This window comes from Natrix helvetica (genome assembly GCF_964273705.1).
Source record: "Natrix helvetica genome assembly, chromosome: 1".
Classification (NCBI taxonomy): Eukaryota; Metazoa; Chordata; class Lepidosauria; order Squamata; family Natricidae; genus Natrix; species Natrix helvetica.
The window spans coordinates 6,304,655-6,407,215 of NC_138548.1; the positions used below are offsets into that span (position 1 = coordinate 6,304,655).

At 45.8% G+C, this 102,561-nt stretch overlaps 2 protein-coding genes and 1 long non-coding RNA gene across 4 annotated transcripts; 1 reads left to right on the forward strand and 2 right to left on the reverse strand.

Moving 5' to 3' along the window:
* The first annotated feature begins 10,084 nt into the window (after positions 1-10,084).
* Positions 10,085-40,216, forward strand: CREB3L3 (cAMP responsive element binding protein 3 like 3). Of its 2 annotated transcripts, none has more exons than XM_081941497.1 (10): positions 10,085-10,263; positions 16,598-16,722; positions 21,682-21,985; positions 23,427-23,545; positions 25,687-25,812; positions 27,382-27,488; positions 29,585-29,653; positions 32,188-32,272; positions 34,337-34,433; positions 36,456-40,216. In XM_081941497.1, the coding sequence occupies exons 2-10, from the start codon at positions 16,600-16,602 to the stop codon at positions 36,791-36,793; spliced, it is 1,368 nt and encodes a 455-aa protein (XP_081797623.1). In that variant the 5' UTR covers positions 10,085-10,263; positions 16,598-16,599; the 3' UTR covers positions 36,794-40,216. The 2 variants fall into 2 exon arrangements, with proteins under 2 accessions (XP_081797623.1, XP_081797622.1); XM_081941496.1 differs by having other exon boundaries at positions 10,090-10,263; positions 25,678-25,812.
* A 2,752-nt stretch (positions 40,217-42,968) lies between these two features.
* SIRT6 (sirtuin 6) lies at positions 42,969-65,736 on the reverse strand. The gene is made up of 8 exons (XM_081938145.1): positions 65,548-65,736; positions 62,489-62,616; positions 59,690-59,872; positions 58,527-58,586; positions 57,462-57,557; positions 49,785-49,865; positions 47,792-47,915; positions 42,969-45,277 (listed from the first exon to the last, which is right to left on the reverse strand). Exons 1-8 carry the CDS (start codon positions 65,611-65,613, stop codon positions 44,966-44,968), a joined length of 1,050 nt encoding a protein of 349 aa, XP_081794271.1. The 5' UTR covers positions 65,614-65,736; the 3' UTR covers positions 42,969-44,965.
* A 7,338-nt stretch (positions 65,737-73,074) lies between these two features.
* Positions 73,075-76,448, reverse strand: LOC309384665. The gene is made up of 2 exons (XR_014174099.1): positions 73,459-76,448; positions 73,075-73,320 (listed from the first exon to the last, which is right to left on the reverse strand). It is a non-coding gene; the product is annotated as an uncharacterized lncRNA (long non-coding RNA).
* Between the last annotated feature and the right edge of the window lie 26,113 nt (positions 76,449-102,561).

A 102,561-nucleotide genomic window follows, 5' to 3' on the forward strand; every position in this document is an offset into this window, starting at 1 on the left:
CAGGTGGCTTTCAAAAAGCATAGTTGGGTGCTAACCTGATTCGTTTAATGACTGATTCACTTAACCACTGCAGTGACTTGTTTAACAATCGTGGCAAAAAAAGGTCATAACATCTGGCGTGATTTATTTCACAACTGCCTTGCTTAACCACTGAAATTCTGGTCCCAATTGTGATTAAGTTGAAGACTTCCTGTATACTAAGTATACTGATCATTGATGTAAACTTCCAGTTCTAGCCAATCAGATGCTGTTGAGGAACTGACCAGGTTCCTGGAAATGGTGTGGTTCTAGAAGAGGAGGAATTGGCTCTAATTTAACCCTTGCAAGACAGAATCACTCTGGATTTTTGCCACCACCACCACCCCTTTTCTGAGTATAATGATAATGTCATCCTGGATTTTGGAAGGGAAAGGAGAAAGGAGATGCTATATGTTCAAGTAGGCTTTAGAAAAGGCCAAAGAACAAGATATGTTATTGCTCGTATGAGCTGGATAATTCAGAAAATCAAAGAATATAAATCTGTAATAACTGATGTGACTGAATTCATGCAGGCAGTATTTATTTCAGTGACTTTATGAAAGCAAAGGCTGGAATTAGAAAGAGGGTAAAAAGTGTGAAAATTCACATTTGATTTTTAAGTATTGAAGACTTTTAAGAATAATACAGTTATCCATGGAAACAAACAGGGAACAAATCAATCCAGAGTTATCAGATGCCCAGGCTCAAATTATTGAAACCTAACTCTCTTGAAAGTTAATAATAGCGGGAAAGATGAAAAGGAAAACAAAGGAGGAAACCAGCCAGAAGGTTGATGGACTTGATTATAGCAGTCCTGAGTGCACCATTCGAGAAAACCTGAAGGCCTACTTGGGGACAGTTCTTGGAAAATGTTTGTCTAGGTCAAGGGTGTCAGCTGGTGGCCTGCGGGCTGGATGCGTCATGCACAGGCCACGCCCGCCCCAGCTCCACAAAAGCAAAAAAGTCACGATACATCATGATACGCCCCATGATATCAATGTGATGCAACAAGTTTGACACCCATGGTCTAGGTGGTCATTAAAAATTGACATCGGCACATAATCAGTACAGCAAAATTCAATATTTTAAATGTTGTGCTGCTGCTTTGTCACCCAGGCTGAAGCATCCCTGAGCAGTCTGCTACAAGAGGCAAAAAGTATAAAACCCACAGACCAACCACAAATTGATCAGTCAATACAAGACCTTTTAAACAACAATAGCAGGAAATTGGCAGCATCTTCAATAAAAGTCTTCCTGTTAAAAGCTGGGGGAAGCAGGAATCATTATGTTTGTTGAATGCTGAAATTAAAACAGCTGGAAATGGCCCCTCAGGCTTCTACTGTGTCTTAGGAGTATGAAATATCATCTTCCAAAGCAAGACAACAAGGGTTCCCACTTTTGTCTCACCTCTCCTTTATATTTGTCATTGTTTTTTTCAGCACTCTTAACGGAATAGCCACATGTCCATCTAATCATCCTGAAACACAGCCAGGCACGCTGAGGAAAATGGCTGTGTACATGTGCTAGAAGAAGATTCACACCCGCAGTATTGTTCTGTTCCTTTCATTCTCACCCACTGTATTACCCTATCCATCTGCTGAGCCGCTCACATTGTTCTCCCCACATTCCCATGGCAGCCAAACACCTCTTAGTCATTTAAAAATAGAAAGAACAGATCTCTTCCAATAAAAGACAAATCAGGGTTTGCCAACAGGTTGAGGCGTTGATGTCACACACACACATAGAAGCGTTGCATTACACGTGCCTGACTGAGAAAGAAACACATTACATAACTATCTGGATCTTCTGGTGCATAGGAACTTACCCCGCTTTTCTATTTCTTAGTGTACATCCATATAATTGGATCTGTATTCATATAATGTTTATAATTCTCTATAAACAAAAGTGAAGATGTACACAAGTACACCCTAGTTTAAAGTTATATTCACATTTGAGAAGTGATATCTGAGACATATTTATACACTTAGGATATATGTATGAATATTAACATGCAGCTACAAAATGCCTATTGTGCAAACTAAGTTACAACTGGTGTCTTGAAATCTTAAGTTAACAGCATGTGAATGCCTATTCTCAATAGAACAAAATCTTGCTTTTATGCATCCAACTGCTATTTATGTAAAAAAATGTTGTGCAAAAGCAGACATGCTATATTTGTTTTGGAGTTAACTAAGCATGGAGGTAACTACGTATGACTAGCATGGAGCAGTAAAGAACAAAAAACCAGACAACTCTACATTTTTATTATGCTGTGATGCATTTCTTTCCTTTGTTTCTGTTTTGTTTTCCTGGTATCATAGAATGAAAGACAGATTATGACCATAGTTGAGTCCAAATGTTTTGTTGCTAAGACATTTTGTTAAGTGAGCTCTGCCCCATTTTATGACCTTTCTACAGTTATTAAGTGAATCACTGCAATAGTTAAGTTAGTAACACGATTGTTAAGTAAATCAGGCTTCCCCATTGACCTTGCTTGTTAGAAGGTGACCCTGGAGCACGGCAACCATAAGTGTGAGTCAGTTGTCAAGGATCTGAATTTTGATCAGCTGACCATGAAGAGTGGTCCTAAGTGTGAAAAACAGTCATACGTCACTTTTCTCAGTGCTGTTGTAACTTTGAACCATCACTACAGGAACTATTGTAAGTAAGGAGTATCTGTACTTAAAATAGTAAGAAATTACTTATGAGTTATCTTATTAAGCCAGTTGTGCAATATAAACCAAGAGGTAAACCAGTATGTTTTCTCACAATTTCTTACTGCATGTTTTGAAAGATACATTCAAAAGGACTAGTTATGTTTTGCCACATGACCAGAACTTGAACACTTTCAATGGTCAAAAAGGATGCACATGACCAGCCGGTTATTCAAATCCAGGAGCAATTTAACAAGAGCCTTGGCTTTGCTCTTTTTGCAGAAGACTAAAACAGCTACCCTACCAAAATAGATATAGGTGAAAGGTTTGTTATTGTACATCTTTGCTGCAAATATCCCTCTAAATGAATATATAAACAAAGTAATCTGCTTTATGGTGCTTTAGAGCAGTGCTTCTTAAGATGTCCTATGGTCCATGGGGGATATCCCCAAGACCATCTCAGGGCTCCTTCAAATCAAAATTATTTAGTAACCTATGTTGAAAAATAATACAATATTAATATTATATCAAATAATCATGAGGAGTAGCAGCAGTGAATGTGTCGATCTTAATTTTTTGATATGGTAACCATGTTGCTTGTATTTTTATTATTTATATTGTTCTGTTTGTTTCCTAGAATGATTTGATTGCTTATTAGTAATGTATGATTATCACTGTTATATCTTATGATTCTTGATGAATGTATTTTTTTCTTCTCTTTTTTCTTTTTTCTTTTCTTTTATGTACACTGAGAGCATATGAACCAAAGACAAATTCCTTGTGTGTCCTATTCTATTCTATTCTATTTAAAGAAAAGTTATTTTGGAGTCTAATTTTTAAAAATAGGAAGGGGTCCTGAGAGAAAAAAATTAAGGAACACTTTTTGATCATTACTTTAGAAACACTACGAGTACTAACTGCAGCAACTGTGCAATGGTTTAGATGAAAAATCCTGAAGAAAACTAATGAGCAAAAAGTAATTGTATAAAATAAGGGTTGTTTTACGTGTTATCTTGGTGCTTTAGAAATAAGCAATGTTTGTTGCTTTTTTGTATTTTAAAAATCTGTTCATCCTTGAGCTGCTTTTTCTGAAAAGCAGGAAGTTTGGAGTTGTGTAGCCAAAAACACAAAAGAAAGGAGCTGTTTTTTCCCTAGCTGCTGCTTCTCACATCAAAATGAAGTCAAGCAGTTGCTGATTTCTCTCTAATAAAGTAACCTTGGAGAACAGATGAGTAAAGCACTTGTGATCAGGGTGAGGCTGAATAGGGCAAAGATTGCGGTCCAAGGGGCACCTTGACAAGTGTGCTGGCGCCGGCATCATAGTTATATAATTATCTTTAGGAGTAAAGCCAATGGATTGGTTATCCAAAGATAAGATTGATTCCTTTTTATCAACACATCTGCTTTCTCCTTCTCTTTCTCTGACAGGGACTACTTCAAGTACATCTAATCAGCCAAGAAGTAGGCAAGATCTTTGGTCGGAGCTCCTTCAGGCTCTGCCTTCAAAATCTGGGAAAAAAATGATATTTTAATGTAGGTTTATTGTACAGCAATGGTCCCTCGGGGCACAGTTGGTCACCTGAGGGAAGGCAGTGGGGCATATCTTATCACATCTGTCCTCAAGTCTATGGATTTTCAGACTTTGTTTTCTGGGAAGTTCTGAAATTTCTTAGAAGCTTATCAGCTTGAAAATAACAGTGACATGCTGTTACTAAGACATTTTGTCTATATGGAAGACACCTCTCAATGCTGAATACTGTATAGTTTAGAGGAATAAAGATATATAGGAACTGTAGATTTGAACGATTATCTTTCTTTTCTACTAGACTCTAAAGGTCATCCAACTTGGGGCTTATATAAAGAATTCTGAGCTCTGATCAGAATTGAATAAATATTTTGTCCATAGAAAAATCCATTCCTGGTTAACAAAAGAGAATTGTTTTGTTGTTTTTGCTATTAACTGGTGACATCCTTGTTGATTTATTTAGTGAATCAAAAGTAGATCCAAATCTCTCATCTACTGAACCCTATCAACATTAGAATGATAGGCTTTTTGAAAAACCAAGTAATGTGAGATGGACTTAATAATAGCATAATTTTTGAAAACCTGTATTTATTCCAGACATATATTTCTAAGTCTTAAATGGAGAATTAGTGCCTGAGAAATATATACCGGTAATAAAGCGCTTCATGGCACAGGGCCTAGTTATATGCAGGATCGCATCCTGCCCCACACATCCCTACGACCAATTCGCTCACACAGAGAGGGACTTCTCCGGGTGCCGTCCGCCAAACAGTGCCGGGGGGCGACACCCAGGAGCAGAGCCTTCTCTGTGATGGGCCCAGCCCTGTGGAATGACCTCCCCCGTGACATCAGGATTACTTCCGATCTCCGCTCCTTCCGTGTACAGCTGAAGACCCACCTCTTTCAATTATCTGGCCTGGCTCAATCGCAATCGTAATTTTCTCATTCCTCCTGTTTTTTAAATTGCTCTTAAATATTAATTCTTAACTGCATATTGGGTTTTTACAATTGGGGTATTTTAAAGCTGATTTTTAACTGTCTAATGATGTAATTTGTTTCCTCCTCCGTGTATGTATGTATGTGTGTTGTGTATGTATGTACGTTTTTGTGCTGTTATTTATCTTTTATGTTTTATGCTCCATTGTACGCCGCCCCGAGTCCTACTCGGAAAGGGAGCGGCTAATAAATCCAAATTTATTATTATTATTATTATTAAATAGGACAGTATCCATTTTGGAAAATTAACTATTCTTGGAAACCGGCTCTGAGACAAATGCTCAAGAGTCATTCTCCTGGTATCAAATATGATGCAAACCTTCTCCAGCAGCTTCTTCTTTGTGCCATGTCCTACTTTCTACAATGATGTTGGCTTTGTCCTGTCCTCAGCCTACAGAGGCAGACTTAAGCTTCCTTAGGTCTGCCTCCCGGCAGTAACGCAGCCTTTCCCACTTGTTCCTACCCTATCTAATCTCAAGATACATAAAACTAGTTAGTATATATCACATGAAGTTAGGTAAGGGAGTTCCTGGCCATAACAGTCACCTGCTTTGTGAAAGATCACCAGGTTACCTGCCAATTTGTCTGGAGAAGTGCTACTCTATCCAGAACCTAAAGACAGGAATTCCACGGTACTAGAAGAAAAAGGAAGACACAACCATTTGGTCTTGTCACGTTTAAGCCTGTTCCTCCCCATCCCAGCTTCCAAGCACTGGGTTAAGATCTTGAAAGCATTGCTTACACAACTTGGGATCGAGATGTCCAACTGAATATAATCAGCCTATTGAGAATTCTTGACACTGTTGGGGGAATGAATTTCCCCAAAGGATTTGTGTGGATATTAAAAGGACAGATAAAAGCATTGAGCAATATCCACAATCCCAGGCCATAGGCTGGACCTTTCTATCTCACGAACAGCAGCTGAAACCCATCTCCATAGAGTAGAAGGGAACAACTGCAACATGATATCTCCTACGTCTGACCCCCTCCTCCCAATCCAGAAGGATATCATAACTGTGGTGCCAAAAGTTGCTGAGAGATCAAAAAGAACCAGGACAGTTGCATCATTCAATCTCTGTCAATACTAATCAACAAGTACAATCAATGCTATCGCTGTCGTGCCTTTGCCTGGAACAGATCCAGCTAATCCAGTTTTGCCAGGGCCCTTGAAGCTGCAACCTGATCACTTTCTCAAACTTTCCTCAGAAAATTAAGTTGGATAATGGGCAAACACTGCCTAGAACTGTTGGATCCAGCAGTGGCCTTATTCAAGGTAGAAACACCTCATCCCTCAATGAAGCAATCACCATATCGTGAACAAACCACATCCGTGACCCAGGAACTCTTGATTACCGGGAGGGGCATTAATCTAGCAGACAAGGGGTTAGATAAACACCCCCTCCCAAGGATCCTGGCCACTTTCTAGGAGTTAGAGTCAAACATTTCTCACATTACTGATACCGTTTCAGTCAACTTACAAGGATTCGCCTAGGCAGAAGTAACCTGAAGCAGATCCAAACTGCTTGGACACCAGTCTACAAAAGAGTTATCCAACTTTTCCGGCTTTGCAGACCAGCCGATGGTGAGAGGGGATGGTTCATACAAGTGCCTGGCAAGGGCACGTGCAGCTCCATTTGCGCGACTGCATGCATATGCACTCGCACAAGTAAGGATCGGGTGGGTTTCGGCTGCCACTACTGCCAGTTTGATCAGGAACGTGCTGCTCATGTATGCGCAATGCAACAAAAATTGCTCTGCGCATGCGCAGAAGGCAAAAGCAAGATGGCAGTGCCTATGGTGCCGCCGAGGGAACTGGTTCGGGGACATGGCAGGCCTGGGTCGCTGCCGGTTCCAGTAAGCCAGGCCGCCGAGCTACTACCGGTTCAGCTGAACTGGTCCAAACCGGTATGAACCCACCTCTGGTGAGAATGCATGTACATGCGTGTGCACTCGCCAGCTGTTTCTGTGGCCCAGTTGCAAACGCCTCATGGCCCACTAGTGGACCCTGACCCACAGGTTGGGGACTCCTGGTTTGGAATATTTTCTCCAGTGTGCCTGAAGACATTCTTTGCCCTTCCCGACAAAGAAACGGGCCCTGGCTCGACGTGATGAGAAAAATAAACTTTTGCTGCTCTTATTACCGCAGTACTTTACACATTTGGTTGGATTAACTTTTTTTTCCCACCAATGGTGCCCTCTTCCCTCTTTTCATAAGTGCAGTCATCTTTACAGTTTTCCTTGGTAGTTTTCCCCTTGGCTGCATCTCAGTTTTTCTAACTGCATTAGTGATATAATCCTCCGCTTTTCTCAAAATTGCCAGCTCTTGCTCACACACACACACACATATATATAGGAGAGTAACAGATGCGTTGATCAGGAAAGCATCTCTTGCAACTAGCTTCTCTTCAGAAAAAGTCAGGCTGCTACTATGGATTATCAGATCAAAGTAGGGACACATTTTTGATGAGCTTGGAAAAGACAAAGTAGTATTGTTGCAGAAAATGACAGACTTAGACTTCTCAAGATACAGGAAGACTTTATTTGGCAGCCAGGTTCAGAAAGCTAACACGTAGCTAGCATTGGAAATTCTGAACAACCTTCATTATCGAAGCATGCGTTCTTAAACATTCTCAAAAGCGGCGCAACACAGAAACACTTAACTCATTTCTTATTGGTTATTTTGGGGGAAAAGCCTTATAAGTAGATGGGGGTCTTATGTCTCCTTTTGTCTTGGGACACAGGTACGGACTACGTATCTTTATCCGAACTTCAATTAAACTCTGTGGTTTGGACTTTTGACATAGGGACGTTGGCTGGAACATTTTGTGGTTGAAGGCTGATGACATTTCCCTGTCCCTTTAAGCAAGCTTCTAACTGTCCCTTTTATGCCATGTCTTCATTCTTATGTTTTTAATCCATATTTTATTCTACTTTATCATTAAAGGCCAAAATGATGGCAAATAATAGACAAGCTGATGATAGATAAGCACTGTAGAGAAAGAAAAGAAGAATCTGCTACTCATGTCTTTACTGTTACTATTGCTGCTCCTACTAATAGTAACAAAGATTTCTCATGCTTAACATTACAATCTGGTAACTTTTAGGAGAAGCAAAGAGTTGATTTATTTGCAAAACAGTCTGTGCACAAGTTTCAACCCTGGCTGCGATCCCTAAGAAGGTGGATTTGAGTTTAGGGCAACCTGTTCCTCAGTTCTTCCCCTGCCTTTCTGAGCTATTCTTTTGCAATGGTGAATTCTAAGGTTGTCCCAAATATGTGCTTTTTTCAAGAGGCAACTAGACTTTCTTTGTTTTTGTTTTATTCTCTTGAAGATGTTTCACTTCTCATCCAAGAAGCATCTTCAGGTCTGACTGAATGTTGGAGAATGGAAGGATTTACATTTCTTGCCGTCGTCTGGTTGACTTATATGGTTAGCATTAGTTTTTTTCTAAAAAACGGTAGTTCTGGCATGCTTCCTACCTCTTTATTCATGGTTTAACCAATTCATCCTGCTGAGATTTTAAAGAACAAAACTTGGGACTTTTATAGACAGACTAGCTGATAACCTGGCACTGCCTGGGTATTTATTTATCACAACCAGAGGTTGGTTCCTACCAGTTTGGCTGAGTTCGGTCAAACCAGCAGCCTGGAACTGGCAGTGACTCAGGCCTCCCACGCCCCCAAACTGGTTTCCCGGTTGCTGCTGCCGCCACCATCTTGTGTTTGGGTTCTGCACAGAATAATTTTAGTTGGACTGCGCATGTGTGCAAAGCACGCGCACGAGTCAACCGGCACCCCTGATCCCAATCCTACTTCCATGAACGTCGCCGCAATTTCTAATGTTGGATTTTCCCCCTTACCAGAGGAAGCCCCCTTGTGGGGTACTGAGAAGCTGTTACCATGGCAACTCCACTGCACGGTACAGTAGAAGCCTTTTTAAGGCACAACAGGCTGTATCTTAACAGAACAAACAGCCCAAGAAGTGTTAGAGGTGTCTTACCCCCACAGTATTTGTTTCCAGAGGGTAAGTAATCTGTGTACCAAGTTTTGTTGCAATTGCTCAAGGCATTCCAGAGTTATGCTGGAACATACACATACAGAAGACAAACTCACATGGAACTGGGTCTAGGACAACCCGCCGTGGCCAACTCACCCCATCGACTCAGGCTTTGTGCTTGAGGTGAGACTAGGATTCATGGACCTCTGGTTTCTAACCTGATGATTTAACCAGTACACCAAACTTATATTTATATGGATATATAATAAAACCAGGTCATCATCGAGCCAGTCCTGCCATCGTACAGTAGGTGCGAGACCATCAAAAGTGGTGTCTCAATGTTGGAATAGAAGATTACCCCAAGAAATCCTACAGCTGCTTTGATACATGAAGAATTGAGCCCATTCATCATTTTATTTATACATTTATTTTCTGTGCCAACCACCTCACTGATAACAGCGACTCTGTATCATGCAGATGCATTAAACAGAGAAGATGAGAGTTTGGCATAAACTAAGTTCCCTGCGCAGTTTTATGTTTTCCCAATAAGCCTTTATAAATTGCCGAGATTGATAGACCAACTGTGATTAAAATCCAATTAATGGACTCGCTATTGTTGTTTCCTTGAGCAATGAGGGAGAGAAAATTATTTTTGAAAAGTAGGTAGAAGGTCACTGTGACAAAGCCCAGCCGAAGACTTTGGACCTCCCAACCCAGCACCCACTCATATTAGAAACGAAAGGCAGGATGGACTAGAGTTATTTAGATAATGGTTACCCAATTTGTCCCAGTTATGATGGCCTGCCTTCTTTTATGTCTCTGCCCGCTGAGTTGACAGCCTTTCTCCCATTGGAGAGCTGGACAAAAAGGGAGGGATTTAATGAGCCTGACGCTATTTTTGTATCGTTGGAGTTTAAACTTTGCCACCTTGTAGGAAAAAAAGAGGTTTTGACTGGACAGACGAACTGGAGAACGGAGAAGAAAATAACCGTACTCAACTTCGCAGCAAGGAAAACCTTTGGGATTGGAAACCATTGGCTAAACGGAATCAACTCTGGGGAACACTCAGGAGTGGGTAAGGTGGTGCAATCTTGTTTTTTCCTTCCAAATTAATTCAACAGGTTGCATTTTTGGAAACAAGTGGAGGACAAATAAGAGGGTGGAGATCCAGGCTGTGCGGAGAAGAGAAACATGCACAAAGAGAGTGGTACATGGAGATAAATCTGTTAATCAAGAGGCGATAGACAAGCAAACAAACTCTGGTTTTCAGAAGACCAGCCTCAGATTAAAAGAACCCCAAACTACTCAAATTTCTTCAGCTTTTGTATTACATTTTTCGAAGCTAGAAAGGTCCTCCAAATTACTGGGTATAGTTGTGTTGTATTTGGGTGCAACTTGGAAGAATAAATGTACAGAGGCTAAGCCTTAATTGCGGGATATCTATTGCGCCAAGAATGCATTAATTGTTATTTATTAACAGAATAACAGAGTTGGAAGGGAGCTTGGAGGTCTCGGAGTGCTGGAGCATCCACAAGTTATGAAGCTCCACTGATTAATTGTTCTAAATGTCAGGAAATTTCTCCTTAATTCCGGGTTGCTTCTCTCCTTGATTAGTTTCCATCGATTGCTTTCTTGTCCTGCCTTCAGGGGCTTTGGAGAATAGTTTGACTCTCTCTTCTTTGGGGCAGCCCCTCGAAAATTGGAAGACTGCTATCATGTCACCCCTAGTCCTTCTTTTCACTAGACAGACTATGAATTGAAATTAATTATAATTTAGTTTTCTGCACATAGTTTTCCTCAAATCTTTGTGAGTGTTTCTGGAGGTAGGAGATAGATACATCCAGTGATGGGATTCAGCCAGTTCGCACCACTTTGGGAGAAACGGTTGTTAACTTTCCGAGCAGTTTGGTGAACTGGTTGTTGGAAGAATTCATTAGGGCAAAGAACTGGTTGTTAAATTATTTGAATCCCACCACTGGATACATCGATGTCAATACACAGATTTATTTCTTTACACAGAAATAAAAGATGTGTGATTACAAAGATGATTAGGGGACTGGAGGCTAAAAACATATAAGGAACAGTTGCAGGAACTGGGTATGCCTAGTATAATGAAAGGAAGGGCTAGAGGTGATATGATAGCACTCTTCCAATATCTCAAGGGCTGCCACAAAGAAGAGGGAGTCAAGCTATTCTCCAAAGCACCTGAAGGACAAGAAGCCACGGATGGAAACTAATCAAGGAGAGAAGCAACATGGAACTAGGGAGAAATTTCCTGACAGTTAAAATGATTAATCAGTGGAACAACTTGCCTCCAGAAGTTGTGAATGCCCCAACACTGGAAGTCTTTAAGAAGAGATTGGACATTTGTCTGAAGTGGTGTAGGGTTTCCTGCCTGTGCAGAGGGTTGGACTAGAAGATCTCCAAGGTCCCTTCCAACTCTGTTATTCTACCTGTCTATTCTATTTCTATTCTATTCTATTTTCTATTCTATTTTAAATTCTATTTTATTCTCTGTTCTGTTCTGCTATAATCTAATCTCATCTCAGCAGCTTAATCGATGGCGTACTCTGTGCACAGAGTGTGTTTCTTGATGAGTCTGTCTCAGTTGTGGTTATACTTCCCATCTTTTTAGAAACAATAGCATGTAGTACAGGTAGCCCACGACTTCAACCATACTGAAATCCAGTATATGTTGAGCCACCCATGAGACCAGACTCGATTTTATGACATTTTTGCAGTGGTCATTAAGTGAACACCATGATCAATAAGGAAATGTTGCAGTTGTTAAGCAATTATACCTGGTTTTTGTACACCACCCAAATCCCAGCGTCACTGGGCCATGGATTCCAAATTAACAGTAAAAACATCTGCATTGTAGCAATGAACAGTAGACCGATTGAGACAATTATAGCAGTAGCATAATAATACTGATGAAGCGCTCATCAAAGGAATAATAAAAATAATAAAGCATCACAAGAATACCGTAACCCGTACACTCTGCATGGCTGTGGAGTGTAGCACCAGAAGAAGAGACTAAAACGACCAGGAGAGAAATCAAGTCTAGACATCAGGAGGGTTGACTACGACTATAGGAACTGTCAGTCACTGGAATCGACTGACATCTGAGCAAGTAGCAACTTCTCCCACCCTGGAAGTCTTCAGACAAAGGCTGGATGGCTCTGAGCAAGGGGCTGACCTAGATAACCTCTAAGATCCCTTCCAGCTCTATGGTTCCAGATACTCTCCAGAACTGCTCCGTTTTAGCTTTACTTCTGGAATGGCTCTATGGCAATTCGCCAAGGCCAACTCGGCATGGCTAATTTGCTGCGGGACAAGAGTTACACTAATATTTATTATTTATTTTATTTATTTTATTTATTTTATTTATTTTATTTATTTTATTTATTTTATTTATTTTATTTATTTTATTTATTTTATTTATTTTATTTATTTTATTTATTTTATTTATTTTAATATTTATTTAATATTTATTTTATTTATTTATTTTATTTTATTTATTTAATGTTTATTTTATTTATTTATTTTATTTTTATTTATTTTTATTTTATTTATTTAGTTGGTTGAACATGTACGAGATAATAGGTATAAGTATAAACATGGAAACGAACACAGGAAATGTATACAAATAAATGGGGACAGTAGGACAGGGACGGTGGGCACGCTGGTGTACTTAGGCACATCCTCTTTTACGGACCTCTTAGGAAAGGCGTGAGGTCCACGGTAAACAGTTTAAGGTTAGGGTTGTAATCTCAAAGAAATGGCGGAATAGAATCATTAAAGAAAGGATGCCAAAGGAGGGACAGAATAAAACATGAATGGCAAAAATTACAATACTATTTTATTTATTTTGCATGATTAAATTGAATTGTTCAATTGTCCTGCAGTGAGTTGGTCACGAGTTGGCTGTGGCAAGTTGTTCCATTCCGTTCTGGAATAGCGCAATGGTAGTTATGTCCATTAAGATTCTCCATCATCCAGGTCACGGTTGTCCCAAAGGTGCTTCTTCCAAAGGGCAACTGGACTTCCTTGATTTTTTTTTTCCTTTGAAAACGTTTCGCTCTTCACGCAAGAAGCTTCTTCAGCTCATGCTCAGTTCAAGCAAGAAGCTTCTTGGATGAGAAGTGAAATGTTTTCAAAGGGAAAAAAAATACCCCAAATCTGGTCTCCTTCTGGAAAAAGCACCTTTGGGAGTATAAAGGAAGGCTTGAACCGAAAGAAAGACAAGTCCATGAGTCTGTAGCTGCTTCAAAAAAGCTTCACCTCCCTTTAGAGTACAGGTAATCCTTGACTTACTGTATTTTTCAGAGTATAAGATGCACCTTTTTCCCTCAAAAAAGAGGCTGAAAATCTGGGTGCATCTTATACACTGAATACAGCATATTTTTTGCCTCCCGAAACCCCAACCCTTCACCAAAATGGCCATGCAGAGCCTTTAGTAGGCTTCCAGAGTGTTCCTAGTAGGCTTCCAGAGGGCAGAAATGAGCGAAAAACGGGCCGTGTTTTGCTCAATTCCCTCCCCCCCAGCCCCCAGGAGCACTCTATAAGCCTCCTAAAGGCTCTGCATGGCCATTTTCTTGACAAAAAACAGGCCAATTTTTGCAAAAAATGGGTCATTTCTTTCTCGTTTTGCCCCACCTCCTAGGAGCACTCTACAAGCCTCCTAAAAGCTATTCATGCCTTTTGGGGGGGGGGGGGGAACGGGCTCATTTTCATGAAAAACGGGCCATTTGGGGGAGGTTTGCATAGTGCAAAACCTTTTTTTAAAAAAATATGCCTCTTCAAAATCTTGGTGCGTCTTATACTCTGAAAAATACGGTACAAAGTTCAAAGTTATAACAGCCCTGAAAAAAAAGGGACTTCTGACGGTTTTTCCACACTTACAACCCTTGCAGCATCCCCAGGGTCATGTGATAGAAATTCACACACTTGACAACGGCCTCATATTTATGATGGTCGCAGTGTCCCGGGAGTCATGTGTGATCCCCTTTTGTGACTTCCGGACAAACAAAGTCCACGGGAAACCCCGATTCCCTTAACAACTGTGCTACTACGTTAACAACCACAGTGATTCACTTAACAACTTTGTCAGGAAAGGTGGTAAAGTGGGAGCAAAATTCATTTAACAAATGTTTCACTTATCAACAGAAATTTGGGCTTCAACTATGGTCATAAATTGAGGACTACTCGTACTTTATGAACACAGGGTAGAGCCAAAAGCCTCCCTTGGGAGAGGTAAACTGGCAGACTTTTCTGGTAGGACATCCTTCCTTGAAGATAAGCTAAGTTTCTAGTCCCCATGAGGCAAAACGAGAATTGGTCCTTGAACAAATGATGTTATATGTTTGTTTTGTTGGGCTTTGTTTACATGACATGGTGGAGAATACAGAGGTCTTTTTTTTTTACTAGTATCGATTTATTTTCTTGGTTTTCTTTTTCCTTGTTTATTTGATCATTCTTATCATTTTACTTTCATTTTGTCTAAGTTTCGTTTTTATTTCTTCTTTCTAAACTTCTTTTTCTTCTTCTTCCATTTCTTCTTCTTTTATTTCTTCTTTTTATGGTTGTGAGCTACCTAGAGTAAATAAATGTAATAATAAGAATGTAGTCTTCTGCTTGCAAAAATACAAGTAAAAATCGGCCTTCAGGTTTTACCTCTCTAATATTAATACTGTCCTTATAATACTGTATTCCAGGAGTCTCCAATCTTGGCAACTTTAAGACTTCTGGACCAGCTGGCTGAGGAATTCTGGGAGTTGAAGTCCACAAATCTTAAAGTTGCCAAGGCTGGAGACCCCTGCTGTATTCAATAGCACCAAAGTCATTTGTCTCTGAAAAATATCCAGAAGATTTTTTGTTTTTCCTGGCACCTTTCATCAAACTAAATGAATAAATAGATGTTTGTTTGTTTGTTTGTCAATAATGCCGAAGTCCCTGAATTCGTCTCTGAAAGATTTTCCAGAAGATCCTTCTGTCCATGGAGATGATCCAGGGTTGTCCCAAAGGTGCTTTTTCTAAAGGCAACTAGACTTCGTTTTTCCTTGAAGACCTTTCCCTTCTCATCCAAGAAGCTTCCGAAGAATCAACGAAGCCCGAAGAACCAAAGAAGCTTCTTGGATGAGAAATGAAACATCTTCAAGGACAAAGAAAAGTCCAGCTGCCTTTTGAAAAAAGCACTTTTGGCACGTCCAGAGGATTCCGTGTTTTTTTTGATGAGACCTTTTTCATCAAATGAAACAAATAAATCCCAAAGGTGCTTTTTTTTCCAAGGGGCAACTGGACTTTCTGGTTTTTCTTTAAAGACATTTCACTTCTCATCCAAGAAGCTTCTTCAGCTCTGACTAGATGGTGGGAAATGGAAGGATTTATACTCCTTGCAGACAGCTGGTCATTTGCATCCTTTGAGAGGGCCATTGAGGCCACTTGGAGGTTTATTTGTGTCTTCTTTAAAGATGTTTCACTTCTCCTCCAAGAAGCTTCTTCAGCTCTGACTGGATGGTGGGGAACGGAAGGATTTATACTCCTTGCAGACAAAGCTGGTCATTTGCATCCTTTGAGAGGGTCATTGAGGCCACTTGGAGGTTTCTCTGTGTCCTCGGGGTCCCCTGAGTGGTGCAAATGGGTGTGGAGCCTTCTTGGACCTGCTGAAAGGACCGTGGAGATACAGGATGTCGTATCCCTCCCCCTCTGTTGAGAGAAGGCTGTTCAATTTTAATGTAGATGGCCTCTTTAATCCCTCTTTCCAACCAAGAGTCCTCTCTGTCCAAAATGTGTGTGCTTTATAGGCTACACATCATCTTTTCTGTGACCATAACTTGAGTTGTAACAGATTGGTCCTTGTGACTATTAGCAATGGCAATCCCACTTAGACTTTTATACTGCTTCCCAGTGCTTTCCAGCCCTTCTCTAAGCAGTTTACAGAGTCATCCTATTGCCCCCAACAATCTGGGTCCTCCTTTTACCCACCTCAGAAGGACGGAAGACTGAGTCAACCTTGAGCCCCTGGTGAGATTCGAACTGTAAAATTGTAGGTGGCCAGCAGTTAGCAGAAGTAGCCTGCAGTACTGTACTCTAACCACTGCGCCACCACAGATCTTGGCCACCGCTACTTCTAATTTAACAGTAATCAGGTTGGAGTCATGAACGATAAACCTGGGGAAATAAGTCACAACTGCTCCTTTCCCATAACCTGCTAGGCCAAACCAGCAAACCTTGTCATGGCATTAGGTGACACCTGAGTTGATGCATCGGTTTGGTTTGTTGGTTTGGTTTCCATTCACAGGTTCAACCAACTCCAGGGTTTAACTACCCTGTTTGTTGGGCCCATCCAACTCTGCCTAGGAAGCAGCCACTCCCCGACCCTCTCACTCATCTTCTCTCTCCTGCAGTCATGGCCTGCCCCAATCTTGATGGCGTGGAGTTGCTGGACCTCCTCTTTGACGGGCAGGATGGAGTCCTTCGCAATGTGGAGCTGGGATCCTCAGAGGCCCCTTGGATGGCACAGGAAGGCAGGGTGAGCAGATGGCGCTGGGCTGAGGAAAAGGGAGGGCAGCAGCTGAGTAAGACGTAGGAGAATAGGGTTATCTGCTCCATTCTGGCCAAGCGTATTGAATATAGGGGTTTTTTAGTTAGTTGTTTTTTAAATATTTATAAGGGTGGGGGTTTAGGGGTTGTGGGGCGGGTGGGTCAGGTCAGGAGCGATGTGAGAGCCGGGCCTCCAGGTGTGGTCGCGAGCAGAAGGAGCGGAAGGGAGGAGGAGGGGGAGGATATCACTTCTATACAGGGCTCGTTAATCCCAACGGTTGCAGGGAGGGGCAGATACGAGGACAGATTAAGAACTTACAGTCGGTTGGGAGACCGTGGCTGCTGGTTACACCCGGTCGCTTGTACCAACCCCCGCGTTCTAGGTGGTCAAGAGTTACAGACCCAGGGCCTGAGGCTGTTGTTATGCAATGCGAGGTCCGTTGTTAACAAGGCCCCCCTCATTCACGATCTAATTTTAGAGGGGGAGCCGGACCTCGCGGGAATAACGGAGACCTGGTTGGGCCACGAGGGAGGTCTTCCCCTCGTGGAAATGTGCCCACCAGGATACCGAGCATTTCACCAGCCCCGGGCCCAGGGAAGGGGCGGTGGGGTGGCAGTGATTATTCGGGAGGACTTAGAGCCGAGGGAGTCTACTGTGTCACAGACGTCCGGATGTGAATCCCTTGTTGTGAAATGGGGCCCTGGGAGACAGTTGGGCCTGCTGATAGTATACCTGGCTCCTCGCTATACATCAGCGGCCCTGCCTGAACTCCTCGAGCTGATCGCATCGGTGGCGGTTGAGACCCCCAAACTTTTAGTGATGGGGGATTTTAACCTGCCATCGATGGGAGAAGCATCAGAGGGGGTTCGGGAGTTCATGGCTTCCATGACAGCCATGGACCTGACTCAAATGATTCAAGGCCCGACACACGAGGGAGGACACACTCTGGACCTTGTTTTTGTCTCTGGCCAGTGGTTGAGCGATCTGGGAGGAGGGGACTTAACCATCACTCCCCCTGTCATGGTCAGATCACTCACTCCTTCGTCTTGACTTCCCTGGTGCTACCCCCCGCTGCGGGGAGGCGGAACCGGAAAGCACTAGATGGTTCCGCCCCAGGCGCCTGATGGAACCAGATAGGTTCCAGACGGAGCTTGGGCCACCTCCTGTAACCTTGACCCGCCCCCGGGTAGAGGACCTGGTGGTCGCGTGGAATAATGCGACTACCGGGGCCTTGAACCGGGTGGCGCCTTTGCGGCCTCTCCGGCGGCAACGATCCACCCTGGCCCCTTGGTTTACCGAGGAGCTGAGGGTGATGAAATGCCGCAAGAGACGTCTAGAGAGTCGTTGGAGATCCTCTCGTTCCGAACTTGATCGAACACAGGCACGAGCCCATTTAAGGACGTACCTTGTGGCATTGAGAGTGGCCAAACGCCAATATTGTGCCACTCTCATTGCATCCGCAGAGAACCGCCCTGCCGCCCTGTTTCGGGTGTCCCGCTCCCTCCTATTTCAGAGGCCGCGGGAGGCCCCTCTACAGGGCAGAGCAGAGGAATTTGGGAAATATCTGCAGGATAAAATCGCTCAAATCCGGAAGGATTGGGTCCCTGTTAGTGGTCCAGTGGAGACCCCCGTGGCGAGTCTTGAGGAATCGACCTGGGAGGAGTTTGACTTGGTTGCCATCGAGGATTTGGACAGAATGCGTGGACGACTGCGACCCACCACATGCTTATTGGACCCGTGCCCCTCCTGGCTTGTACTGGCATCCTGGGAGGTTACACGAGACTGGCTCCTGGACCTAGTGAACGCTTCGCTGGGCGAGGGGTCTCTCCCGGCCGCCTTGAAAGAGGCGGTGGTGAGACCCTTGCTCAAGAAGCCTTCCCTGGATCCTTTGGAGCTGGCCAATTATCGTCCTGTCTCCAACCTTCCCTTCTTGGCGAAGGTTGTAGAGAGTGTGGTGGCCTACCAGTTTCCTCGGCATCTGGAGGAAAATGATTATCTAGACCCGCGCCAGTCCGGCTTCCGCCCCGGTCACAGCACGGAGACGGCCTTGGTCGTGTTGGTGGATGATCTCTGGAGGGCCAGAGATAGAGGTTGTTCCTCTATCCTGGTCCTATTAGACCTCTCGGCGGCTTTTGATACCATCGACCATGGTATCCTGCTGCGCCGACTGGAGGGGTTGGGGGTCCGGGGCACCGTTTTGCGGTGGTTCGGCTCCTACCTTTCTGGCCGGACGCAGCGTGTGTTGGCAGGGGAGGAGAGGTCGACCCTACGCCCCCTTACTTGTGGGGTGCCACAGGGGTCGGTCCTCTCGCCACTCCTGTTCAACACATATATGAAGCCGCTGGGTGAGATCATCCGTGGTTTCGGGGTGGGATACCATCTGTACGCTGATGATACTCAGCTGTACTTTTCCACCCCGAACCACCCCAACGAGGCCGTCGAAGTGATGTCCCGGTGTGTGGAAGCCGTACGGATCTGGATGGATGGCAACCGACTCAAACTCAACCCCTCCAAGACTGAGTGGCTGTGGGTACCGGCCCCCCGGTTCAGCCAATTAATTCCATCATTGGCCATCGGGGGCATTCAACTTGCCCCTGTGGAGCGGGCGCGCAATTTGGGCGTCCTCCTAGATGCCCGGCTGTCCATGGATGACCATGTGACAGCCGTGGCTAGGGGGGCGTTCCACCAGGTTCGCCTGGTGCGCCAATTGCGCCCCCTACTGGACCGGGACCCCTTACGCACAGTCACTCATGCGCTGGTGACGTCTCGCTTGGACTACTGTAACGCTCTCTACATGGGGCTTCCCTTGAAATGCACCCGGAGGCTACAGTTGGTCCAGAACGCAGCCGCGCGGGTAATTATGGGGAGTACTAGGTACTCCCATGTGACACCGTACCTGCGCGAGCTGCACTGGCTTCCTGTGGTCTATCGGGTGCGTTTCAAGGTTTTGATAACAATCTTTAAAGCGCTCCATGGCTCAGGACCTGGTTACTTGCGGGATCGTATTCTGCCCCATACATCCCTGCGACCAATCCGCTCGCACAGAGAGGGCCTCCTCCAGGTGCCGTCCACCAGACAGTGTCGGGGGGCGGCGCCTAGGAATAGAGCCTTCTCTGTGGCGGGCCCAGCCCTGTGGAATGACCTCCCCCCGGACATTAGGAACACCACTGACCTCCGCTCCTTTCGTATAAAGCTCAAGACCCACCTATTCCAAGTAGCTGGCCTGGCTCAACTTTGATCTAATTATATCGCTCCTGACGGGTTTTATTTGGGTATTTTAACTGGATTTAATTATTTAGGGTTTTTAAATACTGTTTTTAAATATTGTATTGGATTGTTTTTATCTATTAGCTGACCTCCTCCTGTACATGTACATGTCTTGTTATATGTTCTGGTAATATGTATGTATGTCTTGTCTATATATTTATTTCATATGTTTTCCTGTACGCCGCCCCGAGTCCTCCGGGAGAGGGTGCGGCTAAGAAATAAATATTTATTATTATTATTATTATTATTATATATCCTATGCTCGAAGCAAAACTTGGTAGCCCGACACTTGAAGGTTAATATAACAAAGAGGAATGTACAGAGGAGCGAGAAGTGTAGGATAGGACAGGACAGGATGGCACAGAACAGAACAGGACAGGTTAGAACAGGATGGAGTAAGGTAAGGTAGGGTAGAACAGGGTAGAACAGAATAAAGCAGAACAGAACAGAATAAAACAGGATAGAATGGGATAGAACAGAACAGGGTAGGGCAGAATGGAACGGAACAGAACTTTACCAGAAGAGTACATTTACAGCCCTTGAAAGGAGAAACACGGAAACACATCTTGGAGAAGAAATACAGAAAATTGCAATAAACATAAATTAAGCCCAGTGTTAGAAAGAAACTCAAGAGTGCCCCACCTTGACTCTCATTAGTATAAGAGGAAGACACCGTCAAGCTTTCAAAATTCTGCTATTATTGCCTAACTCAACTGGCTTTCGGTATCACTCTGACAGCGCCCTTGACTAAAGCAGTTGGTCAGTTCCCAACTGAAAATGGTCTACTCCTTATTATTTTGTAAGCATTAAAAGTAACAGAACAGAAGTGGGGAAGAAGAGGGATACGAATAAAGGAGAACAGTTGTAGCTCAGGGTTGAAATGAGGGGTCATTGGTGCTCTCTGAGCATTGTGGTTTTCTTGAAGAAATTTCATTTCCCAAACTAAGTAAAGCACTCATGATGTTAGCTACTTTGGGTAATGAAACATCTGCAAGAAATACAATTGTTGGAATGTATTTCTATGCAACAACTATAGAAGTATTCAGCCAGTAGATGGCAGTATTTACAAGTTTGGATCTATGGTATATATCAGTGTTTCTCAAACTTGGCGACTTTAAGTCCTGTGGACTTCAACTCCCAGAATTCCCCAGCCAGCTATGCTGGCTGGGGGATTCTGGGAGTTGAAGTCCACAGGACTTAAAGTCGCCAAGTTTGAGAAACACTGGTATATATATATATATATAATGTTCTTTTGTTCTGAGTAGAGTTTCGGATTTCAGTTATATAAGGCAGTTGAGCAGGAAAGTACATGGTGACTATACCCTTTCTCTGCTCTGGCTGGTGTTATATATAAACAGGATTTTTGACAAAAACCACCAATGTCAGAGAGCACCAAGGACCCTTCAGAGGGATACCAGCTTAATTCTGGTCTTAAATTTTACTATGTATTGTCCTTATTAGGTATTGTCCTCTTGGCAATTAAGACAGAAAACAGGGGAAATCCTGTTTCAGCACTTACATTGCCTGGTTAAAACGTTCAGAATGATAATAATGGTTTATGTACGAATCCAAGAGGAAATTAGTTTTGGGTTTGCTCTATTGAAGCTTTGTTTCCTTTGTAGGAAGGTTGCATTCTAGGGTTGTTTTTTTTCACGGAGAACCTCTCCATTCTGTTGGTAGGGTCTGCTGAACCCTGAAGAGAGCGATGACTTCATCAACTCCATCTTAGGAACGGCAAACACCGTCCAAGATTCTCCGAGCTGGTCTCCAGCTGCCAGCGACAGCGGCATATCTGAAGATCCAAATTCCGATCAACTGGACAGCCCTCCACATTACCTTCCAACCGGAAGCCCCGAGGGCTACTCTGATGGAAGTTCAGCTGGTGACCTGGCCTATGCGTCATGCCAGGACTCCTGTCAAGCCTTACCTGTCCTAAAAGGACCGGCCAATGAGATGAGAGAGATGGACGTCTCCATAGACTTCAGTGAGTGCCCAGTTTTTCTTTCCTTGAATGTAAAACCAGGTGAGCCACCATCTCTGGGGCACTTGAGAGACGTCGCTATGGAGATTCTCCGTCATCCAGGTCATGGTTGTCCCAAAGGTGCTTTTTTCAAGAGGCAACTGGAGTTTCCGGTTTGTCTTCGAAGACTTTTCGCTTCTCATCCCAGAAGCTTCTTCAGCTCTGATTCGATGGTGGGAAATGGAAGGATTTATTCTCCTTGCAGACAGCTGGTCATTTGCATCCTTTTTAGAGAGTCGTTGAGGCCACTTGGAGGTTTCTCTGTGTCCTCAGGGTCACCTTCTTGGAACTGCTGAAAGGACTGTGTTGTAGACTGGAGGTAGATGATGCTGTATCCCTCCCCCACTGTTCAGTATTCTCCAAGTGGCCTCAACGGCTCTCTCAAAGGATGCAAATGACCAGCTGTCTGCAAGGAGGATCAATCCTTCCGTCCCCCACCATCCAGTCAGAGCTGAAGAAGCTTCTTGGAGGAGAAGTGAAACATCTCCAAAACAAAAACCAGAAAGTCCAGTTGCCTCTTGAAAAAAAGCACCTTTGGACCGAAGGGCTCTCGCACTGTGTCCCTCCGTGGAGAACCTGAAGCGTCTGGTCATTAGTGTGAACAATAGTTTTCATCAGCCTCACTCAATCATTTGTCCAGAATGGTATAGGACAGTGATGACAAACCTTTTCGGCTCTCACGGAAATGTTGCATGCACGCGCGCTCTCCTCATGGCTGCGCTCAGGAAAAGCCAAACCTCTGGGTTCTGGCGCACATGCGCACCCAATGATTAGCTGGCCAGCGCACATGCGCACTGGGTTTTGGCACTGCCGTACATGTGAAGGTCAGCTGAAAGGGGTTGGACTAGAGGACCTCCCAAATCCCTTCCAGCTCTATTATTCTGGTAAACAGATGGAAATGGGAACCACAGCTCAGAATACATAGAGAGCAGTATGCTATCATTACATATGATATATGTAGACAGATTATGGGTAGTTACCCCCAAAGAAGCAAGATGTATAAATTGGCTTCCACGGCGTATAGGTAATCCTCGACGGACGACCCCTCCGGAGCCCCAGCTTTATGTTGCTAAGCGAGACAGGTGTAAAGTGAATGTTTGCCCCATTTGACGACTTTTCTAGCTACCTTTGTTAAGTGAATTGCTGCGGTTGTTACATTAGTAACACAATTGTTGACTTATCAAACCACCATCACCACAACAACCACAAGAAATCAGATTAGCAAGTAACCAGAAAGGCCTGGCTGACCTCCGAGGAGCTCTGACTTATCTCAGTCAGATAAGATAATCGTGTCCTGGAAGAACAAATCTTATCTACTCCAAAGCAATTTCCAGGTACACTGAAAAGCTGGATTTTTTTTTCCTTGTTCCCTAATCAGCAGGTTCTCTCTTTCATTTCTTTGCAGATATGTGGGCTGCTGGTTTTTATCCCGAGGAGAGGCAAGTAGCAGATGCCACCCATCAAAACCCACCCTCCTGCACCCTCACCATTAAGGATCTCCTCCTCTCAAACAACTCTGAAATGGCAAGTATTTCAGTCGTAATAACCGTGATGGGGATATAGAATAGAAGAGTTGGAAACAATAATGCAAAGCATTCAAATAAGAAAGAAATTAGGAGGAGAGAGAGAGAGAGAGAGAGAGAGAGAGAGAGAGAGAGAGAGAGAGAGAGAGAAATAGGAGAGAGGGAGAGAGAGAAAGAGAGAGAGACAGAGAGAGAGGAGAGAGAAAGACAGAGAGATGGAGAGAGGAGAGAGAAAGACAAAGAGGAGAGAGAGAGAGAGGGAGAGCGAGGAGGGAGAAAGATAGAGAACGGAGAGAGAGACAGAGAGAGACAGAGAGGAGAGAGAGAGAAAGACACAGAGAGAGGGAGAAGGGAGAAAGAGAGAGAGAGACGGAGAGAGAGAGAAAGATAGAGAGAGACAGAGAGGAGAGAGAGAGAGACACAGAGAGAGGGAGAGCGAGGAGGGAGAAAGATAGAGAGACAGAGAGAGAAAGAAAGACAGAGAGAGACAGAGAGAGAGGGAGAGAGAGGAGGGAGAAAGCAGAGAGATACAGAGAGGAGAGAGAGAAAGAGAGCACACACACACACACACACACACACACACACACACACACAGATTAATTATCTAAAAACCTTCCCTGTGCCAGAATAACCCCAAACAGATTATTTAATACCTATTCAGGAAACCCTACACCACTTCAGACAAATGGTTATGTAACCTCTTCTTAAAAGCTTCCCGTGTTGGAGCATTCACAACTTCTGGAGGCAAGTTGTGAATATCTAGAAACCCAGTTGATTTTCTTTTACAGTTATTTCTAAGCACACTTGTAGATGCTTTCAACTGAATCCATCTGACTCAGGAAAAAAAAGTAAAGAAAAGAGCAACGAATATGATAAGAGGGCTGGAGGCTAAAACATAGGAAGAATTGGTGGTTCCTAGCTCAATAGCAGTAACTCTGAGAGGGATCTTGTAGTGGACAATCACTGAGCCAGCTGTGGGCAGCAGCTGCCAAAAAAGCCAACACAGTTCTAGGCTGCATCAACAGAGGGATAGAATCAAGATCACGTGAAGGGTTAATACCACTTTATAATGCCTTGGTAAGGCCACACTTGGAATATTTGCATCCAGTTCTGGTCCCCATGATGTAGAAAAGATGTTGAGATTCAAGAAAGAGTGCAGAGAAGAGCAACAAAGAGGATTAGGGGACTGGAGGCGAAAACATAGGAAGAACGGTTGCAGGAACTGGGTATGTTTAGCTTAAGAGAAAGAAGGACTAGGGGAGACAGGATAGCAGTCTTCCAATATCTCAGGGGTTGCCACAAAGAAGAGGAACTCAAGCTATTCTCCAAAGCACTTGAAGGTAAAACAAGAAGCAATGGGTGGAAACTAATCAAGGAGAGAAGCAACTTAGAACTGAGGAGAAACGTCCTGACAGTGAGAACAATTAATCAGTGGAACAGAAGTTGCCTCCGGAAGTTGTGAATGCCCCAACACTGGAAGTTCTAAAGAAGATGTTGAGCAACCATTTGTCTGAAATGGTGTAGGGCTGTGATGGCGAACTTATGGCATGGGTGCCAGAGGTGGCACACACAGCCCTCTCTGTGGACACGCACACCATAGCCAGCTTCTCTTCTGGTTTCTGGCATGCCAGTGAGTTTTTGTGGGCACTGGAGTGCTGGACAATTGCCTCAAAATGTGACACAAAAGGGCCCAAACCAGCCAAAAAAGGGCCTGAAAACAGGGGGGAAAACAGCCTGGGAAATGGCCCCAAAGTGGCCCCAAAACAGGCCATTTCCTGGGCTGTTTTCAGGCCGTTTGTCTGACCGTTTTGGGGGCATTTTTCGGACCAAAAACGGCCTGAAAACCACCCCCAAAATGGCTGGAAGAACAGCACAAACAGCCAAAAAACAGGCATGAGCGCACCAGCCAGCTGGTCTTCAGGTTTTCGGCGCTCCACAGGTGCACACATGTACACACATTCCATTTGCCATCACTGGTCTAGGGTTTCCTGCTTGACCAGGGGGTTGGACTAGAAGACCTCCAAAGTCCCTTCCAACTCTGTTATTCCATGTTCTATGATGGGGATATCTAGAAACCCCGTTTATTTTTTTATTTTTTTATGGCTACTTCATTCTTCCCTTGTGACGTTCTAGCACCATCAGGCTATCAACTGCTCAGGGATGAGACAAGGCCCGGGGACCTGCCAGGAGCTGGTGCTGACTGAGGATGAGAAAAAATTGCTGACGAAGGAAGGTGTGATGCTTCCCACCCAGCTGCCTCTCACCAAGGTAAACCACGTTTCGGCTGTAGTTTTTTCTCAAATAAAACCTTGGAGAGCAGGGATTGCGACCCCAATTCAACCCAACGTTTGCATCGCTGAGTAAGACCATCGCTCAGCGAGTTTTGTCCCATTGTACAATGTATTTGCCACAGCTATTAAGGGGACCATGCAGTCGTTAAGGGAATGATGCCATCATTAAGCAAATCTATTAGTCTTCTCATTGTTCCTGTCACTCATCTCCTCCCACTTTTGACTGCAGGACTGTTAACTTTATGGGTTGTATCCTTAAGATTTATATTGATATGGACTGTTTCCTGATTGCTTATTTGTACCCTATGACGATCATTAAGTGCTGTACCTTATGATTCTTGATGAATGTATCTTGTCTTTTTATGTACACTTAGATCATATACACCAAAGACAAATTCCTTGTGTGCCCAATCACACTTGGCCAATAAAGAATTCTATTCTGTTCTGTTCTATTCTATTCTATTCTATTCTATTCTATTCTATTCTATTCTAATATTCTATTCTTCTACTCTACTCTACTCTACTTTATTATTCTATTCTATTCTATTCTTCTACTCTATTCTACTCTACTCTATTCTATTCTACTCTACTCTATTCTACACTACTTTACTCTACTCTACTCTACTCTACTCTACTCTACTCTACTCTTCTATTCTATTCTATTCTATTCTATTCTATTCCATTTCATTCTGTAATTCTATTCTACTCTACTCTACTCTACTCTTCTACTCTACTCTATCCTACTCTACTCTAATCTATTCTATTCTATTCTAGTCGCCCCCCCCCCCCAATGACTTCGCTTATGGGAAGCCAGCTGAGAAGGTTACAGATGGTGACCATGTGACCCGATAGTGCAGCTGTCATAAGTCCATGCCAAGTGGCCAAATTTGGATCTTGTGACCATGGGGATGCTGCAATGGTCGTAAGTGTGAAATCTGGTCATAAGTCACTTTTTACAGTGCCGTTATAACTTCGAATAATCTGGAAAAGCAGGGATTGCTAACGAATACGGGTAGTCCTCGACGTATGACCACGCTGGTCATATTTCTGTTGCTACGTAAGAGTTGTTCAATGAGCTTTGCCACATTTTTACAACCTTTCTTGCCATGGTTGTTAAGGGAATCCCTGGGGTTGTTAAGTCACTAACATGGTTGTTAAGTGACTCTTGGTTCCTCTTTGACTTTGCTTGTCCAAAGGGGGATCCTATGCCCTTTGGAGACTGCAATGGTCATAAGTATGAGTCGGTTGCCAAGCATCGAAATTTTGATTGTACAATCATGGGGATACTACATAGGTCGTAAGTGTGAAAAATGGTCATTAGTCGGTTTTTTTCAGTGCTATTGTAGCTTTCAATGGCTACTAAATGAACTGCGGTAAGTCGAGGGCTCTCTGTAGAATGAGAAATTCATTCATTTTTAAAATAAAGAACTTCGGTCACGGCACATTGTTTCACAAACGGACCAAAAACTCTTCAAATTTGATGTATAAAAACGGATATGGCTAAAAAGAAAACAAATAGCTAGAGTGGCTCTCTTTGCATCGGCAGTATGAGGAACGCGTCCTCAAGAAGATCCGACGAAAGATCCGGAACAAGCAGTCCGCGCAGGAAAGTCGCAAGAAACGGAAGGAATACATCGATGGATTAGAAAGCCGGTAGGTTCATTTTTCCCTTCCTCGTTTTGAGCTGGATCTGATCATCAACAAACTAGGTTAGAACATGGATGAAGGTTAGGATTAGGGCAGTGGTGACATCTAATTCCCCCCCCCCCCTTGGTTCTGTAGGCGTGGCTTGGTGGTGATGGGGGGTCATGTGACTGGGTGGGCGTGGCCAACTTTTTTTTTTCACTTTCAGCTATTTTTTTAGCTTTTTAAAGCATTTTTCCCTGCCGGTTCGCCCAAAGGGGCTTTGAAAAAAGCTTCTGATGATCGCGCAGCTCACAGCTGAGCCACAAGATTCTCGGAAGCTTTTTTTGTTTGTTTGTTTGTTTTGTTTTTATTGGATTTATATGCCGCCCTTCTCCCAAAGGACTCAGGGCAGCGTACAACATTAAAAAACACACATCCCGAAAGTTAAAAAGAAATTAAATATATATCCAAAAAAAAAACAACAAATTTTATAGAACAATACATTTAAAAAATGAGTTAAAATTAACAGGCCAGGCCGGCTTGCTACCGGTTCACAGAACCAAGGACAATTGTCCCTACCGATTCAACCGAACCGGTCCAAACCGGGAGGATTTCACCCCTGGGTTAAGGTTAACTAACACACATATTTGAAGACAGATTTTGTAGAAAAAACATTGGTGAGATTTTTAGGCACCATCGTGATCCATCCTCTTGGGAGTGGTACGGTGGCCTAGAGGTGGCGCTCCCGCCTGACCGTCAGGAGGCTGTGAGTTCGATCCTAGGGAGAGGCAAATATTTCTCTCTCTGGACACATTGAAAATATATCTGCTGAAAAAAAAACTCTGCATTGGCGACAGGAAAGTCATCTGGCCAGGAAACACCCAGCTCCATTCAGTTGCCCAAACTCCACCCTGCGAGGGATTATGGGATCATTAAAAGAGGATCATCATCATCATGAACCAGGGGTGAAATGCTACCAGTTCGGACCAGTTTGCCCAAACCGGTAGTAAAAAATGCTACCAGTTCAGGCAAACTGGTATTTCCGACAATGAGCTGGGCAGTGATTAGCTGTGATTTGTGATTTATATTAGCCAGAATCATCGGATTTTCTGTTTTCTAGCTAATCTAAATCTCCCTCCTGCTCGCTGTCCTACTTAGCTTTGCAGACTCGGAAGACTTCAGAATGTTCTGTTTTTTTAACGCTGCGCAGGCGCGCGGGCTCAGTAACAGACTCGCCGAACCGGTAGTAGACCTCAGAGGATTACACCGCTGTCATAAACCATTCTCTTGATTGTAAACTTCCAGTATTTGAGGGGCTGCCCCAAAGAGGAGGGGTGTCAATTTATTTTTCAAAGTACCAGACGGCAAACAAGAAACGATGGATGGAAATCAATCAACCTGGAATTAAGTGAGAACAATTACTGTATTTTTCGCAGTATGAGCATCTTTCTCTTCCAAGAAAAAAGGGTGAAAATCTGGGTGCGTCTTATACACTGAATACAGCATTTTTGGCCTATCGACACCCTGCCCCCTTTGCAAAAAATGGACCTGAAGAGGGTTTGGGAGGCTTGCAAAGTGATCCTGGGGGCTGGGGAGGGCAAAAATGAGCAAAAAAATTGACCGTTTTTGCTCGTTTTTGCCCGCTCAGCCCCCAGGAGCACTCTAGCAGCCTCCCAAAGCCTCTGCATGCCCCCCCCTTTTTTTGCAAAAAAACCGAGGCGTACAGAGGGTTCGGGAGGCCTGCGGGGTGCAAAAACTTTTTTTTTTACTTTACCTCTTCAAAATCATGGTGCCTCTTATACTCCGATGCGTCTTATAGTCCGAAAAATACGGTAATCGGTAGTACAGCTCGCCACTAGAAGTTGTAGATGCTTCATCACTGGAGGTTTTCAAGAAGAGACTGGACATCCCCTAGTCTGAAATGGTAGAGGGCCTTCAGCGTGAGCAGGGAGCTGGAGTAGAGGACCTCCAAAGTCCCTTCCAGCTCTATTCTGATTGATCGATTGATCAGTTCCTCCTTCCTACGAATTACTTCAGGCCGGAAAACTTTAAAAGGTGAATAAACCACCTGGGAATAAACCATTTCCTCCCGGTTTCACCTCTGTTGGCGTTTTCCTTTTCAGGATGTCGGCTTGCACAGCTCAGAATCAGGAGCTTCAGCGGAAAGTGGTACATCTGGAGAAGCAGAACTTGTAAGTTGTCCACCGCATCGGGTGTTTTGGCAATGCGGCCGTTTGGTGATGTTTCCCAATAAGCCTGAATACAGGTAGCCCTTGACTTATGACCACGATTTGGAGCAGAATTTCCTTCGCTAAGCAAGGCCGTTTGTTCCGCGGGTTGCGCCCAATTTCAGGCCCTTTTGTTTTGCCACCGTCGTTAAATGAATCCGGCTCCTCCCACTGGCTCGGCTGGTCAGAAGACGGCTGAGAAGGTCCCACATGGCGATCACGTCACCCCGGGACTCTGCAACCGTCCTAAACACCGATTGCCAAGCATTTGAATTTTGATTGTGTGACTGTGAGGATGCCGCAACGGTCGTAAGTGCGAGGACCCGTTGTGCGCTGCTCTTCTCAGTGCCGTTGTAACTTCAAACGGTTGCAAAACGAAAGTTGTACGTTGAGGGCTGCCTGTATGCAGAGCACACATACATTGAAACCACCGGTTCAATTTCATATTCTGGATTTTCCTCCAAAGTTCACATTTAAATGGAACGTAAACTTTAAGCAACGACTCACCACGGGAGGGAATCAAAGATCCAGGATGGGACATCTCACCACGTCCAACTCACCGGGGTCAACCAGTTGCAGGAATGCCCAAAGTCTCCACAGGACAACTTCCTGCGAGACAATTCGGCAATTTTATTTCATTATTTAAAACCATTTTTCAAAAATGCTTTTGATTTTTGTCCTTCGCGTTTCGTTTCGCTCCTTCTTTTGGGTCCTTTCTCTAACGATTCCGGGCCAACATTTCCCCCCCCCCCCCCCCGAGATGACATCATTTTTGTCCGGGGGCAAGGTATCCCGCAGGAAAGTTTTACTACCGCTATATAAACCCTAGTAAGGCCACAGCTGGAATAATTGCATCCAGTTTTGGTCAACCCAGTACATAAAAGATATTGAGACTTTGGAAAAAGTGCAGGGAAGAGCAAGGAAGGTGATCAAAGGGCTGGAGACCAAAACTTAGGAAGAACAGTTGCAGGAACCAACAGGTGTGGATAGACTAAAGAAAAGAATGACTAGAGGGGGTGGGCATGATTGCAGTCTTCCAGTCTTTGAGTGGCTGCCCCAAAGAAGAGGGAGTCAAGCTATTCTCCAAAGCGTCAGAAGGCAGGACAAGAAAACTTATCAAGGAGAGAAGCAACCTGGAATTAAGGAGAAACTTCCTGACAGTGAGGACAATTCACCAGTGGGACTGCTTGCCACCAGAGGTTGTGAATGCCCCAACACTGGAGGATTTTAAGAAGAGATTAGACAACCATTTGTCTGAAATGGTGTAGGTTCTCCTGCTTGAGCAGGGGGCTGGACTAGACGACCTCCAAGGTCCCTTCCAGGTCATTCTACTCTACAGATTTCAAAGATGGCCGTGGCCATCCCCTGGTGAGTTGCCTGTGGCGAGATGTCCTAGACCAGTGGTTCCCAACAGGGGGGCAATGGTGATTTTTACAGGGGGCAATTTGAACCTTGCTCAAATTCTCCAAGGCACCTGAGGGTAGAACAAGAAGCAATGGGTGGAAACTAATTAAGGAGAGAAGCAACTTAGAACTGAGGAGAAATTTCCTGACAGTTAGGTTTAGGTTTAGGTTTTATTAAATTTATAGACCGCCCCCTCTCCCCACAGGGACTCGGGGCGGTGTACAGACCGTTCGTGTATAAAACAACAAAACATAACATAAAACATCAGACAAAACAACGCACACATACCGTCTGTATATACAACCCAAACTAATTAAATAATTAAAAACAATTCTAAAACCAGTTTAAAACCCCAAAATTTAAAATTTAGAAAGCCATCCAGGAAGGTCAGTAGTGGGTGTTCCCTGTAAGTACAATTACAATTACAATTAGGCCAGGCCGGCTAATCGAAACAGCTGGGTCTTGAGTTTCTTGCGGAAGGAGCGGAGATCCGAGGTGGTTCTAATATGGGGGGGGGGGGGGAGGTCGTTCCAGAGGGTTAGAACAATTAATCAGTGGAACAGAAGTTGCCTCCAGAAGTTGTGAATGCCCCAACACTGGAAGTCTTTAAGAAGATGTTGGATAGCCATTTGTCTGAAACGGTATAGGGTTTCCTGCCTAGGCAGGGGGTTGGACTAGAAGGCCTCCAAGGTCCCTTCCAACTCTACTATTGTATTGTATTGTAAATCAGGTTAATGGCCTTTTAGGCTTCCTCTGCATGAGTAGAGTTTACTTTTTGAGTAAAGTAAGAATTAGATGTCACAGAGCCACATCAGGATTTTAGAGATGCTCAGGTGGAGCATGGCCAAAAAAAAGGGTTGGGAACCACTGTCCTAGACCCATAACGATGAGCTATTCCACAGCAGCCTTGTTTCTTTCCTGGCCATTCCCCCATGCCCCAGTACCCACCAGTGGGCTTGGCATTCACTGAATCAATAGAAGAAATTCTGCCCTTGTTAAATTTCCTGAATTCACTCTCTGCCCCTCAAAAACCTGACCCTAACCTGGAGCCTTCTTCATCTTCTCCTCCTCCTCCTCCTCCTCCTCTTCCCTAGGTCTCTTCTGCAACAGCTAAAGAAGCTCCAGTCCATCGTGATGCAATCCAGCGGCAAAGCTGCGCAAACCAGCACCTGCGTGGCGGTATGTCAGGCCTTGTTTATATGCGTGCGTGCGCAGATACAGGGAGTCCTTAGCTTATGGCTACAATTGATCCCCAATGGCTGTCGCAAAGTGAGACAGGGGTCATGTAAGTTTCACCCCACCCGAGAGTCCTGGGCTTGCGACCAAATTGAGCGCCCAATTTCTGTTCGCTAAGCAAGACGAGTCACGTGAGTGTCATCCTCCCCCGCCCCCCCACTTGACGAGGTTTCTTGCCACCATCGTTAAGGGCATCACTGCAGCCCCTAATTTAGTCGCACGGTTGTAAAGTGAACCTGGCATCTCCGTGGATTTTGCCCATCGGAAGGTCACCAAAGGGGGTCGTGTGACCGCAGAACACTTCAACCGTCATAAATACGAGTCAGTGGCCCAACGTCCGAATTTTGATCACGTGACCATAGAGATGTTGGCATGGTCGTAAGTGTGAAAAGTGGTCGTAAGTCACTTTTTTTCAGGGCTGTCGCAACTTTGAACGGTCACTAAAGGAAATGTTGTAAGTCAAGGATTTCCTGAATTGAAATACTGGTGCTTAACCATTATTTCTCTTTTTTTTCATGCACTTTAGCATGAGAGAGCTTCTAAAATAGTGGTTTTCTGAAAGTTGGCACTTTGGATATATGTCAGGGGTGTCCAAACTTGGGAACTTTTAAGACTTGTGGACTTCAACTCCCAGAATTCCCCAGCCAGCATGGCTGGCTGGGGAATTCTGGGAGTTGAAGTCCACAAGTCTTAAAGTTCCCAAGTTTGGACACCCCTGGATTAAATCAACATGGCTGGCAGGGGAATTCTGGGAGTTGAAGTCCCCCTGTCTTAAAGCCGCTAAGGTTAAAAACACTCAAATTAGATGGCAAAAAAATAATAAACTATTCATATTAATGAATCAAAAAATACAAGTAGTCCTCGACTTAACAACCATTTGTTTAGTGATCATTCAAAGTCACAACGGCACCGGAAAAAAAGCATTTGGGGACAGTTTTTCACACTTACAACCGTTGCATCATATCCAGTCACGTGATCAAAATTCGGACATTTGGCAACTGGTTCACATTTATGACTGTTGCAGTGTCCCGGGATCCCCTTTTGCGACCTCCTGATAAGCAAAGGCAACGGAGAAGCCAGATTCACATAACAACTGTGTTACTGACTTAACGATGGCAATGATTCACTTAACAACTGTGCCAAGAAAAACAAGACCGTCTTGCTTAGCAATGGAAATTGTGGGCTCAACTGTGTTCATAAATCGAGGACTACCTGTACTCTCAATGGCCTTACTGTGAGCCCAATGAACCTGTGACTTTGGTCTGATTTTATGCAGGCCTAGATGTTGTCCGTCCACAAGTCTTAAAGTTCTCAAGTTTGGAGATCCCTGATATATGTGGATTTTTTTTTTACAGCCATTTTTGGACCATCCCACAATAATCGACAACATTTTTGTTGGTTTCCAGTGTTAACTTCTGCTTCTTGGCACCAAAAAACAAAAAAAGCCCATTGGGGAAAATAGATTTAAATAGACATTCCCAATTCCACATATGTTTTAGTCTCCAGTCCCCTAAAGGAAGAAGAACAGAACACAGATAATCCTCAACGTACAACCACAACGGAACCCCAAAATTTATGTGGTTAAGTGAGAAATTTGTTAAGTCAGTTTGCTCCATTTTTGCAACTTCTCTCGCCACGTTTGTTAAGTAAATCCCGGCAGTTCTTAAATGAGTAACACGGTTGTTAAGTGAGTCTGGTTCTCCCCCCCCTTGAGTTTGCTTGTCAAATGGTCGCAAAAGGGGATCATGTGACCCGGGACATTCATAAGTGTGAGTCAGTTGTCAAGCATCTGAACGTCCACCGCGTGTCCACGGGGATAATGCAACGGTTGTTAAGTGTGAAAAATGGTCACGTCCCTTTTTTCAGTTGTAACTTTGAACGGTCACTAAATAAAGTCGAGGACTACCTGTAATAACAGAAGAACAGAGTTGGAGGGGACCTTGGAGGTCTCCTAGTCCAACCCCCTGCTCGAGAAATATACCAGCGTCTTTTTAATGTCCTCCTCAGGTCTTGCTTCTCTCCTTCGTCCTGATCGTCTTCCCGTCCATCGGCCCTTTCACCAGCAAGAAAGCCGAGACTGCAGGTGACTTCGTACCTGTGCGAGGTGAGTAAGGGGGCTGTGTAGGCGGGTGGGCACCTGGGCAGAGGAGGCACAGAATCGCTCTCTCTCAGCCTCAAATCCTTGGCATCATCATAGGCAAAAGGTTGATGATTAATCCTGTCGAAGAGCCCAACGTCTGTAGAGATTCTCAGTCATCCAAGGTCATGGTTGTCCCAGAGGTGCTTTTTTCAGGAGGCAACTGGACTTTCTCGTTTTTTTCTTTTTGAAGACGTTTTGCTTCTCATCCAAAAAGCTTCTTCAGCTCTGACTGGATGGTGGGGAATGGACTTTTAGCTGTGCAAGCCAAAGGCAACTTCTTTTCAATGGGTGGATTGTTCTCACTGTCAGAAAATAGCTCCTTAATTCCAGGTTGAATCTCTCCCGGGTCAGTTTCCATCCATTGTTCCTCGTCTGGCCTTCAGGTGCTTTGGAAAATAGCTTGACCCCCTCCTCTCTGTGGCAGCCCCTCAAATATTGGAAGACTGCTGTCATGTCTCCCCTGGTCCTTCTCTTCACTAGGCTAGCCATGCCCAGTTCCTGCATCAGTTCATCGTATGTTTTAGCCAGTGACGTGCGGTGAGGTTTATGGCTGGCGAGGCACTGACCCAGTGGTGGGTTTCAAATTTTTTTAGACTTGTGGACTTCAACTCCTAGAATTCCACAGCCAGGCATGCTCAGTTCTGATTTAAAGCAACAGCATTTGTTTTTCTCCTTTGCGAAAGAAGATTCCTTCTTTCTTTTTCTTCTCCCTTCCCCCCTTCCACCCTCTCTCCCTCCCTCCCCCCTCTCTCAAACACACACACACACACACACACACAAGTTGGATTGGACTACACACACTTTCCCCCAGCCCCGGAACGATCCAGCCCAGCTTCACTGATTACAGGTTTGAAAGGGCAACGTGGCTCTGCCTGCAATCAAACTACACTTTGAAGTGTGAAGTTTGAATTCCTCCCCCTCCCTCCGACCCAAACGTACCTTTTCCAGCTGTTTCAGAGAGGATTTCAACTCTGCTCTTGCCTCGGGTCCTCTGAAGAAGCCCCGCCCAAAAGAGCGCCCTCTACTATGAGGCAGGAGAACTGCATGCCTCACCTACGTCAGGAATTTTTAGGCTTTTAACCCTTGCTTAACTCTGCTCGAGTGATCATAAAACGCCTAAAGTCAGACTAGATGAGGCATGCAGTTCTCCTGCCTCATAGTAGAGGGTGCTTTTTTAGAGGCTTTTTAAAACAGTTAAGCAGAGTCATCCACGGTGAGACAGCAACTAGCTCAGCCTGACCTCGGCTCTCGCCTTTTTCCTTTTACATTTTTTTTTCTTTTCATGATGACAGTGGTGAGGCTGTGCCTCCCCTGCCTCACCTGACTGCACGTCACTGGTTTTAGCCTCCAGTCCCCTAATCATCCTGGTTGCAGATTAGTAAGTGTTGGAAGAAATGCCCTTCTGGGTTCAGTTCCAAGTGGGGAAAAAGACACTGGATTCATGGAAGTTGCTTGGAAAGAAGGTTTATTGATGATGGACAGGGCCACATGGTTGGAGGTCCTGGGCAAAAAAGGGAAGAGATGCTGAGAGTACCTGAGCTTTATACTCTCTCTGGGCTTTTGAATTTGAGCTTGAGTATTCTGATTGGACTCCCATGGGGCCATGCAGGGTCCCAGGCTTGGTTGAGCCTTGCTGGGTGATGTAATCTTCCCAGGTGCCATGTGGTGAGATGGGTAGAGGGCTTTGGGGGATTCCTACTATGGCTCTGCCCTGAAGGAGATAGATCTTTGTTTTGTAGAATAGACTGGCTCAGGCTTTAATGGCCCATTGACAAAGGGGTGGTGGGGGTGAGTTTCTGCCTCCCTTTTAGGGGGAAATATTCTGCCCTTTTAATATTTCCTAAAATATCTCATTTTCCTAGGAGAGGGGTGGGTGCTGACTTCCTACGTAGGAAAGGCAGAAGATACCTTAAGACTCGGTCCTTTGCAAGTCGCCCGATCCTCTGTGCATGTCACCCATGCTCCGTGTGTCTCCTTCCCTCCCAGTTTTTTCTAGATCCCTCAACAACGATGCATCATCTAGAATCGCCCATGCCCTGGGCAAGGAGGCCGAGCAGAGCGCCAAGGAGAACGTCTGGAAGGAGCCAGCTCACCAGGCCCACAATGCCCCCAGCACCTTGATCAGAGACCTCTTGGGGCTCCAGAAGCAGGGAGAGGCCCTGCCGGATAACCACACCGAGGTCTTCGCAGAAGGCGGCAGTCCTGCCCCTTTGGAAGGACTCAGGCCCGAGGTTCCCTATCCGGGCGTGAATTTGACCTCGGTGGCCTGGACTGAATCGGAGCAGCCTGGAAATGGGGTCTTGGAACAAACGGAGGAGCTGTGACCTTCCATCCGGCTGCTTCCTCTCCCCTCACTGGTCCCGTGGGGACTCAACCAGGAAGGGGAATGGGGAGGCTGTGTGTATGTGTGTGTGCAGCCGGATTGCGTCTCTCCTACTTAGCGGGACGGGAACAATGTGGACGAGAGTCACAGAGTGAGAGAGCAAGGGGGCTGAATCAGTGGTGGGATTCCAATTTTTTTACTACCGGTTCTGTAGCCGTGGCTTGGTGGGCATGGTGTGGCAGGGGAAGGATATTGCAAAATCCCCACTCCATGGGAAGGACACTGTAAAATCTCCGTTTCCACCCCACTCCAGGGGGAAGGGTACTGCAAAATCCCCATTCCCTCCCCACCCCACCAACCTGCTTTCCAGGGCAAAAAAAGAAGATCCGCTGGGCGGGGCCAGCCTATTTGCCGGTTCTCTGAACTACTCAAAATTTCCGCTACCGGATCTCCAGAACCTGTCAGAACTGGCTAAATACCACCTCTCGGTGTATTTAGGGACCCTCTGAAAAAGACAAGCCGAGGCCCGGCTCCCCTCTTCCATGTTTAAATCCAGGGGGAGGAGGGAATTATCCAGGATGGGGTGGGAGTCTGTAATGTAGTTGTGAATCCTTCAGGGTTGTTGCAAAGTGTGTCACACCCGACATCCCTCGTAGAACTAAGGGCTTTCAGTGTTTTTTATTACGGGGAAGATGGCGTTTGAAAATTGATATTTTTTTTGTATCCCCCCCCTTGCCCCTCCCCCGAGCTTTTTGGCTCCTTGAGATTTCTGTTCATCTGGTTTGCAGTGAGGATGAGTGAAAAAAATGTTCTTTTTTTGTAAAGGGGGGGGGAAGCTGAAATGTAGGTATATGGTTGCCCCTAACAGCGTTGCACCATCCGAAGTACAGGCAGTCCTCGAGTTACCGCCGCAATGGACTCCCCAGAATTTCTGCGGCTGAATTTGAAACATTTAAGCGGGTTTGCCCCATTTTACGATTTTTCTTGCTGCCGTTGCCAAGCGAACCACTGCACTAGTTAAGTTAGTAACACGGTGATTGAGTGAATTTGGCTCCCCCCATTGGCTTGGCTCGTCTGAAGGTCGCAAAAAGGGAATCGCGTGACCCCAGGACACTGCAACCATCATAAATATGAGTCCATTGTCAAGCATCGGAATGTAAATCATGGGACGCTGCAACAGTCATAAGTGTGAAAAAGTGACCTTTAAGTCGCGGACTACCTGTGTAATCTTTCCGGCGAAGGGTTAAGAGTTCAGAAAAGAGAGCAAAGGTTCATCTCAATCATTGCTATCTTTGTTTGGGGAAAAAAAACCTTAATCAGGAATATAAAATGTAATCTGCCTCTATAAGAAACCGAGAACGAATGCAGAAAGAGAAAAGGGTGTGTGTGTGTGGGAGTTATTTCTTCTCTTCTGTTCAGGTGGCCTCGGCTGCGTCTTGCACGGTCGATTATGTAAGGAAGCAGGCAGCCTTCAGGCAAGCTCAAAACAGCTTTGGGAGGCATCTGTTCGGATTATTTTCTTCGCGTTCCGTGAACTGCCGCTTTCGGCCCCCACGGTTTGGCTGCTTTCCCTTCTAAGGCGTCAGCGTGGCGCGGGTTTTTTCCCCCTGACACGTGACAGCTTCCAAGGATGAAATCCAAGTACTGAAGCCAGCTCAGAAGTTTCACTTCTCTCAGATGTCCTCCTAGTTCTAACTTCCTGATTTCTTTCCTGGGAGAGCAGCTTCAGATCTATTGGGGTAGTGTGAATGGCCTTGTGGGGGGGAAGGAGGGAAGGGATGAAATCCAAGTTCCGAAGCCAGCTCAGAAGTTTCGCTTCTCTCAGATGTCCTCCTAGTTCTAACTTCCTGATTTCTTTCCTTTTCTGGGAGAGCAGCCTCGGATCTATTGGGGTAGTGGGAATGGCCTTGTGGGGGGGAAGGAGGGGAAAAGATGCTGCCTAAGGAGCGGTTAGATAAGAGAGGCTACAGCAGAGGTGGTATTCAGCCGGTTCAGGTCGGTTTGTCCAAACCAGTAGTGGAAATCACGGGCGGGCTCACCCACCTGCCCCAGCTCTATGCCATCCTATTTAGGCACGTTTTCAAGCCAAAGCGCATGCATGGAAGGCTGGGTGCGCATTCACATTTGTGAACCGGTAGGGAAAGTAAGTTAATATCCCCCCTGGACTACAGCCTGCAGTTGCATAGCAGGTGGAGAATGAGGCTCAGAAGGGACCCTCCCTAAGTTCTCAGGCTGTAAAAAGGGGGGGGGGAATGCTGCCTGGGGAAGTCAGATAAGAGAGGGCTTAGCCTGCAGTTGCATAATGAGTGGAGAAAAAGAAGGGACCCTTCCTAAGTTCCGGGGGGGGGGGGGAGCTGCCTAGGGAATAGATAAGAGACGGCTTAGCCTGCAGCTCCTTAACGGGTGGAGAAAAAGACACAGAAGGGACCCTCCCTAGTTTCTCAGGTTGTTAAAAGGGGCGGGGGAGAAAAGCTGACCAGGGAACAGTCAGATAAGAGACAGCTTAGCCTTCAGCTCCATAATGGGTGGAGAAAAAGAAGGGACCCTCCCTAAGTTCCAAGGCTGTAAAGGGGGGGGGGGGAGAGAAGCTGCCTAGGGAACAGTCAAATAAGAAACAGCTTAGCCTGCAGCTCCATAACGGATGGAGAAAGAGACTCTCCCTAGTTTCTCAGGCTGTTAAAAGCAGGGGTGGTGGTGGTGGTGAGAAAAACTGACCAGGGAACCGTCAGATAAGAGAGGCTACAGCCAGCAGCTGGAGAAGGAGACTCAGAAGGGACTTTCCCTAAGTTCCCAGGCTGTAAAAAAGAGGAGGGGGAAGAAAAGCTGCCTGGGGAACAGTTGGATAAAAGAGGGCCTAGCCTGCAGCTCCATAATGGGTGCAGAAAAAGACCCAGAAGGGACCCTCCCTAAGTTCTCGGGCTGTAAAAGAGACGGCAGGTGTTTGTACTTTCAGACTTGCACGATTTTGCTAATACAGCTTTATAAATAAAGTAGAAACAGCTGGTCTGGTCATGTTTCCTCTCTGATCTGCCTGGTAAGGCTGACAGCCCCGGTCTAATATGATCTAGCACAACTAAGGAAAAGGCTTGTAGTAGCAGGAATGGGAGGATCCGGAGTCTTGATCTGGACGACGGAGGAGGAGGGGAGTCTGCACGATATAGTAAGAAAACAGTAAACATGTCTGGGGAACGTGTGGAGCTTTGTACACCATCCTCATCCTCATCCTGAGTTGTTGAGCACATCCTCCGGTCAGCCGTGAGTACCTACTGAGCCCTGCTGAGCTGACTTTGAGCGATTGGGGGACGGTTTGGGATCAGAAACTGCGACATGGATCCCTTTGCAGACCTGAGATAGCAGCAGCCGGAAAACGAAGAACCGAGATAACGCGTACGCCCGTTTACGTGTACAATAAATGATTTGAGTTAAAGCGAATGATTCATCAGCTGACGGATTGGATTTATTGATATCTTTCCCCATAAAGACTGCAGTTGAAAAGAAGAAGGGGTAGAAAAGAAGAAGTGGGCCAAACAAGAGGGAGGGAGGGACCCAGAGCGGGAAATGGGGCACAAATTAAGACTTAATAAATGACCCAAAGGTTCTTTTTTTCCAAGAGGCAACTGGACTTCCTGGTTTTTCTTTTGAAGACGTTTCGCTTCTCATCCAAGAAGCTTCTTCAGTTCTGACTGGATGGTGAGGAAGGATTTATACTCCTTGCAGACAGCTGGTCATTTGCATCCTTTGAGAGAGTCCTTGAGGCCACTTGGAGGTTTGTCTGTGTCCTCGGGGTCACCTGAGTGGTGCAAATGGGTGGGGAGCCACCTTGGAACTGCTGAAAGAACCGTTATGGATTGGAGATAGATGTTGTATCCTCGCCCTCTGTTGAGGGTTCTTCAAATGACCTCAAAGGCTCTGGATTTATACTCCTTGCAGACAGTTGGTCATTTGCATCCTTTGAGAGTCCACGAGACCATTTGGAGAACCCTCAACAGGGGGAGAGATGCAACATCATCTATCTCCAGTCCATAATGGTCCTTTCAGCAGTTCCAAAAAGGCTCCCACCCATTCACATCACTCAGGTGACCCTGAGGACACAGACAAACCTCCAAGTGGCCTCAAGGACTCTCTCAAAGGATGCAAATGACCAGCTGTCTGCAAGGAGGATAAATCCTTCCTTTCCCCACCATCCAGTCAGAGCTGAAGAAGCTTCTTGGATGAGAAGCAAAATGTCTTCAAAAGAAAAACCAGAATATCCAGTTGCCTCTTGAAAAAAAGCACCATTGGATGAGAATGGCTGTAAGTCAAGGACTTCCTATATAATAGTAGCCAGCTTGGCGGTTTGTGTGTGTGTGTGTGCGCGCGCGCGCGCTGAAAACTGCTGGTCTTTTAGAGCTGCAAATTTCCACCAGCAACAACCTGGTTGCTGCCTTATTCACAAAGATTGCACAATTGTTTCCTCTACATGCGACAACCTTGGAGACCCACTTTAATGAGGCAAGTGTTTTAATGGGATGCGATGTCGATCAGAAAGGTTGGCAGTTCAGTGGTTCGAATACCTAGCATCATGTAACCAAGAGATCTCCCGTGATTTGTCCCAGCTTCTGCCAACCTAGCAGTTCGAAAACACGTTAAAAAATGCAAGTAGAAAAATAGGGACCAACTTTGGTGGGAAGGGAACAGTGTTCCGTGTGCCTTCAGCATTTAGTCATGCCGGCCACATGACCACGGAGATGTCTTCGGACAGGGCTGGCTCTTCAGCTTTGAAACAGAGATGAGCACCACCTCCTAGAGTCAGGAACGACTAGCACATATGTGCGAGGGGGAACTTTACCTTCAATGGGACAAGATCTGCCCTTCCCAAAGACCACCGACTGTGGGCAGTGGCTGTCTGTAACCATGATTCGCCGGCCTCTCTTCCCGCCATTCCCAGCCTCACTTAACCAAGCAGTTAGGTTATTCTAAACCGTTTTATTTTGTTACTTCCCTTTTTAATGTAAAAAAAGCTGCCATCTGATTCCTTGGCAACGGGAGGCACTGATCACGCTGTGAGAAACCTGTTCCAGGCCAGGAAGTGAGACGTAAGTCCCATAGATCGAGAGGGCTCTCGCTTGCCGATTTGGTCCGTGTTCAAAAAAAATCACACGGCAGGTCACGGAGAAGTCCAACAAGAGCTGGGATCAAAATAGCGATGAAGAAAAGAAGAGCACAGATTTGCAAATGGAGAGGGAGAAGGAAGTTTTCCTCCCTCGCTGTGGCAATATCTTCGTCTTTCGAAAACTGCTCAGAGTTGGAAACTGACTAGGAGCTGGAAACAGGCACTTGAGGCCAGTGAAGGATTTGCTAAAAACCAACCTGCTCCTGCCGGAAGGCAGATTGTGTTGCATTTTGGATCAGGCAGGCAGAGAAGATATAGTATATAAAAATTACAAGACAAGCCTGCTCCCTTCTAGCACTGATGATGTTACCTAGTTTGGTAATGAAACGTCTTTAAGAAAACCACCGAGCTGAGAGAAAGGTCCCCACAGAGAAGGGCGATGCCCCCTGCCTATAGATAGTCCTCGACTTACTACAATTGGGATCAGAATTTGGGTTACTTAGCTAGGTAGTTGTTAAAGTGAAGTATCATTATCAAAAGGAGATAACATGTTCCTGTACGGACAAATATCGGTTAATCATTAAAAAGAACGGCAAAAAGAAAAAAATCTGGAGGGTTGATTGGAAAGTTCTTTGAAGTCAAGCCCACAGCCGTAGCTGCCTTCCGTCGCATATGTTTAGTCCTCAGCTTACAACCATAATTCAGCCCAAGATTGATGTTGTTCAGTGAGACCTTCGTTAAAGGGAGTTTGGCCCCGTTTTACCATCTTTCTTGCCGCAGTCATTAAGCGAACCCCTGCAGTTGTTAGCGACGTGGTTGTTATTCGTTCACTGGTCAGGCTGGTCAGGAGGTTGCAAAAGGGGATCACATGATCCCGGGACACAGTAACCGTCATAACTATGAACCAGTTGGCAAGGATCTGAATGTTGATCACGTAACCACAGGGTTGCCGCAACCGTCATTAAGTGTGAAAAACGGTCATAAGTCACTTTTTTCCGCCGCCGTTGTTACTTTAGTCAGTAAAAGGAGGCGGCCGTTCCTGTGCACTTTTTGTTCCAAGACAGAAGAAACGTTACACACTTCATTCTCCGCACCCCGGATTTCATTTTATTCATTAGTGAGCACACACATATTCCTATGACTGAAAAATTGCACTGGAAATGAGGAGGGGGGGGCTTCTGAGAGTGAGAAAAATCCTATGCATGACTTCACCCCCCTCCCAAAAGAAAGCAGCCGTGGCATCCAAAGGAGCGTTCCAGGCATCACCCAAAACCCTGGGACGCTGGGGACCCTTCCCCTCCATTTGTATTCCTGGGATGGGCTGACCTGAGAAGTGAGGAAGTGGGGGCCATGGGCTGGAAGGAAGGGCCCGAGCCTCTGCTTAAGGGGCACAGCTTTATATATATATCCCCGATGCTATATATACACACACCGTATTTTTACGGAGTATAAGACACTCCGGAGTATAAGACACACCTTAGTTTTGGGGGAGGAAAACAGAAAAAACAAAAATTCTGCCTCTGCCTACCAGCATCCATCGGGATTCATCTGGCTAGCCTCCTTGCAGCAAATAGCAAACAGCCAGGTCAGCTTCAGCACATTGTTGCAGCCTGATTCATCACGAGCAGCTGATTGGCGGTTGGATTGGCCTCCCGGAATAGCCCCAATCAGCTGTTCCAAGCTGCAGGGATGGCCACAGACCATCGCCGCCTCCCTGCCTCGCATTTTTGGCCTCTGCACCTCGCGTTTTTAGCTTTCGAACACGCCATTTTAGACCCGTTCAAGGCTGCGGGGATCGCGAGAGCACATCACCACCAATCGCCATCTCCGTGCATTGCGTTTTCGGCCTTTGTGCATTGAGTTTTTGGCCTCCGCACACCCCGTTTCTGGCCTCTACGTGTCGCGTTTTCAGCCGTTGCGTGTTTTCAGGCGGTTCCAGGCAGCGGAGAGTGGAACGATGGTGTGTGGCAATCCCTGCAGCCTGGAAGAGGTCATGAATGTGACGCATGGAGGCTGAAAATGGCCGAAGGGTGGTGGCCAGCAGGTGGGTGTGGCTATATTTGGTGTATAAGACACACTCAAATTTCCCCCCACTTTTAGAGGGAAAAAGTATGTCTTATACTCTGAAAAATACGGTATAGATAGTGTCAGGGAGACAAAAAGTGATAACAGATACGCGACGTAAGGGACGCCATTTCCTATTCTAAGTGGTTCAACAAAGGTAGTTCTTTAAAACACAATTTTCTCCTTCTCACGCTCTCTCCGCGGTTTATCATGAAACGGAGAGGAGCTCAGCGTTGGCAAATCAAGAGAAGGGTTTGGGGGGTAGCAGCAAAACTAGTGGACCCGTAGCAAGAATCCCGGGGTCAATGGAGTTGGGGAAGGGAGCGGGGAAGAGGACTGAGGAGAGGAGGAAAGAAGGAAGCCAAAGAAAAGAGAGAAGGATGAAAGGAGGAAGTAAATGGATGAAAGAGGGAAGGGAAGGGAAAGAGAGGGAAAGAGGAGATGATTGAGGAAAGGGGAGGAGGAGAGAGGGAAGGAGAGAGAAAGAGAGAGGTAAAAGGGGGAGAGAGAGAAGAGGGGAGATAGAGGACAGAAGGAAGAGAAATGAGAAGGGAAAGAGGGACAGGGGAAGAGAGAAAGGGAAAGGAGAGAGGAGAGTGGAAGAGAGGAGAGAAAAAAGGAGAGGAGGGGAGAGAGTAAGGAGAAAGGAAAAGGGGAGAGGGAAAGAGGAGAGGGAAGAGGGGAGGGGAGAGAAGAGGGACGGAAGAGTGAGAAGGGAAGGGACCCCGTCCCTCAACAGCACCCAAGAGGCATAAAAAGAGGGCACAAGCCTTGATTCCTGGCTTGCCCCACAGAAAGAAGGATAACTGACTAGCCGTTACCTTCTTCCAGAAACAGAAAATCTGGGCTCATCCAGAAAAGCTTCAAAATTTCAGGGGAAAAAAGAAAATTACACACAGAACCCGGAGGAAGACAATTCTGAAAAAAGTCAGGTAGAAACGCCAAGGCCAAGCTGGTTTTCTGAGAGATACCAGGCAACCCCCACCAGGCAGACAAGCCCCGCCGGGATGGCATCCATCAAGTTGGCAACAGCTCCAGCTTCGGCCGCTTAACCGGGACTGAGCCACCATCCAGCAGGCAGGATTCCTGTTTCAGGACCGCCGCGTGTCCCAGGCCCTCCCGCATGCCGTTCCAGTGGGGAGAAGGCTCTTCCTTGCTGAGGAACGGCAAGTCCGTGCCAGCCTTGGCGAGCGGTTTGGCCACTTGTTGCTCCGCACTCTCCACCACTAGTGGCCCGGTCCACTCTGGGATCTCCAGCCCCAGGAGTTTCATGAGCTTCGTTATGACCTCATCCACGTAGCCGTGGATGCGCAGGTCCGCCTGTCTGTCCTGAGGACCAGAAAAAGAAGGGGCCAAGATGTGATGTGGAACACAGAATGATGACCGGGTCTTGGGAGTGGTTGCTGGCTTGCTTCTAGGTCCAATCCCAGGTGTTGGGGAAGGAAGAGAAGAGAGAGGAGGGGAGAGGAGACAGGAGAGAACAGGATACGAGGAGGGGAGAGGAGTAGAAAGGAGAGTGGAGACGATAGTGGAGTGGTGAGGAGAGAGGAGGGGAGAAAAGTGAAAAGGAGGAGGAGGGGAGAGTAATGGAGAGGGGAGTGGAGAGGGGAAGGGGAAATGGAGAGGACGGGAGGGGAAGGGAGAGGAGAGGGAAGAATAGTGGAGAAGGGAGAGGACCCTCCCTTCTCCCACACAGAGGAGTGGAGATGGGAATGGAGAGGAGATGGGAGTGGAGAGGATGGGAGGGGAAAGAGAGAGGGAAGAATAGTGGAGAGGGCAGAGGGCAGGGGAGTGGAGATGGGAGTGGAGAGGAGATGGGAGTGGAGAGGACGGGAGTGGAGAGGGTGAGAGTGGAGTGGAGAGGACAGCGAAGGGGAGAGTGGAGGGGAGAGATGGGAGTGGAGAGGAGAGGGGAGAGAAGAGGGGAGAGGAGATGGGAATGGAGAGGAGATGGGAGTGGAGAGGATGGGAGGGGGAAGAGAGAGGGAAGAATAGTGGAGAGGGCAGACGGCAGGGGAGTGGAGAGGAGTGGAGATGGGAGTGAAGTGGAGAGGAGATGGGAGTGGAGAGGACGGGAGTGGAGAGGGTGAGAGTGGAGTGGAGAGGACAGCGAAGGGGAGAGTGGAGGGGAGAGATGGGAGTGGAGAGGAGAGGGGAGAGAAGAGGGGAGAGGAGATGGGAATGGAGAGGAGATGGGAGTGGAGAGGATGGGAGGGGGAAGAGAGAGGGAAGAATAGTGGAGAGGGCAGACGGCAGGAGAGTGGAGAGGAGTGGAGATGGGAGTGAAGTGGAGAGGAGATGGGAGTGGAGAGGACGGGAGTGGAGAGGGTGAGAGTGGAGAGGACAGCGAAGGGGAGAGTGGAGGGGAGAGATGGGAGTGGAGAGGAGATGGGAATGGAGAGGAGATGGGAGTGGAGAGGATGGGAGGGGGAAGAGAGAGGGAAGAATAGTGGAGAGGGCAGACGGCAGGGGAGTGGAGAGGAGTGGAGATGGGAGTGAAGTGGAGAGGAGATGGGAGTGGAGAGGACGGGAGTGGAGAGGGTGAGAGTGGAGTGGACAGCGAAGGGGAGAGTGGAGGGGAGAGATGGGAGTGGAGAGGAGAGGGGAGAGGAGAGGGGAGTGGAGAGAACAAGAAAGTGGAGAGGAGAGAGAGGAGCAAATCTGGCTTCCCCCCCATTTATTTTGTTTTTCAAAAGCTGGCTGGGCAGGTCTCAAAAGGGGATCGGATGACCTAAGGATGGCGCTCATCACTGGCTGACAGGGTAGGCCTCGATCCTGTCCTGTCTCTCTCCTTGGCTGGCAGGGTTTTTGCATTGTGTTAAAAGTTTTAATCACTTCTTCTATTTCCCTTTTTCCATTTTGTAAGCTGCCCAGACTTGTGGTATCAGGGAGATGAGCAGCAGATAAATTCAATAAATAAACAAACAAACTTCAAAGAGGCAGAAGAAACATCAAAGCCTGATGTGGCACATGACCAGGCTGAGCCCAAAGGTGGGGTCAAATGCGTCATTAGTTTGGAGTCTCTCTGCTCCTACAAGAGACCTAATTCCAGTCCCCCGCCCTTGAAGTCCGTTGACTCTTATCTGTGGCCAATTTGCCTGGACTGTGAGTAGATCAGATTCTTGTCTATATCTATCATCTATCTATCTATCTATCTATCTATCTATCTATCTATCTATCTATCTATCATCTATCTATCTATCTATCTATCTATCTATCTATCTATCTATCATCTATCTATCTATCATCTATCTATCTATCTATCTATCATCTATCTATCATCTATCTATCTATCTATCTATCTATCTATCTATCTATCTATCTATCTATCTATCTATCTATCTATCTATCATCTATCTATCTATCTATCTATCTATCTATCATCTATCTATCTAGTTTAATCCTAGGTAGAGGAAGATATTTCTCTCTGGGCACGATGAGAATATAACAGCTGAATATAACTCAGCACTGGCAACAGGAGGGGAGCCGGCCAGTAAACACTCAGCTCCATTCAGTTGCCCATACTCCACCCCGCAAGGGATTATGGGTCATTCAAAGAAGATGAAGATATTGCAGGAAATAAACTCTGAGTACTTTTGAACGCTATTCTGGCAACTGGTTTCTTGCCCCTGACAGCTGATGACTAAAGACCTACCTTCCTCCTCCTCCTCCTCCTCCAACTAGCCGGGTCCTCTCCTAGCCCAAGAGCAGAGAATCCTGGCTTGTCGGTTTATCTGCTGCTCTTTTTCCCAACCAAAAGGGCTGCCCCCAAGGAGCTAAAAGCAAAACGTTGAGGGCCAACTGTCCAGTCGAGGGAAAGAGGGGCTCCTGGCACATACTCACATGCTTGGTGGGCTGCAGGTTCACGATCACCAACTTCCCACCTTTCTTCTTGGTCAGCAGAGGAAGGTCCCCGCTGGGCTTGATTTGCAGCGATGTCCCCAAGGTGATGGACAAGGACGCCCTCCTGTAGGCAGAGGAGAAAGTTGACCTGAAGACCCTTTGCAAAGAGGAAAGGGGAGCGAGGGAAAATGGAGGGAGTCTAGAACTTAATAGTCTGCTGAGGAATTGTTACCACCCCCTACCTTAATTGACCCGCCCGTAAAAATAATAAAGATGGGATACAAATATACAAATATACAGTATTTGTATATGTAAGACAACCCTTGGTGTGTGTGTCCGTCTGTCTGTGTGTGTGTCTCTGTCTGTGTGGGTTCCAGCATAACTCTGGAACGCCTGGGCTGCTGAAATGAAAAGGAATGAATTACATCCATAGTGTCAAATCACAGTACTTTTGACAGTGAGAGTGTGCATTTTGGATTCAAGTTCATATTTGCGTGTGTCTGTGTGTTCCAGTATTACTTTGACTTGACACTCTAGGTAGGATTCATTCCTTTTCCTGTCTAATGCAGGATTAGCATCAATAAATACCTGGGCAACGCCGGGTTATCAGCTAGTTCACTATAAATGAATAAAGCAAGCCCTGGTTATTATCACGGCAGCGGTGTCTTCTTTGTTATTTCTTTAAGGCAATATGTGAGGGAGACCGTTGTGGGCACTATGGGGCTCAGGGCCACCAATCGGCTCTGCTTTCTCTAGTTTGGGTGAGGGAGTGAAGTTTTGTGGAGAGGAGGCAGAGAAGGCCTATGCGGTCCTCAGGATTCTCTTGAGCTTGGTGGTATTCTTGCAGACGTTTCATGACCCAACTAGGCAACACCATCAGTGCTACAAGGCTTTGCTCTCGTTCATATGCGAGTGGCTAGCCCTGACCGTGTTGGTAGGAGGGGATGCCTACTTGATTAGCCTATTGTTTTTTGTTTGCCTGAGTTCCTTGGAGTATTTTTTAGTGCTTGACAACTTGTATATAAACAGAGAGTAAAACCTGACGCCCTTCTAGCGCTGATGACGTTACCTAGCTGGGTCACGAAACATCTGCAAGAAAACCACCAAGCTCAGAGAACACCAAGAACCCCAGAGGCCTCTTCCGCCTCCTCTCCACAAAACTCACTGCCTGTTAGCACTGATGATGTTACTGTTGTGGCCTGTTGACCGCTGGCCCCTCCAGCAGCCGAATCGAATCAGAGGAGGAGGAGGAGGCGGCGGCGTGGGAGTTGGGTCAGCATCAAGCCAACCTGAGAGCTCTGAGGGGGAAGAGGGAGTGGAGCTGTCAGAGAGAGAGAGACAGAGACAGAGACGGAGACTGGGCCGTCCGTCATCCCTCAGATGGAGAGTCAACAGCCCCCAGGTCTGGAGGTGGCTGATGAGGAAGAGGAGGAACAGCTGGGTCCGGTGCCTGACGCGCGGATGTGCAGAAAGCAGAGGAGAGGAGAACAGTGGAAATCTATGGGCTGGTCCTTGGGATGGAAAATCTACCGCTGTTAGTGAAGCCCCAACCTGGCTCTGGAGATGAAAGGCAGGGGGAAGAGATGAATAGATGTGGCAGATAAACTATTCATCTCCTTGACGGAGAGATTTGTTAGCCTGCGGTGACAAACTTTTTGCCGGGGCTGCTGGCACTCCTAATAAAGGCATCTTTTGAGTTCGCTTCAGAGGGTTTGTCGCGTTTGGGGAGCTGGGTCAAAACAGTTGCCTAGTTGGCTCGCGAAACATCTGCAAGGAAACCACCCAGCTCAATCCCGAGCTACAAATATATTGTCGTCTTATTAGTGACATTTCAACCGGTTTATGAACCCCATCGGTCTTGGCTGTTGGGCTCCTCAACCGCAGCTTCCCCCCGCAACCTCCGTATAGATTCAGAAAGACCCAACCCAAAGGAAATTGGGAACCAGAAATTCGGGAGAAGGCTGGGTTTGAAACCGTGCCGTGGGAAACGCACCTGCTGGCTTCGGAAGCCAAATTGAGGTCCCGATCTGGCAGGGAATCTTCCCAGTCTAAGATGGTGTCCATCAACTTGCCTCTTTAAGAAGAAACACAAAAGGCAGACCGATCAAACCAACTGTGAATGGGGAATAAAAGCATTTTTTAAAAATACTTTCCCAGAGTTTTGGGGGTATATTTCTAGCATCAGGAGGCTCAAGCCCCCCCTTCCTCTTCCTCCAGAGCAGTGTTTCAATACAATACAATACAATACAATACAATACAATAGTAGAGTTGGAAGGGACCTTGGAGGTCTTCTAGTCCAACCCCCTGCCTAGGCAGGAAACCCTATACCATTTCAGACAGATGGCTATCCAACATCTTCTTAAAGGCTTCCAGTGTTGGGGCATTCACAACTTCTGGAGGCAATTTCTGTTCCACTGATTAATTGTTCTAGCTGTCAGGAAGTTTCTCCTCAGTTCTAAGTTGCTTCTCTCCTTGATTAGTTTCCACCCATTGCTTCTTGTTCTACCCTCAGGTGCTTTGGAGAATAGTTTGACTCCCTCTTCTTTGTGGCAACCCCTGAGATATTGGAACACTGCTATCATGTCTCCCCTGGTTCCTTCTTTCTCTTAAGCTAAACATACCCAGTTCCTGCAACCGTTCTTCATATGTTTTAGTCTCCAGTCCCCTAATCATCTTTGTTGCTCTTCTCTGCACTCTTTCTAGAGTCTCTACATCTTTTTTTACATCGTGGCGACCAGAACTGAATGCCGTATTCCAAGTGTGGCCTCACCAAGGCATTATAAATTGGTATTAACACTTCAGGTGATCTTGATTCTATCCCTCTGTTGATGCAGCCTAGGACTGTGTTGGCTTTTTTGGCAGCTGCTGCACACTGCTGGCGCATTCGCTGCCTGGGGAATTCTGGGAGTTGAAGTCCAGACATCTTCAAGTTGACACGGTTGAGAAACACTGCTCTGGAGGAAGGAAGAATGAAGACCCCCCACCCCAACCAGCTCACCCTTCCCAGTCCCTCCTTCCAAATGCCAGCAGCCGGGAATTGGGAGCTGAGTGGGTAAATTAAGTGCCTTTTTAAAGCCAGCAGCTCACAAAATAAGAGAATGGGAGGAATCTGATCTTGGGAGGGAGGAATAGAAATGGATCCCGTAGGATTATTTCTTGCAGAAAGTTTGACAGACAGCTTGGACTTCACCTGTTTAGCCAATCGGAGTTTGCATCCGATCTCCGGTTCATTCTACCGATCAGGGGGGTCTCTAAACTCGGCAACATTTAACACGCGGGGATTTCAACTCCCAGCCAGGGAGACCCCCTACTGTAGATATAGGTAGTCCTCGACATACAACGGTTCATTTAGTGGCCATTCGAAAGGACAACGGTGCTGAAAAAAATGACTTAGGACCGTTTCTCACACTTAGGACCGCTGCAGCGCGCCAGTCAGGTGATCCAAATTGAGACGCTTGGCAACTGACTCATATTTATGACGGTCGCAGTCTCCCGGAGTCACGTGGTCCTGTTTTGCGACCTTCTGGCGAGCCAAGTTCATGGGGAAGAGGGGTTCACGCTTAACAACCGTGTTAACTAACACATGTTTAATGGACCCGTGTCCCTCCTGGCTGGTACTGGCATCCTGGGAAGTGACACGAGGCTGGCTACTGGGCTTAGTGAACGCCTCATTGGGCGAGGGGTCCTTACCTACCGCCTTGAAAGAGATGAGGCCCTTACTCAAGAGGCCTTCCCTTGACCCGATGGAGCTAGCTAATTACCGTCCAGTCTCCAACCTTCCCTTTTTAGCGAAGGTTGTAGAGAATGTGGTGGCACAGCAGTTTCCACGACACCTTGAGGAATCCGAATATCTAGACCCACGCCAGTCCAGCTTCCGGCCCGGACACAGCACGGAGACGGCCTTGGTCGCGTTGGTAGATGATCTCTGGAGGGCCAGAGATAGGGGTTGTTCCTCTATCCTGGTCCTATTAGATCTGTCAGCGGCTTTTGATACCATCGACCATGGTATCCTATTGCGCCGGCTGGGGGGGATGGGAGTTGGAGGCACCGTTTTGCGGTGGTTCGGCTCCTACCTCTCCGACCGGACGCAATGTGTGTTGGCAGGGGGGCAGAGGTCGACCTTGAGACCACTCACTTGTGGGGTGCCGCAGGGGTCGGTCCTCTCGCCCCTTCTGTTCAACGCATATGTGAAGCCGCTGGGGGAGATCATCCGTGGTTTTGGGGTGGAGTATCATCTGTACGCTGATGATACGCAGCTGTACATTTCCACCCCAGACCACCCCAACGAGGCTGTCGAGGTGATGACCCGGTGTTTGGAAGCCGTCGGGGTCTGGATGGGGGACAACAGACTCAAACTCAACCCCTCCAAGACTGAGTGGCTATGGCTACCGGCACCCCGGTTCAGCCAGTTGATACCATCACTGGCCATAGGGGGCGAGCAATTGCCCCCTGTGGAACGGGCGCGCAATTTGGGCATCCTCCTAGATGCCCGGCTGTCAATGGATGACCATGTGGCAGCCGTGGCAAGGGGGGCGTTCCACCAGGTTCGCCTGGTGCGCCAATTGCGCCCCCTACTGGACCGGGATGCCCTACGCACGGTCACTCATGCACTGGTGATGTCTCGGCTGGACTACTGCAACGCCCTCTACATGGGGCTTCCCTTGGGACGCGCCGAAGACTGCAGCTAGTCCAGAACGCAGCCGCGCGGGCCATTATGGGGAGTACTAGGTACTCCCACGTAACACCGCTCCTGTGCGAGCTGCACTGGCTGCCTGTGGTCTTTCGGGTGCGTTTCAAGGTGTTAATTACCATCTTTAAAGCGCTCCATGGCACAGGACCTAGCTACTTGCGGGATCGCATCCTACCTCATACTTCCCTGCGACCAATTCGCTCTCACAGGGAGGGACTCCTCCTGGTGCCGTCCACTAAGCAATGCCAACGGGCAGCGCCTAGGGGTAGAGCCTTCTCTGTGATGGGCCCAACCCTCTGCAATGACCTCCCCCCCGATATCAGAACCACCACCGACTTCCGCTCCTTCCGACAAAAACTGAAGACTCACCTGTTCCGTTTAGCCGGCTTGGCCCATTCATAGTCTTTTTTACCTCCTGGCAGATATTTTTAATTGGGTATTTTTAGGGGTTATTTTTAAACATTGTTTTAATTGCTTTACTTTAGGTACAGTTTTTTACAGCCTCCTCTTTTAAGTATTTAGTATTTAACTATATTTGTATTTATTTCCATGTATTTATGTGTTTTAATCTGACTGTACACCGCCCCGAGTCCCTTTTGGGAGAGGGGGCGGTATAAAAGTTTGAAATAAAGTAAAGTAAAGTAAAGTAAAGTAATTGCAGGGATTCATTTAACAACCGTGGCGAGACAGGTCGTAAAATGAGGCAAAATGCACTTCACGAATGTCCCTCTTACCAACAGAAATATCCGTTGTTCATTGTGGCTGTTAAGTAGAGGATTACCAATAGGCCTTGCTTAAGAACCTGTCGAAATTCAAGCTACAACAGGCCAGCCCCTCCAAGGTACTTATAGCCTCGATTTGAATGCCTGGCGTCTACACCACAGCCCCTTGGTCATGTGATCGCATTTGGGGTGTTCGACAACCAACCCGCATTTATGGCCATTTGCAAACCCAGGTCAGAGAATCTTGGATGCCAAGGGGAGGAAAGAACATGAAGAAAGGTTGCAAAATTTGGGTTTAGCTAGTCTAGAGAAAAGAAGAGCTAGGGAGGGACATGATAGAAATATTCCAATATTTGAGAGGCTGCCACAAAGAGGAGGGGGGGGGGGTTAACCTATTTATCAAAACACCTGCAGACAGGACAAGAAAACAAGGATGGAAACTAATCAAGGAGAAAAGCAATGTGGAATTAAGGAGAACCTTCCCAACAGTGAGGATAATAAACCAGTGGAACAGCTCACCACCAGAAGTTGTGGATGCTCCAACTCTGGAGGCTTTTAGCACTAGCACTAGCTCTTAGACTTATATACCGCTTCACAGTGCTTTCCAGCCCTCTCTAAGCGGTTTCCAAAGTCAGCCTCTTGCCCCCGACAATCTGGGTCCTCATTTTACCCACCTCGGAAGGATGGGAGGCTGAGTCAGCCTTGAGCTGGTCAGGATCGAATTGCTGGCAGTGGGTAGAATCAGACTACAATGCTGCATTCTTACCACTATGCCACCAGGGCTCTTGAGAGAGAAAGAGGGAGGGAGGGAGGGAGGAAGGACTTATATACCACTTTATGGTGCTTTTCAGCCCTCTCTAAGCGGTTTCCAGACTCAGCCTATTGCCCCCAACAATCTGGGTCCTCATTTTACCCATCTCGGAAGGACAGAAGGCTGAGTCAACCTTGAGCCGGTGAGATTTGAACTGCCGAACTGCAGCTGAAGTAGCTTGCAGTATTGCACTCTAACCACTGCACCATCTCGGCTCTTGATTGGACAGCCATTTGTCCGGAATAGTATGGGATTGCCTCCTTGAGCAGGGGTTGGACTAGAAGACCTTGCAGGTCCCTCCCAACTCTCTTCCTGCAGTCGATGGCGTGATGAATGACTGAGGGACGGGTGTAAATTGAGCAGGGACCATTAGACAATCCATCTTCTGCCTGCCTCTTTCCTTAGCAGTTCTCCTCTCCACGAAGGTCCCCAAAGTTGCTATTGACAATCTTGCCAAGGAGATGTAATGCCAGCTTAAAGCACCTAAAGCTGAGAAGCGTTTCCCCCCTGCCCTTCCTTGATTCGAGGGGCAGCCGTGGGGTGCAATGGCCACTCATTAAGAACCCCGCCGTCCGTAACTCGCCTTTTGCGCCAAAATAGGAGGGGGAAGGGGAGAGCCAGTGCCTTACCTCCTGGCCTTTGGCTGACACTTTTAAACCACTTTTTAACCAATTCACCAGTGGAAGAGCTTGCCTTCAGAAGCTGTGAATGCTCCGTCATTGGAGGTTTTAAGAAGAGATTGCACAGCCATTTATCTAAACTGGTGTAGGTTCTCCTGCTTGAGCAGGGGGCTGGACTAGACAACCTCCAAGGTCCCTTCCAGGTCATTCTACTCTACAGACTTCAAAGTTGGCCGTGGCCAAATGATCCCCTGGCGAGTTGCCTGTGGCGAGTTGTCCTAGACCAGTGGTTCCCAACAGGGGGGCAATGTGATTTTTACTGGGGGCAATTTGAACCTTGCTCAAATCAGGTTAATGGCGAACCTGTGGCACGCATGCCAGAAGTGGCACGCAGAGCCCTCTCTAGGGGCAGGCGCAGTCGCCAGCTGCTCTTCTGGTTTCCAGCATGGACATCCATTTTCAGGCCATTTTCCGGGGCATGTTTGGGGCATTTTCCGGGGCATTTTCCTGGCCATTCTAGGCAGTTTTCAGGGCTGTTTTTAGCCCATTTGGGGGCATTTTACTCCAGCTTGAAAACAGCCCAAAAAACGACCTGAAAAACAGTCCAAAACAGGCCCTTTCCCAGCTATTTTGGAACTAAAAACAGCCCGAAAAATGACCTGAAAAATGGCCACAAAATAGGCATGCACACTGGCAAGGCTGTTTTGGGGGTTTCCGGTGCTCCAGCCACACACGCATGCACACACATTCCAGTTTGGGCGCTCGGTGCCAAAAAGGTGTGCCATCACTGGTATAGGGTCTCCTGCCTGAGCATGGGGTTGGACTAGAAGACCTCCAAGGCCCCTTCCAGCTCTATTCTGATTAGAATTAAGGGAGCCCAGAAGGGGATTCAAGAATTGGAGATGGTGAGAAAGGCATTGCTGTGCATGTACTCAACCTATGACCATAATGGAGGCTGTCCATTATGGTCATAAGTTGTGACAGTTTTAATGCACGTTATCACATGATCAACTCGATTTTACCACCTCCCCCCCCCCCCCCAGCAATTGTTAAACAAATCAGCATGGTCTTTAAGTGAACCTCCCACACAAGTAAACACTGCACTCGTTAAGGAAATCTAATGTTCTTGGAGGGTTTTTTTCTTTTGCGGAAAACTGAAAAGTAATACCAGCATTTTGGCAAAAGCTTGTTAATTCTCGTCCTGCAATCACTGTAAATGGCCATAAATGCCAGCCAGTTGCTAAATGCTGAAAATGGAGTCATGTACCCAGCTATCGGAATTTGGGAAATGAGTTGTTATTGCCACTGGGGGAAGGTCTGTCGTAACTTGGACCAGTCGTAAGTCAAGGGCTATCTGTAATGGCAACAGGCAGGAAAAAAAATGAAGGCCAGGCATGAGGATGGATGAGAGAGAGAGAGAGAGGGAGGGAGAGAGAGACAGAGAGAGAGAGAGAGACAGAGACGGAGAGAGAGACAGAGAGAGACAGAGAGAGAGAGAGAGACAGAGAGAGAGACAGAGAGACAGAGACGGAGAGAGAGACAGAAAGAGACAGAGAGAGAGAGAGAGACAGAGAGAGAGAGACAGAGAGAGAGACAGAGAGAGAGAGAGAGACAGAGAGAGAGAGAGAGACAGAGACGGAGAGAGAAACAGAGAGAGACAGAGAGAGAGAGAGACAGAGAGAGAGAGAGAGAGAGAGACAGACAGAGAGAGACAGAGACAGAGAGAGAGAGAGACAGAGACGGAGAAAGAGACAGAGAGAGACAGAGAGAGAGAGACAGACAGAGAGAGACAGAGAGAGAGACACAGAGAGAGAGAGAGAGAGAGAGACACAGAGAGAGAGAGAGACAGAGGGGGGGGTAGGCAAAAGCTGGGGAGGAATTTTCCAAAAGAATTTGAAGTGTTTTAAAGCGGAAAGAAATTCGCTAATTTTGACTCTCCCTTGAGCCTTCATGCGGTGACTGGCTTCGGAATAGTCTGGATATGGAATAATTAAGTACAAAGTTGTCCTTGACTTACAACTGCAATGGAGCCCAAAATCTCTGTTGTTAAGTAAGACATTTGTTAAGCACATTTTGTCCCATTTTCTTGCTCTGGTTCTTAAAATGAATCACAGAAGTTGACTTAAATGAATCACAGATTCACTTAAATCTGGCTTCTCCGTTGATTTTGATCCTCAAAAGGGGATCATGTGACAACCGTCATAAATACGAACCGGTTGCCAAGCGTCTGGATTTGGATCAAGTGACCACAGGGAGGCTGCAAAAAGGTCGTAACTGTGAAAAACATAAGTCATAAGTCCCATTTTTCAGTGCCACTGCAACTTTGAAGGTCACTAAACGAACCGTCGTAAGTCGAGGGCTACCTGTAATTAAGGTATCGAATGGGCTGCGTTCACACCACATTGCCAATCAACAAAAAGGTAAACGGAAGTGTAGCATGTCATGTAGGTTTATAGTTGAATATTCCATCTAATACAGCCAGTCCTCATTTAGTGACTATTTGAAATTACCAATGGAGCAGAAGTTGCCTTCAGAAGTTGTGGGAGCTTCATCCCTGGAGTCTTTCAAGAAGAGACTGGACTGCCATCTGTCAGAAATGATGTAGGGTCTCCTGCCTGGGCGGGGGGTTGGACTAGGTGACCCACGAGGTCCCTTCCGCCTCTATTAATCTGTTACATCTTTTATCATGCGAACGCATGCCGGTTGGGTCTTTATGTGACTTGATGGAACGGGGTGTGAAGGGGGCCGTCTTTGGCAGCCTGTCTTTTCGGAAGGACTCGTGGGGAGGGGTCAGGGAAGGCAGCCGGGGAGGGGGGGGTGAACGCACCTGCAGGATCGGAGCCCTCGGTGTTTGGAGACGTCGCAGAGCCGGCCGGTGGGTTTGAGCCCCATGGTGCCCACAACGGTCTCCCTCACGTATTGCCTTAAAAAAATGAAAAGAAGACACGGCTACAGGTCTTTATTTACTCATTTGTATTTACTTAATTTCTATCCCGTCTTTCTTATTTTTACGAATAACTCAGGCCGGCAAACTTACCTAACACACCTTCCTCCTCTTACTTTCACCACAACAACCTTGTGAGGTGGGTTGGGCTGAGAGAGAGGTCAAAGGTCACCGAGCTGGCTTTCATGTCTAAAGCAGGGTTAGAACTCCCAGTCTCCTGGTGATTGGCCCAAAGTCACCCAGCTGGCTTTCATGCCTAAAGCAGGACTAGAACTCCCAGTCTCCCAATTTCTAGCCTTGGTGTCTTATCCAGACCACCAAATGGGAAGCATTGCTGCCCTCCAATTCTTGGGAGGGGTGGCTCTGGATTAACAGCTCCCACCCCAGACGAGCATCTTCTACTTCCAGGTGTGGAAACAGCTGCCTCTTGGGCTGAGTCCCTGACTCGGCAACCCGATAGGCTGCTGAGATAGATTCAGATCTTGCTCTTGACTAAAATTAGAGGAGGATGTCTTGCTAAGAGAGAGGAGTGGTGTGCTGGCCTAGAGGTTGAGCTCTCGCCTTGCAATCAGGAGGCTGTGAGTTCAATCCTAGGTAGAGGCAGATGTTTCTCTCTCTGGGCACAGTGAGAATATATCTGCTGAACAAAACTCCGCACTGGCAACAGGAAGGGCATAGGGCCACTAAACACTCTGCTAGCTCCATTCAGTTGCCCAGACTCCACCCCACAAGGGATTACGGGGTCGTTAAAAATGATGATGATGTCTTGGTAAGAGAGACCCAGCCCAGGATGATGTCCCACTTGGTAAGAGAGACCCAGCCCAGGATGATGTCCCACTTAAAGAACGCTGAGCATCCCCGGTTAAAAAAACACACCGTGATTAAAAGCCATATTTGTTTTTCACGTAAAAGCAGCTGGGGGATGGGGGGGAAATAAAAGGAACATACTTGCCACATTTCATGCATTCCTCTACGAACATGTTCCCGTGCAGCTCTGCCAGCTTGTCCCTAGAGTGGAGACACGAAGAAAAGTTGCTAGACGGGGGAGATCAGATGCACTAAAAAGGGGTCTCCCAACTCGGCAACTTTAAGACGTGGGATTTGCTCTCTGTTTATATACTAGTGGTGTTAATAGTGTAATGAAGGAACTTACCAACTACAATCCCACTAACAAGCCAGCAAACTGCTAGTACAGGGGGCAGCAACCTGTGGCTCTGGAGCCGCATGTGGCTCTTTCATTCCTCTGCTGTGGCTCTTTGTCACCGGTTGGTGCCACAATTTTGAGAGGAGCTTCCTGTTTTGGGGGGGGGGAAGCAGGAAGCACCAGGCGGAGACTCTATGGCAAGGGGCAGGTTTTCCGGTCAGCTCCACAATTGATAGGGCTTTCGGTTAGGACAGGTAGAGGGAAAAGGAAGCCGCGCGAGGAGACGACTCTATGGTGGGGGAGCCGGACTTCTGGTCGGCTCTAGAATTGAACGGGGAGCTTCCGGTTAGGACCTTTGTGGCTCTTTTGAGTGTTTACGGTTGCCGACCCCTGTGCTAGTACATAAATGGAGAGCAAGCCCCACTCCCTTCTAACACAAATGATGTTACCTAGTTGGGTCATGAAACGTCTGCAAAGAAACCACCAAGCTCAGAGAACCCTATGGACCCCCCGGCTGCCCCCACTTCACATTCTCCTTTTCTTCTTCCTCCTCCTCCTCTCCACAAAACCCCCTCTCCCTTCCAGCACTGATGATATTCCATAGTTGGATCATAAAACGTCTACAAGAAAAGCACCAAGCTCAGAGAGCACTAAGCAACCCAAAGCCGCCTCCTCCTCCAGCACTTTCTCCTCCTCCTCCAGTACTTTTTTCTTCTCCTTCTCCAACACTCTTCCTCCTTCTACGTCCCCAACACTTTCTGCTTTACCATCGCTCTTTCTCCTCCTCCTCCTCCTCCTCCTCTACCCCCACCACTCTTTTTCCTTCTTTGCTCAGGAATTCTGGGAGCTGAAGTCCACCAACTGTAAAGGGGCCATCGTTCCCCATCCCTGATCTAGGGTGATTTCTTGGAGAAGCCCCAACTTCGACACCTCATTGGCCGCAACGTTTCAAGCAGGTAAGCGTTACCTGGGGAAGCCGGACCTCACGTGAAGCCCATCTATGTTTTGGCTGACCAGGAAGTGCAGGATGCCCACTCGATGGAGCTCCAACAAGGCCATGTGAGTCTTGGACGGCCTCGCGTTCTCAAAGGTGGTGTCGAATTTGGGCACCAGGCCCCGCTCCTCCATGGTCCACACCCCATTCGGGCCTCTGCACCAAGGAAGAGAAGCAAAGTTGGTTCTCCACTTACATTGGAGTTCATTTAGTGACTGCTTGAAGTGGCAAATCTCACTGGAAAAACAAAGTAACTTAATGACCATTTCCCACACTTGCGACCGTTGAGGTCCCGTGATCAAAATTCAGACGCTTGGCTCTTGACTCATATTTATGACAGTGCCCGGGGGGGGGGGGGTCACATGATTGCTCCCCTTTTGCGACCTTCTGATGAGCAAAATCACTGAGGAAGAGAGATTCACTTAACAACCGTGAGACTCGATGAAGAACTGCAGGGATTCATTTAGCAACGGCGGCAAGAAAAGTGGTAAGACGGGACAAAACTCACTTAAGAACTGCCCTGCTTAGCAAGGGAAAATCTGGGGCTCAATTGTGGTCGTAGGTCGAGGAGGACTACCTGTCGGTGGCATGACTCCAGGCTACCAGAGCAACCATCTCATCTCATGGGATTGGACCGACCCGCTGACACCAGAAGGAACATGCTGAAGACCCCCATCAGCCAAGACAGGGGTCTCCAACACCGGCCACTTTACGACTTGTGGACTTCAATTCCCAGAATAACTTTGCACCCGATGGAACAATCACCAGGGCCGTACTTGATCTCACCACTCTAGCAGAAGGACTGGCTGAGAATTCTGGGATAAACAGTCCTCTAACACAGGGGGGGTTTCCAACCTTGGCTACCGTTTTACAACAAAGGGACTTCAACTCCCAGAATTTCTCATCCAGCACATGCTTGCTGAAGAATTCTGGGAACTGGAAGTCCACAAGTCGTAAAGTGGCCAAGGTTGGAGACCCCTGAGCCAAGGAATTTGGGCCACCAAGGGTACAGGAGAAGACCTTTTTCTGCTGTAGCTTCTGGAACATTGTGCTCCTCGAGGCGAGATCTGCCCCCTCTCCCCCACCTTTTAAGACTTCCAAAAGGGCCTTCGAAACCTAGCTCTCCTGGTTGGCCTGGGGCTTGGAGGGGGGGGGGGGCTCAGGCCATTCTGGAGAAGATTACAGGATTAAACACTCCTACCTGCCACCACATTGTATGCTCCCCTCCTCCATCTTCTCATTGATTCTAATGTTATATTGACGGTTTTAACACAACACTGTTTTTATTGTGTTGTAAGCAGACGATTGGTAGAGGACAGGAAGGCCTGGAGGAATGTTGTCCATGGAGTCGCGATGGGTCGCACACGACTTCGCAACTAACAACAATAATGTGGGTGAGAGGAAGATGAGGGGAAACTGCAGGTATACCAAGACAGAATGATTATATTTCCTTATCGTTCGTGAAAACATCATGGAAATAATTTCAAGGAAAGGCTATAGTCCTTCAGCCTGGCCTTTAATTCAACTGAATTCCTAGATTAATCATCGGAATCAAACATAACTATGAGAGGGGTCTTATCCTGGTTTGTGTTCCATTATACAGATAGTCATCGACTTATAACCACAATTGAGCCCAAAGTTCCTGTTGCTAAACAGGACGTTTGTTAAGTGCATTTTGCTGGTCAGAAGGTCGCAAAAAGGGATCACGTGACCCCGGGACACTTTAACCGTCATGAATATGAGTCAGTTGCCAAGCATTGGAATTTTGATCAGGTGACCACGGGGATGCTGCAATGGTCGTAAGTGTGAAGACTGGACATAAATCACTTTTTTCATTGACATTGTAACAGATGAACAGAGTTGGAAGGGATCTTGGAGGTCATCTAGTCCAACCCCTCTGCCCAAGCAGGAGACCCTACACCATTTCTGACAAATGGCAGTCCAATCTCTGCTTGAAAGCCTCCAGGGATGAAGCTCCCATAACTTCCGAAGGCAAGTTCTGTTCCATTGGTAGTTTCAAATAGTCATTAAATGAGGACTATCTGCATTAGATGGAATATTCAACTATAAATCTGCAGCCTTTTCCTTGTATCCCCCATAATGAGATCTGAGCATTCAAGGCTTCATAATTCGTCCTCCGTGCATTGAGCATGGCTTCCAAACCAAAATCGCATCCTCAGTTCTATGCACGGCTTCATAAACCAAAATATTCGAAGCCTGCTGTTCCCGAATCTAAAACTTGGTCTGAAAATTCTGAGTTACCATATTTTTCAGACTATAAGACGCACCAAGATTTTGAAGAGGTAAATTTAAAAAAAAACTTTTTGCACTCTGAAGGCCTCCCAAACCCTCGGCATGCCTTGTTTTTTGTGAAAACGGAGCATGCAGAGAGTTTGAGAGGCCTGCAAAGTGCTCCTGCGGGCTGGGGGGCAAAAGCGAGCAAAAAACAGGGCATGCATAGGCTTTGGGAGGCTTGTAGAATGCTCTTGGGGGCGGGGGGACAGCCTATTTTCCGCTCATTTTTGCCCTCCCCAGCCCCAAGGAGCGCTTTGAAGTCCTCCCAAACTCTCTGCACGTCCATTTTTGTGAAAAACGGGATGCACGGGGGCGGGGTTTCGGAAGGCCAAAAATGCTGTATTCAATGTATAAGACGCACCCAGATTTTCACCCTCTTTTTTTGGGGGGAAAGGTGCATCTTATACTCTGAAAAATACAGTAGGTGAAATTTGGCCTCTGGTCCACACCTCTGGCCTCGGCTGTCCCTTTCCCCACCTGAAATCCGGAATCCCTGAAGCTGTGCTGATCCCCGCCCCGGTGTGAAAGACCACGTTGAAAGAATTCTGGATCAAGTCAGCCAGCTGATGGATCTTCCTTTCCAACTCGTCCGGCGGATCAAAAATCTGAATAAAAGATGGAAGACGTTAGAGTAGGCTCCGAATGGGTGGCAGTGCAGAGGTGAAGCAATGGGTCCCCGAAGCACCTACGAAGGGGTGAATCCCTTGTTGGGTATCAACAGCCAGGAGTTTAACTGCCCTGCTAAGGTCAAGAGAGAAGCCACCTCCGGCCAGATTAAGGCTGATCTGGTTACTTTCTGCTTTATTATTAGATTTCTCCCCACTCTTTTTTTTTTTACGTCTAAGTAATCCTCGACTTACCAACATAACTGAATCCAAAATTTCCATGGCTAAGCAAGGCAATTAAGTGAGGGGTGGGGGTTGCCCCATTTTACATTACAACCTGCAGTGGTTAAGCAAATTTTGTCCCATTTTGCAGTACAGTCTATTTTCCTTGGTTGTTAAGCGAATCACTGCATTTGTTAAGTGAATGACATGGCCGTTAAACACATCTGGCTTCTCCCATTAACTTTGCATATCGGAAGCCAGCTGGAAAGGTCACAAATGGGGATCATGTGAATCCAGGACACTGCAACAGTCATAAAGACATGTCAGTTGCCAAGCGCCTGAATTTTGATCACATGACCTTTGGGATGCAGCAACGGTCGTAACTATGAAAAACAGTCATCAATCACTTTTTTCAGTGCCGTTGTAACTCTGAACGCCCACCAAATGAATGGTTGTTACAACCACAGCTGTGACTGAGATTAGGTTAGATTAATTAGATTAGATATGGCTAAGCGAGACATTGATTAAGGTGAATTTCGTCCCATTTTACCCCCTTCCTTGCCACCGCTGTTAAGTGAATCACTGCAGTTGTTGAAAGCCAGTAACAGGATTGTTAAGTGAACAATCCTGGCTTCCCCACGGAAGGTCGCAAAAGGGGATCGCCTGACCCCCACCCCCACTCCGGGACGCTGCAATCGTCATAAATATGAGTCAGTCGCCAAGCGCTCTGAATTTTGAGCTTGTGAACCCCTGGGGGATGCTGCGACCGTCATTAAGTCTGAAAAACAGCCCTAAGTCACTTTTATCAGAGCTGTCGGAACCCCAGTCACTAAACGAACTGTTGTAAGTAGAGGACTGCCTGTATAGACACCCCCCCACACACACACACACACATACACCTCCAATGGGGCCCATAGATAAAACTGACTAGCTGGCTCAGTGACTAAAACACTGAGCTTGTCGATCATAAAGGTCAGCAGTAAAAAGGGGGATCAATTGTGCAGAGATGGACAGGTTAACTATGGAATTAAAAGACAGAAAAGAAACAGATTATTATATGATTTGGAACATATGGTATAATTGGCTAGAAAATAAATGTAAAGATCATATATACAGATTTCTTAAGAGACATATCAAAAGGGAAAGGTATTGTATATATTTGTAAATATTGATATAACTAAAAGGTATCGTGTCTGTGTGTGTGTGTATACTGGCTGGGTGTCCTTTGTTGTTTCGTGTTGTAATGGCCTGGGTGGTGGGTGGGGCTCGTTTGTTGACTAGGGCTGGTTTCCAGATGTCTGGTAGGCAGGAGGTATCGTCACGTTTATTCATGTTGTTTATTCAATTTTGAAGGAACCAAATTAATCTCCAAAACTGAACGCTTCAACAAGGGAATAATTATGGAAGCCATCAAAATAGAGAAACACCCCCACAACATGAATAAACGTGACATACATACATACATACATACATACATACATATGTGTGAGTGTGTTGCATTTGTGCTGATACATAAATAAAGGGAGACTAGTATAGATTTCAAGCTATTTAGCTCTCATCAGCTAGCCATACCTTTACTGGGAATTGAACCTAAAAAAATGGATTTCTGCCTGGATGGCCCCTAGGGTGGGCCAATAGACAGAAAAGGGAAGCAGTATGCTCCCTCCCATATTTGGGCATACCAGGGTTGTGACACAATACATACATACATACATACATACATACATACATACATACATACATGTTGTATTTGTGCTGATAAATAAATAAAGGGAGACTAGTATTTGGGCATACCAGGGGTTGTAACATACATAAATACATACATACATACATACATACATACATACATACATACATACGTTGTATTTGTGCTGATAAATAAATAAAGGGAGACTAGTATAGATCTATTTCAACCTATTTAGGTCTCATCAGCTAGCCATGCCCTTACTGGGAATCTGGCAATATTTGGGCATACCAGGGGTTGTAACACAAATACGTGTGTGTGTGTGTGTGTGTGTGTGTGTGTGTGTGTACGTGTACATGTACAATACATACATATATATATATATGAATGAATAATTATACTATATATAGAATAGTGATGTATACAATTGGAAAGAAAGAAAATTGAGATAGCCATTGTGTAAATGAGATTGATACCAATACTGAAGCGCTGTTAAAGAATGGAAATGTGGTATAAATGTTGAAATATGTTTCCTAAAAATATTAGAAAAGAAAAAGAAAAGTCAGCAGTTCAAATCCCTAGTGCAGGTCTCCTGCGTGAGGAGGGGGTTGGACTAAACCCCTTGAAAGGAAAGATAAAGGAACACCCCCACACACACCCATGCTGCCTGGGGGATTCTGGGAGTTGTAGTCCATGATGCCCACTTTAGAGAGACCCCCCCATCTTGCCCTGGAAGGGGGGGGGGGGAATCAATTCCCTCAAGCTCCCCCTTCCAACCTGCCTCAGGGGCGGCCCCTGTGCTTCACTTTCCCCCCTTCTCCTTCCGTGCCTGTTTCCCTCCAGCCCCCCCCCCCAGTTTCAGATTCTTGACCCCCCCTTCGTGCCTTAGTTTCCCTCCGGGAGGCCTTCGCCCACCCCCACGGCCGAGGGTCCCTCAGGAGAGGAAAGGGGCGGGGCTGGGGGGGGGAGATGGCCCGTTCCCATGGCAACGAGGCCTCCTCTCGCCTGCCTCGCCTTCCCCTCACCTCCGGGAGGCCGCACTTCCCTTTGTCCGGGTAGGGAGACAACCCTGCCGCGTAATTCACCGACATCCCGTTGCTGTCTCGAGGAACCGCTACCTCTTCATCGTTTCGTTGGGAATCATTAAGGGACCCCCCCTCCTCAAATCTCAACGGATAACTTCCGGTCGAGGGGGAAAGTTGCGCAGGCGCATTCCGCGGGAATATTCACCCGTGGTAGGGGAGTTCGCCATCTTTGCTTTGGGCGGAGAGCGCGAGCGTGTTTGCTTTCTTGGAAAGGTAAACGACGTCGTGGGCGCCATGTTTGGTGCGGGTGTTAGGAGGGAGACGGCCATGTTTGGGAATGGTAGAGTGAGAGAGGAGGTGTGGTCGCGGATAGGTGAAGTTGCCGGCGTCGCCATCTTTGTTTCGGGCAGGCAGGGAAATAGGGAGGGGGAGCAGTATGTAGCGCTCTGGTTTTTGGGGGGGATGGGTTTGCGTTTGGGGAGGGGGAAGAGTTCAAACAACCTCCCAAAAATAGGAACGTGGCAATGTTGCTCAAGGTAGCAGTTTAAAAACATGCTGATCTTTGAAAGTCTTGGGGGAAAGGTGCTTTTTTCAAGAGGCAACTGGACTTCCTTGGTTTTTTTCTTTGAAGACGTTTTCCTTCTTCTCCAGGAAGCTTCTTCAGTTCTGACTGTGTTACAGAAAATGACAAGTCTTTAGACTTCTCAGGATACAGGAGGAGTTTATTTGGCAGCCAGGTTCAGAAAGTTAGCACATGGCTAAGATTGCAAATTCTGAACAACCTTCATTATCGAAGCACGCGTTCTTATACATTCTCAAAGGCAGCGTAACATGGAAACACTTAACTCATTTCTTATTGGTTATTTTGGGGGAAAAGCCTTATAAGGAGATGGAGGGTCTTACTTCTCCTTTTGTTACAGGTATGGACTATGTGCCATTAACGAACTTTATTTGAACCTTGTGGTTTTGGACTTTTGACATAGGGACATTTGCTGGAACATGTTGTGGTTGAAGGCTGATGACATTTCCCTGTCCCTTGAAGCAAGCTTCTAACTGTCCCTTTTATGCCACGTCTTCATTCTTATATTTTAATCCATATTTTATTCTACTTTAACTGGATGGCGGGGAACAGAAGGGTTTCTACTCCTTGCAGACAAAGCTGGTCATTTGCATCCTTTGAGAGGGTCGTTGAGGCCACTTGGAGGTTTGTCTGTGTCCTCGGGGTCACCTCAATGCTGCAAATAGTTCCTGTAATCTGCAATTCTTTCTGGAAATCCATTCCTTCTCCCGCACGATTCCAAGGGTGTCCATCCCAAATTGCACAGCTAAAAGTCTGTAGAGATTCTCCGTCATCCAGGTGATGGTTGTCCCAGAGGTGCTTTTTTTCAGGAGGCATCTGGACTTTCTTGTTTAACTACTCAGGTGATCCTGAAGACACAGATAAACCTCCAAGCGGTCTTAACAACTCTCTCAAAGGATGCAAATGACCAGCTGTCCGCAAGGAGTATCAATCCTTCCTTTCCCCACCATCTAGTCAGAGTTGAAGAAGCTTCTTGCAGGAGAAGCGAAACGTCTTCAAAAGAAAAAGAAAAAGTCCAGATGCCTCCTGAAAAAAAGCACCTCTGGGACAACCAGGACCTTGGATGACTGAGAATCTCTACAGACTTTTAGCTATACTGAAGTAGCTTACGAATCAAACTAATATTGGCTATTTGCTTTTATGAATCAAACTGGCCATTGGCTGACCTCTTTTCCCCATAACAAGACAATCAATCTCATCATGGCAGTTTCCCTTCCTGACATTGTCCCACGTAATATCAATCTGACCTGCCTTCCTATGTCCCAATCAACTTTATAGCCTTGTTTTTCCCAAAACAAACCCTTTACATAGTCACTTACCTTAGAGCTTTACAGATGTGCTGCTAAGGTTAGGAAAAATTCAAATATGAAGTCACTCGGGTCCTTTTCTTTTACAAGAATAATCCTATTTCTCTCATCATGTTGTAGAAAATGGACTCAGACATCGGGATCAAAAGAAGTAGCTTTATTTTGGTACCAAGGTTCAGAGCAAGATAACCAGAGCAGACATCTAAACATCTGAACAACTTTCTTATATGTTCCTCAAAAACAGCCAAACACCGAAATATGCTTTGTCTGTGTTAATTAGTCACATAATCTATAAACTGCTATTACTATGCAAGAAGCAGATAAACATCTTGTTTCCTCTTTGTAGATCAAGGTCACAGTTGACTTGCAAAGAAGCGTCTAAGTTTCCAATAAAGTATTTGTGGTTGACTGAAGTTTAACTGAACATGTGGCAGGTGTGAGTTTCAGGTTCGACACTTCATCTTCCCGTTTGTCTACAAGACTTAAAAAGTATTCCTTCTCTTTATCTTGCTTCATTTCATGTCTCGTCTCAGACTTACGTCCTGTTTCACTTTATGTCCTGCCTCACTACTATGTACTTGTTACGGATTAAACCAATATTTGCTGTTTGTTTCTGATACGATATACTGCTAGAAATCATTTGCTATGAAATGAGCTTTGTTATTGGCTCCTGCTTGCATTATTGTATGCTGTCAGAAATGAGTTCTTAGGATCTAATCCTAATTTAGTAAATTGTAACCTTAATACTGGTTGGCATTAGTGCAAAGTTTGTTATCTCGCTGCTGGGTCTTGCTTCTATTCTTGGCTTCAAAGCTAGGCACATCCTTGAAAATATAGATGAAACTGTTGCCCAGGAATATCAGGCCCCATAGATAGAGGAACCAGATTAGGGAGTTTTCCTGCCTCATAAATCCTAAAAGAGGTGGACAGAGGAAACTTTATTTCTAACGGCATAAAATGTATATAATACTCTTGAGTCACTCTCGCAGGGGTGTGTGGCTATTCCTTACATCCATTTTGTCTGTATGTTTTGGATATAGTGTAGGAAGTTAGCACCCACCCCTCTCCTAGAAAAATGAAATATGCTGGGAAATATTGAAAAAGGCAGAATATTCTATTTCCCTGGATCAGAAATGGAGAAACATGTTTTTAGGTAGGAAACAGACTCACTCTTAATGGCCCCCACCTTTGTCAATGGGCTATTAAAAGGCCTGAGGCAGTCCATTCTACATAACAAAGAGCCCCCCTTCAGCTCCAGGGTGATGGGATTAAGGCATGATAGTATTAGCCCTTCACCCATCTCACCACAGGGCACCTGGGAAGAAGCAAGGCTCAACCAAACTTGGACTCAAAACACAGCCTAGAGAGTTGACCCTGCATGGCCCCATGGGAGCCTGACAACCAATCAGAATGCAAGCTCAAGATCAAAGACTAGAGAGGGCATAAAACCAGGGACTTTCAGTGTTTCTGCTCTTTTTCTTCTTCACCCAACATCTGGAAGCATTGATCCCCCTCTTCTCTTCAGGAGCTCAAGCCATGTGACCCTGTCCACCATTAAACCATCTTTCCAAGCAGCCTCCATGTTTCCTGTGTCTTTTCCCCCCACTAGGGACTGGAACCTGAAGGACATTCCTCCCAACGAGTGTATTCACCCAGTCTTTTTTTACTTTGGCCATAAATGAAAAACTGATACTTTTTGCAAGCCTCTTCTGGGAGTTTCCCTCTCTTTGGCATCTCAGTGGCTCGGGGAACCTTCTGGGACCTTACATGATCTTGGCCAGTTTTCCTTTCGTGCTTTGGGAAGCGGTCCGAATCCAACTCCTTTGGTCAGTTTCAGGCTCAAACCTATCGGGAGAGCTGAGGGGGGGGGGGGAATGGATCAATTCACTCAATCAATAGGAGTCTGTTGGGTGAACCCAGCTGGTGTAAAATGCCAGTTTTGCACCTGAAATAACCCTTTTGCTTGAAATCATTTCCTGCTCCAGCAGGGGGGTTGGATTACAGTACAATAATACAATACAATAGCAGAGTTGGAAGGGACCTTGGAGGTCTTCTAGTCCAACCCCCTGCCTAGGCAGGAAACCCTATACCGTTTCAGACAAATGGTTCTCCATCATCTTCTTAAAGACTTCCAGTGTTGGGGCATTCACAACTTCTGGAGGCAATTTCTGTTCCACTGATTAATTGTTCTAACTGTCAGGAAGTTTCTCCTCAGTTCTAAGTTGCTTCTCTCCTTGATTAGTTTCCACCCATTGCTTCTTGTTCTACCCTCAGGTGCCTTGGAGAATATGTTTGACTCCCTCTTCTTTGTGGCAATCTCTTGAGATATTGGAAGACTGCTATCCTGTCTCCCCTAGTCCTTCTTTCTATTAAACTAGACATACCCAGTTCCTGCAACCGCTCTTCATATGTTTTAGCCCCCAGTCCCCTAATCCTCTTTGTTAGATGACCTTCAAGGTCCCAAGAGAAGAGCAACCAAGATGATTAGGGGCTCAGAGGCTAAAACATAGGATGAGCGGTTGCAGGAATTGGGGGTGTCTAGTTTAAGGAAAAGAAGGACCAGGGTGACAGGAAATCACCTTCCAACGTTTGAGGGGCTGCCACAGAGAGGAGAGGGGCAAGCTATTGTGGGAAACAGAGACTTATTCCTTTCGCAGCATTGGAAGGAGACATGCTGGCCCATGAAGGAAATACGTTATATATATTTCTAATCTCGTGAGCGAGGCTGAAGCTTGAGAATTGTACGTGGGAGCTACGCTCAGAGGCCTCTGGGAGGCTAAAAAGCAGTCTTAACCAGAATTTAACAGATTAACTGTTGGAAGGGACCCTGTGGGTCATCTAGTCCACCCCCATCCAAGCAGGAGACCCCACACCCGTGATGGCGAATCTATGGCATGCGTGCCACAAGTGCCACATGGAGCCATTTGTTAGGGCACGCAAGGCATTGCCCTGTCAGCACACAGGTGTGTGCACATGTGTGGGGGCAGGGGGTTTGCGTGTGTGGGGGCAGGGCCGTGCACAGGGGGAGCGCATGGGGAGGCGGCATGCCCCCACTGTGGCCCATTTTTAAACAGGGAGCTCGGAGCGGGGCATGTGCATACGCAGGGGTGGCTGGGCGCGGGAGGTTGTTGCACACACATTTCATTATGGGTGCAGGCGCAGGCGGGTGCTTTTGGCATGCAACAACAAAAAGCTTCATCATCACTGGTGTAGGGTCTCCTGCTTGGGTGGGGGGTTGGACTAGATGACCTACAAGGTCCCTTCAGATTCTGTTAAATCTGTTCAATGGCATAGGGTCTCCTGTTTGGGCGGGGTTGGACTAGATGACCTACAAGATCCCTTCCAACTCTGTTAATCTGTTCAATGGCGTAGGGTCTCCTGCTTGGGTGGGGGTTGGACTAGATGACCTACAAGGTCCCTTCCAACTCTGTTAATCTGTTCAATGGCGTAGGGTCTCCTGCTTGGGTGGGGGTTGGACTAGATGACCTACAAGGTCCCTTCCAACTCTGTTAATCTGTTCAATGGCGTAGGGTCTCCTGTTTGGGTGGGTGTTGGACTAGATGACCTACAAGGTCCCTTCCAACTCTGTTAATCTGTTCAATGGCGTAGGGTCTCCTGCTTGGGTGGGGTTGGACTAGATGACCTACAAGGTCCCTTTCTACTCTGTTAATCTGTTCAATGGTGTAGGGTCTCCTGCTTGGGCGGGGGATTGGACTAGATGACCTACAAGGTCCCTTCCAACTCTGTTAATCTGTTCAATGGCGTAGGGTCTCCTGCTTGGGTGGGGTTGGACTAGATGACCTACAAGGTCCCTTTCTACTCTGTTAATCTGTTCAATGGTGTAGGGTCTCCTGCTTGGGCGGGGGATTGGACTAGATGACCTACAAGGTCCCTTCCAACTCTGTTAATCTGTTCAATGGCGTAGGGTCTCCTGCTTGGGTGGGGTTGGACTAGATGACCTACAAGGTCCCTTTCTACTCTGTTAATCTGTTCAATGGTGTAGGGTCTCCTGCTTGGGCGGGGGATTGGACTAGATGACCTACAAGGTCCCTTCCAACTCTGTTAATCTGTTCAATGGCGTAGGGTCTCCTGCTTGGGTGGGGGTTGGACTAGATGACCTACAAGGTCCCTTCCAACTCTGTTAATCTGTTCAATGGCGTAGGGTCTCCTGTTTGGGTGGGGTTGGACTAGATGACCTACAAGGTCCCTTTCTACTCTGTTAATCTGTTCAATGGTGTAGGGTCTCCTGCTTGGGCGGGGGATTGGACTAGATGACCTACAAGGTCCCTTCCAACTCTGTTATTCTGTAGCTGAGTCCCATCCAACTCTTATTCCATGTTCCAAAAATGGTCTTCACAACGGTCTTTTTACTTCTTCTCTTTTGTTCATTTTAGTTGCCTTTAGCGTAATTCCCTAGTGGTGAGAAAGGCACTCCCTCGTCAGAAATCGGACAGGGTCGTTAAGCGAAGCAGCAAGCACTGTTATTGCAAAAGAGGTTCTTGCAAGGAGAGGTTGGCTGGTGAAAGTAGTCACACCCCATAATAGATTTCAAGAGCATTTCATTCCCTCGGCCTGAAGCCGCCTTCGTAACATTCAAAGTCCTATTGCATTTCTGAGTACTGTTGGAAGACGTGTCCATCTGAGTTCACTCCCAAGTGGGGAGAAAGACACGGGAAACATGGAGGCTCTTTGGAAAGATGGTTTTTTTTAATGGTGGACAGGACCACATACTTTGAAGCCATAGGGGGGGGAGCGCATGAGCTTCCTGTTCCTGTGTAAGAAATGTATCCCATTGGCTGTGAGACTCCCAGGGGTGGGGGGTCTTAGCTCACTCCTTAGGCTGCCCCATGTCCCAGGCTTGCTTGAGCCATGCTGGATGATATCCTCTTCCCAGGTGCCATGGGGTGAAATGGGTAGAGGGCTAATCCTACCATCTCCTGAGGGCCATGTCTTAATCCCATGACCCTGGACCTGAAGGATTGGGGGTGGGGGGTGGCAGGGAGCTGCTTGCCTTTAAAAACATGTTTGTGCTTTTCTCATCCAGGGACATATAATATTCTGCCTTTTTAATATTTCCTAGAATATTTCATTTTTCTAGGAGGGAGGTGGGTGCTAACTTTCTATAGCACTGAAAGATCAAGGTTCCCCTCGCACATATGCGCTACTCGTTCCCGACTCTAGGGGGCGGTGCTCACCTCCGTTTCAAAGCCCAAGAGCCAGCGCTGTCCAAAGACCTCTCCGTGGTCATGCGGCCGGCATGACTCAACACCGAAAGTGCACGGAACGCTGTTCCCTTCCCACCAAAGGTGGTTTTTCTACTTGCATTTTTACATGCTTTTGAACTGCAGAAACTGGGACAAGTCATGAGAGCTCCCTCCGTTACGCGGCGCTAGGGATTCGAACCGCCGAACCGCCGGCCTTTCAGATCGACAAGCTCAGCCTCTTAGCCCCTGGGCCATCGCGTCCCACATTCTTAGTGCTTCCTTGGTCCTTAAAAATCTACGAAAGCTGCAAAGACAACATTTAGCTATTCTTGCTTTTCTTACAATTCTTTTCTTTTCTTTTTTTAAACACCACGGTGGCTTTTTTTGACACCTTCCTAACCTAATTTGTGCGTAACAAATTCACGCAATACGTGGCTCAACCAGAAGTAAAGATTTATTAAGAAAAGCTGTTTGCAAAGAGCTGGTGGGGCTTCAGCTTGGCACAGCAACCGAAGCCCACCTCAAGTTACAGATCTCAGCACAGTTTATACATCCCTCTCACCGGCCGCGAGTCCTTCCTAGCCAGGCCCAGTGGATAGGCCTGGTTCAGTCCCATGCTTTCCGAACGCCTGTTCATCTACTACTACCCCTAAATGTATAAAGTTACTTAAGCCCTTATTGTCTTGCTAAGCTAGTGTTTCTCAACCTTGTCAACTTGAAGATGTCCGGACTTCAACTCCCAGAATTCCCCAGCCTGCTGGCTGGGGAATTCTGGGAGTTGAAGTCCGGACATCTTCAAGTTGACAAGGTTGAGAAACACTGTGCTAAACAATCAAACGCCCCTTCCCCATATCTCATCCCTTTGATCAGGTACCTTGCTAGGCAAGAATTATAGCACGGTTACCAATTAAGCGTAAGCCACATGGAAGAGAGCAGCTTAATTACGTAAAAACAACATTGGAGAGAGGAGGATATGCATTCTTGCCCCAGTCAAGGCCTGACTTGGCTAGTCTCTTTTGTTACTGATAACAGGTTTATTGCTCGGCATCCCTGTCAGTTCTAGTCTGGAGCAAAAAGATTAAAAAAGAGGGAAAAGGCCCCCGTTGCAGGAAATTGTGGCTATATGTTAAGGTACTAACTTTAAACAGATGGATATACAGTATCTTATATAAATGTATAATACGTCTTTCATAAGCTGCATGGTGCTCTACCTTATAGATTACATCTTATATTGTATTCTACCTAAACTTTAGGATTAGTTAGATCTGTGTTGCTAAGCACCCATCCCCTCCAACTCCTTTCGGTTGTCATTGTCTTGGCATTCCCCTTATCTTGTTTTTTGGAACTACTCCATACCTGGGACTATCTCAAGCCAGGAGCTGGTATGTCCAGGGGGTGACACGTCGGCCCAACAGACCTGTGCTTTAGCTATGCTATGCAATATTGTGGCTATACTTTTAAAATGCTAACTCTAGGCAAGCAAACAAAGAATATACGGTAATATATAACAAGCAATAGGCCAGTCTACCTGATGGAAAACTGCAGCCTATTAGATTGTATTTATTTACTACCTTGTTGGGTCAAACTTAATTAACTCTTTCTGCTTCTATTGTGATGGATAATAAGTGGAAACCGTCCCCCTGCAATATGCTAGTCAATATTGTGGAAAAGTGTACAACTTCTTGTCTTGCACCTCACACTGAGCTAGGCCACAACTTTGGTTCAGGCTAAAAAAGCTTGATATTAAAGGCCCCAGACTCTGGTCAAGGCTAAAGTTCCTCCTTCTGCCAGGAAGGAGTTGCTGAGATGACATATGGTATTTTTATCTATAGCAGTGCAAACTGACCCAGACGGATGGCATCCCGTTGTTCACTTCTGCTTTCTACCCCAAATGCCATGGATAGAATATGATAATGTCTGCACAATCCTTGAGATGCATGTAATTCCCTTTTCTTGTCTTATCATGAACCAAATGTCTGGACCAGGCGTTTTTCAGTTCCTCCTAGGACCACATGTGTCAAAGGTAACACCCAGATAATGTATACGCAATTTGGAGTATAAGAGTATGCTTTTGTAAACCCTTCGGGGGTTCAAACGATTTGCTATGTTATGGCTGTTTGAACCTATGCATAATAAAACCTTTCCTGCAATGAAGAGCTTGGCCTAGTCCCTTCTTTTCTACAACAACACAACCATGTTTTTTTTCCCAAAACATGAATCCAGCCAGCCTGTTAGAGCTATCCCATGGTTCTCAGCCAATTCTTCTGCTAGGCAAGTGGTGGGACTTTGTAAGGCCCTGGTGATTGTCCCATCAAGTGTGGTGGCATATGGAATACAATAAAACCTACCTCCTAGCATTACACACACTCCTCCTTTCTCCCCCAACATCATGCCTAGAGCCATTCTCTTTTCCCAGGTGGCATCTTCTTTTCCCAGGTGGCATCTAATTGTGCAGCTGTATGCCCTCTACAGCATCCCTTGTGTAAATCTCTATGAGTTATAGTAAGGAAGGAGGGAAGACAGGCCCCGAATTTTGGTTCAAACTTTGGTTCATTATAACAAAGCAAAGACTGGTCAAGGAAAAAGATAGTTGCAAACAGTTGCAGGGTGAAATCACTGGGGCATGACATTATATTTTTAGCTGTAGACATTTATATTTTTATCTTATGTTCAGACAGATCATGAGGGGTGTATCCTGTTATCTGTCTAGGACAGGGGATAGTTCCGTATTTTTCTAGCAGATGTTAATGTTCCATAATGTATTTTTATTCTTGGCCTCTTCTGTATCTTTCCATTTCTCCCTTTTACCAATTTAGCAAATATATGCCTACGTATATGCTTACGTCAAAATGACTATATAGGATTGTTGATAGAGACTGTTCGGGGTTCAAACCCCCATATGCTGTGAGCTGTTTGAATCTGCGCAATAAACTTTCTTGCATTGCAAAGAGCTGGTCTTTGAGTTCTCAATTTCCACAACAATAGTAGATAGAATTGATCCCCTCGACATTCTTGTTTACAGCCGTGAGAAACGGAACTACTTCGCCGATGGAACTACCCGAGGCGATAACGTGGGAGAAAGCAAGAGAGAGTTCACATATTTGCAAACACGGGGCGCACACAAGGTGGACCCACAACGAAGTGTGCATCAGCTTTCTATCCCCTTACACAAGCTGTGCTTTTTTTTTTTGGGCACTGCATTCCATCAAAATGCCTCTCCCTTATAGGGCACCTCTCCCTCCCCCCTTCCCCTAAAGCAGTGACTATAGTGGAAATAGACAATATACCCCAACACCTGTGCGCATTTTTCAGTTTCACAGTTTAACTATATGCTCTATTTTCTCTTTTGCGTTTCCTCTATTTGCGGGTTTTTTTGTCAGCTGCTTATCTCGTATCAACGTCCGCGGTGACTTTTCCATCCCGCAGGTATGTTATAAGCATTTATTTTAGAAACCGCCACAATTCCAATTTTGTTTACGAACGACAGAGTCACCCACCAAAATAATGATTCGAACCCAGCAGCAATCTGCTTATTTTCATCAGGGTCTCCACTAGAGACACCCTCCCCCCCCCCATGGCATCCAGGTACACTCCATCCTCTATGGAGGTCCCTAGCCCATCTTTTTACTTTATTTATGCTCCTTTATTACCATATCTTTTTCCTCCCCCAAATGGCAGGATAAATGGGATAGCCAATTGAACAGGTGCACAGGTCCCTGCCCAATTTGGGGGAAGTACATGCCTTAGTACAGGGGTGTCCAAACTTGGGAACTTTAAGACTGGTGGATTTCAACTCCCAGAATTCCCCAGCCAGCCATGCTGGCTGGGGAATTCTGGGAGTTGAAGTCCACCAGTCTTAAAGTTCCCAAGTTTGGACCCTCTTGCCTTAGTATCTCTCTTCCCCCCCTGCCAATACTACCACAAAGTCAGCTCTAAGAATGCTCCTTCTGGAGTCATTCCTCTTTCCAGCTGCTGTGGTTGCATCAACATTTTTCCAGTTCTCCTACCTTCTGGTCAGAATCCACACCTTGGCCAGGTAAGGCCTGCAGTGTGGTTTCCAAAAAAAGGCTGCAGAGAACACAGGTGTGTTTTGAATAATGTCCCGGCCTTTTACTGGTGGAACCAGGAGAGAGACGGATCTCCTCCTCCTCTCGTTTTCCCCAGGCCATTCCATGTTAATAAAGAGGCAATAATATACATCTCATACCAATTGGGCCCATCCAAGTGGAAAGGGGACCACCAGGGCCACATTTATAGCAATCGCTTTGATTGAAACCTTTAAAAAAAAAACAACGTACGTTTCTACCCGGGCATTTGTATTTCCATGCCCAGTTTCGGTTTCCAAAAAAGTTCGTCTCAAGTTGTCTATTTCCATTATAGTCGCTGCTCTGAAATCCTTGGGTGGGGCAAAAGGTTTAATCTGGGGGATTTGGCTTTTAGTAGCTCCTTTGGCTTTAGCCACCACAATCCTGAAACAACACCCCAAAGGATCTTTTCCTGCTGTATTGATCCCCAAACTGTGCAAAGTATTATGGATTTGCTTCACTATCTATACAATCAGGCTGATTATATATCGGCATGCTTTCTCCCCACCCTCTGGTGCCGAGGGGTTTTCTCCTAAATCGGGAAATGTTTCATTTAACATCTGGTGAGTAGAGTAGAGTAGAGTAGAGTAGAGTAGAGTAGAGTAAATAGGAATGGGAGTGGAGTTAGAGTTAGAATAAGACTTAAGCTCTGCCATTCCTAAATTAGAATAAATAGTCCATCCTTCAGCCTCTGTCGTCTACCATACATTCCCCCAAAGGGGGCAAACTGCATTAGCACGCTTATATTTTCCCCCACATCTGCACCTTCTCTTTGGTTGCTCAAATCCCCACAATTTATTGAATGGCATCCCTCGAATTTGGTCACCTGAGGCTTGGTAGTTGATTCCAATAGTAAATTTAATCAGTGGAACTGCTTGCCACTAGAAGCTGTAAATGTTCCAACATTGGAAGTTTTTAAGAAGAGATTGGACCACCATCGGTCTGAAGTGGTGTAGGGTTTCCTGCCTAAGCAGGGGGTTGGACTAGAAGACCTCCAAAGTCCCTTCCAACTCAGCTATTCTAACAGGGCCAGATTTATGGAAGTTTTGAGCAAATAAAGATTTACGGTCGTAATCCTCATTCCCTTGTACCACATAGAATACAACCAGGTATGTCATTTTAAGCACTGTAAGGGGGTACCTTTTGGGCAATGTAAGGCATTGAACATTTTTTTTTGCCCAATAGTTTCCCCCTCAGCTGAAATTATTTTTCTGGCAGAAAATATTTAGTTCAGCCCTAATCTAAGCAACCAAAACCTCTACAGAAAATCTTGATGGTGTTGAAAATAGAAATGGTCTACTCGCTTTTCACAATCTTGTCTGAGTCTTGTTCTATATTCTACCCGCACCCAATTTTCTCTCCCCCCCCCAGGTCCCAAAGGTGCTTTTTTTTTTTTTTCAGGAGGCCACTGGACTTTCTTGTTTTTTTTTCTTTTGAAGACGTTTCGCTTCTCATCCAAGAAGCTTCTTCAGCTCTGACTGGATGGGGGGCAATGGAAGGATTTATGCTCCTTGCAGACAGCTGGTCATTTGCATCCTTCTAGAGCAGTGTTTCTCAAACTTGGCGACTTTAAGTCCTGTGGACTTCAACTCCCAGAATCCCCCAGCTGGCTGGGGGATTCTGGGAGTTGAAGTCCACAGGACTTAAAGTCGCCAAGTTTGAGAAACACTGCTCTAGAGGGTCGTTGAGGCCACTTGGAGGTTTGTCTGTGTCCTCAAGAGTCCCCTGAGTGGTGCAAATAGTTCCTGCAATCTGCATTTTTTTTCAACTGGAAATCCATTCCTGCTCCCACACCATTCCAAGGGTGTTGGTCCCAATATAAATCCTTCCATTCCCCACCATCCAGCCTGAGCTGAAGATGCTTCTGGGATGAGAAGCAAAATGTCTTCAAAAGGAAAAAAAAAAACAGAAAGTCCAGTGGCTTCCTGAAAAAACCTATCTTGTTCTATATTTCTAGTATCAAATAGGATATTTAAATCAAGGACCAAATACCCCGATGCTGATGCCATTATGCTAGCCATAGCAACGGGTCAGTAAATGGTGGCCCCGAAAACCGACCACCTGGACTTAAAGAAGTCCAGATAAAGTTATCTTCTTGCCATGGGTCTTGTACCCCCTAAAAGCAAACATATTATTTTATTGTCTCAGGAGAAGGGAGTCACCGGAAAGTTGCAATGTCCCCTTTTTTGCTTGTGGAGCTCCGGCCGGTCCCTTCAATCTGGTGTAAGGTGCCCAGCCTTTTTTCCAGCAGTCCTCACAGCTGTCTCGGGGGTCAGTGGCCCTTGGAAAGGACCTTCCCATCCAGGATGTAGCTTCGATTGTCTCCAGGATTTGACCCACTTCTCCAGGCTGTGGACTACAAGCTCTTTTAATGGTGGCCATTGAGCTGAGAAGAGATAAAGGAGAGGACAATCGCAGTATATAGTTCTTAAGATAAACATCTTTTAGTCTCCAAGTGGGGTATTTCTCCCATTCTATGTTGTTGTTCTTGTTGTTTGGTCATTGTAAATCGACTCGTAGTCCTCGACTTACAGCAGTTTGCTTAATGACCGTTCAAAGTTACAACGGCACTGGGGGAAAAGTGAGTTAGGGCCCTGTTTCCCAATTGCGACCTTTGAAAGATCACGTGAGGTCAACATTCAGATGCTTGGCACACTTGCTCACACGTACGACCATTGCTGTGTCTCAGGGGTGATGGGATTCCCCTTTTTACGACCTTCTGACAAGCGGGAAAGCTGGATTCGCTGAACAACGCCGTCGCTAACTGATACACTGCAGGGATTCCCTTAACAACTTTGGCAAGAAAAGTGGTACAATGGGGGCAGAATTCACTTAACAAATGTTTCGCTTAGCAGCAGAAATGTTGGGCTCAATTGTGGTCGTAAGTTGAGGACTACGTATATAATAGCCTCCCTCCTTTTACTGCCCAAAAGTCACTTTTCCAATTTCTTGAGAATTCCCAGAATAAGATCTTACAAAGCTGGGAAGCTACATGAGAATGTATTTTTTGCTTCCACAGCCGAAGGTGGAAGAAAGGGGAAAGAAAGAAAAGTGGGGTGGGGGTGGGGGTGGAATAAGAATTTATCCTGTGTCAGATAAGACTATACTTGTCCATGGAGGCTCTATCGAAGATTGTCAAATATTTTTTCTTTCTCCTCCCCCTTTCGCCCTGATAAGATGCCTTGTTATGAGTCTGTATGTGTGTGTTAGGCTTAGTAAACTTGTAAATAATCCATTCAGGATTTTAAAAGGTAAAGCCTCCCAGGCTTTGGGGGAGCACATCAAAGAAGCAACAGGGTAGCTGAGAAAATAAAGGATTGCTTCCCCCTGCCCTGAGCCAGGCAGAGTAAAAATAGTTTATGCAAAACTTTTCAGAGTTTCAAAAACCAATTCTCTATTAGTTTCAGGGAAGGAAGCCCTCAAAGCATAAAACAGAGGGGGGGGGGGCGTTGGGGGGGAATTGCAATTAACATTTGCAGAAGTGGCTGACCAAAGCCTTCCTGTTAGGGCTGAAGAGAAGGGGGGAGGGGGGAATCAACCACACCAAAACCACTCAAGTGACCCTCCGGGTCAAAACAGAACTCAAAGAGTTCTCTCCAGCCTTGTAGCCTGTGGCCGTAAGCATGAGACCAAATTGGAGGGGGTCCCAAAGACAAACACAGAAAGAAAACAACGCAGTCCTAGGCTGCATTTTAAAAAAAGCCAACACAGTTCTAGGCTACATAAACAGAGGGATAGAATCAAGATCACATGAAGAGTTAATACCACTTTATAATGGAAGGCCACATTTGGAATATTTGCATTCAGTTTTGGTCGCCCCAATGTAAAAAAAAGATACTGAGACTCTAGAAAGAGTGCAGAGAAGAGCAACAAAGAGGATTAGGGGACTGGAGGCTAAAACATAGGAAGAACGGTTGCAGGAACTGGGTATGTCTAGTTTAATGAAAAGAAGGACCAGGGGAGACATGATAGCAGTCTTCCAATATCTCAAAGAAGAGGGAGTCAAACTATTCTCCAAGGCACCTGAGGGTAGAACAAGAAGCAATGGGTGGAAACTAATCAAGGAGAGAAGCAACTTAGAACTGAGGAGAAACTTCCTGACAGTTAGAACAATTAATCAGTGGAACAGAAGTTGCCTCCAGAAGTTGTGAATGCCCCAACATTGGAAGGCTTTAAGAAGATGTTGGATAGCTATTTGTCTGAAACGGTATAGGGTTTCCTGCCTAGGCAGGGGGTTGGACTAGAAGACCTCCAAGGTCCCTTCCAACTTTGTTATTCTGTTATTCTGTAATTTTAAGATTGATCGGGGGTTCTTGAAAAGCAGGGCCAGAAAACAAGCGCGCCCACCCCGACACCTCTATTTCTTAAAAACTAACGGGCTCTTTCCCCTCCTCCCTCTAGGGCATTCGTTTTTCCAGTGCCCCCTTTCTTTACAGAAGGCACATTGATCCATCTCTAACTGACCTGTTTTGACTTTTCTCTCGCCCCACTCCTTTTGATTTACTTCAGGGCAGCCCCACTGAAAATGTCCACCCCTTCCGTGATGGAAAAACCCTGCCTGCGGGGTCGTCCAGGACGGTTGGCAAAAGGGGTCTTGGCCTCGCCCCAGAGTCCTCCCTCTCCCTCTCCCTGTTCCCCTCCCTCTCATCCACGTTCCCCTTCCTCCTCCTCCTCCTCCTCCTCCTCCTCCTCCTCCTCCTCCTCCTCCTCCTCCCTGCGGTGCTGGCTCCATCGTTTCCTTCACGGCTTGGTTTACGAGGGACGCCAACTTTTTTGCTTCCTTCTTCTGTTTGTCTTCTTCTCTTTTTACATAGACCTTTTGAGCTTCTCTTTGCAGGTCTGCTAAGGTTTTCGCATACCAGCCTTCCATTTCCTGAATTTTGTTTCGGATATCTGGCCGGGCGTTTGCCACAAAATAAACTTTTAGCAAATGCTGCGTTAGAGGGGCTTCCAGATTCGTGTCAGCGTACCTCCTCACTTGATCCATTAGCCTCTCTAAAAAGGCTGATGGAGATTCTTCCTTCCCCTGGGATATCTCAAAGGCTTTCGTGAAATTATTTGGATCAGCCTCCCGAATCCCTTGGATGATCAGGTGCCTGAAGTTTACCAAATAGGTTCTGTGAAGCAGATTCGTGGGGACCCACCCAGGGTCCACCTCAGGGACTTTTTCCGGCATGACCCCAACTCCTGGAGGATAACGCTTCTCCCATTCCTTCAAGGCTGCTTTTAGGATCTGGCCTTTTTCCTTTTCGGAAAAGAGGATGCTTAAAATCAACATCAGCTCAGCCCAGGTGTAAATATTGGGCCCTAAGAACTGATCCAATTGTTCGGCCAGGCCAATGGGATCTTCGGTGAGGGATTTCATGACTTGCTTGAAACTCCTAACCTCGCTGCGGGTCAAGGGATCGTTGACAAATGAAACTGGTTGGTAGCTTACGAGGCTCCGACCCAGAGGGAGCCTGTCCTCATTGGATCGGTCCTCCTGCCCAGCGGAAGAGCTTCCCCTATCTTTGTGTGGGGAGGGGAAATTTGGGGCACCCTTTCTACACTTTTCCACTTCCCTTCCCAAGCCTGGTCCCACAGTCGCCTGGTCAATTAAACGGACAGCCGGACTGGGGGCTCCCTCCTGTTCTTGATAAGGGGGTGGGGGCAAAGAGTCCCGGGGGTCCCAAGTATTTTTGCCCTGGCCCCCCTCCCTTCTCAATCCTGGATGTGATTGTCCACTAAAACCCAGTTCTGGTTCCAATTCTAGCGGACTCCACAGTCCCACAGTCGCCTGGTCTATTAAACGCACAGCCGGACTGGGGGCTCCCTCCTGTTCCTGATAAGGAGGTGGGGGCAAAGAGTCCTGGGGGTCAAAAGGCCTTATACCCTGGTCCACCTCCCTTCTCAAGCCTGGATGTGATTGTCCACTAAGGCCCACTTCTGGCGGTCCCACAGTCGCCTGGTCTATTAAACGCACAGCCGGACTGGAGGCTCCCTCCTGCTCCCAACCCTGGGGTCCATCAAGGATTGGGGGCAAAGAGTCCCGAGCCATGCATCTCTCCTTTCGAGCTCCCATCGTGTCCCTCCCATGGTCAAACAGACCAACATTGCAAGCTCCTTTCCAACAAGAGGCGTATTCGGATTCCTCCTGGGAGAATGGTCGCTTGTTGTTTACATACCTGTTCAATATCTGGCACAGCCAGTCCTCTTCCGATCCATACCATGGCCAGAAGACGGCTGGTGGCCCAATGCTATCCTTGGCCCACACTGAACAACAATACGTAATCATTTTCTTCTTATCCTTGGACCTGGTGCAGGAATTACCTTCCCAATCCTTCAGCATCTTCGCCAGGGGACTATCCTGAGGGATCCTTGACGGGATATTTGGCTCCTCATCCCCTTTGTCTCCCTCAGCCCTAGAATCCTCATTCCCCATTCTGTCTTCCTTTTCTCTTTTATGTCCTCTTACTCTTCGTCTTTCCTCCGGCTGTTTTCCTCAAGGAAGAACAGACAGGATCCAGACACAGCAGTCACTGTCCTTACTTACACGTCTCTCTCTCCCCCCCCTCTGTCTCCCTCTTTCTCTCTCTCTGTCTTTCTGTCTGTCTGTCTCCCTCTTTCTCTCTCTGTCTCTCTCTCTGTGTCTCTCTTTCTCTCCCTCGCCTTCTCTCTCTCTGTCTCTCTCTCTCTCTCTGTCTTCCTGTCTGTCTCTGTCTGTTTCTCTCTGTCTCCCTCTTTCTCTGTCTGTCTGTCTGTCTGTCTGTCTGTCTCTCTCCCTCTGTGTGTGTGTGTCTCTCTTTCTCTCCCTCTCCTTCTCTCTCTCTCTCTCTGTGTTCTCTCTCTCTCTCTGTTCTCCCTCTTTCTCTCTATCTCTCTGTTCTCCCTCTCTCTCTCTCTCTCTTCTCTGTCTGTCTGTCTGTCTCTCTCTCTCTTTCTCTTTGTCTCTCTCTTTCTCTCTGTCTCTCCCTCTCCTTCTTTCTCTGTCTTTCCCTCTCTCCTTTTCTCCCTCTCTCTCACACACACACTTTCAAGAGTCTCACAAAAAGTCCCAACCACCAAGGCAAACACTTAGGTCCGATTTTTTTCTTACCATGGTCCCTGCACGCCTGGTTGCTGGCCTGGGGTGCTCATTTATTTTCTCCTACTCCCCTCGTGGTTGCTGGGTGACTCTGACGGTATCCTGGGATTGCAGTCAATCGGAGGAGATGGACGACCCCTGGGGGCGAGGGGGGGATTGGCCCCACTCCCTGCAATGACTTTTAAAATCCTGGAGGAGCCCCCCCCCTCAATTTGTGAGAAATGCCCTCCTGAAGTGAAGCAGCAAGGAGTTCTACTGTAAAACAGGTTCTTGCAAGAGGGGGGGTCAGCAGAAGTAGGCACACCCCCAAAACAGATCTCAAGAGCGTTTTATCCCCTCGGCCCGAAGCAGAACTCCCTCCCCTGCCACCCTATTTGAGGAGAAACACACAAACTTTCCGGAACGCCTACTCCCCCCCTTTTAAATTTCCCTCCCTTTACAGTCCTCCCAACTCCTTATCTAGTTTCTCTCCCACCCTCTTTTTTTAAACATTACATTAAGCTGTGTTTTTTTTTAAATTAGCAATGCGTGCAATTTTGCTCAACTCACAGATCCTCCAGTTTCCTTGGAACTTGTAGGGGATGTTTTAAAGTTGTTGTTATTATTTATCAGAATAAAGACACAAAGAGTTAATAAAGCAAATAAGCAAACATGGGAATAGGATATAATAAGTAGTGCTCTTCTGTAATTGTAGAGGACCATGTAGCTTAGGAAAGACATCATGCATTGATATAAGGTGTATCCTTCGTTTAACCTATTTAGAGTTAGTGTAGCCACACACAACAGCTGTGTTTAAATGTTCTTTTACTGATAATTTCCTGGAAGCCTGTAAGGTTCCTCTTTCTCTCTTCATTTCCTGCAAGGGGCCTCTGGCTTTCTGTATCTTTCTCTCTCTGCTTGGCAGGAGAAGCAATTAATCTGTTATCAAGCGTCCAGAAACAAAGGGAATAGTGAGGGGACAAATACAATACAATACAATAGTAGAGTTGGAAGGGACCTTGGAGGTCTTCTAGTCCAACCCCCTGCCTCGGCAGGAAACCCTAAACCGTTTCAGGCAAATGGCTATCCAACATCTTCTTAAAGACTTCCAGTGTTGGGGCATTCACAACTTCTGGAGGAAAGCCCATGACATGAGCTTTGTTATTTGTTAACTAACATAGTTACTTTGTATTTTAATCTGATTTATATGCTTTCTTTTAAATCTTGATGTTCAAGATTTATGAGTTTTTAACATGCCTAAAACCGATAAACAAGCTGGAGACTACTAGCTCCTGATAGGAAAAGTTTGTTAGTTGTTGCAAACTTGGGGTCTGACTTATCTCTGTAGGAAGTTAGCACTCCCTCCCCCCTCTTCTAGAGAAATGAAATATCCTGGGAAATATTGAAAAGGCAGAATATTATATTTCCCTGGATCAGAAATGGAAAAACATGTTTTTAGGCAGGAAACAAACTCATTCTTAATAGCCTCCACCTTTGTCAATGGGCCATTTAAAAAAAGCCTGGGCCAGTCTATTCTACATAACAAAGCTCCCCCTTCAGCTCCAGGGTGATGGGATCAAGGCATGATAGTATTAGCCCTTTAACCAGCTCACCACAGGGCATCTGAGAACTCAACCAAACCTGGACTCAGCCTAGAGAGTTGCCCCTGCATCGCCCCCATCGGGGGTCTGACAACCAATCAGAATTCATTTCTTACACAGGAACAGGAAACAGAGAAGTGGGGCTGAACAGATTATAAAAAAACCAGCAAGCCCCTTCCTTTCTCTTCACCCAACATCTGGAAGCATGTGATCACCTTTTCCCCCAGGACCTCAAGCCATGTTAAGGCAGGATAAAAAGTGAATTAAAATATAAAAGTGAGACGTGGCAAAAGCACGATGCTTTTAAGACGTGTACAAAAACAGGAAATGTCAAAAGCCCAAAACCACAGAGTTTAGCTAAAGTTCTTACAAAGCCACGTAGCCGTTACCTGTGGCCCAAGACAAAAGGGGAAGTAAGACAGTATCTGCTTATAAGGCTTCTTTCCTCAAGGTAACCAATAAGAAATGGGCAAAGAGTTTCCGTGTTGTGCTGCTTTTTTTAAAAAAAAAACTATTTGTTTTTGAACAAGGACAAACAAACATAAAAATAAAATAAAAAAACCCCCATCTTCCATTACAAATTGTAGGAAGTGTGTCAATTGGTTACGGTATTTCCGTGCATCTCTTCCATAGTCACCCCCTGCTTTTCATATCAAATCGCCTATTTTAAATTCACTTATATTCATGTATATGTAGGAAGTTATCACCTAGCCCTCTCCCAGAAAAATGAAATATCCTAAGAAATATTGAAAAGGCAGAATATTATATTTTCCTGGATGTGAAAAAGGGAGAAACACATTTTAAACACTAAATTCCTACAGCTTCCTGCCCAGCCCCACTTTGTCAATGGGCCATTAAGAAGGCCAAGCTAGTCCACTTTACATAATAAAGAGTTCTCCTCTTCAGCTGTGATGGGATTAAGGCAGGATAATAAGCCTTTACTCAACTGACCACATGGCATCTGAACTCAATCAAACCTGAATTCAAAACAGCCTAGAGGGTTGCCCCTGCATGGGCCCATGTGAGTCTGGCAACCAATCAGAATACATTTCTTACACAGGAACAGGAAACAGATAGGTGGGGCAGAACAGAATATAAAAATCCCTGCAAGCCCTTCTTCAGTCCTTCTCTTCCCTTCTCTTCTCTTCTCTTCTCTTCTCCACCAACATTGAAGCATGTGATCACCTTTGCTGTTCAGGGCTCAGGCCATGTGGTCCTGTCCACCATTAAAACCATCTTTCCAAGCAGCTTCCATGTCTCCAGTGTCTTTTTCCCCACTTGGAGCCGAACCCAGAAGGACATTTCTCCCAACAATTGGCGACCCAGATGGGACTCCAAGCTAGCCTAACAAATGGATATGGCCCAGGTAAGCCTCCCATGCCGGCACAGACCCCATTGAGTCTGTGGGTGGACTTTATCTTGGCCTTAGCCATTTGGATCTAGGCTTTAAAGGGGTTTTGAGTTTGAGCTCAAAGGCTGCCTGGAAAGAAGGTGAGTACCTCTAAATTTTAATTCTCTAAAATTTAATTTTAAAGCATGGGAAATGTGTGTATGCCTGCCTGTGTGTGACTAGTGTGTGTGAAAATGGATGGAAAAGTGAATGGATTTTTTATTTTTTGTTGTTGCTGCTGTTTTTGTCCTGTGAGAGAAAAAAGCTAAAGCCCATAAGAAAGTTAGTGAGAAAAAGGGAGGTACGCATACCCGCTCCGACAGCACCCCTCCTGGGTCACTGTGCGGCTGGTCCTCCGGGTCTCTTTCCCCAAGACTTGAAACTGTAAGAAAAGTCCCTGCGTGAAAGGGCGCGAATCGAGAGAAGGTTCCCGCGGTGAGGAACGCGTCAAAAGTCCCTCCGAAGGGCACCCCCAGAAAAGTCCCTCCGAAGGGCACCAATAAGACCCTCCGAAGGGCAAACAGAGAAAGTCCCTTCAAAAGGGCGCGAAAGGTCCTCTAAGGACGCGAAAGTAAAGTGGGGAAATACGAAGTGGCAAACCCGGCTAGGACGAAGTGAACCCACATCTAAACGGGATCATGGGAAGCGGTAGCTCGAGGGTAGCCATGGAAACCCCCCTAGGGGAGTTGTTGGGGGCCTGGGACGAAAAGCAAATGCCCGTCCTGGCCGGAATGAAGAAAAAAAAGAGCAGATTGTAGAAAATGGGCTTTGCTGAAAGATGATACAGGAAAAACTAATTTGGCTGAAAAGGTACTTAAAAGGAAATGGTGGGATTTCTTTTTTTTTTCTCTTGTCTGTCTCTTTCTCTGTCTTCTATGTAACCACGTGGTTTTTGTTTCTTAAGATTTGTGCCTTCCCCAATTTAACTGAAATTCATGGTGGGAATGATTTTGTTTTTCCCTCTTTGTCTGTCTGTGTGTATATCTAAGTCTTTGTGCACCCTCAAGGTAATTGTAACTAAGATGTCTCCAATCCAAAAGACAAGAATTTTAAAGTGTTCAAAGAAAGAAAGGAGTAAACTGGCAGAAATTGCCTTTGCTCAGTTTGTTGGGCCTAGAAAACTAACTGAAACTGGGAAGGGTCTTTACTTTGTGTCTGTTCTGGCCAGCAGAAACAGAGTAAAAATATTTTTTTCCTTCCTTCCTTGCCTATACCTTAAAGTAACAACCCAGGAAATGTTTGCAAGAAAAGTTTCATCCTTGCATTTATTGTGTGTCTAAATGATTTTACCTGTCCATTTCTTTCCTGAAGCATATGAATCCAGACTCCATTTCTCATCTGTGATATCCCCATAATATTTATCTGTTTATCTGCTGAGTAACTAATGGTTTTATTTTTTCAAACTCTGCCTGCAAGCTATCTACCCCCCCCCCACGCTCCTCCCTTACCTCTAATCCTCCAACAATGCCTTTTCTGTGGGGGAGGGAACCTTGTTCTCATGTCTTTCAGCCCTAGAAGATTGTACTCTTCAGAAACAAAGGACTGCTAGCTCAAACCATAACTCTCCAATTTGCTGCTGGTGATTGCCTCCTGATAAAACCTGACATGAGGAAAAAAAACTTAGCCAAGCCTGGGACAGACTACCAAGACTGACTGACCACTCTTACCAGCAAGCCAAGCCTAGTACCATCCAGCAGACATGAAAGAACCCTGAAGGAGATGAAGAAGTAAAGACCAAAAGACTTTTCAATTCCCAGAAGACAGCTGAAAAGATTATGGGGAGGGTGGAATTTGATAAAGTTTTCTTTCTCTGTTTCATTCACAGAAATTTATTATGCTTTCTTCCTTGCCTCATTTATATTGTAATCAGTTTAATGTACTCATGTAAGAATTGTATTTGAGAATGGCTAGCACAGCAAGATCTGAACACCTTAGATTTCTGGCTGGTGGGAGGGAAATTTTCTCCAAAATATCTGTATTTTCTGTATTTTGAAGCAGACACACACACACACACACACACACACACAAAAGAGAGAGAGAGGGAGAGGGGGGGGCTCCATTCAGAACTAGATTGAAACTATCTCCTTGACCCAACTCCACAAAGCTTTTCTTAGGTTGATTTTTTTCCTCTGGGAAAAAAAAAGCCTAAGCAGTGATATCTCCCTTTTAATCCCATGGGGGAGGGTCAGTTCCCCTCAGGCAATTCCCCCACTTGAAGAGTAGCAGAAAGGATCTTCAAAACTCAAACCCTGACAGTGACTCCCCCCCCCCAAAAAATGATGTTGCCCAGTAAAGCAGGACATGTTGCACTGGTGGTCTCAGGAGGAGGAATCCCAGAGCTCATTGTGTGTAGTTTTAAAAATACTAAATAGTCTGGATTGCACACTAGCTAAACTCAATTTGGCCTCACTAAAATAGGAGCCAGGGCAAGTTAAAGAAATCCCTTGGAAATGGGCAGCCTGTACTTCTTTAAAAGGAAGAATCCTTCAATGGCTGTGAAGTTTTTTTGGGACTTCTGCTTGCTTGTAGTCTGGAAGCTCACAGAAAGTGATATCAAACACCTGAAAATAATTGGCATGGTAAATTGGATATTGTAAATTTCTTTCCAGAAATTGTGCCCTGGTTGCTAAGACCTTCATGGTTGAAAGCTCTCTGGGAGCCACTGAAGGGATCCTTCTGCTGTCTCTTTCAATGCTTTTCCATCAGAAAAATTAAGTTTCCCTGATCTGACCAATTTTATCTTTTGTCAAAAACATGTGCGTTCCACTCACATTTTTTTGAAAAAAAAAAAGGAGGGATTGTAGGAAGTTATCACCTAGCCCTCTCCCAGAAAAATGAAATATCCTAAGAAATATTGAAAAGGCAGAATATTATATTTTCCTGGATGTGAAAAAGGGAGAAACACATTTTAAACACTAAATTCCTACAGCTTCCTGCCCAGCCCCACTTTGTCAATGGGCCATTAAGAAGGCCAAGCTAGTCCACTTTACATAATAAAGAGTTCTCCTCTTCAGCTGTGATGGGATTAAGGCAGGATAATAAGCCTTTACTCAACTGACCACATGGCATCTGAACTCAATCAAACCTGAATTCAAAACAGCCTAGAGGGTTGCCCCTGCATGGGCCCATGTGAGTCTGGCAACCAATCAGAATACATTTCTTACACAGGAACAGGAAACAGATAGGTGGGGCAGAACAGAATATAAAAATCCCTGCAAGCCCTTCTTCAGTCCTTCTCTTCCCTTCTCTTCTCTTCTCTTCTCTTCTCCACCAACATTGAAGCATGTGATCACCTTTGCTGTTCAGGGCTCAGGCCATGTGGTCCTGTCCACCATTAAAACCATCTTTCCAAGCAGCTTCCATGTCTCCAGTGTCTTTTTCCCCACTTGGAGCCGAACCCAGAAGGACATTTCTCCCAACATATATCACAATTATTATATCCCAACCTTAATTTGACTAATTGTTTTTGCATCCTTTTATAGATAATATTCAAAATCTAGAATAGGATTATATGATAACATTCCATTAAATCAGGGGTGTCCAAACTTGGGAACTTTAAGACTTGTGGACTTCAACTCCCAGAATTCCCCAGCCAGCATGGCTGGCTGGGGAATTCTGGGAGTTGAAGTCCACAAGTCTTAAAGTTCCCAAGTTTGGACACCCCTGCATTAAATCATCCTAAAATCATCCAATCACAATACATCTTTATAACATATTCTAGATAAAACTTTTAAACCTCCTTTCATAATCTCCATGTGTTGTTTTGTTGGAAGAAATGTCCTTCTGGGTTCGGCTCCAAGTGGGGGAAAAAGGCACTGGAGACATGGAGGCTGCTTGGAAAGATGGTTTAATGGTGGACAGGATCACATGGCTTGAGTCCTGAACAGAAAAGGTGATCACGTGCTTCAATGTTGGTGGAGAAAAAGAGACGAGAGGAAGAGAAGCTGAGTCCCTGGTTTTATGCCCTCTCTGGCCTTTGATCTTGATCTTGTATTCTGATTGGTTGTCAGACTCCCATGGAGCCATGCAGGGGCAACTCTCTAGGCTGCGTTTTGAATCCAGGTTTGGTTGAGTTCTCAGATGCCATGTGATGAGTTGGGTAAAGGGCCAATATTATCATGCCTTAATCCCATCCCCCTGGAGCTGAAGGGGAGAACTCTTTATTATGTAGAATAGACTGGCTTGGCCACCTTAATGGCCCATTGACAATGTGGGTGGAGGCAGGAAGCTACAGGGAGCTATTCTCAATTTAAAACATGTTTCTTCCTTTTCACATCCAGGGAAATGTAATATTCTGCCTTTTCAATATTTCCTAGGATATTTCATTTTTCTGGGAGAGGGCTGGGTGATAACTTTCCACAGTTTGTATAAAATTTCATATTATCAAACTAATATATCTATATGTATTGTTATCATTATTAATCATTTAACTATAGCTATTGTCGCTTCATTTTATGCATACTACTGTTGCAGAAATGAGACCAGACCAGCTCTTTGTCAAAGGGAAAGGTTTATTGCGCAAGGTTCAGCAGCGATAGGTCAAGCAAAATCTGAACCCCGAAGGGCAGTCGTTTACAGACTTTTATACTATTTAACCAGAATATCGATCAACCCAAAGTACACTGTCTTCCTGGGTCACATAGGCCTTGTACACCTCCTCCCCTACTGTGACAGGACATTCATTCAACTTACTCAATTGCCCCCAACAGGGGGCATTTGTATCAATATCCTGGTTCCTTTGTTTTAGCTTGGTGAAGGAGACAAGAGCAATTAACCCTTGCCCTGTTCCACATGGTCAAGAAACTTTAATATCTAGTTCTATTTATCTAGTTGTCAACTTCTCTTTTACTCCTGTTTTCATGATAGCAGGATTCCTAGACCAGTGATGGCGAACCTTTTTTGGCTCGTGTGCCAAAAGTGGGGGGAAGCCCAGGGGTTTTTTGCGTGGGCGTGCCATACCCATAATGCTATGCACATGACCCCAGCGCATATGCGCGCACGACCAGCGCTCCCCCCATTTTTGGCATGCCTTTTTCGCCCTCCCCAGGCTTCAGAGGCTTTATAGGAGTCTGGGGAGGGCGAAAACAGTCTTCCCCGCCCCCCCGGAGGCTTCAGGAGCTTCCCTGAAGCCTCCGGAGCATAAAAAACCTGCCCTATGGGCAAACCGGAAGTTTGGGAACGTATCTCCAGGTTGCTCGTAGGGCCGGTTTTAGCTCTCTGGAGCGTTCAGGGGCCTTCCGGAGACTGCCTTGAAGGCTCCAGAAAAACAGAGGCTCCGGAAAAATGAAGGGCAAAAAGCAACTCTATGAGCAACCCGGACGTGACTTCCCTGAAGCCTCCGGAGGACGATAAATTGCCTCAAAAGAAGGCCCTAGTCAGCCTGGCGTGCCCTGACAAATGGCTCCATGTGCCACCTGTGGCAGGCGTGCCATAGGTTCGCCATCACGGTTCTAGTATTTGAGCGGCTGCCACAAAGAGGAGGAGATCATATTAGTTTCCAAAGCACCAGAAGCCAAGACAAGAAACGGGATAAAAACTATTCAAAGGAGAGAAGCAACTTGGAATTAAGGAGAACCTTCCTGACAGTGAGGACAATTAACCAGTGGGACAGCTTGCCACCAGAAATTGTGTGTGTTTCATTCCTGGAGGTTTTTGAGAAGACACCGGACCTTCACTTGTCTGAAATGGGATAAGGTCTCCTGCTTGAATAGGGGGTTAGACTAGAAGACCACCAAGGTCCCTTCCAGTTCTATTCTGATTGATTGAATTAAATAACCTCCCCACTGGGGGCATGTTATCTCGGAACAGCAGGGACTGGGAACAAGGAACAAAGCATCAGTAATCCTTGATTTATGACTACCATTGGGAGCAGAATGTCTGTTGCTAAACCGATCGGTGGTTTAGTGAGTCAGATCCAAATTCACAACCTTGATTACAATTTATTTAGGTGTAAATTTTATTAGCCACTGTGGAAAAGGTAGCACCCACCCCACTCCTAGAAAAATGAAATATCCTGGAAAATATTGAAAAAGGCAGAATATTCTATTTCCCCGGATAAGAAATGGAGAGAAATGTTTTTAGGCAGGAAACAGACTCACTCTTAATAGCCCCCACCTTGGTCAATGGGCCATTAAAGGCCTAAACCAGTCTATTCTACATAGCAAAGATCTCCCCCCTTCAGCTCCAGGGTGATGGGATTAAGGCATGATAGTATTAGCCCTTCACCCATCTCACCACAGGGCACCTGGGAAGAAGCAAGGCTCAACCAAACCTGGACTCAAAACACAGCCTAGAGAGTTGCCCCTGCATGGCCCTATGGGAGCCTGACAACCAATCAGAATACAAGCTCAAGATCAAAGACCAGAGAGGGCATAAAACCAGGGACTTTCAGCATCTCGCTCTCTTTTCTTCTTCACCCAACATCTGGAAGCATTGATCCCCCTTTTCTGCTCAGGAACTCAAGCCATGTGATCCTGTCTACCAATAAACCATCTTTCCAAGCAGCCTCCATGTTCCCCATGTCTTTCCCCCCCACTTGGAACTGAACCCAGAAGGACATTTTCTTCTAAAACCACCCTTCTTGCCACATGGGGAAGAATCTTGCCACTGGGTGACTTTTCGTTTTTTGGTCACATTTGCTAAGCAAATAACTAAGTAAATCAGACAGTCATTAAGCCAGGGGTGTCCAAACTTGGGAACTTTAAGACTTGTGGACTTCAACTCCCAGAATTCCCCAGCCTGGCTGGGGAATTCTGGGAGTTGAAGTCCACAAGTCTTAAAGTTCCCAAGTTTGGACAGCCCTGCATTAAGCGAATTCAACTTCCCCCAATGGCTTTGCTTGTCGGAAGCCAGCCGGGAAGCTCACCAATGACCCTGGGAAGCGGCAACTGTTATAAATGCTTTTGAGACTACAGGATGGTATCAGTGGTGGGATTCAGAGTTTTTTTTACTACCGGTTCTCCGGGCATGATGTGGCTTGGTGGGCGTGGCAGGGCAAGGATACTGCTAAATCCCCATTCCCTCCCCACCCCACTAACCTGCTTTCCAGCTCCGTTCTCATGTGCAGGGCAACAAAAAAAGACCCAGCCGATCAGCTGGGACTCGGGAGGCAGAGAACAGATAGGGGCGGGGCCAGCCAGAGGTGGTATTTGCCAGTTCTCCAAACTACTCAACATTTCCGCTACCGGTTCACCAGAACCGGTCAGAACCTGCTGAATACCACCTCTGGATGGCATGATGGTCCACCTCTGGAGGGCAAGAACTGGTTATAAGTCACTTTTTCCGCACTGTTGTAACTTCCAACGTCTCTTAAATGAACGGTCGCAAGTCAAGGACTGCCTCTATTGCCGTACGGTACATTCTTTTGAAATTTGAAGTTTTCCTGCAATTATGGGACCCTAAAAAGATATATGGGAAATCCTTGATGTGTGTGACCAAGATTTCTCTTGCCAAGCGAGACATTTAAGTGAATCCCCCCCCCTTTTACCACCTTCCTTGCCACTGTTGTTAAGCGAATCGCTCCAGTTGTTAAATTAAGTATCCTGGTTGTTAAGGGAATCCGGCTTCCCCATGGACTTCTCAGCAGGTCACAAAAGGGGATCACATGCCCCCTCCCCCCCCGGACACTGCAACCGTCATAAGTCCATGCCAGTTGCCAAGATCGTGAATTTGGATGTCGCGACCACGGGAATCGCTGCGACGGTCGTAAGTGTGAAAAATGGTCCCAAGTGGTTTTTTTTCGGTGCCGTTGGTCACTAAGGGAATGGTCATAAGTCGAGGATTACCTGTACTGCCATACACTAATATTCTTTTGCAATTCGCAACACCTGAAATTCAAACCCTACTGAGGCCCAGAGCAACATATGATCCTTGGGTCTCTTTTGAGCTCTTTGGAACACCGAGGCAACTGCAGAGGTATCAGCTACATTACCTGGGAGAGGAGTTAGGTTACCTGAGACAGGTAATAACTAATTAATTTTCAAGGAAGACGAAGAGCTGTGCTATCTCCACCCCGCCACCCGCTCTACAGATCTCCAATTGGTGAGGCTGCCTCCCCACCCTGATGCCGACCAGGAGCCAGGAATATTCTGAAATCACTTTTGCAGCCAGGTGTACCAACTGTAAGAACACACCTTTGCCATGGTGTGGGTTTAGCCCACCTGCAATCAAAACGCGAGGCCAGGGATTATCCATGGGAGCTCAGTCGAAAGACCAGACCGGCTCGTAACCCCACCCCGAGAGAGATCACACAGGTAAGCTTCTGTTGCCAAGCGAAACAATTGTTAGGCGAGTTTTGCCTCGTGTTACGATCTTTCTTGCCACGGTCGTTAAGTGATTCGCTGCAGTTGTTAAGTTAGTCACCCAGTTGTTAAGTGAGTCTGGCTTCCCTGTTGACTTTACTTGTCAGGTGGTGGCAAAAGGACATGTGCATGTTTTATATTTATATTTGTGGTGTCCTACTTTAGAATCATCATGACTTACAACAGTAATTGTAAATAAATATAAATTTAAAAACATGAATATAAAAATGTAAAATATAAAGACAAGTATAAAAAAATATAAATACAAATACAAATAATATAAAGATAAAATATATAAATGTAAAAATATAAAGACAAGTGTAAAAATATGAATATAAAAATATAAATACAAATAATAAATATAAAAATATGAATATAAAAATATAAAATATAAATACAGGTATAAAAATATAAATACAAATACAAATAATATAAAAATGAAATATATAAATATAAAAATATAAAGACAAGTATAAAAAATATAAATATAAAAATATAAATACAAATATAAATAATATAATAGATATAAAAATATGAATATAAAAATATAAAATGTAAATACATATAAAATATAAATACAAATACAAATAATATAAAAATGAAATATATAAAAATAAAAATAAATACAAGCATAAAAATATAAATATAAAAACTATAAATACAAATATAAATAATATAATAAATATAAAAAATGAATATAAAAATATAAAATATAAATACAAGCATAAAAATATAAATACAAATAATATAAAAATAAAATATATAAATATATAAATATAAACACAAATATAAATATATAAATATAAATGGAACCAGCTGCCGAGCATCTGAATTTCGATCATGCAATTGTGGGGATGCTGCAAAAGTCATGAAAGATGGTCCTAAGTCGCAATTTTTAGGGCCGTTGTTACTTTGAATGGTTGCTAAATGAACTATTGCAAGTTGAGGACTACTGAACCTTTTGTCCTTCTCTAAAACGGCTCTCTCTTTCCTAAAGCCAAAACTTTACCGGGTAGATTTCCTGCCCTCCTGGGGTTTGATAAGGAGAATAATTTGAACAAAGAGTTTAGATTGTTGGATAAACAATCGGATTCCATAGAGGCCCACCTGATCAAGGGAAGGTTGCCACCGTCTCCGCTTTCTGACGGGATGGAAAATTCGATCCTAATTAAACCACAAGGGGATGACGGAGACCGAGGATCTCCTGAGACCAAAACACGAGATCCAATTTCCTGGTTGCAGATCCCTGAGCAACGGAGAGATTCGAAGACTCAGGAGAGAAAAGGGAAAGCGCCCTGTGAGAATCGGTGCCAAGTTTTGGGTGGCACAGTTTAGTTTCAGCTCTGGCCTAAGCTACTATTCTTCTTGACATCGCTTGCTGGTGAAGAACTTCGGACATCTGACCTCAGCCCTTCTCCCCACCAGGTAGTCCTTGACTTATGACCCGTTGCTTAGTAGCCTTTCCAAGTTACGATGTAACCCTGAAAAGCTACTGATGATCCGGTTTGGAAGTTTTGGTATTTTGGCCGCTTGGCAACCAGCTGGAATTTATAGCCATTTTCAGGGTTAGGGTTATTTCCATATAACCCGGGTATATAATTCAATTTTGGCTAATTCTGTTTATTGGCAAAACAGCGAAAGCAAATGTAGATAGTTCTCAACTTATGACCACAATCATCTTCTTTTAACAACCCCATAATCCCTTGCGGGGTGGAGTCTGGGCAACTACAAGGTCCCTAGAAGACTGTTTCCTGGCCAGATGCCCTTCCTGTCGCCAATGAGGAGTTTTGTTCAGTGGATACAGTACATTCTCATTGTGTTCAAGAAAGAAATATCTGCCTCCACCTAGGATCGAACTCACAGCCTTCTGATTGTGAGGCCAGCGCTCCACCTCTAGGCCACCCCCACCACTCCAACTTATGATCGCCACGGAGCCCAAAATTAATTAACGAACTAAGTGAGAAATTTTCTAAGAGAGTCTTGCCCTGTTTTACGATGTTTTCTTTCCACGTTCGTTAAGTGAATCACTGCAATTGTTAAATTAGTCACAGGGTTGTTAAGTGGATCTGTTTTCCCCATTGCTTGTCAGAAGGTCGCAAAAGGGGATCGCGTGACCCTGGGACTCTGCGACCGTCAGAAATGCGAGTCAGTTGCCAAGCATCCGGATGTAAATCAGATGACCGTCAGGAATGCTGCAACGGACGTAAGTGTGAAAAGTGGCCACAAGTCACTTTTTTCAGTGCCGTTGTAACTTTGAATGGTTACGAAGTAAAATGTTGTAAGTTGAAGACTACCTGTAATGGCTTCACTTAATGACCATGTTGTTCACTATACAACCACATTTGTTTAACGACCAACTGCCAAACAAGGCAGTAAAAATGAGTTGGGCCATGTGATGTCCTACTTTAGAACCATTATGACTTATAACAGCAATTACTGTTATAATTGCTAGGCTCAGTTACGGTCATAGGTCGAGGACTACCTGTTTGTTTAGCGACCGTTCGAAGTTACAACGGCATTAAAAAAAGTACCTAATGACCATTTTTCACACTTATGACCAATGCAACCTCCCCACGGGATCACGGGATCAAAATTCACACGCTTGGCAACTGACTCATATTTATCACGGTCGCAGTGTCCTGGGGTCACCCAATCCCCTTTTTGCGACCTCCTGATAATGGGGAAGCCAGACTCACTTAACAACTGTGTGACTAACTTAACAATGGCAGGGATTCGCTTAACAGCGGTGGCAAAAAAGGTGGTAAAATGGGGCAGAATTCCCTTAACGCCTGTCACATTTAGCAACAGAAATTTCGGGCTCCGTTGCGGTCATAAGGCGAGGACTCCCTGCTCTCTTGTCATTGGTGGCCACCATGAACCTTAACCTCTTGATCTGTGTCTTGCAGAGAGCAACATGAAGAGCCTGAAAGCCAGGTTCAAGAAGGGTGACGTGAGTACAAGCCACCATTGGTGGTCTGTCCTATTTTCAGCCCTGTGCCAGATTCCTAAGGTCGGGATTAAAACCCGGAGCCATTTTCTTGCAGCCCTCCATCCTCCAAAACAGGTTGTAAATGGGAGCAGGGACTCCAGATAACAGATGAACAGAAGTGGAAGAGGGACCTTGTCGGTCATCTAGTCCAACCCCCAGTGGTGGAATTCAAAAGTTTTTACTACTGATTCTGTATGGGCGTGGCAGGGGAAGGATACTGCAAAATCCCCATTTCCTCCTGATCATCTGGGATTCAGGAGACAGAGAATAGATGGGGACAGAGCCAGTCAGAGGTGGTATTTGCCGGTTCTCCGAACTACTCAAAATTTCTGCTACCGGTTCTCCAGAACTGATCAGAACCTGCTGAATACCACCTCTGCAATGCCCCCTGCCCAAGCAGGGGACCCTACACCATTTCTGACAGATGGCAGTCCAGTCTCTTCTTGAAAGCTTCCAGTGATGAAGCTCCCACAACTTCTGAAGGCAACTTCTGTTCCATGAGTTGTTTGCTCTCACTGTCAGAAAATTTCTCCTTATTTCCAGGTTGAATCTCTCCTTGATCAGTTTCCATCCATTATTCCTTGTCCAATCTTTGGGTGCCTTGGAAAGTAGCTGGACCCCCCTCCTCTCTGTGAAAGCCCCTCTGTGAAAGCCCCTCAACTTGAACACAAGTTGAAATAGGGAAGAAAATGGTAAGTGAGCACCTGTCTACCCTAGATGAGTTCAAATCACCAGGACCGGATGGATTACACCCCAGGGTTCTGAAGGAACTGGCAGACAAGATCTCAGAACCACTGAACTATATCTTTCAGAGATCCTGGAACACCGGGGAACTACCAGAAGACTGGAAAAGAGCTGATATGGTTCCCATCTTCAAAAAAGGGAAAAAAACAGATCCAGGAAACTACAGACCTATCAGCCTGACCTCAATACCAGGAAACATTCTGGAAAAGATAATCAAGCAATGAATTTGCGAACACCTAGAAGCAAACAAAGTAATAGCCAAAAGCCAACATGGGTTTGTCAAAAACAGATCGTGCCAGACTAATCTTATTGCATTTTTGACAAAATGACAAAATTAGTGGACCAGAGGAATGCTGTCGATATAGTTTACTTGGACTTCAGTAAGGCATTTGATAAGGTAGACCATAACCTACTACTAGATAAATTAGAAGAATGTGGGTTGGACAGCATCACCACCAGATGGATTCGTAACTGGCTGACCAACCGCACTCAACGTGTAGTCCTAAATGGAACTGCATCTACATGGAGGGAGGTATGCAGTGGAGTACCCCAAGGCTCTGTTTTAGGCCCAGTACTCTTCAACATCTTCATCAATGATTTGGATGAGGGAATAAATGGGGAACTCATCAAATTTGCAGATGACACCAAGCTGGCAGGAATAGCCAACACTCCAGAAGATAGGCTTAAGATACAGAAGGATCTTGACAAACTTGAACATTGGGCACTATCTAATAAAATGAAATTCAATGGTGAAAAGAGTAAGGTTCTACATTTAGGCAACAAAAACGGAATGCACAGGTACAGTATAGATGATACCTTGCTCAGTAGTAGTAACTGTGAAAGGGATCTTGGAGTCCTAGTGGACAACCATTTAAATATGAGCCAGCCGTGTGCAGCAGCTGCCAAAAAAGCCAACACAGTTCTAGGCTGCATCAACAGAGGGATAGAATCAAGATCACGTGAAGGGTTAATACCACTTTATAATGTCTTGGTAAGGCCACACTTGGACTATCTTGCATCCAGTTTTGGTCGCCACAATGTAGAAAAGATGTGGAGACTCTGGAAAGAGTGCAGAGAAGAGCAACAAAGATGATTAGGGGACTGGAGACTAAAACATATGAAGAATGGTTGCAGGAACTGGATGTGTCTAGTTTAATAGAAAGAAGGACTAGGGGAGACATGATAGCAGTGTTCCAATATCTCAGGGGCTGCCTCAAAGAAGAGGGAGTCAAGCTATTCTCCAAACAGGGGAAGAAGCAACGGATGGAAACTAATCAAGGAGAGAAGCAACTTAGAACTGAGGAGAAATTTCCTGACAGTTAGAACAATTAATCAGTGGAACAGAAGTTGCCTCCAGAAGTTGTGAATGCCCCAACACTGGAAGTCTTTAAGAAGATGTTGGATAGCCATTTGTCTGAAACGGTATAGGGTTTCCTGCCTAGGCAGGGGGTTGGACTAGAAGACCTCCAAGGTTCCTTCCCACTCTACTATTGTATTGTATTGCATTGTATTAAATATTGGATGTCATGTCTCCCCTGGTCCTTCTCTTCACTAGACTAGTGATGCCCAGTTACTGTAACCGTTCATTGTGTCTTTTAGTCTCCTGTCACCTCATTATCCTGGTTGCTCTTTTCTGCACGCTTTCTAGAGTCTCAACATTTTTTTTATAATGTGGTGACCAAAACTGGATGCAGTACTCTAGGGGTGGTCTTACTAAGGCTTTATAGAGTGGTGTTAGTACCTCACTTGATCTTGATTGTATCTCTCTGTTAATGCAATTTAGGATTGCATTGGCTTTTTTGGCTGCCGCTGCACACGGCTGGCTCATATTTAGCTGGTTTTCCATTAAGACTCTAAGATCCATCTCATAGTTACTGCTATTGAGTCTGGTTTCGCCCAGTCTATATGTATACTTTGGGTTTTTTTCACTTAAGTGTAAGACTTTACTTTGCTCTACATTGAATTTCCGTTTTTTTGTAATAGCCAAGAACAATTTACTCATCTTTAATGCAATGGGGAAATCCCTGCTGTTGAGGAATTAAGATTAAAAATAGCTCCAGCTGCCAAGGCTGATTGATTTGATGAGGTCCCATCGAGCCAGTCTGGACACTGAGCAGTCTGAGAGAAAGGGCTGTGCAGATCCTGATCCTTCAGCTCTTCTTCCATTGTCCCTGGAAATGAGTCAGTCCCTCTTTTGGCTGGTGGTCTACTTTTTCTTCTTGTTGTTCCTTTCACTTTTTCCAGCATCAAAATCCTTAACAGACCACTAGGCCATAGAACATAAAGCACAGAATAACAGAGTTGAAAGGGACCTTGGAGGACTTCTAGTCCAACCCCCTGCTCAGGCAGGAAACCCTAATATTTCAGACAATTGGCTGCCCAATCTTTCCTTAAAAGCCCCCAGTGATGGAGCAACCACAACTTCTGGTGGCAAGCAGTTCCACTGGTTAATTGTCCTCACTGTTAGGAAGTTTCTCCTTAATTCCGGGTTGCTTCTCTCCTTGATTAATTTCCACCCATTGCTTCTTGTCCTGCCTTCAGGTGCTTTGGAGAGCAAGTTGACCCCCTCTTCTTTGGGGCAGCCCCTCAAATATTGGAAGGCTGACATCATGTCACCCCTATTGGGTGGCTGTAAGTGTGAAAAACGGTCATAAGTCACTTTTTGCAGTGCCGTTGTAACTGTGAATGGCCACTAAATGTTATGTTGTAAGTTGAGAACTCCCTGTATTGCAGTATCCCATGTGATTACTGTTAGGTAAGTAAGCTCCCCGTTAGGAGAGTGAGTGTGCAGAGAAGCGTAATGAGAGTGATGTGGAAGAACACGCACAAACCAGCATACAGGGACACCGAATAGTAAAAGTAATAGTATTTTACTTATGTGGAAAATAGAAGTATTCAGAATTCATCAAACAGTCCAGGTATCATATAATCAGTTCAGCACACAAAGTCGCTAACAGTAGCAAAAACACAGTAACTCAAGATACAGTATGAAGCAGTATCACCAATCAGCATCTAACAAACAGAGAGCTAACAGTCATTCTGGCTCCCTCTTATGGGTGCTTGAGGTAACAGCAACCAATCACATTACAGCAGTACTTAAAGCTACAGTACTACCATCATGGTTTATATATTGCCGACCCAGCTTACATTCCTAATAATTACCTTTTACAATTGTGTTACTTAGCAGCTGCAATGACTCTCTTAACGACCATGGCAAGAAAGGTCATAAAAGTGAGCAAAAGGCACTTAAGAAATGTCTCATTTAGTGATGGAATTTTGGGGCTCAAATGTGGTCGTAAATTGAGGACTACATCTACTAACTTGGAAGGAAGAATCTGGCCTGATCAAGAGCAACATTTTCCCCAAGCTGGCTATATCTTCCCACACTACATCCCTAACCTGATTAGTAAGCACTGGAAGCTTTCAAGAGACCGGACTGTGCCAACTGTCAGAAGTAATGTAGGGTATTCTGCTTGGACATGGGGTTGGACTAGATGACCTACAGTGTCCCTTCCAACTCTGTTAATCTGTTCAATGGCATAGGGTCTCCTGCTTGGGTGGGGGGGTTGGACTAGATGACCTACAGGATCCCTTCCAAATATTCCAATATTTGAGGGGCTGCCACAAAGCAGCGGGGGACAACTTATTTTCCAAAGCACCAGAAGGCAGGATGAGAACCAATGGATGGAAACTAATCAAGGAGAGAAGCAACCCAGAATTTAAAAGGAGTTTCCTGAAAGTGAGGACAATTAACCAGTGGAACCGCTTGCCA

Coding starts and splice junctions, on each gene's coding strand:
- CREB3L3 (XM_081941496.1), top strand. CDS start 16,600: ATGGCCTGCCCCAATCTTGATGGCGTGGAGTTGCTGGACCTCCTCTTT. Junction 21,986..23,426: donor GGACGTCTCCATAGACTTCA/GTGAGTGCCCAG, acceptor ATTTCTTTGCAG/ATATGTGGGCTGCTGGTTTT. Junction 25,813..27,381: donor CCCAGCTGCCTCTCACCAAG/GTAAACCACGTT, acceptor TTGCATCGGCAG/TATGAGGAACGCGTCCTCAA.
- SIRT6 (XM_081938145.1), bottom strand. CDS start 65,613: ATGTCGGTGAATTACGCGGCAGGGTTGTCTCCCTACCCGGACAAAGGG. Junction 62,617..65,547: donor GGAAGTGCGGCCTCCCGGAG/GTGAGGGGAAGG, acceptor TCTTTTATTCAG/ATTTTTGATCCGCCGGACGA. Junction 57,558..58,526: donor GAATGCATGAAATGTGGCAA/GTATGTTCCTTT, acceptor CATTTTTTTAAG/GCAATACGTGAGGGAGACCG.